This window comes from Phaethon aethereus, assembly GCF_964289735.1.
Source record: "Phaethon aethereus genome assembly, chromosome: 7".
Classification (NCBI taxonomy): domain Eukaryota; kingdom Metazoa; phylum Chordata; class Aves; order Phaethontiformes; family Phaethontidae; genus Phaethon; species Phaethon aethereus.
In genome coordinates this window covers 27,192,332-27,303,784 of record NC_138583.1, presented here as the reverse complement: position 1 = coordinate 27,303,784, position 111,453 = coordinate 27,192,332, and the positions used below count along the sequence as shown (strand labels likewise).

The 111,453-nt window shown below is 44.4% G+C and overlaps 7 protein-coding genes across 7 annotated transcripts; 5 read left to right on the top strand and 2 right to left on the bottom strand.

Annotated features, from left to right (window-relative positions):
- Positions 1-8,882: 8,882 nt before the first annotated feature.
- Positions 8,883-11,769, top strand: CALHM3 (calcium homeostasis modulator 3; the record flags this gene model as incomplete). Its single annotated transcript, XM_082002307.1, has 3 exons — positions 8,883-9,169; positions 10,087-10,342; positions 11,308-11,769. The coding sequence occupies 3 exons, from the start codon at positions 8,883-8,885 to the stop codon at positions 11,767-11,769; spliced, it is 1,005 nt and encodes a 334-aa protein (XP_081858433.1).
- Positions 11,770-17,594: 5,825 nt separating this feature from the next.
- CALHM1 (calcium homeostasis modulator 1) lies at positions 17,595-19,575 on the top strand (the record flags this gene model as incomplete). Its single annotated transcript, XM_082001896.1, has 2 exons — positions 17,595-18,143; positions 19,108-19,575. The coding sequence occupies 2 exons, from the start codon at positions 17,595-17,597 to the stop codon at positions 19,573-19,575; spliced, it is 1,017 nt and encodes a 338-aa protein (XP_081858022.1).
- Positions 19,576-25,201: 5,626 nt separating this feature from the next.
- Positions 25,202-26,245, top strand: CALHM2 (calcium homeostasis modulator family member 2; the record flags this gene model as incomplete). The annotated part of the gene is made up of 2 exons (XM_082002473.1): positions 25,202-25,744; positions 25,829-26,245. The coding sequence occupies 2 exons, from the start codon at positions 25,202-25,204 to the stop codon at positions 26,243-26,245; spliced, it is 960 nt and encodes a 319-aa protein (XP_081858599.1).
- A 4,686-nt stretch (positions 26,246-30,931) lies between these two features.
- Positions 30,932-56,069, bottom strand: PDCD11 (programmed cell death 11; the record flags this gene model as incomplete). Its single annotated transcript, XM_082002192.1, has 35 exons — positions 30,932-31,103; positions 31,842-32,007; positions 32,587-32,740; positions 33,006-33,174; positions 33,821-34,071; positions 35,141-35,284; positions 35,620-35,739; positions 36,049-36,244; positions 36,439-36,561; positions 36,829-36,951; positions 37,760-37,816; positions 38,504-38,681; positions 39,199-39,301; positions 39,631-39,720; positions 40,234-40,342; positions 40,817-40,879; positions 41,344-41,864; positions 42,030-42,145; positions 43,201-43,353; positions 45,716-45,935; positions 46,325-46,495; positions 47,059-47,259; positions 47,962-48,105; positions 48,976-49,227; positions 49,351-49,497; positions 50,189-50,249; positions 50,880-51,004; positions 51,344-51,550; positions 52,005-52,112; positions 52,667-52,848; positions 53,214-53,337; positions 53,921-54,082; positions 54,894-55,061; positions 55,242-55,373; positions 55,968-56,069. 35 exons carry the CDS (start codon positions 56,067-56,069, stop codon positions 30,932-30,934), a joined length of 5,514 nt encoding a protein of 1,837 aa, XP_081858318.1.
- Positions 56,070-61,363: 5,294 nt separating this feature from the next.
- ATP5MK (ATP synthase membrane subunit k) lies at positions 61,364-62,565 on the top strand. Its single transcript, XM_082002066.1, has 3 exons — positions 61,364-61,456; positions 61,549-61,644; positions 62,543-62,565. Exons 1-2 carry the CDS (start codon positions 61,370-61,372, stop codon positions 61,639-61,641), a joined length of 180 nt encoding a protein of 59 aa, XP_081858192.1. The 5' UTR covers positions 61,364-61,369; the 3' UTR covers positions 61,642-61,644; positions 62,543-62,565.
- A 2,670-nt stretch (positions 62,566-65,235) lies between these two features.
- On the bottom strand, positions 65,236-75,487 carry TAF5 (TATA-box binding protein associated factor 5; the record flags this gene model as incomplete). The annotated part of the gene is made up of 11 exons (XM_082001895.1): positions 65,236-65,453; positions 66,745-66,922; positions 67,076-67,253; positions 67,707-67,871; positions 68,894-69,023; positions 69,997-70,117; positions 70,627-70,762; positions 71,199-71,362; positions 72,042-72,357; positions 73,515-73,755; positions 74,968-75,487. 11 exons carry the CDS (start codon positions 75,485-75,487, stop codon positions 65,236-65,238), a joined length of 2,367 nt encoding a protein of 788 aa, XP_081858021.1.
- Positions 75,488-76,342: 855 nt separating this feature from the next.
- On the top strand, positions 76,343-102,854 carry PCGF6 (polycomb group ring finger 6; the record flags this gene model as incomplete). Its single annotated transcript, XM_082002471.1, has 10 exons — positions 76,343-76,630; positions 77,944-78,043; positions 78,735-78,831; positions 79,416-79,471; positions 80,258-80,317; positions 80,942-81,050; positions 84,921-84,948; positions 88,163-88,261; positions 95,543-95,629; positions 102,798-102,854. The coding sequence occupies 10 exons, from the start codon at positions 76,343-76,345 to the stop codon at positions 102,852-102,854; spliced, it is 981 nt and encodes a 326-aa protein (XP_081858597.1).
- Positions 102,855-111,453: the final 8,599 nt, after the last annotated feature.

Sequence of the window (111,453 nt, the reverse complement as noted above, 5' to 3'; positions counted from 1 at the left end):
TGTTGAGCCCATGATTGTTAGTATTCAGTAAAGTTATAAATTGCAGTCCATAATGATGTCTTCCAAAGGTATTTTGTGCTCTGCACTGAGGACCAGGACTGAGGGAGCAGAGTTTTTTTTTAGTGAAGAACAACCTGTCTTTGATGGTGGCATGGCTTTGTCCTTAACGGTCTACGAGAGCTTGTTGGGAGTTTGGGATGGTTGGTCAGTTTTACCATACAGTTTCTATAAGATTACCTGCTGCTTTGGGTGTTTATTGCCTTCTTGGGATTGTCTCTTCTAAACACGTGCATGAATTGCTCCTCATGATTGTGTACCTGCAAACAGCAAGCAGGAACACGTCAGAGAACAGCAAGGCAGCAGTAAACCCACAGCAACCCACAGCCACCTCTTCTTCCCATCTTCCCTCTGACAAGGTGTTAGAGCTCAAGCTCTGACGCTTTTAAGCTCAGAGACAAGCTCCCAAGTCAGAATGTGGGAGAAAGAAGAAATAAGATTTGTGCAGAGAAAAGAAAACTGTACTTTCGAGTCTGAACATCCTGAGCTTCCTAGGATTTCTTGGTTTCCCATTTATCATGGCCAAGTACAGACAAAATCTGCCACAGAGATCATTCACAAGTCACTTGTCATAACAGAGAATATCTGCTGCTGGTGAAAGGAAGAGAGTCCCCTGAGAAGGTTAAGGCAGGCTGATATTTTCCTGGGAGAAAGACAGAATTTCCACAATGTGATAAGTGCACTTGTGTTCAAAGCATTCTGGAGACACCCAACACCATATAAATATCATTAAATATACACAGAGAAGAAGCTTAATGATGTGAGAAGGTGGGTTATATACGCAGATAAAGTCAAGAGCTGAATGACAAGATAACCTTGTGAAACAGGACTCTCGATTTTGCCAGAAGATGAATTGCAGCTACTGTGAAGCAACGATTTTAAATGTTTTGGGGATGCCTGTTTTAACTCAGATGGCCCTAGCATCAGTAGGTGAATGAAACGGTATTTTTATATCAGAACATGGATTTTACTTAGGATCAGAAGTCACTTACTACTCTGCAGAGGAACTGATGACCAGGCAGCAGTGTGTGTGTGTATACGCATGTGCTGGGTAATAAGCTCTCTTTAAGCTGATACCTGAGGCTTGAATGCTTGGAAAAGCTCTTTCTTTGCAGCAGATAAGGAGAAGAGCTAGGAGAGAAAATGCTGATATTTGCCTGGGTGATAAAGATGTCCTCTTCACAGTTCCTAAACAATCCTGTCGTCGCTACTCCTGAACGAACCGCCTAAGAAGAGAGCCGCTCTCCAGCTGAGCTAGTCCGAACCAGAGGAGTCTGTAAGACAAGGCAGATTTTTAGCTGGAAGAAAAGGCTTTTAGAGAAGCAGCAGCAGCTCAGGGTAGCGAGGTGTCAGAACTGCTCAGCGCTTTCTGCACGGGCTCCATCCCGGGTGACAGCGGCTGCAGCTGCCGCCCGCGCGGGGCCGTGTCTGCTCCGATGAGGAGCGGCTGAGGCTTCCTCCCTGCGACTGCGCCGCCGGGGGCCTGGGTGGTCGGCAGAGGGGCCTGTCAAAGGATTTGACTAAAGGCTTCTGATGAGAAAGAGCCACTTTTTTTTTTTTTTTCTCTGCAGAGAAATGCCATAATGAGCTGAGGTTTCTGTCTCTGGCTCACTCCGAGGCAAGTCTGGAGTCAGCACCGGTGCCTGAAGGGAACCTGAGACAAACTCAGATGCCGACCAGATTAAATACTGCTGTACGTGATGGTTTACACCTTTGCAAAGCACACATCATGCCTCGCTGCGTGCGCATCCTCCTCTCACAGAGGCAGGGTTTTTTAGCCATCACTGTATACGAGAGTCAATAAGGCACTGGAAGAGTAAATCTCCCACCTCACAGCACCAAGGAAAGTGGAGATGAGATTAATTTTAACCCCTGTAGAGAGAGGTTGGGTTTTCTTGTAACAAGAAAACATCTGCAGTGTTTTGGTTATGATGTCTTGATGCATACCTTGCTTTTCTTGGGAAACTCCTCTTCCTGACTCACGGTTTAAAGCACAGAGGAGTGGAGATCACAACCACTATCCCCACCCAGCCCTGCCAGTGGGACTGCTTCACTCCCAGTTACCAGCCCAACCGCTGCAGTATATTTACAACGCGTAAGAAGAGTTAATGTTGCGCTACCATGCTTTTAGCCCAGAAAATGCCTGACATCCCTTAATAAAGATTTGTACTTGACATATATACATGAGACGAGCCGAAGCATCCTGAATGAGAACCGCACTTGTGCTCCAGCCTCCAGCATCCAGAAGTCCGTGGCTGTATCGCTGAGCAACAGCACAGCAGGGCTGTGCCACCCGCCGCCCCTTCCCGGAGGCGCTGGGAGCTGGCCATCTCCAGGGATGCCCCTGAAAAATCCCCCTCTTGCATCTGAGTATGATGGGGCGGACGGACGGACGGACAGCGTGTGGCAGCGCGGCTGTGGGCGGGCAGGGGCCGCAGCACCGCGGCGCGGTGGAGGGTCTCCCTGCACGTCAAGCACGGGGATTCAAACTTGCTCTTGTTAAACACACTGTTTAAGACCGGTGCATCATTTTGTGTTGCACCAAGAAAAGGTGTTTTCACACTGTTTAGAGGCTTTGCTCTGCTCCCTTCCCCTCGCCCCGCTCTAGTCCCTCTGGCTGCAAACAGCCCTAGCTCCCCGGCTTTGAAGCACCAGCATGCACAGCAGTGACACTGGGATGCTTCTTCATAACTCTATGCCTGACTTGAAAACACAGTTTTGCTTAAGGTCTCGAGTAAAAAAAAAAAAAAAAATTCTTGGGGAAAAAAAATTGCTAAATTTCCTAATAAATTTCTCTTTACAAACTTCTTCCATTCCCGACACGTAAATTAGAGAAATATAGGATCACTCCTTACAAAAGATCTGTGATATTAATCAGTTTGTCTCTAGGGCACTCATACATCATTGTTTGTGCATCCCAGAAGTACTAAATCCAACCACAATCACAGTCAGTGCAGGTAGATTCATGTCATAACAACATATCTGTAACCACAGAAGTGTTTTAAGAAATCTCTGCTATGGATTACATCTTGAAAATTCAAGAGTCCTTCTCTAGTACCCCAAATGGTTACTGCCTGGATTGCTGGTAAGAGTCAACAGAAAGTAGTACTTCATATATGACATGTGTTCTTGACTGTCAACGCGGAATAACTTGTAATGAGATATGGAAACATAATCAGGAATTTGTTTTATAAAGCCATATTCCCTATGGTTATAGCAAACAAAATTTAATTATCTTATGGTCATTTTAACATAACAGCCAGGAGAAGAGTGACAGTAAACCAACCTATGCATGGGATTTGAGCACTGGCAGCCAACGTCTACAAGTTGAGTGCTCGTGCACCAAGAGCATCTCTGGACGGTGGCAAAAAATAAGTGGAGGCATCAGCTTTTACCCTGTGACTTACCTGAGGGTCTTTGGTGAATTAACAACACAGTGCAGGCAGAAATTTTGGCTTAAAAGCCATGCATGCAGCTATCGAAGGACTTGGTCTGCTTCCTGGAGAAATCACATCGGACAAGGACTGTGTCAGCCCCAAACCTCAGTGGCTGCAGAGGCCCAAGCTCACAGCACTAAGATGTGCTTCATCACCCAACCTCCATTTCCTTCTAAACACCTAAATACTTTCTATGACATCTCTGCAAACTGATCTCTCCGCAAAAGTTTGTTATCTGTGGTTTTGAGCCTGTAAGCTGTGGACTCCCCAGGCCTGGAGCTTAATTTTAAGAGTCTGAGAAAAATAACGGGAAAAGCTATTTAAATGTCAGCAGCCTTAAATCTGCTACCTGGGGCCTGTACCTCTGTTGGAAGATAGGCAAACATTAGCAAATCAGAAAAAGCCTGAAAATCACCTAGCTGGGATATTAGGAGATCAGCCTGATTCCCTAATTCTGCACCTTATTCCCTAATTCACTCTCGAGATGAGAAGAGACTCCATCTCAGACGATCTCGCTGCAGCATCAGCTCCAAGCCAAGCAGATAAATGTCCTTGCAAAAAGCTCTCTCTGTCAGAAATTGTGTGAATTAGGTCAAGGTTGGGATAATGCAGGAAGCAGGACTTCCACGTAAGCCAAAAAGCTAAGTGCTAATGGCCAGGAGAGCAATATATAATGAGCTCCTAAGAAGAACAATACATAACTTGGCAGTATATTTCCTCACTGGCAGTCAGCTGCGTGTTGGTGCTTTAATGAAGTTGCAAGGCAGAACACAGGAGTCTCTAATCTCCAGAGAACATTATTAATGAAGACAAACTACATTTCGTAATGCTGCCGTTATTTCTGCTAGCATCTCATTAATCATTTAATGGTCATTACTCATTACTTGCTTAGCCTGGGCAGTGTACTCAGCTGTGCAAAAATACACAGATTCAGGTGGTCCCTGCCCCACGGAGCCAACAGTCCTTTAATTTGTCTCTGCTGCCAGTGCCCATCAGGCGTTTGTGTAGTGTTTGCAGGGAGGAAATACTGCCTACGTCCTTCTTCATGGGCAGCTGGAATGGAAGGTGACTTCTGCTGTGATAAATTGAAGATGCTGAAAGATTTCCAGGCAGTGAGGGGTAAAATCCTCTGCCAGCTTTGCAGAGAAAGGTGGCAATGATGCTGCTCCGCTGTCCTCAGATACCAGTGGGAGACCGGTCTCCAAACTGCCTGAAAAAGTAATAGAAAATAAAGCTCAGTTGCAACCTGCTGGTCAAGTATAGACAGGCTCTCAGGGGGGTTCACCTGCGTGCCCAAGGGTTAGGAACAGGCCCACCTGAACGACAGAGGAACGAGATAGCGGTCTGTAAGCACTGTCGCTGGTAAAGGTGATTTATAATGTTAATGTCCTTCACTTAAACACAAGATGACATGTTTCCTCTAAGCCTTGAAAAAGCATTAACCCTTGTCCTCTGAATAAACGTGGCCAGGCGGAAGGGGTTTTCCAATTTACCAGCTGAGAGGTACCAAAACCAGAGGCCAGACCAGAGTCCTCCCATGGTGACCTGGCAGAACGTAGCTGCTCGCGCACCACAGGGACGCAGTGTTCCACCGGTGACTTGTTCATCCTCCCAGCACCCGGCGTGGGGGTCCCTGCGGATCCACACTTAAGCCCATAAAGGGAAAGGGAGGAGAGGAACGCGCGTTGCTCGGTACCTGCTCCTTGTGGCCATACAGTGCTCATTTTAACCAACCACCACGCGGAGCTGGCATCCCTGTGTGGCAGTTAATGAGCCAAGAAATTAGGAAGGAAGAGGCATTCAGAACTAAATTAATTTCATAGCCGCCTCCTGCAGTCCAGGAATGTGCTGGGCTGGGTTTGCGTTCCCGGTTGGTCCCAGGGTAACTCCATGGCCGGCCACAGGGTCACAAAAAAGAGTGAGGTGATAACTCAGCCTCCTGCGGTGCGAGTGGGGGACCCCAACCGCAGCACCCACTCGCAGCAGGACAGTCACTGCTGTGCCCTCAAGGCGGGTGTCAGAGCTGCTGTGCCTTTGCAGATCAACTGCACAACCCCCCGTTTCTAACAGGGGAAAAGAAGTCCTTTTTTTTGTGCACTTACCTCATCTCAGGAGCAGCTGACCAACCTACATAACAGTTTTCTAAAAATATTTTGCCCGAGGCAGATGTTCAGGACAGAAAAAAATCTGTCCAGGTAATTAAGTAATTTGTCAAAGTTATAAACAACTGCAAATGGCTCCTAATGAGGTAACCCATCACCTCCCACGCCACAGGCCGGGAGCGCTCCTGCCAGAGCCCTGGGGGCCCTTCCTCACTGCCGGGATGAGTGCTCGTGGCCATGTCCCGTTTCCAGCAGAGCAAGCTTCAGGACAGGTGAAATGTCTGCTCCTGGACACCAGCTTTCCTGGGGAAGGAGGGTCCAGTCCCAGCAGAGAAAAGGGACACCAAAGTGTGACAAAGCAACTCATATCCCCAGCAGCTCACTCGTTGCTGGGATTTGGGGGAGGGCAAGGAGCAAGCGGGGTTACCGGCACAGCCACGGTGCTCCTGCCTCCATCCTTCGGGGACTGACCCAACGGCGAGCCTGGAGCTGCTGACACAGACTGAGGGCGCAGCCCCAGACACACTGGACCTGCGCTGCTGCCTCTGCTCCCCACCTAAATATACGTATAAGGGCTTGCTCTGGATATGCACGCGCCCTGAAGGCATGCATGCTGCACGCACAGCATCAGTGCTGCTCCAGCATCGCAGGCTCATGCACAAAACTGACCATACCGTTCTGCTGAATTTGTCCTATTTTAAATGACCAACTCAAATTTTGGTGATGAAATCATCCTTTCCCCAAAGCAAGAGGGACTGATGGCTGTGCTGCACCAAAAGGGCTCTCACCTGTAGGGTGAGGGTTTCCGGCACCTGTACCCAACACCCTCTCCATCATCCGAGGTAAAAGCCTGTGGCTGGTATTTCACTCCCATAAGGGAGCGGGGAAGGGTGTCCTCCTCCCTCTCCCCATGTTCTGCAGTGCTGAGGCAAAAGCAAAGTGTTGCCCAAAAGGTCAACCAAAAGGTTGATCCAAGGTCATCCAAAATATGAGCCGGGGAACAACAGCTTCCAGCACGGATTCAGAGATCTGCTGTCAAAGAGCAGCCGCCTTCTGCTGAGGACGGTGCCCGTGTCCAACAGCCCCGGAGAGCCACGGGCAGCCTTGTGGCAGTCTCTGAAGGGTGACTACACCGCTGGAGACATGGGGCAGGTCCCCTTGCTGGAGGAGAGGACATAGATTATTTTAGTCCTTTTTTCCTCTTTGTTTCACCCTAAGAACTGAATAATCAAATGTATCTAGTTTTGAGAATCCTTTTGCCCATACCTAGCAATTTACATACCTCAAGGATCCTTTTTCTCTCTCCCCAGGAGGCTCACTATGCCTTTTGCCACAAATTAAGGAATACTCCCTTTCTTCTATGATTCAACAACCCCATGCCTCAGCTCTGAGTTATTGGTGAGATCCCAGATTGCAACAGAGCACAGTAATTACCCTGAAGCATCCTTTGCAGACCTCTAACATCCAGGCCAGGCAACTGCATTCAGGAGAAGTAAAATTCCCTCGTAGCTTGTGCTGTCCAAAGGATGCTTCCTACTCTTTACTGAGCTGAGAGGAACTATTTAGCTTTTACTATGTTTTTGCCCAGGAGAGCTGGAAAGGCAAAATAATTTCTTTAAAGTAATTGTTCTACAGAGAGCACACAACGCTTGGAACCCAAGTCAGCACATAAATGCAAGTCATTAAATGAGAAACCTAACGAACATTGAAGCAGCTGGGAATCAAAGCAGGCTGCACCCTGGCTAAAAATCACCCGTGGAGTTCAGCAAGGAGTCCTGATGCCTTGTCACAGCAAACTGAAAGCAGCAGCTGATCAGCTGCTGGTTTTTATGGCTGATGGACGAACATTAACAGTCATTTCCACTCGCTGGCAAAGGAGAACACAAATATCATGGTTGGTGCAATTGTATTTCATTAAAGTAATAGTGCGAGTTGCTGTTTATATCGGAGCGGATGATCTTGTGACCTTGTGAGTCAGCGTGTGTCGCACACCCGCTGTATGCGCCCACAAGCCGCTATAGGTACCCGTTCCCACTGCTCCCTTTCGGCGTGATCCTATCAAGGCAACCAGCCCTGCAACAGGAGCCAGCGCGGCCAGAAACCTCAGCGCTGGCAACTAGTGTACTTCAGTGGAGACGGTTCCTCTCTTTTTTAACAAAATAAGTAAATGTAACACCTTTTTTTCCTTTCCTGAACACATGTGGCTGAGGAGAAATCTGAAAATGTTTTCAGATGAAAGCCAGGGAGAAGAAAAATACGTTGAAAAAGTCAAAGAAAATAACTGAGCTTCCGTGTGTGGTCATGAGCTGTATTCATCTGTAAAATAAACTTCAGAGAGGAAAAGAGGAATTGCCTCTGGGATTTTTAAAATGGACAGCAGATCATAATCCAGTCCCATGGGACAGGTGAGCCAGCTGCTCTGGTTGCACCATGCCCTCTGACAGGGAGCAAGACGGAGCCCCGGTGCAAGGGCCTTGGACGTGGGTGTAGGTATGGTACAAATGTCACGGCACGTGTGCGATGTGTAGCCGAGAGCAGCCCTTTTCCCCCGAAGTGCCGTTGAAGGCTCTGAAAGCTATCGATTCTCACAGCCTCCTGGCTGGAGGGCTGGTCCTTTCAGCCCATTTTCATAGGGAAATCTGAGCTTGAGGCGATGCGGCGTGCTCGGAGCCAGGCGTGTGCTCCCTGCCTCCGCCTGCCCCGCTCAGGGCTGGGGACCTGCTTCACCGAAAAGAAATGGGGCAGCAGCAGCAATGCAGATGAGCTCTTTTGACTTGCCTGGTTTCTCCTGGCTGATGAATTGCTCAACAGCCCTCCATCAGCAGAGAGGGCAGCTCCCAGGCACCCGCTCACGGCACTCTGTTGAGACTTAGCATCTCTGGGAGGGGAGGGAGGGACCCAGCACTACCGGAGGCTGCCGCTGGTTGGCATGTATAGGCCAATCTTGAAAATGAAAAACAGGATGTAAAAAACAGCTGCCAGACACTATATCCATCTGCTCACCTAGAAAAGCTACCAACTGCCCTGGAAGAAAAGCACGGGGTGAGAGACGGACCTGTGAAAGCTGTGTGCGGAGAGGAAGCCCCAGCACAGGGTTTCCCCCTGCCACAGCAGTTCTCTTCCATCCCCATCTAGTTCTTTTCCATCCCCATCCTCCTGCCCATCCGCCTGCGAGCTGAGCTGCGTCCCTCGCCCTGCGGTAGCAGCAAGTGGGGTGAAGGAAGACAGGCTGTGCCGGGCAGCCCGGGGATTTCCCAAGAGGAGCACCCCTGGCCAAAAGAACACGATGGACCGTTTCCGGATGATCTTCCAGTACTTCCAGTCCAGCTCGGAGTCTATAATGAACGGGATCTGTGGGCTGTTAGCCCTGGTTAGTGTAAAGATGTATACCTGCTTTGACTTCAGCTGCCCCTGCCTGCCCCGGTACAACATGGCATACAGCTTGGGGATCGTGTTCGTACCCCCCATCGCCCTCTTCCTCTGCGGCCTCATCCTGAACGGACAGTCCCTGGTGATGCTGGAGGAGTGGAGGCGACCGCAGGGACGCAGAAAGAAGGACCTAGCTGTTATCAGGTGGGGTTTGCTCTGGGAGTGGGAACCTCCCGCTTAGCTGTCTGGCCTCCATGTCTTTGATCCCACCGGGAATTCATTTTCTTCTAAGCTCAGTACCTGAGACCTTTCCTCACGAGCCTGGAGGGGCAGGGGTATGGTAAATGCATTTACCACAGCAGAATCAAAGGCAGAGCCTCGTCCCACCCCAGCAGAGGAGGGCAGGAGCGCCGCGACACCGACGGCTGGATTTTCGCTGCCACCCTGGGAAACTGCGTTGCTGCCTGCCCTGTCGTGCATATGCAGGGTTTCTCCTGGGGCTTACACGTGCAAAAAGATGAGGCATTTCCACTTAAATGTGCAGAAAGTGTGGCATTTCCATCACAGTCAGTCTTTACTGATAGCTTTATGCTTTCCCTCCTTTCAGTTTATATTTTACTGACTTTTATTTTTACTGACTGGTGTAAGGGACAGGAGAACCACATTCAATCTGTTACATACACAGTTTTACCCAGTGCACAGAGTGGGACAAGAACGGCTGAAGAAAAAAAGTGATTTTCCAGGCAGAAACTGAGATGATGAGAAAAGAAAGAGTAAATGAAGAAGAGAAGGGAGAGCTGACAAGGATTTGTGCGTGGAAGACATAAGCATACAGTCAAGGCAAGCACATAACGAGTCAAAGCACATAATGAGACAGCTGTGCATCAAATGCAGGCAGCACGCAGAGCTCTGGCCCAGGTCTCACCGAGAGGCAGCAGCAACATAGAGATCCCAGAGCAGAGAGACGTTAGCTGGAGCAAAGCAATGCTGTGGCCAGTCCTGGCAGCCAGCTCCCTGGCTCCGGGAGGGCTGCTCAGCACAGGGCAGCCTGTGTCCATCAAGACTCTGGATAAGGAGAAAGCTCCCAGCAGTTACCCACTCGCTTCTCTCTCCTGCCCCAGGTACATGTGTTCCTCCACCATGCAGCGAGCCATGGTCGCCCCTGTCGCCTGGATCGTAGTCGCCCTCCTGGATGGCAAATGCCTGATCTGCGCTTTCAGTGGCTCCGTGGATCCCGAGAAGTTTGTAGGCTTCGCCAACACCAGCCCAATGCAGGTGCAGCAGCTGTTGGCCAAGGTGCCCTGCAAGGACGATGAGCTCATGAGGAACAACACGTCCCGCAAGGCAGTGTCCAGGTACCTGCGCTGCTGGTCCCAGGTAGGTCACCACCAGCAGAGCCCCGTGTGTCGGGGAAGTGCCAGGGGCATCGTCTGCTCCTGCTCTTCCTTGATTCAGCATAGCTTCACCACAGTCAGCTGGGGAGCAAGACTGCTCTTTGATTTTTTATGCCCCAAAATGTCGCCACCCTCACTGATAATCTCCAAAGTCACTCCGGTAGGGGAAAGGAAGGAAATAAAGGACTGTGTAATTAACAGAACTTTGTTTCTAGAAGAACCAGCAATTTCTAAATCCAGATAAAGCAGGTTGCAAGGAATGCAGGTGTCTCCTAAGGCTCTGTCCAGGGCCAGGAGACCTTTCTAACTGCTAACCTGACAGACAGACCCACTGGTTTAAGGACAGTGCAAGCTGAGACAGACAGAAGCAGCTCCCTCAGGAGCTCCACTTTGACAGGAGAATGGGACAGATGGGGAGCGCAGCCCTGGCCAGCCGCCGCTCCGGGTGCAGGAGTGCCAGGTCAGGGATGAGGACCTGTGGGAGGGCACTGAAAACAAGCCTTTCCTTCTTACTGAACGTAGCCTGGGCTGCCTTCACCCGGCTGCCGGGACTCCTGGGTGTAGGTGGCAGATGAAGATCTCACTGGAGATAAGTGAGCAGCACCGCAGAGCACTGAAGTCCCCTTTCCCTGGGGCACTCCCGTGCTCAAAGCAAATTCCTGGCTGCTCCAGGCTCACTTTGCAAACAGTTATCCTACTGAACTATTGATGAATGTCCTATATTCACTGGGGGGAGATTATACTGGCCCTCTGAGTGCAGTTTGGGGGTGCTGGACTTCAGGGACGGATCAAGGACAGGAGTCCAGATATGCCACATCTCCCCTGCAGCCACACAAACTCCCTGTCTCGGTGATACAGGCAAACAGCTTGTGCCTGTCCTTGTGCCTGTTTGTGCCTGTCCTTCTGCCTGTCTTACTCTTGTTCCACTGCTTATTTCTTATCACCCAGGCACTCGGCTGGAGCATTTTGTTGATCGTTATCGTAGCAGCTTTCCTCACCCGCTGGCTCAGACCTTGCTTCAACCAGGCCACCCTCCTGCAGGCACATCACTGGAGCAACTACATTGACATCGAGCAAAAGATTTTTGACGAAATCTGCTGTGAGCACAGCCGGCTCTTTGCTCATAAATGCGTCCTCCACTTCTTCAAAAGCATGCGGCAAGAGATCAAACTGCACAGCTTCAACTTGCCTAGGGAGGGAGAGGGGGCTGAAGGAGAGGAAGATCTTCTCTGGGGCATCACAGATCAGGACCAGATGAATAAACTTCTGAAAATGTGGTACTATGAGAAACCTCCCCTGGATGTCAGCCAGGCAACCCAGAGGCATCCCCTGGGGCGAGAGAGATCCCCTCCACCCTGGGCAGACAGCCCTGGTACCTGGTCCAAATCCCCCAGGCCCACCAACGTGTAAAGGGGGCTGTGTCCTGCAGACACCGAAGAGGCGCTGCCATACCTCTGCACAAAGCAATGACTAGCAGATAGATGACAGTGGTGCTCACACCTTCCTCCAAAACCCCAACCCCAAAGGCTCAGCTCCAGGGCAGGCCTAGCAAAACCTCCAAAATAACCTAGCAACGCTCAGCTCTGAAGACCCAAAGGTCCCAGACTCAGTCACTGCTAATGACATTTCTCAAGGGCTCTGCGTAGGGCTTTTGTCATCTTAAAGACTTTGCAACTCCTTGCAGCGGTGATAAAACCCTTCTTGCTCAAGGAAGGATTTAACCATGGCAGCAACACCTGGCTGCATATGCAAACCGACCGGAGCAGCAGCTTCACAGAGGTGTGAGGAGCTCCTGCCCGTTTCAGTGAGCCCCAGTTTGGAAAGTTAGCAGTGCTGACACCAGAGTAATTTAACTGGCAACTCTTTTAGTACCACACCAACATGTTTACTCAAAAAGGCAAAACCACCTCCTACATCTTCCCATCTGCTGAGAGCTCTGGCTGCCCCCAGCCCAGCTGCCAAACTGTTCAGCCTCCCTCTAACAACCCGTCAATACTTCCATGCATTTTCAAAACAAAATATGGCAACACATTGAAATTCATGGAGCAGCATAAATTTAATTGAAGATACCTCTGGATAATGTCCCTGAACTGGGTTGGATTTACAGAAGGAAAAGGAGATGGAGGTTTTGCTTAACTTATTCGGAGCCATGGGACCGTGCTGCTGTAAGCACCGACATTGGGCTGTAGAAAGGACACAGTGGCTCTGCTGAGGAGTCTGAATCCAGATTTTAAACACTCCTCTGTGAGATTTTAGTACAAACCAATCCACCCAGAAGCTCATCCTTGCATCACCTAGTTAGGCATTTCCACCCTTAGTTTCAACACTGTTTGAATGTAACCTTATCTCTGAGCCTCTAATGCTAATTACTTTCTTATCTGCCTTTTTGCAGCCCCTGTTATAGATGGTGCCAACTATGGTGCCAGTTTGACTGATATTTCTGTCCAGCTTTTCTGCTTGGATGCATTAAACGCTGTACTGCAAACTAATCCAGTGCAGACACATATATTCCTCCAGGCTGAGGCTCACACTGATGCTCAATTTGTCCCTGGGAGTGAGGGTGAAAGGTGGAGGGGCTGTGAGGATGGGGGTGAAGAGGAAACCTCTCCTTGGCCGTGCATGGATAGATGGGGCAAGCAATGCCTCCAGGAGGAAAGAAGAGGGTGGTCAAGGGGCAAAGAAACCTGTCACCACCTTGTGACTAAATCCAAAATGAAGGGTTGAATTGAAAACACATATTAATTCACCAAATTAACTTGCCAAGCTGCTGGGAGGTGGGTCACCTCCTTCCCAGGATGTTTGTGTGCACGGTGTCAGGGAGGGAGGAGATGCTTGGCAAAACACTGGGAGGCCAAATAATTCCATGGCCCACCCATGGGCAGCTGCACCCCTTTGCCAGCCGAGGCCCGGCTGGGAGCTGTGGGGTGCAGAGGGATGGGCTGCAGAGCATTTCTCATTTGCATAGCAAAATCAGCTCTAGCTGAATCCCTGAGCTCCCCTGGACATGCTCAGAGAGGGCACAAAGCCAGCTGTGGCCCGTCCCAGTTGGGAATAAAACAGCAGTCATCCCACCAGGAGCTCTTCAGGTCCAGGGAGCTTCTGAGCTCTCTTTTGAAACCAGCATTGCACTTTGAATTTCATCTCTGGTTTACTTTTATCGGACACGACATTGCAAATCTCAGGCTGAGACTCAGGTTAGACCCACCACTCCACGCTAGTCAAATTGGCTATTTTCCTAACCAGCTCAGAGCAGAGGTCTGCAGGTCCCCTTTGCATGCTGCTTTCCATGTTCTCAGGTTTTAAGTCATCCCAGAGAGGCCACAAAATACGAAATGCAAAAAGGAGAAGAGGAACAGCTTTGTTATCTGTGTCAGAAGGGAGAAAACCGGAGGATTTAAGGGTGCTGCCATAGACTTTTCCAGGTCTACAAAGGCTCCCACACTGCTGGGAGGTCAGTCTGGTCACAGGGTAACTCTAGTTGGACAGGGCCATGGGTATTCACCCCTCCCAGCCTCCTTGAGTCCTGTACTGCATTCCCCTTCAAAGCGAGAGAAGAACTCTTCTCCATGGTGGTAAATGGGATCTGGCACCCCATGACTGGACAAGAGGCAATGGGCACAAACCCAAAATGCAGCAAATTCCATTTAAACAAAAGGAAATACTTACTTTGAAGGTGATAGAACAGGCTGCACAGAGAGATTGTGGCACCTCCATCCATGGAGATCCTACAAGTCAACTAGATGTGTCCTTGGCATGCTCTCCGCGGGGGGGTTGGACCAGATGACCTCCAGAGGTCCCTTCCCACCAGCTCTGCTAGGATTGTGCACCTTCCTGTGGGATTGGGAAAAGAGAGGGTCACTCACAAACTTTAGCAGCTCTTTGTCTCTCAGGGCTGGTCTGATGCCTGACCTATGGACCAGAAGTGTCTGACATGCTCAGGGATCCTCACTTGCCAAGAGCCCATGAAAAAGCAGGGCTGACTGCAAAGACAACTTCCCCAATCTTTGACTCCTGATGGGAATTGTGACCATTTTCCTGGCCCTCCTCTCTGTATCCTATGTTGACTAGGATACACAAAGCCCTCACTGACTCCCTGGCTTGGTGTCTGTGTTGGCACCCAGGTGCAGGGCCCCATGCTGGGAGGGACCTGGGTATGTATCATCTCTCCCAGGGCCTGGTTTCCAAAGCACGAGCAGGCAGGATCGTGGGAGGAATCACTTGCTTTGCCTTCTCTTGCAAATCGGTTGGAGTGAGCTTTCTGTTGGCAAGCTCACCAAAACAAGGTCCTCCCTAGTAAAGCAACACAGAAAGAAAGACCCAGGCATTGGCTTCTATGGGCTCTGTTTTGAATCCCACTGACTTATTGTTGGCCTCAGTGAGAACTGCCAGTGCTGTAAACCAAGCCGGCTCAGACCCCTCATTCATGTTTAATGAAAGGCAGAGTTTTCCTGGAGATCAAAAAGCTCTCCGCTTTTTACGAGGTTGATTCATGCAGGCTTTGATGTGAACTGCCCTTCGAAAAGCCACTCGCCAGGTGAACAGGGAAGCCAGCCTGAGCTCTTAGCTAGCAATAAGCCTCATCTATATTCATGCAGCCAAATCTCTCCCCGTTTGATGAGTCCATGCAATTAACCTCTCCGCAGCAGGCAGAGGCTAAGAATGCCCAGGCGTTGCCCACGTGCTTTGTGCTCACCTCTGTGGTGGCAGCTCAGGGTGAACTTGGCATTATCAACTGAGCCCCAGGGCTGGCGTGGGGGGAGATGTCAGAAACTGCAGCTCTGACTAATGGTCAAAACACCTGGTTTGGCTTCCTACCTCTGCTGTTGACGCACTGCAAAACCTTGAGGAAAAGCATCTCCTGCGTGCCACCCACCAACGTACAGCTTGCCTTGGTGATGTGTCTCACAGCCACCAATGCAGCTGTGCTGGTGCCCAGGTGTATCTTGATACCCATGTCAGCAGCACAGGCAGTGCCTGGATCGGAGGGACTGAGCACTGTTCTGGTACTCAATACCGCAACCATCTGTTTTATGGCCACTCGTAGTCCTGGAATTCCCCCATCTTTTGGCCAATTTGAGGCAGCAACGTCAAAGTGCGTCAAAGTTGCTTTGTGAACTGGGGATAGAGATGCAGGAGAGCACCAACAACACAATCCACTTCTTTTAGGTTTGTGCTGTAGGAGCTAAGCCTGGCCCAGCCACAGCTATCGTATCTCATTAGTGTTTGTCTCAGTTCTGGCAAGCTGGGGCGGAATCTGTCTGGTCGGCTCTGTGCTGGCAAATGTGCACAGGATCTCTGCACCGGAAAGCCCCCGGGTCTGCAGGGCTGACAGCAACGAGCTGAGCCGTGCCCTTGTGAAAGGGGAGAGGGATGGAAATGATGGGGCAGCTTTGCACCCCAGTGTCAACACGAGGGACATGTCCAGCACAGATCTGAGCTGGCTCTGCCTGGGCTGCTCCTGGTCACAAAGAGCAGAGAGCGCAATGCAGGTATTCAGGTCTGCTTGCGTCCAGATCGCCTGGTGTTGCTACTGAATTAACAAGCCCAGGTAAAGCGGCATGGCTAAACTGTCAGCAGTCCTGCGCTGTACGGAGCGGCCAGCGCAGCACCCGGCTAGCTCAGTCCTCCCTGCACCGTGCACTGGTTGCCTGGGCAATGTGCCCTTAGACACCTTTGCCTCAGGTCAAGGCATATGGCCAAATCCCAGCCCCAGCCTCTCCTGCTAAAGGGATGCATGTTGCTGGCTCAGCCGGTGCTTCCTCTGCCCTTCTCATCAGGATTTGAGTGATCTTCAGAGGAGCAGCAACTCCACTGCTGAGGAGCACCGGGGGCTGCTGGTACCCGCCAGCCTGATGGGCAGGAAGGGTTCTGCACAGTCCGTGCCCGCAGGTGATGTGGCACCGCTGGGAAACACGGTCCCTCGGGGGACAGCAGGGGACCAGGGAGATCACTGGCAAGGATTTACACATCGTCCTTGTATTCCAAATTCCTGTACATCCCAAATTTATCAAGGGGCTGGGATTATACCCACAAGAAGCAGCTGCAAGAAAATCATTAAGCCTCCATCGCTGCCATTCAGAGCAAAGGGCACTCAAGCCCTTCAGAAATGCTCATTGAAAGTGGGTGAAAAGAAGAAATCTCAGGGGAAAACCCAAATCTCAGAGCTCTGCTGAGCAGGGAGGATCTCCTGAGAAAGCAGGGGCACCCAGGGTTTGGATGCTTTCAGCAGGACCCGCCTGCGGTGCGGGGTTCATCCTCTGCGCCCCTGTTCCTGCAGCCCTCTCTCCTTCCTCTGCCTGCTTTTCTCCAGCCAGGAAAAGCACCACGTGCCTCCGGATGTCACCAGACTATGGGAGCCAGGGTTTGAAGGATATTTTAGCAAGTCCCGAGGGCACAGGGCTGTGAAAACCAAGGAACTACAAGTGTCATCTTGTAAGTCTGGCTGAAACACAGACATTTGTAGGATGGAGGACAGCAAGTAACAGACTTTGACAGTACAGATACAACATCCCAGAGCACCGAGAGCTTTATCCCTCCTTCCCCTGCCTTTCCTTTTCTCTTCCCTTCCCTCTGCAGAATGAAACAGAGAAAAGGCATTTCCCAGTGAAGCAGAAGCAGGTACAGACCAGGGAGCTGGCAGACCAGTGAGGCACTTGCCTGCGATGCTGCTGGGGCGATGCAGGCGCGGAGGCAGGGGGGAAGCCCTGGTGCCCCCCTTCCCCCTGTGGGCCGGCACCGCAGAGGTGGGGCGTCCTGTTCGGCCCTGGGAGGAGCACCCAGGACCAAATGCAGCACGCCTGCATTTGCAAACAGGTTCACAGAGGCCGACCAGCCAACTCCCCTTTCTGCCCAGGGCACAGATTGCTCTGAGCAGGGCACAGCCATGGTAACACCTGCACCCTCCAGCCGAGGGGACGGGTGACTGGGAGACTGCAGAAATGGGGAGGTGGGGAAGAACGAAGCCAGGTCTAGCAAACCAGAAACAACCCAGGTCCCACAGACCCAAAGAAGAGCGGGAGGAAGCAAACTCCGAGTTTCTGCAAGCAGGAAAATCAGCAGAAAAAAAATGTTTTAATTTTCTGCTTTAAATATTGGGGCTGTAAGAGTGCATGAATTAATCGGGGAACTGCATAGAGACTTGTTGATACCTCTCTTTGAAGGGGGAGGCTGAAAGAATGAAGTAAACCGAGCCACAGCTTGGACCCCGGTGGGGGGAGGGATCACATCAAGGAAAGATGGACAAGTTTCGGATGATCTTCCAGTTTCTCCAGTCCAACCAGGAGTCCTTCATGAATGGTATCTGTGGGATTATGGCCCTCGCCAGCGCCCAGATGTACGCAGCCTTTGACTTCAACTGCCCATGCCTGCCGCGCTACAACCTGGCCTACGGGCTGGGCATCCTCCTGGTGCCCCCCCTCATCTTGTTCCTGCTGGGTTTTGTGCTGAACAACAACGTCTCCATGCTGGCGGAGGAGTGGAGGCGACCCCACGGCCAGCGAGGGAAGGACCCGGCCGTCCTGCGCTACATGTTCTGCTCCATGGCGCAGCGGGCCATGATCGCCCCGGCCGTCTGGGTCTCGGTGACGCTGCTGGATGGCAAGTGCATCACCTGCGCCTTCTGCACCTCGGTGCCCGTGGAGACCCTGGGCAATGCCAGCCACCCCGGCCTCTCCCAAGGGCAGATGAACCAGGTCCTCGCTCGCATCCCCTGCAAGGACATCTACGATGGACAGGAGATCATTGCCAACGAAGTGGCCGTCAGGTACCTGCGCTGCATCTCACAGGTAAGAGGCACCATGGCTGTGCCTTTGCTAGTGGTTTAGGGTTAGGCACTGCCAGCATTAGCTCGTCCCTCAAGGGAATCTCCTTGCTGAAATCAAGCTGCAGGAGGAGAGACTGGTGATTGCGCAGGGGTACAAGGGGTTCAAACTCAGTGCTGGGGAGTTACGCCTCCAGCGGGGTGCAGAGACTGAAGCTGTACGTGGTCCTGATAACTCAGTCCCTCCTCTTGCCTGGGCAGCCTGGGGCTGCGGGGCAGCAACACGCAGCCAAGCCGTATGCAGAGATTTATTTAGAGCAAGTTCGGAAGGGGCTGACTTGGATGTCACACAGTGGCTGGTGGGCTGGTGTTATTTATGGTCACTGCCTGTGGATGCCGTACAGAGCAAGAAGCAGAGAGGTGCTGCCTACATGGGTGCGTTGAACAAAATTGCAGTGCAGATGCATCGGCATGGTGCGTAGGGTCTCCTAGTCCTGCATTTGCAATGTAAATGCAGCCAAATGTCAAACAGCCCAAAGTGGAGCCAGGCTGAGTAATATTTTCAAATATTTAAATCTCCAAACTTCTGAAATGTTAGTATTTCTGTAAATTCATACACAATGACCTAAAATATTTTTCTGGCATATAGAAGGTAACAAGATGTCATTATGTATAGTTGAACTCGGGGTACTTTTCCCATTGTCCATTCTGCTAAAAATGTGAATTGCTTTTCCCTTTGTCCTCTTTCTCATTCTTTTTTATTTCTTGAATAAAACCACTGCTGTAAAGCCCTTGCCCCCACGTCTTTGCTGCTGCCGTTAGTCATGTCATATTACTGGTAAATTTGTGTTGGGTGTGTTGAGCCGAGTGAGATCTGATGCCCCGCGCAGGCGGTGTGAGAACCGGGGGCTCCCGCCAGCGGGTGGGAAGCACTGGGCGCGTGCTTCCGCCTGCCTGTGACGGCTCCGGTTGCCCCCTCGTCCCTGCAGGCTCTGGGCTGGTGCTTTGTGCTGCTGATGACCGCGCTGGCTTTCTTGGTCAGATCCCTCCGGCCCTGCTTCACACAAGCTGCCTTCCTGAAGAGCAGGTACTGGTCCCACTACATCGACATCGAGCGCAAGCTGTTCGACGAGACGTGTGCGGAGCACGCCAGGAGCTTTGCCAAGGTCTGCATCCAGCAGTTCTTCGAGGGCGTGAGCACGGACCTGGCGGCCGCTCGCTGCCACCCGCCCAGGAAAGCCCCTGCGGACGCGGAGGAAGCTGCCGAGAAGCTCTTGGGCATCACTGACCGGGGCACCATGAACACGGCCCTGAAGAGCTGGCACAGATGCAAGCCCCCCCTGCACCTCCACCCGCCAGCCCTCCCCGGGGGGAACGGCTGGGCCGGGGAAGGGCAGCCCCCCGCACACCCCCCCACGCCCCGAAGGGAGAGAGCTGCCTACTACAGCCGGGTGTGAGGGGCGCAGGGCTATGCAGAGGCAGAGCTGCATTTGGGAGAGGGGCTGCAGAGAAGGCAGGCGGGTGGGTGTCTGAGCCGGGCAAGGGCGAGGGCCAGTGCCACGGGGGCTGCAGGGGGATGGGCACCCAAAGGGCTCGGCAGTGCCGGTGCCCATTTGCTCCCACATCCAATCCTACTGCATCGGTAACTCAGGCAAGGATTTTTGTGCTAAGGCAGCTATCCGAGGCCACGACGGAGAAGCCCCAGGGATGCTGAAGGGCACGATGCATCAGCCAGACGGACATGCCGTGTGTCCTACCACCAAGCACCAGGTCTCTGTTGTGGTGATTGCCAAGGCAGACGCTACCAGATGTGCAAAACTTCCTTTCTTCTACCACGTGCTCAGCACCGGGCAGCACGCGTGGGTTTAGGCAGTATTAAAAATCCCCTGGTGGGAAAACAAGCTGGGCATGCCCCTTTCTCACGCCAAGCTGTGAAACCCCAAAAGTCTCCCCATTATCCCTCCCCACGCTACCTCCCCACAGACACATACAGCATCCAGGCCAAGAAAAGCTTTAAAATAAATTTGACCCAAGCGATGGGGCATCACATTTGCATTACACATGATGGGAACGCTGTGGTTGGTGTCACAGGCGTCCACAGAGATGCTCCTTGGGAGCAGCACGGAGGGTGGGGGCCAGGCTGACCTGCCACGAATTTGCTGCGGGACACCTTGTTCTTGCAATTTTACCTGGATTCCTCCCTGACACAAAGACTAATGTTAAAAACCCACCTGGGTGTTTGTTTAAGGAGCCAAATAAATAATTCAGGCTTACTTGTTCAAGCTCTGTGCTCAGGCACAAGGAGTTATAAAAGCTACTTACAACAGCGGTTGATGTTTCTTTATTTGAACGCCATGAAAAGGACTGGAGGGGCCCTGAGCCAAGCCCGGGGTGCTGAGGCTGTGCAAGTCAGGGCGTTTTTGCAGCGGCCAGCGGCGAGCCAGCCTTGGCCCTCGGAGGAGAAGCCGGGGAGGCACTGCTGACCCTACACAATACGAGGTGGCTGCCCATTTCCATAGGAACTGAGGTGATGGGATGCAGGCCCTCAAGGTGACTATGGAAATCGCAGCCCGGAAGAGCGTTCCCCGGTGGCCCTGATTTTATTACCAATACGGAGAAGGAAAATCCCTTTTGAGAGACAAGTTTTACCCCTGCCACGTCCCTTTCGAGATGCTCATCCCCTTGAAATTTCTGCTGCTGCGTTCTTGTTCAAACCAACTTATTACAGCTGGCTGGTAACTGGGGTGACTGTCGTTTGCATAAACCTTAATTATTGGTGTGTAACTCCACAGAGGCTGTGGGGAGAGGAGAACAAAGGACCAAAACGACGAAGAAATTCTCTGAGCTGCTGTGAGAGGGTCCTAGCAAGCCCGTAGTCAAGGGCAGGCTGAATCTGGCTGACTCTCAGGAGAAAGGAGCGTGACACAGATTTATCATTAATCTTCACACCCCAAACTTTAATTAAGGCACCTTCCCAGAAATTAATAGGCACAAAAGCTGATTTACAAAGCAAAGGAGATTAAATGATAAAGGTGGTTTCCACGCCTATTATTTGCAGTTCAGCGCCGTCCACGGCTCACCAAGAAAGGCGCACTGAGTCCCCACAACTGGGAGCAGCATGCAGGGCTGGCGGGCTCCGCGGCAGAGCCTTTAAGATACTGAAAAACCAAGGGGCATTTGCAAAGAGAAGCTTTTGCGCTTTTAATTTAGATTTTTAGGACCAGAACTCTGCCTCCGTGCAGCAATTTCAGCAGCCGCAGAGAGTGCCCGCAGAGCAGGCAGGGTCTCCTCTCTTTCCTGGATTTTGGGGACATCTTTCATTGCCTTCGGGAGGAGAAACCCTCACTAGGGAACCCAGCATGGCCCCTGCGGTTTCAGCTGGGCTACGGTCCCAGCGCTGAGCCCGGTGAGCAGCAGCGCCCGGGCACGGAGCGAGCCCGGGGGCCTCCAGCCGAGCCAGCAGGCGCTGGGCAGGAGGGGAGCCAGCCCCGGGCGGGCGCGGAGGTGTGGAAGTGCCATGGGGTGCATCGCACCCAAACACCTGGGAGCTGCAAAAACCCGCCTGGAGACCCCAGACCTGGGGGTAAGAAGGAGGACTCGGTCCAAAAATCCCAGCTGAACTGCCAGGCTGAGCTTAGCTTTGCTGCGGGCAGAGGGGAACGTGGGTGTTGCTGAAGATCTGCTTGTGCTGAAGACATCCTCTGGGGAAGGCTGAGTTTAAGCCCGGGGACACGGCGACGAGGAGGCTGGGGAAGAAAGGACGGGGGCCTCCGGTCTCTGCAACAGGCTGGGCGGGAGCTGGAGCCGAGGGACAGATGGCAGAGAGGAGGGAGCGACGCAAGGAGAAAGCGAGGGGTGCTCGGCCGCCTCGCAGGCATCGCGCCGTAGAGGAAGCCGCAAGCGGAAAAGCGAAGCCAGGCAGGAATGCACCGTGCTCGCCAAACCGTGGGCTGCGGCCAGCCCTGCACACGGGGCTCCCCCGGCCCCGCTCGGCCCCCAACGCCCCTCGCAGCAGCCTCCCTGCTCGGTCCCGGACGGTGGGAAGCAAAATCTGGCCGCCCCGCCGGGCTCATGATGGTGGGTTCCTGCTTCTCCCAAAAACTCAGCCGGGCTGGCATCTTCCCCGCTGGCTCAGCTGGCTCCCATGCACAAATGCGTAAGTTCCTGCCCCTTCATGTGGGACCAAGGGCTTCTTCCATGCAGGACCGCAGCCCTGGGGACCATGGGGGCTGCATCCACCCCCCAGGCTGGGGGGGGGGCGTCCGGCTTTTCCCCTGTGCATCCCAGCAAGGAGCCCCATCGCTCCCGCCCTCCAGCCAAACCCCGGGCTGTCCCAGCCAGCCCTTGCACAGCTGCACTGCGGGTCTGAAAAAGGACGATGTGCTTTTTCCAGTGACTCATTCTCAGCCTTTCCTTTCCTTTTTTTTCTTTTTTTTCTTTTTAAAGGCGCAACCTCAGCCTTGCACCCAGCAGAAGCCAAGCGCCTGCTCTTCGCCCCACCCAAGCGCAGGGCCCGAGAGCAACCTCCTCCCTCCTCCCAAAAGCTGAGGGCACGTTGCAGACTGAAAAAGGAAGCTGCCAAACTCTTAACGCTGTTTTCATCAGCTGTCGCTTTGCCCATCAGCCCGGCCTCAGCCACAGCCCCACATGCTGCTGGGAACCCCCCACAGCCGGAGCCCAAGCAAAAGCCACACAAGGAGCTGAGAACGCTTCAGAACTGGTTTCAACAACTTTTCAAGTAAGTGACTTCATTTTTTCTTGCTCTCATGCATGCTTTAGGGAAAGACTTCAACAGAGGCTGCTAAAAACCGACCTTCTGCAAACAACACTTTCCCTCCCCTCCTACCCCCCCTTCCCTCTCCCAGACAGGCACCATAACCACCGAGCAGGGGAAGGGTAACCCGCCCCAAAATGGCATACTCCCCTTTGCCAGCTCCTCTTATTTTTGCTTTGCCAGTTGCCAGGCACTCTCAGGACGGCCACAGGGCCTTGTTGGTTGGGGCTATTTGCTGAGAACTCTAATAACAGTTTTGAACCCCACACACTAGAACAAGTTCGCAGGTTTGGCATCTGCCTGCAAACGTGATGTGCCACAAAGCACGGCAGCCAGAGCTGGGGGCCCGATCCCTGTCACGTGGCTGCAGGTTTTGCCTGGTCTGTCTCCTTTGCTAAGGGAGTTTTGCATGTAGAAAACTGGGAAGAAGCAAGAAGACATTAAGGGCAGCAATATCACCATATGATTTTAAAGGGATTGCTATGGGTTAGACACAGCAGGGAACTGAGGTCAAATTTCTGCCCCTGTTCCCCTCTGCTGCCCCACAGAGGAAGAGGGTAAAATGGGATTTGGTGGTGCAGCGGATGAGCCGAAGCACAGCGGTGATTTAAAGCGCAGTGCATGAGCAAGCCTTGTACTAGAGACTGTACGGATTAAGGTGCCTTCATCTCCCCTGCACAAACGTCCCCACAGCTTTTTCCCCACAGCTGGGGCTGGCCTGCGGAAGCCTTGCTCTGTGCACGCTGGCTGGGAGATACCAGCATCGAGGCAGATTTTAAGGCAGACCTGCTGTGGGTCAGGGCTCCCAGGGAGCCCCGGATGTGCACGGAGGCTGCCAGCGCTGTGCAAGCTGCTGGAGATGGTTAGTCGGACGCCCAGGTCCTTCCTGTCTCCAGCAAACCCCGGTGACAGCAGTTCCCCTGAGGCCAGCAGGTTTCGTCACATGGGTGAGGGTTCCCAGAGCTAGCAACGTTCTTGGGGCTTCCTGAGATGAAACGCTGTGGGGATGCAGCACAGATGGAAAGTCAACTAAAAAATTATTTAAACACAGCTTGCAAGTGGCATGGGGGAGTGGTCATCACTGCAGAGGGCATAGATACACTCCCCGATTATTTCCCTGTTCCTTAAAAACAAATCATGGCATGTGCTTTCCCCTCCTTGGACCTGAGTGACTGCAGTCTGCACAGCTGAGATCCAGCTCTGCCAGGGGGGCGGGCATCCCAGCATAACCAGTGTTGTACTGGGAGAAGGGGCTGGGGGAAGCCGCACTGAAGTGCATCTCTGGCACTGAGGTGTGCAGGTCGAGGGGCTCAATTTCAGACCCGTGGTTAGAGGCTGAGCCAGGACTGCAGGCCAGGACAGGGACTATGGTTATGCCAACCAACTGTGGGAGAGGAGGAGATCATCCTGCCACACCTCTCCCTAGCAAAAACTCCTACGTGATTGCTGACGCAGCTCTATCAGCATTTGGTGTTTGTATCCTGGGTCATCAAGATGAGCTCTGCTTTCCCAGAACGTAACTTCTCTGGCTGGTACCAACAGCCCCTGAGCATCCCCTCACTCCCGTCCGTGGAGGCTGCTCCTGCCTGGTGCTCTCCGTCTCCCCAAACCTGCCGGGCCATCTCGCAGCACCTCTTGCTCTCCCTGACATACCTTTGCCTGTTAGTAAATATTAACTCATCGGGTCTGAAGAGGGAGGTGAAAGCCACGTGCAGCACCTTCAAGGCAGTGCAGCACCAGCGCACACGTGCTGTGTGGGCCTGGGCTAGCGTGAGTCAGCGGCAGGGCTGGGGACGCAGCCCAACGCCAGTGCTCTGGTCCAGTTTCCCGAGTAATGTGGCGTCCTCCTTCGTTGCAGGCTTAGGAGATCATCAAGTGTCCAGCAGCGACGCTGACAGTCATCACCTCTCTGGGAGGTGACTAAAACCAAAGAGAAGGAAAGACAACAAATGTGCAAATGACAGGGGCAGAAACAAGCTGTCCTGTTGGTAATCTTCACTGCAGAAATGCTTTTGGAGGGTTTAGTAGAAAACTGAAATGACAGAGATTTCCCTTGCTGCTTAGACTGAATCCCTCTTTGGCCCCTTTTGAAGTATCCCTGGTACCAGCAACCAGCTCCAGAGGCTGGGACAGCAGGCGGGAGGGAGACGGCAGTGAAGGTGTCGTGCTCCTGGAGCAGCCCCTTGCACATCAGCCAGCTCAAGGCCATTTCACCCCACATCAGCGTGTCTCTCAGTGCTGGGAGGTGGGCCAGCACGGCTCCCCGCTGCAGTACACACCTCCTCTTGCCTCCTCGCCTCCAGGACGAGATGGCCGCCCTCATCGCTGAGAACTTCCGCTTCCTCTCCTTGTTCTTCAAGAGCAAAGACGTGATGATCTTCAATGGCCTGGTGGCCCTGGGCACAGTGGGGAGTGAGGAGCTCTTCTCAGTTGTCGCCTTCAACTGCCCCTGCTCCCCTGCTCGCAACTACATCTACGGGCTGGCCGCCATCGGCGTCCCAGCCCTGGCCCTCTTCCTCATCGGTGTCATCTGGAACAACCACACCTGGAACCTGGTGGCTGAGTGCCACAAGCGTGGCACCAAGAACTTCTCTGCTGCTGCCACCTTCCTCCTCTTTGGCTCCATCATGGGCCGGGCGGCTGTGGCACCCGTCACCTGGTCAGTCATCTCGCTGCTGCGTGGGGAGGCTTACATCTGCGCCCTCAGCGAATTTGTCAGGCCGTCCTCCCTGGACAAGTTCCCGGCTGAGCATGGGGCTGAGGTGCTGGCCAGGTTCCCCTGTAAAGATGTGCCAGCAAACCTCACCAAGTTCAGGGACGAGGTGACGCGGAGGCTGAGATATGAGTCCCAGGTAGGCACACTGGGGAGAAAGCCACATGGAGTGGGTAAAGACCACCTTGCCGTGTCCTGACACAGCCTCTCTCTTCTCTCGTAGCTCTTTGGTTGGCTGCTCATCGGCATCGTTGCGGTCCTGGTATTCCTCACCAAGTGCCTGAAGCACTGCTGCTCGCCGCTGAGCTACCGGCAGGAGGCTTACTGGGCCCAATACCGCTCCAATGAGGACAAGCTCTTCCGACGCACAGCCGAGGTCCACTCCAGGATCCTGGCAGCCAAGAACGTGAAGCACTTCTTCGGCTTCGTGGCACTGGACAAGGAGGAGAAGGAGCTGGTACAGGAGTTCCCAGTGGAGGGTGTCCAGCCGAGTCCCCAGTGGAACGCCATCACAGGTGTCTACATCTACCGGGAGAACAAGGGCTTTCCCCTCTACAGCCGGCTCCACAAATGGGCCAAAGGGGTGGAAGGGAATGGGCCAAGCCCAGAAGGCCATGAAATGCTCTTTTTGGCTTCCTAAGAGAGACAGGTGCTGGCAGCGGTTCCCCAGGCCACCTGGCAGGCTTACCAGTATCAATGCGCGGCTGAGGGATTCATGGGGCATGTTCCTCCTAGCAGGATTACTTCTCTCAGCTGGTAAATATGGATCAACAGCCCCAAGGCAGAGGCTGGTAAGCAATACACTGAGCTGGGGAACCCCCTTCTCGGAGACAACCATTTCATTGCTGCTCCCAGAGACACGAGGGGAGCAAAGAGCAGATTGCACACCTTACCTCTGGGCTGCCAGTGCACCCTGCCGTCTAACGCACCAGCAGAAGCCTTGGGCAGCAAGAGGTGGACAGGACATTTCTAACCGTGACTCCTGCAGTCCCAGTTGTCTCCCCCACGGCAGGGTTAGCCCCAGCCATCCCACACACCTGCCTGTTTTATTGACATTGGTATCTTCTTATGCAGTTGTGCAGCGCCTGTTACATGGGCAGGTCCCAGAGCACTTTACAGACCTTACAGCGCAAGGAGAAGAGGGAAGCAGTGGGAAAATTCCTGTGGCAGGAGGGATGCAATAGCACCTGGGAAGGAATGGGTCAGTAATACAGCAGCATACCAAATAACTGAGAGACTAAGGCAGGAGGAATCACCAATGTTCCCGGTACTCAGAAAGACACTCTGTAATTACCAAGTTGGAATTTAGGTAGGACACCAAACTCCCTTTGTTCTTACTGAAGTGCCTGGCAATCTCTAATGAGCCCAAAGGGTCACAATCCTCAGTTTATAAACCCAGAAGATGGCACCATGAGCACAATAGCTTTCAGGCGAGGTGACTTGGCGGAGGCTGAGAGGAAGCAATACCCGCAGTGAGCCACACCACTGTCCGCAGCTCACTGCATTTCTCATCCAACCATCGGATGAGAGTCCTGCTTGTTTCGGTTGCGATTTGCAGCAAGACCTCAACCAGAATTTGTTTTACATATATGTATATATACACACATATATATAGTGTATATACTATATAATTGTAGTTAGTTAGCTGTATTAATGGAGCACCTTTCTTCAAGGGAAAGGGAACAAGAAAGTTGCCAGCCAAAAGGCCACACTACATGCACCCATCTGCTGCACTGGGACTGCAGCCCTGGAGTGATGAGGGACAGTAGGAAGGGAATGGGGGGAGCAGCCCTCTCCCTACCCTTCTACCACTGAATTTTCTTACACTCTTTCTGCTGCCTTAAATGGTCCCTGCAGCAGAAGGTGTCTTTTATGGACTTGGCCATACTTGAGAAAACAAAGCCAGAAAGGTGTGAAATTACTGCCCTCTCCATGATGCTGTGCTGACTATGGTTTCAAGGCTGCTCTTCTGGCCCTGCACAGTCCCTCTTCTCATGAGGGTCAGCCCTACATACCCAACACTGTTTCAAGAGTTGGCAGGACAATGAAGTTTTTTTCCTACTTGTACTCTTTCTTTATAGGTACAACTTCCTTTTACACAGTGCCATTTACCGAAAAGCCTTAAATTGTTCAAAAAAATGACTTAAGCCTGCAGAACTCAGAGAGGCTTACACACAAGAGATTTGAAATAAAATTATTAAATGACAGTTATTTTTTCATTGCCTTCTGTTTTTTTTTTCAGGGGGGCACAAAAGGCATAATTCAATATTATCTTTGAACTCAAGGACTGGGAACTTATTTTTTCTTTCTATTAAACATTCAGATCCTCTCCTACCCAGATGACCCCAGAATGTGAAGTTTTAAAGTATTACCACATTTTACAAGTTAGTAACACTGCTTTTTAGTCATTCTTGCAGTGAGTAGCACAGAAGTTGTACATCAGGATATGCAACTGCAGCAAAGGATAGAAAAAATGTATTTAGAAACCTTCTTACAAATACCTCCCCTTGCAAGAAAGAGCTGGAGGGTATTCCCTCGCATAGAGAGTCTGGAACACCACTTAATGGGTGAGGCATCCCAGGATCCCTGTTCAGCTTCTCTACAGATTTGCCTTGCATTTGTGGGAAAGCTTGGCTCCCAGCCTCACCACCAACTAATCTGCAGGAACGATCAGATGCAAGTTAAATGGAATTGCATTAAGTCGAGATGAAAGAGAGCTCATCTGCATTCCTTCTCATTGGCCCTCGAGTGCGAACACGCAGACATGCATGCCACCCCCGCACGCAGGTCAGCAGATACAAGGTAACTTGCTGAAACAAAGCAGCGTTCCTCTTGCTTCCCTTGCCTTCCTCCTTGATTGTTCTAGTTGTTCCTTTGAACCACATCCACTCAGTTCCTTCTCCTCCCCTTCCCTCCTTTGAAGGAAAGGGGCAAGACATATAATGCTTGGGAATGGATTTGTTTATCCTAATAAACCATGAGCACAAACCAGCTTTTGCTCTGTTTACCTCCCTTCTCTTCTCCATTAACTCCAGCCACTTTCCATGTGCTGGCACGGGCTAGGGGCTTGTCCAGCTTTATCCGTTTTCCCTCCCTCTTGTTCCCACCCTCACAAATATCCCTGCTGTCCCTGTCACTCATCCTCCCCCAGTGACGATGCAGAGGTGAGGGATGTTAACCCACATGGCTTTACACACCAGCACAAGCAACCAGGCTAGGCTTCTCACCAAAATTCCAAGAGGGAAATCGAGCTGCCTGTCTTCCCAGCATGCCGGATCACGCAGGCTGCAAGCTCACGATCTGCTTTTCCTCCAGAGGCTGAAAACAACCCCACCACAGAGCAGCCTACAGCTTGCCAGTTAGGGCACACTTCCCAGCAGCAAGATGGGTTCAAACCCAGCTCCTCCAGTATGGAGAATTACACACAGGTCTTTCATTTTCCCTGCTGACTACCGTACAGACTATAATAGCCCCAGCAGTCAAGAAAAATACCTCAAAGGGATCTTGGTTTCTATTGCAACGCTTATTTACGTATTCTATTATGCAACTAATTAATCCAAAAGATTAAGCATCTGTGTTCTTAAAAAAAGGAGCAGCTGCTACTGGATGTTGTAAACAGCTGCCGCCTCTAGGAAAGCATTGAGCAAAATCTGAGTACAGTACCCTGCTCTCCTCAGGGGCAAGAAGTTAAATTACTTGTTTCTGGATCACAACAGATTTGGGAATGAATTAAATGCGTAATCATTCAGCCTTGCCAATGCCGGGCATTCACAGCAGCAGAAGAGCTGGGTCCTGCAGAGCTCTGGTTTTCAGTTCAGAGTACCTACTATGAGTAGGTACTCTTCAAGTTTGGTATTTCAATGCTGGTCACCCACTCGCTAGCATCTACATTGGATAATGACACCTGTTTGCATACCCTGCTTTTCCCCTTGCCTTCAGTTCTTCATCTGTAAAACATGTGGGTGATCACATCCACATCTTACTGGAGAGTTACAATATGGATCATAAGGCACCGACACCAGTGATTGTGCCCACTTAAGTACCCAAGATACCTGGCTTTTTCCAAGCAGAAGGTTAGATTGGGATGACTTTTTTCAGCACAGAAAAAACACTTTTTTCTTTGATTTCACTGATTTCTCTTAAGAGACAACAACTATTGAAAAATCACCGTTTTTCTGTTATCAATCCCTGGGAACTTGTTACGATAGACAGTTGCGATCCATCGCAACTGGATACTGTGGGGTTTAAAGGCATATGCCCTTCCAGCGGAAGGGGAGAAGAGCATCCTGGGCTGTATTAGGAAAAGCATTACCAGCAGGTCGAGGGAGGTCATCCCTCCCCTCTACTCTGCAGTGGTGAGACATCTCAGTCAAGCACTGAGCTCCCCAGTACAGGAGAGATATGGGCTTACTGGAGTGAGTCCAGCAGAGGGACAGGAAAATGATTATGGGACTGAAGTACCCATGACACAAGGAGACGCTGAGAGCTGCAGCTGCTCAGCCTGAGGAGAAAGCTCAAGCTGGATCTTATCCACATGTATAAATACCTGACATGAGGATGTAAAAAAAGTGGAACCAGACTCTTCTTAGTGGTGCTCAGTGACAGGACAACAGGAAATGGGCACAAATTGAAATACAAGAAATTCCATTTAAATGTAAGAAAACACATTTTTTTACTGGTAACATGGTCAAACACAGGAACAGGTTGTCTGGAGAGGCTGTGGAGTCTCCATCCTTGGAGAAATCAAAACCAAACTGGACATGGTCTTGAGCAACCTAGTCTAGCAGACCCCGGCTTTGAGCAGGGGTTTGAACCAGATGATCTCCAGTGGTCCCTTCCAACCTCAACTACGCCACAATTCTGCGTTGCTCTGCCAATTTCTAGGAGCACAAAGGGACTTGAGATAAAACTTTTGAAGTCTTAATTCAGCAGAAAGGCAAGAATCTTCTCTGCCATCTTGACAGAGAGAGAAATCAATTTATAAGACATTGCTGTACGTAAAAAAATAGTGGGTCATAACTGCACCACTTCCCCAGGAAAGTAGAACAGGTATGGCTGTTGTTTGTATTGCTTATAAAACAGTCTATATTTAAAAACTTGTCTTCAAAGTCATCAACAGACTAGGATTATTTGTAACATCTGGACAAAGGTGCAAACATTTATCAATTCTTTTCCTTTGATTGTTTGCTTTTTTCAGTTTGGTTTGGTCGTAGACCAATACTCTCCAGAAACTCACTGTCCACAGACACTCACAGCAGAACTCCACACCTCTCAGTTCCCACACTGCATGGAGAGCTGAGTCTCTCTGCTTTTACTTGCGTTGTACTTAGGTGTCAGCAAGGGAACTCTTGGTCTCCACATACTCAAGTGCTGCTCTTTTAACAGCCAGGACACTTTCTTTTGTACCAAATTTCTTCTCATAATCCAGGTAGCGTTTAAAGAAGAATTTCATCTTCTTTGGTGCCAAGCTCAGGTGTATGACCCTCTCAAAGATGTCCCTGCATGAAACCAAAGTGATTCAGATTGCTGTGTTGGTGACAGCACTCGCTACAAGCCTTTGTATCCTGCCTTTGTACAAAGAGCAGAAAGTCAGGAGAGACATTCAACCTGCTGCAAAGTGCTGGTGCTTGAAGCAAGAGCTTCCTGACAATTGGCCAAAACCTCCAAATAGAAGCCTTTTATTTGCTTGCAGAACTCTAAGACTGCTGATCAACTTAAGCTAAGATCCAGCCACTGTATTTGACCCTGCATCCATTAAGTGGATGTGGCTGGATCCATAGTGCAAGGAAGCTGGACCTCCTTTTGTCCACTCTCAGAAAAGAAAAAGAAAGGGGGACAAAAATGTTTCTCCATTTTTATGTTACAAGATACACAAGGCTTGATCTCACCCTTCAGATACAACAAGGCAATCCCTCCAGAGGGACAGATGCAACAGTGCAAGTCCTCTAGTTTCTGTCATGCAGGCCATTAGTTATTAGTTATCCAGTTTCTGTCATGCAGGCCATTAGAAATCGGTGCCCCTCTGCCCTGTGGACCTCCTTGGAGTATCCACAGTCCTGGCAAGGATAAGCACTTCCACACACCCCAGTTTTCTTTCTCTAGATTATAAAAATTCTCTTTTGCTCTGCTCTGGGAAGCCCTGTACAACCTCATGCTGCAGGGTAACTCTGCTCTTTTCAGGTGTTGCTCCAAGCAATGTACTCTGCCCCTTCCCAGCCTGCTGTAGCACAACTCACCGTACTTCCTTCTGGCTGCCATGTTTGATCATGATGTCCATGTAGATGGACCAGATGTCTGTCCGCTTGGGATAGCTGCTGAGGGTGCTCTCAAAGAGGGCCTTAGCATGTTCTGGGTCCCCAAAACGGAACTCCAGCTGTGCAAACCTTGAAATTACATCCACATCTGGAACAAGTAACGACATGTTAGGTTATCAGAGAAGCTCTGTTCCTTATGAACAAACACATGAGTGATAATGACACAACACAGAGGCAGGCACAGAGACAGAACCATCTCTACCCAGAGACAAAAGGCTCTTCTGTAAAATGGTTCTGGACCAAGGTGAGATCAGAGTGGGAGAGAGAAGGGTCACAGTTCACTTGCTTTTCAGCTCTCTGCAGAAGACAGAAGATTATTCTTACTTTCTTTGCAAATGCATCCTGCAGCATCCAGGCACAGCCCCACAAACCTGGGACTAGACCAACTGAACTCTTCTAAAGGGCTTTAAGACTCAAAGTCATCTTTGCTTTGGGTGCTTTGCTTTTGCCCATCACAGCAAATTCTATTACAGGAGCATTTAGCATTGATATCCAGGCTGAAATGTCCCCCTCCCCTGAGGGTCAAGGGCACCACGTTCAGCACCAACTGGTAGCACTTTTCGCTTATTACAAACATTGTCACAGGCAAAGTTATCTGAGAGCAGTCCCTCTACTGGAGACCTGTCAACACATGGTCCACATTAAGGATGGGGAAGAGAGTGCTTACGTTCTTTCGTGGGCAAAGCCTTGAGAGCACGCTCCAAAAGCCTGTGCGTAGCCTCAGTCTGGCCTTGCTTCAGGAGGAAAGAGGCGTATTTCAGCCACACAGATTTCTCCTGTCGGAAACGCTTCAGCATTGTGTGGTACAATTCTTCTGCTTGCTGGAAGGGCAGAGTTGGGTTAGACCACACAGATTCATAATAAAGTCTTGTAGCTTTAAAACTTACTCTTGGCCCAGGAATCTCCAAACGCTTATGACAGAAAAGCAAGTATCAATAGTTTCTTGTCCGCTGTCAATCACAACTATTAATCCCAGTTAGGAAGAGGACAGGCCTGTGACAGCTGGAAGCTTATACAGCCAGCATTGGTAGTTTAGTAACATGACTGCATGGGATCTGTACCTGGGACTGGCTTGCACTATCTTACCTTGTACTTCTCAGAATTGGCATAGATGTCACACAGATGCTGGAAGACTTTCAGAGGTTCATTGTATTGAACAGCTCTCTCAAAGACCTTCATCAGTGTCTCCTCAGTACCATACATGTTCTCCAAGTTCAGCAGAGCTACCCAGACATTCAGCTTCTCCTGTTCTTCCCTTAAAGCAGATGTGAACAAGAATATTTAGGCTTTTACCAGTCTTCATCAGCTTTTTGCAAACCACCCTACAATGACTCACTGACTTGTATGTAGCCTGCTTCCAGAACAAAGGAAGGGGGCATACTGCTCACTGAAACACCACTTTTGGAATAGAGTACAGCAGCAGTTGTTTCACACCTCAACTTTTGATCGCTGTTGTTTGTAATTAAAAACCACAAGGATGATTCAAGAAAGCACTGTAATCATGCTGTAGAGATGATTTAATACAGAAGAGTGCAGCCGTATGGAAAAAGTGACAAGAGTTTCACAGTTTGTTTCATGTTTTGATTTAACGACGACATCACTGGCAGCATTATGCTCTTCCAAACCCTTCTGACTGCTCAGTAGTATGTGCTCAGTGATACCTTGGGGAGTTACTGTGCTCATGAGCTGTAACAAGTCAGCTGCAGGCCAACTGTGGTGACTCAAGCCAGACCTTCAAAGGGCTGCTATCATTCAATCCTTTTGAGCTTACTGAAATGGACTCTGCCACTCCATACACACATGCACACCCGCTGATGATGCTACCAATGCTCTCCTTGCACCACAACTACCCTACCATGATTTATTCTTTGGGGCAAAGAAAGGCAGAGTCTCATTATTACCTGAAGCAGATTGTTTTAAGCGCTCTTTCTGCCACAGCTCTGGCCTTCTCAATCTCAGTAGCCTGGAGGTGGAAAGCCATGTATTGTAGCCAGAGGATGGAGCTGTTGGGACTGCTCAGCACCAGGCGGTCAAAGTCATCTGCTGACTGGGGCTGTCGACTGGGGTCCATCAGAGCTGCCTCTAATTTGCAGAGCTCCTTCTCCTTCTTCTGCTTCTCTAACTCCTTCTCCTTCTTTGTTTGTTTCTTCAGCTGAAGGAGCAAAAAAGGCAGACTGGGGAAAAGCAGGCACTTCACGTGGAAATAGGCAGGCCCACCTAAAGGACAGCCAGACCTCAGTATGTCCAAGGCTAGGCAGTTTTCACAGGAAGAGATGAGGCCAATTGTTCAAGAGAGGAGGAAAATGGTACACACATCCCACCCCTTCACACACAGTTCACACCTCCAAGAAGAGCAGCAGTACATGAAATCTCATTTCTTTTAATGAAATACACTGAGGGACCAAATACTTTTCTAGCCTTGCACCCCAACGGCAGGATTCACACTTCACCGCTCACTCCCATTCTTCCACCTTTACCCTCCGTGCCAGTGCTCACCACCACCTGCACTCTGTAAAAATCCAAGATATATGGGGAGAAACTGTGTAAGACTGGGGTATGTTGCTGGATCATTAGGGTGACTGAGGTCTAAACTAGGAACTGACAGTGCCATAGTTCTCTGCACAAGGCAGCTATACCTTGGGCAACAAAGCATCGGCCATGCATGGCCTTTACAGGAGTGAGTTTTGAGACACAGGGGAAATCCTGAAGAGCAAACATGAAAGCAATTAATGAGCTTGTTTCTGGTTTTGCTGAATTGCTCACACTAGAAAACTCTTCTAAAAAATTACAGCATAAAAGAATACTTTTTTTGTGTTTTTCTAAATAAGAGGGATATAATTTGAAAAGGTTTTTCATTTCCAGGTTTTCCTGTAAATTTACAACACTCAGAAAAATAAACCACAGCTGACATCAAATACAAAAATTTTACTTTCATGAAAATCTTTGTTTAACTCTAAATAATTTTTTTTTTAGCATGTCAACATGAGAAGCCCTATTTTCATGCGGCCTTGCTAAAATAGTGCCTTTTCTCCTCTGCTTCAGAGATATCTGCTGCTAAGCCCAGTGCTTAGAGTAGATAAGGAAGTTCTGTATTCGCTGTCAGAGATGTTCCCTTGGGTTAAAAGGCTTTACTATGGAGCAGACAGACATGCAAATACCAAAACATCACATTACAGCCACCATGTGGTGTTTCCTGTGCAGGCAACTCTAGTACACAGTACCTTCAACTGTGGATCCTCCTCCTCCTCGCTCTCTGAGCTCTCTTCCTTCTGATTCAGCACAGGTATATCCATTGCATTCATGTCCTCATCCCAGGTGAAGCCCATGGAAACCTGCAGCCTGGGAGCTTCACCAGCTTTCCTTATCTGTTTGGAGGAAGACAGGGAAAGCCCTGGGTTTTAATTTGAAGTTTTTACACTGAGATCAGACAACTGCTGTTTGCTTGTGGCTTCTCTCTGGCCAGTACTATTGACTTGTCACACCTGCAAACAGCCTACCAGCAAAAGCGTTAAACTTTGGTCACCTTTGCTGTAATTTAAAAAACTCAGCCTATCTCAAGCCATTTTCAGATGACACTAACACCAGTCTGTGTCACTACTATGTGCAGCAAAAATACTTACTGTCATCCAAGTCAAAACTGACACAGCTTAATAGGGCTGGAAAGTCACTTCAGGCTCAGGTTCTCCTCCAAACGTCTCACCTTGGATTTCTTTTTAGCTGCCTCCTCCTCCTGGTCATCATCCTCCTCCCGGTAATATACCTCAATTCCACTGTCATTTTCATCTGCTGGGCAGATCTTCCTTTTTTTTGGCTTCGCTGCCTGTAACAAAGGGAAATGAGTGGATGGTGGAGGGCAACAACTGGAATGAATCTTAAAAGGCAATTCTGATCACAAAGTAAAGAGCCTGACAGTGGATAGAAGGTGGTGCCCTGGCACAGCACCCCCCTCGCATAAGTTAACTCCTACCCAAATGGAATAGTTTCTGACCTTTGCTAATCTCCAATGCAATTTAATCTTTTTTTCTTGCTCTGTATAATTCCTCAGCCTGATCTCAGTGGATTTTCCTAGTTCCTTCAGTATTTGGGCCAACAAAGTCCTTTAGCATATCCTGCACAGTCACACCCATACCTGCTCACTTTCAGAGTTTCCTCTTCTCCGTTTTGTCTTCACCTTAAGCTCTTCCCTCTTTTCCCTATTATCTGCCTCTCTTTTCTCCTCCCCTGCATCATATCGCGGTAGGCCTAGGGATTCAGGCAAGATGCTTGGCATCCCAGTGTCCTCAGGCAGGAGAGAGAGCTCAATATGTTCTTCTTTTCCATTTACACTGTGGTGCATTGCCAGGAGTAACAGGAGAGAAGAAGAGGGCAAAAAAAAAAAATCATAGCATTTACAATGACTGCAAGAGTATGAACTTCTTTTAAATCTTCCTGGCTTTTATTCTCCCTCTTCCCATCCTCTCCTCCTCCATCATCTCCTTTCTACTAATTCATGGCCTCTTTTAAAGAACGTTGTACCTACCCAAGCACCTTGGCAGTGAGCAGCTTTCCTTCAGGCAGGTACTTTTCATATAAGGAGTGTTTCTGTACAAAGTAAGGGGAAACGTTCTGGAACAGGATTCGGCCCAGAAGAGAAGTGGATAAGCTGAGAAGAGGGGGAAAATAAAAAATAAGTATTCTGGGGGGTGTGGGAGGAAGTACAGTGACTATATCCGTGGCACACAAATTTTCCCTACTTTAATTTCATAGGCTCAAGGAAGAAGCAATGACATCTTGATTCCCAGGAAGAAATTCATTTTGTGACTTTGCATTATGCCACAGACCACCCCCAAACAAGACTCCAGAATTGTACATTCAGAAGAAGTTCTCCAAGACCTCTCATTTCCCAGAATCATTTCCTTATGCTACTCACCCAAAGAATACACCTGATGGAGTGACTGATTTGACATAACCTCTCACTAGCTGGCCTTTTTTAACATCCTTAATACATGTTATTTCAACATCCTCCACTTTGCTGTTGCTCTTTGGGTTTAGCCTAGAAGAAAAGAGAGGTTAGAAGTTAAAGGACTCATCTAAATAATCCACATTCTGCTCTGGATACCAAAAAAAGAAATCAGTATTAACAATAGCTAGTACTTTCTAGAAAACGTACCGGATCAGGGACACCCTTCAGCTTATTCAAACATACTAATGGACTATCTGCATCTCTGCCAAGCTATACATAGCATTAGGGAACAAACATACCGCTGTAAACAAAGCCAAACAAAACAGATCAGCCTGGCTTCCTCTGACACTGAGAAAATGAGGAGCGTAAAATGCTGTCTGAAAGTCTGCACAGCACTGGCTTGGGTTTTTTCCCCCACTTATTTCTAAGACACTTCATTCCACATGGTTTATGCATTTTTGTTCCATAGAGAAGACAAAGCAAGAAGCTCAGTTTTGAAAGACGTTTAGGACTAAGTCTACTATTTAATCAAAATGGTTAAAATGAGGCTGAACATTGAAAAATAAAGTGTTTGTATTGCAAATTCAGTGGTGGAACTTTCTCTTTCTTCCCAAATAAACAAATAAAAAAGTTAAGTCAAGTCTAGAAACTACGATAAACAGGAATTAAATCTGAACCCACTTGATCAGTTCTACATTAAGTGTCAGACACCTCCACGTTTGCCGATACAAGGAAAGGAAAATCTTTCTGAAGTAGGAACAAGTCTCATCGCTTAAAATAAAAAAAGGAGTCCTTGTCCTTTTAACACTTCACACTGATCCGCACAAACCAACAGTTACTGTATTTCACTATCCTTTTCTTCACTAGTGGATCAACAGACTGGAGGGGTGACACATACCGAGATTGCCGGAGAGATAACTGGATTTTGCCATTCTGATTGGAGAGGATGTAACACCTGCATGGCAGAGGAAGAGGAGAAAACAGAAAGCTTTTTTACCTACCTGTGGCTTTTTTTACCTGTTAAAAATAAGCCGCAGGTAGAAAATAGATATTTTCACTAGCAGAATGAACCTCTAGAGGAAACAAACCACTCTGTCCCTTGGAGCACTTGCTGTCTAACACAACCCAGCATGGCACAACAGTTCGTGAAAGCTAAAGGGCTTTATGAAAAAAATCTACTTGCTTTACCCAGTCTATATTGCTAGCACAAAAGACTTAAAGATTGTTACAGCTGAATCACTTGGCCTGTTGCATTCTCCAGCATTCCCTACAAGTCTGTGAAGTAGGGAACTGCAACTACTTGTGCATTACAAATGTAAAGACAACTGACTTGCCAAACAGCCCACAGAACCACAGCAGAGCTGGGATAACTGGCTTCCCTCAGTCCCATCAGCACCTTAGCTAAGAGAGTAGCTACTCTCAAAACACTGTCCAAAGCAGCTGAAAAGGAGCTTCTTCATACATGGAAAACGTAAGACTTTCACACAAATGCATGTAAGGTCATAAGTCAGCATTACCTCTTAGGAGGTAATGGACTGAACCTTACAGGTCTGCCATCACCTTATGCCAGCAAAAAGCCTGTCGCCAAAGGGGGTATTTCTAAGCCTTGCAGCTGGAGGGAACAAGAAACAGAATTACTGACCTGACAATCTTGCCAACTTTGAAGTCACCCAGAGGATTCTCCATGTAGGTATCATTCAGGTGAAAGATGCTGACTTTGCCAGTCTTCCCACCTGGCAGCACAATGGTCAAACCAATGTGTGGAGTCACCTTTATTACCATGCCTACAGTGATGGTGCCCTGCTCCAGTGACTGAATTCCTGGAAAAAGTGAAGCAGGGAGAGGGCTTCATAATACTCCAAAAGTATGCAACCAAAGCAACAGGGCTAATGAATCAGTGAAGCTGATTTTAGTTACCTAGTCACTTATCAAACCCACCAACTTTTGGTAAGGTGCAGTCTATGCACTCCCTCAGTTCACAAAACACTTGCCTTGGTAGCCCAGAGAAGGTCCCCTACTAACACAGTTCCAGGATCCAGCAAAACTGACAAATGAACCATCTCATGTCTGAGATCAGAAGGGAATACATTCATAAGGGCTCAGAGAAGGGCTTCAGGCTGAGACAGTAAGAAAGTGATTCTTTAGTCTAAAGGTCTGAATCCTCTTGCCTTGCATGCTGCTACATCTGGGTCAAGGTCCCAAGGGTTAGTTCTGTTCTACAGGGAAGTACAGCTTGGCTCTGGAGTGTTAACATCTTCACCTGAGTGGTCAGTACAGGCCCATCTCCAAATAAAGCATTGCATGTGGTGGGGTCCTGCTGTTAGAGCTCCACTATACCTGTGAGTGACAAGCAGAGGTTTGTTTTGGTGACATCTGTTCCAGTCACTGTAGCTGATATTGCCTGGCCATTTTTGAAGCTCTTTTCTGGATGTTTTAAGACCTGAAAGAAAAGACAGGTTTCCACTTACTACCAGAAAAGGAGCTTTGCACAACTCTGACTGGTATTTCTTCTGTGAAGCTTTACACTTTCTATACACATCTTTGGTATGTACACTTGACTGATAGCTCAGCATTGCTTCAATGGCTCTGCTACCCTGAGCCAAGCTAGCTACAGGCATAGTACTTGCTTATCAATGAGTGTCAGTAATGCCTAATGGGCAGAGTACTAGATTATGAGCTCACATGGATGTCAGAAGTGTCTGCAGTCATTACTTGCAGCCATGTACGTGGAAAAAAAATTTGTGTAGCTTATCTGTAACAGCCTCTTACCTTGGTGTTCAGAGACAGCAGCAGATGAGGAACTCTTCCTCGAATATCAGGGGTGACTTCTACCTCCAGCCAATTTTTGAGTATGTTATACTGAGAAGACAACAAATAATCAGAGAAGACAGCATGAGACCTTAGTAAAAAACTCCTTCCCTGGTGGATTTGCTAATTTTTACGGCTAGAAAGAACTACTCCAGCCTTGGCTCTTGCACCAAGCAGAAACAGTGATTTGGCTTCTACTCTTATAAGCATAATGCTGCTGTTGTTCACAGGCAAGTGCACACTGGGGATTAGCAGTAAGTGTACTTTCTGCTGGTGGCATATGCAATTTCCCAAAGGCCATTTTGCTAGACTGAGAGGTGGGAAGCATCTGCTGGCAACAAACAGGCATGTCGAAGAGGATGAGTTAGCTCAACTCCATCACGTATAGAAAATGTGACTTCCTTCTCCTACTCACCCCGTGAGACACTGCACTTTGCATGGGCCACTCTCACAGTTAATGAAGACCATAGTAGTGTCAGCGTTCAGGTCTGAATTAAGGCCCCTGAGATCACCATCACTTGCTGCCTTCCCCCAGCACATTACTTAGGTAGGCTCTGATCTCACCTTTTTCACAAAACAGGTGACTGTCTGTCCAACATTGTAGAGTCCAAGTTTCTTGAGGGCACTGTCTTCTTTAAGGTTCATCATTGCTGTGACTTTCCCTTCTATTTCGCTGTTTGCAAACAAAGGAAGAGGACATCAATAAGACAGCTTTGGTTCTAACAATGAAGACAGAAGTTAGAAACCCAGGAGATTATGGTGACCAGTACTGCTGTGACAATGCCTGTGTGACATTCATCCCCATCCCCTCCCAAGCTGCATCCCTCTGCAGGGAATTAATTCTTCCCTGGTCTTAAGAGGGAATCCTTCTGACATGAATGGACATACCAGAGTCCAGACTGGCAGAACCTGAAGCCAAAAGGACATACAAAGGAAATCATGTGCTAGGAGAGCACCATGAGGTTTAACACAGCTCCCAGACCCAAGTTAGTGTAAAAGAGAGAGTAAGAGGCCTTGCCACACTGCATACATGTGGAGGTCCTTGCTCATGGCCAGCTCCTTCACAAATGGGAGGAACAAGGGAGGGAGCCTACAAGCATACAAGGTCTGTGAAGCATGTACAGACAGCACAGAGGCCAGCACGTACCTTGGTCGAATGCTGAGCTCTGGAATGGACTGTGTAAAGTGTGGATGGGTGATGGGCAGGTACCTAAAGAACAGTAAAAGAATCAAGGTTTCTCATGATCTCCCAAGGCCCCAGTCACCCATCTGTAATCCCTCTGCATTGGCAAAAAAAACAGGTGTAAGCCCTCTAAAACTACCAAAGCCATCCCGTTCCAGTTCTTCCTAGTACTATTTCTGTGGCAATTTAGGTACCCAAAATACCCTAGCACAATTACGCCTAGGGTCAAATCCTGGTTGTATTTAAGGCATCCACTGGACCTTAACAGTTTAGAGATCTTGCAATTTATACTCAAGATAAATATAGTGACACAGGTAGAAAGCTAATTCACTGAAACCTGGATCTGAGATTTCCTCAGGCCTCAACGACTCCAGCAACAGTAGCTGTAACAGCATCTGTTGACAGAGGGAACAGCCTAGATCATCTGAACTGAGTAACTGTTTTATGCCTCACATTGCCCAAAAGGTAATACTATGTGCATGTTTTCCCACCTGTGAGTATTCACATCTCTGCCTCCAATGACTCGAGCAGTCACCTTCTCTCCAGCTTTCAGAGTATACGTTGGAAAAGAGCCTATGGGCACTTCATCCAGAATACGGGATGCGTGGATTGAACCTGTCAGCCTGTCATCAATAACAACTGTGACATGGGTTGGTTTGACGGACTTAACGGTACCAGTAACAATATCCCCCAGGGAAAGCGAGTGTTTCACAGCAGCAACCATCTCTTCTAATGCTGTCTCAGACTCGTTTCGGACCCTTACAAAAACATTCTTCTTTGCTGGGCCTTGTACTGCTAACAAGACTTTGTAGTCATTCACCTTCACTACTTTTAAGGTTGCAGAGATTGTTTGTCCCACCTTCAGTTTTTCTGAGTCAAAGCGGAAGGTGTCATTGAAGTGAGAGGCTATGGGGATAGCCGCCAGCTGGCCTGTTTCCAACAAAGACACGATGGCAAACTCTTCTGCTATGTGCTGCACGATGGCAGAGTGCTGGGAGTCCTCTGTGAGCCGCTAGACAGAAATGGAGATAGTGACTTCTCCTGCTGAGATTTTTGACTCCCTTCACTCTACCTCCCACAGTTCTAAAAGAGGAAACAGCCCCCCCTCAAAATTTATTAATCACCTAGAGTTTGCTAAACAAACAGAAACACACAAATGCATAAACTGAACACATACTTGCTTGGCTCTTTGTTTTAACAGTTCTTCCCGAAGAGAAACATACACCTTGGATGTGAGGACATCCACATGAAGAACCAATGCCTTGGTTTTCTCACCAGGAACAATACTTCTATCTACAAATGAGAACAAGGAGGTTATCTCCTAATGACAGTGAAGAATTTGGACTAGTGGCACAGGACAGACAGGAAGGACTGCCTGTGGTTCAGTTTAATTCCTGAAGACCACAGTGATAAAAAGACTGCTTAATTACTAATTGTAACTAAGTTACTGTCATGAAGTCAACTCAGTACCAAACATATAGTAAGTGTCTTTAAGAAAAGAGCAGATTCCTCCAACATTAATGGCAAGGAGGAAAAAAAAAAAGGGCGCTTTTTTATTTGGAAAAGATCTATGATGCTTACATGGAAGAACTAAACGGATTTTACAAAGATGTAACTCTTAAATAATGCAGACAAGGCTGACTAAACACAAATTCAAGGTAATACAGGTTTTGAAAAAGATTATGCTAACATTTGCACAAAACCACCATCAATCAGTCTATCTGTTGCCAATGAAACAAAGAAATGCTTCTGAACATAAAAGTGCTGGGATATTACTCCTGCTGAAGTTAGCAGTTTGTATTGGTTTCATTGGTTTATTCATTATCTCAGCATGTACTTGTTTGATTCTGCGTAACACGGCACTTTTCTGCTTTAATTTTTGAACTGCAAAGTACCAAAATTGCAGTCCTGTTTTAAAGTCATATTGATTTAAAAGAAAAATTAACAGCAATTTCGGATAGAGGACGTACTCCAAGGAACATATTTCTAAAGAAAGAAGAAAAAAATACGAGAAAGCCGGACCTTGTATTAATACTTTGTCTATATACAGTATGCTTCAACCAAGGATCTCAGAGCACAGACTAGACCCTACAAGATGTCCAAGATATGAGGCAGGATTAGGTTTGGTTTACAGATGGGGTAATAGAGGCACAGGTAGGTTTAAATGGTATGTTCCAAATCACACAAATGAGTCAGCAACACATTAGGAAACTAAACTACTCTTCAAGCCCATCCCTAGTCCGATCAGACTCCTCCCATGTTAGTTCCTCAGCAGCAGAATTCATTTCGGGACAGAGATTTCAAAGCACAAGAGTGAAAACGAAAGCAAGCAAAGACAAGACCCTCACCTCCCAAATGGTAGCGAGTGGCTGTTACAGTCAAGCCTGTGACACAGCTGCCACTGAACAGTGCTGAGCCATCCTCCTTCACATCCTGCACGACCAGCTGCAGCTCCTTCCCAGGCACCAACTCACAAAGGCCTTGGGCCATGCTGGACTCCCCTAAATAATGGGAAGAAAAGGTGGGAAGTCAGTTTTACCTCTGTTGTTTCTTTGCAAAACCAAGACAGCCTTCACATTTGCTCAAGAGTGCACAAACAAGCATTTATATCCACTTTCATATGGGAAAACAAAGTTTAGGCTCCTGAATCTGTAGAAATACAACGTAAATGTTTAGAGTTAACTGAAGCAGAAACACTTTTGGGACATTAAGGATCTGATGACTTTGGAGAGAACATTTTCCAATCTTTTAAGAACACTGGCACATAGCATTGCATATAGAAAAAAGATGAAAGCAAAATAGATTAATACTAAAAACACAAAACAGACCTGTCACTTCTTTATAGAAAAAACAAAACATTAAACGCTACTGGATATAAAAAGAACCTAAAAAGACAAAGTTAGAATTTGATAAAAACGAACTGCAATACATCCAGTATTCCTAACACTAGAAAAACAGCATGTGAGAAAACCTTTGCTAGAGGACTCGTTCAGCAAACCTGTAATACAAGTAGGAAAATCTATTGGTACAAACTGATCCCCATGTGAGTACTAGGTTTGGGTTACCACAAGCACTTGAGTGCCAGCATAATTATCCTTGTACTTTGTAGTTAAGCAGATCCTGGCTAAGGCTCAGGGCAGTTGAAAAATCCCTCTGTGAAAATCATGCATCCCATGCGCAAATATCAACAATAAAAAACAACTTGATGATCACAGCATGCACAAATGCAGAATTCTGTACCATAAGAATAGTACAAACAGATCTTGACTGCCAGTAAAAAACAGTGCTAGTGTCCTTCATTGTCATAGTTTTAAAAGCATGGTTAGATGAAGGCAGAAATGGTAATTTCTCATCAGTTACAAGTTACCAGAAAATACAGTATGCATACAAATAATACATCCTTACTCTTGTCAACGATTCCTCTTTATTGTGACGGACAATGCTAGTCCTATTTGCTTAAACACAATAAGACTGCCTACTGCCTGCAGCATGTAACAGGCAAGTAAGGAAATTCTTCTTAAATCAAAGCTTTCTCCTTTATTATTTTAATCCTGATGATGCTTTTGCATCATTCACTTTAAACAGATGCACTGTTCTTCAGAAAACACCAGGGGAAAAAAGATCACGGCCTTACCATCGGACAGCTAATTTGCCTAGCCTTTCTTATATCATAGCAAGTGACATTGATGCACTGACTCAGGCCACTTCCAGTTGTCTTCTGTCCTTCCATCACTTTTGAGTACAGAAAATTGACATGATGTCCATTCTGATTCTTACGTGCCTATCACCCTGGTATCCAGGCACTAGTGCTGTTTTTCCTCAACTAAGTAATTAGCAGGGGTAGGTCTTAAGTGCCTGTTTCTAATATGTGAGTTTGCATGCAATGAGAGCCTCCCATATTGCTTATCACCATTCTCTTTTCAGGCATTTGGGGAAATTCAGGTTTGGGCATTGAGCAACCTATTTTGCTTCACTGGTGCTTTGTGACAATTCACTCAGACACACAGAAATAAACTCCTTCGGGACTTCCGTAAGCCATTCTTAAAAACAAAAAAACAGAAAAAACATACGCCTACACTTCTGTTGGCACATTAGATAGGTTTCACAGCTTGGCCCAATATTCTTTATATCTGTAAGCTATATGGCATTTAACATCTGCTTACTGACCAGAGAAATCAGGTCTGCAGACCAAAGGTCTTAAAACACAAGAGCATAGAGTACTAAAAAATAACTCTCAAATAACATATATATGAAGTACTAAAAACTAATCTTTGCCAGATTCAAAATAAACAAATAGAGACAATGCTTCATGTGACACATAATTAAACGGTGAAACTAATGCCTCATGTCTCAGTTGATTAACTTTTAGACTGCTTCAAAAAGCAATTACAAATATTCACACCAAAAAAGTGTCTCCAAGCCTGGAGAAAGGCTTTGGTCCACAGAACATCCAATCTTACCCTGGCCTTTCTTATTTTCACCTTCATAGGCCCTTCAAGGAACCCATCTTTTTGTACCATTGTATCTTACTTCCTCTTTTGGTATATGGATCTCAGAGTTAGTCTATTTATCCCCTTATTTTTAATTCTCTAAGCTTCAACCCAAAATCAGTGTAAGAGGCCTAGCAGACTTCAATGAAAAGAGCAGCTTCTTTGGCTTGTTCCAGCTGTAGTTCCAAAAAGCCTTCTTGTCAATGGCAGACACTGCACACACGTCCTTCTTCTAATTAGTTCCTCTTGGAAGCCAAGTCTTTGCTTGAACTGACCTTTATTTCACTAAAAAGAAAACGGTTTTCCCTTTGTTCCTCTTGAGCCCCCTTTTTGTGATATGATCCCCTTTAACAGAATATGTGCAAACTTTTACCTCTTCTTCTCAACAAGTTCCTGATTTCTTTCATCTCCTTGAAATATTGATTCAGCAGGGCAAAGCTCTCTGCAGCAGAATCGCCTGAGCTACACTCTGACACCTTCAGATTGAGGAGTACACGCTGCTTCTCATCATCAATGCTCATCACCTTCGCAATCACAGTCTGTCCCACCACAAAGTGGTCCTTGGTGTCCGTCACAAACTTGTCACTCATGCTCTGTGCAAAGGAAACAAAGGGACAAGGGTTACTGAGCACAGCTGCTAACTATCAACCACCTGCAGTGCTGTTCAGAAGAAGGGTTTGAGTTAAGATTTCAAGAAAATGCTCAATAGAAATTAACAGAATAATGAAAAGTCATCAATTAAAATGAATTACTGAAGTCACATGAAATCCTTGTTGAAGCTTAAGCTCACTTGAATAAAGTCCTTCGTTTCATTTTGGAAGTGAATTAAACCACAAACCTAAAAAGCAGCTTTTACCCTACTGGAGGAAGCTGTGCAAATGCAGGATCCACAGCCCTGTTTTTCCTTCCGTGTTATTGTACCCTTGCTAAAACCCATGTTTCAAGCATGCCTGATTACACATGTTGTGAATGCATTGCTTACCACTTTGGGCGCCAGTCCTGTCACACCAAAAGGGAACTCCACAAACACTCCAAAGGGCATCACATTCCTCACATAACCAGCCAACAGCATCCCAGGCTGGATTTCAGAGAAGCTTCTCACAACTTGCTCGTCCTGTACAGCAGAAATCACTGCAGACTTTCTGCTCAAGATCTGAACAACCAGTTAGGAAAAAAGGGAAAAGGATGGTCGAAAGGAGCCCAATGCCAAGCAAATCTCTTGGTGCTGCTAACCATTGGGCTAGAGCACTTTTTGCAGGTTAGGCAGTACAGGAGCTCAAAATCCAGCAATACCAATTTCTGTCTTGATTTTTCTACACTAAAGTTTAGCAAGCGACAACTCTTAAGCTGCTCAGCATTAAAGATGCATGCTTCACACTAGCAGAAATGTCAACTTCCTAGTATTTCAGTTCTGATTTTTAGTATAAAAACAGCAAAATTTTTGCCGAGGTTGTGATACGATTAACAGCCCAGAAGCTGCTTAGGAAGATCAGGCAATTCACAACCAAGTCCTGGTTCTGATGGGAGCTGAGCCTCACTTTTAACACAAGCAAGCTATAATGATTCTTTGAAGCATCGCTAACTTGACAGGCACTTCTATTTCAACACACTAGCTAGTACATCTTCTGTTTGTGGCAGATACCCTGGATTCCTGACAGATCTCTCTTTCTCCTCTTCCTCCTGCTTTGTTTGACTGGTTGAGGTGGCAAAGGATACAATACGCTCTCCCTTGTCACTTAGGCACATAACTCTGGGCAGGACATCTCCCTCTTGAAGACAATGCCACAGGAGCTTGCAGTTAGCAACAAAGTCAGAAAGGTGCACTGTGGGAATCAGGGCCATCACACTGCCTTCATCTTCTAAGATAGAAACCTCTAGCCCATTATCTTTCTTCTTCAAGACTTTCACATCAACCATCTGAAAAGAGAACAAATACATTGATATAAAATTACAAGTGTCTTTAAAGTCATCCCTTTTGATGCACCGGGTACCAAATGCTGGGCTGCAGGGGTTCTGACATGGCCTCCCAGCTATATATGAGAAAAATCTCAGATCAGCAGTGCTGCACCTAAAAAGCATGCCAACATTGATAGTAAAATAAAAAATAATTCTCAGCTCCCAGAGAAATCAAAAGCTAGAAACATTCTCTCGGTTGTGAATTTTTACTTGAAGGGCAAATGGAATAATTTAAACATGATTAGAACTGTCCTGTTCCTGCATTAACACTATCTGCATGGTGCTGGGAACTGTGTTCATTCCAAAGACAACAGGGAAGCATTTCAAAACATTGCTCCAAAGTTGTCTTTTTCCAGGGAACAAAAGCAGCTGCTTTCGGACTTAGAACATCAGCAGCATCCAGAAGAGGACTCCACCTAGCAGTAGGAGCACTAACTGGTACCTCCAGAAGGACTGTCCTGGGACTCCTCTATCCTGATCTCTGACAACAGAGATCCTGTTTTTGATCCAGAAGGCCAACCACACAATAAGAAATGCACATTTAATGCTAGTTTCTGACCACCAACAGCTCTTCTTGAAGCAAAGTTGTTCAAAGTGATACCAAATTGTTTGGAAAACAAGTAGGAAAAGGAAAAAAAAAGGAGCAGTCACTGAATTAAATACCTCTCCTATTTGGTATTTCACTTCCTGGTTCTTCTTCAGAGTACATTCCTTTTTGTCCTCCAGGGCAGGCTTGCTTGATAACCTGAAGGACAACAAAAGTCTTTCCTGCTGGGGCTCACATTTTAAGACCATTACTTTAAAAACCTGCAACAAAAAGACATAGAACAGAAGTTTAATTCAGCTGACCCCCGCCCCTCAGTGTGCTCCTACTTACAAAATGAGACAGGGTAACACATACACAAGTACGCTTTTCTCTCACACCTAAGGATAGCAGGCTAGTGACTATAACTTAACAGGTTCAACCAGAGACGAATGTCCTTCTGATCACACAGATGAAAAATGGAAGTACATAATCATTAAATGACTTGCTAAAATTATGTGGCAGGTCTGTAGCAGAGTTAAGAACAAAATTCACATCTCCAGATTTGCAGTCAGAAATCTTGACTAGAAAATTGCCCTTCTGCTTAGCCAGCCAACAAACATCAGGATTAAAGCCAGAAAAAAAAAAAAAAAAAATTAAGATGGCTGAGATCTCTATGAACTTGCCCACACAAAGACCAGAACTTGGTGAACAGCATGGTTCCCAGAGTGCCTGGTTTAAGATGTGCAGGATTTGAAACAAATAGGAAAACCAGAATAATGCAGAGGCAGAAAACCTTATCCTTCAGATTGTGTAGGTAAAAGTTTTAACCTTCTTTAGACGAAACTGCAACCTAGAACCCCAAACTTCTAAGACCTCAGTAACTCAACCAAGTGCCATCCTTATATCACATACCATGGTGCTTCCTGCACACCAGAATAGAGAGACCCTAGAAACAAAGACATCTCTGTGAAATACACAAAGAAGAGCTGTCCCTTTCACAGCCCAATCTAAGTGGAACAAAACTATTACTTAGAGTGAGAGGACATGAACATCTCTTGCTCCTCCTGAGGAAAACCTACTTTGGGGCCAACTCAACTGCATATTTCTCTTTCACATTCAAACATAAGACATTGCATAGGTACATTAATTACCTGGCCTTCATGGAAGACTTTATCTGGACAAGATATGGGTTCTGAGCTTAGCTCATTCTTGGGTACCAGACCTTTGACATCATTGTAGAACTTCACAATGCAGCCAAACTCCCTTGCACACACCACAAAGCCATGTGTGATCAGACCTGGTTTTGCATCTTCATAACTGGAGAGGACTGGAAGTTTTGATTGGACAAGACTTTTCTTTAGAGTAAGGATCAGCTTCTTTCCTGCAGGATTGCACTCTAGCACCTACAAGAATGGAGTACAAGAACGTTCAAAAAGCACATCTGCCATTGTTTGACCAATCCAGCTGCTAAATCCTCAGAACAAAAGAGTGCAAAGCAGCTGAAGACCGTGTCTGGCAGCTCTCACCCGACACCTGACTTCATCTCCTATGTTGTACTTCTTCTCAGGCTGCTTCAGGATCACATCTGCAAGATGCATGGATGGCACGAGCCCTTTAATTCCATCAGTCACTTTCACCTGCATCCCAATGGGCTTCAGAGCAAACACTTTGCCCTAGAACCCAAAATAGGGAAAAAGATCAGCATGAATTCAGCATGAAAAGCAGACCATGCATAGGTAGGAAACAGCCAAGACACTGCATCACCTATTATCACCAAATCTAATCACCCTCCAGAAAATAAAATCTTACTCCAACCCACACTCCACCCAACCTATCTAACCCATTAACTTTTATACATTCCATAAGGTTGTTTTACAGCCTCTTTTACTTAAGCACAGGCTACTTCTGCAAAATCCCTACTGACTCTGGCAAACAAGAATTGTTTCCAGAGACATATCCAACACAGTCATGACTTATACGTAAGAATGATCATAACTGAGTAACTTTCTGCCCATCAGCTGATTGTGATGGTAGACACGTCTACTTTGAGTGTGAGGCGAGATTTAGTTTCTTTCGCTCAAGCCTTTCTAAAAATGTTTTCATGGCCATAAATAAATGACTGACTGTGGCTAGAATTTGATTGCCTTGGCAGCATCATGAATGGAAACCTGAACAAAATGGAGAAAGAAAAGTAACATGTCCCGTTAATCAAGTTCTGCAAGAAGAGGTTTTTCTCCTCATTTTCATACCGCTAGTCAGGATCAGAAGTGGAATACATATTAGGCAGAGGAAATGCACATTAGTTAGATCATTGCTCTAAGTATAACTGCCACATAGTACTGCGTCAGTCCTTCAGAAACTCACCTGCACCACATCCCCTGTGTGGATATCTTGGTATTGCAGAAACCGTGCTTCAATAATCTGACTAGGAAAGGGACACAGCAAGAGATGACCAATCATTCAACTTGAAGGAAATCCAGGATAAGAGGAAACAATCCCCTCTTTGCCTTGTTGTCGTCATCCCCCACAGCCACCAACGCTCTACAACTCCAAAGTTCTTGTGTTTTACTCCAACTGACCCACCTCCCAAAACAACTCTCTGGACATAAAGTTTAGAGAGGTTAACCAGGCTGCATTCCAGGTGACAGCCACACAGTTATGGCCACCAGCCATGGCTCTGTGAAAGGGGAACCCATCACCTGCGTTGCTTAAAGCCACACAGATGGAAATACTAACAGGGAGGAACAAAATGGGATGGGACTTGGAAGATCAAGGTTCAATTTCCTGTTCAGCCACAGTCTTCTGACATGATCTTGGCAAAAGTAATTTAGCCTCCCTGTGCCTCAGCCCACCAACTGTATTGATGGTGTCCCAACTCCCTATAGTATGAGGGGGATACGCAAGATGCCCAGACAACCTGATGTGAGACAACAGATGCAAGCCAAAAACCCTAAATGGCAAGTTCCAGCCCAGCAAAGCAATGTAGTATTTTCCACTCTTGACCAAACCCTTCTAATCCTTCAAACAATTTTCTGGAAGAGTCCAAGAAACTTACTACTTCAGAGATACAATACACATCTCATCCATCAAGCTGTAGTCAATGATCCGACATTTATGTTTGCATCCTGTCTTAAATGCCCCAGGTTTAAAGGATTTTCTGTTTTTTGAAAGATGTTTCAACTAGAAAAAACAAATTACAATTTAGTGTTTGGAAAAAGGAAGCAATGATAGAGACCTTAGGTTGAAGTGGTAGCATCTGACAAAATTGTTCCTCTAACACACTCACTCTGTGCAGCAGGTTTCACCAGCTCTTCCACAACAACCCTCCTACATTCCAACCCAAACAAGGGGAGGTATGATTTGGCAAGCATCTTCCCCGTTGTCCTAACTTTGTTGTATGTGTCTCACAAAGTACATAAAGGTAGAACACAAAGGTAGAAAATAAAACCTCCTCCGAGCCTCCTTCCCCATGAGGCTAAAATAGCTATGGAGGACTTCCCTCACTGCCATGGTACTCACCCGTGCAAATGCAAGAGTGCCATCATCAAGCTCAAAGACACCACCAAACTGCTTGTAGAAAGCTTTCACTGTTGACTCCTCCACCACTGCACCCATGCGATCATTGGAGAGCTGGTTTGGGGATCCCCCAGGGTGGAGGAAGGCCTGTCGCAGAGTAAGCCGCACCATTTTGGAGGTGGGGTGGATAGAGAGGATACAAGCTTTCATCTGGGACAAGACAATACATTCGTTAAACACAAGTTTGTAAACAAAACAGGAAAGAGGCACATTGCTCATGTTTTTAGACATTATGCTTGGTACCTGAACTCTTTGTCCATGTACAAGCACTTCCCAGTATTGCTACTAAGACATGAGTTCTAAGAGCTTCACAGATGAGGGATTTTTGCTTCTGTTTGTTGTTTATGGGCTAGTCTGGTACACAACTGCACAAGAAATTTTCTATCACTCACAAGTCTCTCATGCTTCCCAAATAAGTCTTCCATTACCCCTGGAATGGCTTTGCTCTTTAAAGCTCTAAAGTAGCCACGATCATAATTAAAAAAAAAAAGATGAGAAAGACAGCTATCATCAGTAAGATTTCAGAGATTATTCTACTGAAATGTTGGAGGAGGCAAGAGATGTTGCAAGCCACATACTAACTCCAGCCATCCACCTTCCTTACCACTTGATCTGGAGCATAGTTCATGGATTTCTCTGGGTCCATGTGCATGAAATCCACAATGCCAGTGAAGGAAGACAGAAAGCTCAGTTTGATCCCCAGTGGGGCTACCTACAAAGGGGAAGGAAAAGATGCCCCAAAAAATTGCACTCAGTTTTCATGCAGCTCAGAAACAGAGAGCAATTCACACATTTCACAAAAAGGCACTGTCAGTGCTAATCAACAAGAAGCACATCACAAGAGACAGGAAATCCACTAACAATTCTGCTTTCTACATTGTTTTGCAAAAACAATCCTTTAGTTTTTTGACAGTGCTGTGTTTACTCTGAAGATTACTGCTAACCTGTGGAATTATTTTTCCTAGGCAAAGACCAGAGAAGCACAAAACAAGTCCTGTTCTGCTTCAAGCTTCATCATGAACTGCAGGTGAAAGGCTTTATATTCATGGCATGACAACCAGGACAGAGATCAGACCTTAGGTGAATGAAGTGGAGGGAGTGTCTAGCAGATAATAGTGCTTGCTATTACAAAGTAATTAAGCACGAGCACAACATTTTCCAGGGCATAAACTTCCATCTCTACTTCACCTGCCTCCCTACCTTCAGCAAGACTCAAGGAAAAAAAAAAAAAAAACAACAGAAAACCAAACACAAACCAGAGCTTACCTTCTGCACTCGAGCTTTCACCACCAGCCCTGGCAATAAATTAGAAAGCGTCCAGTTCTGTCGCTCTGTTGCAAGGGATGCGGCAATCTCTGATCGTTCAATGGACAAACGGACAACTCTTCCCTCATTCTTTACTTCCACAATAACACAGTTCAGGTTCTGGCCTATTTTCAAGTCAGACCCTACAAAGACAAGTCACAGCATAGACTTCCACCAGGAACACTCAGAGATTCCCTCCCACTTTTTCCAAACCTTTTTCTGAGTTCCCTCTATTTTAAGAGGTTAGAACTCCTCTCAATCTAAGTGAAGTCTACTGCCAGCAGGGATGGATGGGCTTGGAACAGTTACATACTCTGTCAGAAAACAGGCTGAAACCCAACAGCTTGTTGCAGACCAGCCACAGAACTGCTGTTTTCAGCAAACTGCAAAGACTTCACCTTGACCCAATCTCACTGAGCTGCGCTAACACCACAGATCTAACAAGCTCTAATACCTGTCATTCTCCACCTCCATTTTAAGCCCAACAGCTCCTCCTGCTACTTCTTACCTCTCTTGACCGCTTTGATGTAATTTTGGGCTTTCTGACGAGGCAGGAAAGCATGAGTCCCACTAATTCCAATATCAATGAGGTAGCCATGGTCTTCCACACTAGACACAAAGCCAGAGAGCAGCTGTTGGGAGGGAAGCACTGCAATTCAGTAAGGCAATGAAACAGATGGGTCTTCAAAGAATGCACATCTGGTAAGAGATTCCCCACCCAAATATCACTTGTTTCATGAGGACAGAGAGCTGAGTATTCCAGAGCAGCGGAAAGAACACTACATTCTTTCTTATTACAGAGCTCATTTGGCAGTGGGTCTCGACTCTACCCTTATCCAACTATGCATGTATGGAGTTCACAAACCAGTAGCGAAAAAAATTAGGATGCTCAAAAATACCAGGTGCTCTAACTGCAGGCACATGCCTGCAACCATAGAGCTGGAAACACAAAACCTAAACAGCTAAGCACCTCTGCAAAGCAGGTTAAATATTATTTTTTGCATAAATAACAAAGAAAACTACTCATAAATAAGTCATTAAATAACTTGTCCATATTCACCAGAATCAGGTGAATGAATTTCATGAGTGACACCCTGGAACCAAGACCCAATACCACCCACGATCCCATGCAAGGACAAACTGAAATGTTCCTCTGTGCACTGTGCAAGAAGCACCTCCAAAGCCTAGAGACCGTGACAGACCCAGAACACATACCATGCCTGATGCTAGTGCTGAAGCGTTCAGACCCTTATTGACTTTCTTGGGGTCGATCGATAATTTGATACTCCGACGTCCGTCAGGACTTTTCTCAACACTGGTAACAATGCACCTGACCAGTGTCCCTGGAGAATACATGTCCGAGAGCGAATGCAAGTCCTGCCCAGAAAGATGATCCAGTGAGAAACACACAAATTTTACAATATTAGATAATATAAGAAGGCCAGAATCTATTACTGAAGTAGGTTTTGAAATCAAAATCCCATAGGAAAGTCCTGTTTCTCTGTCAACACTACAATAAAAGGCAGGAAATGCCACAAACCCCATGTTCTCCATATAAGAGCAGGGATGACACTACGTCACTATGTAATGTTAGCGAGACTGATAGACCTTGCGTAAAAAGGAATACTGTGTGGGCCAGAGTCAGGAGGTTGCAGCTGAGGAAACATCTACAGAGCCAACAGAGACCCTAACGTCACCTCCCTCTTTATCAGAGAAAAACACCACCACCAAAAGGCTAGTGTATCTGGCAAATCCCACATTCCACAACACCTGGGGAAAATTTACAAGGCCCTGATACCAGAGAGACAGGCTAACGGATTGCTCCACCTTTTTTCTTTCTAGCAATCAGCATTATCAGGAAATTGCAAAGTTTGCTTGCAAAAGCCAGCTCCAAACCAAAGTCAGTCTACATGAGCACTACGCAGCAGCACGTTGCATGCGGCAACCCCTGAGAAACACTTGCACGCTCACATTGTTTTCCTACCACTTCCCTAACTTCTTCCCCAGGGATCAGTATTTATATTCAGCAGCACAAATCTCTTCATGTTCAATAGGCTATAAAGTTCAAGGAATATTTAGCCAAGACTAAGGCACTGCAGGCAAATTCAAGTCAGCTGGTTGGTTCTGAGGTATTATTAACACTCCCTAGCTCCCAGGCACAAATCACAGCCCCAGTCCAAGGTCTCACCTCCAGAAGTTCTCCTTGGGCCACCTGCTTGCTCAGCATTTTGCTGTAGGCATCGCTGATCTGAGTGACCGGCACAAATCCTGAAAGTCCATTGGGCAAGCTGATGACTAGCTCGTAGTCACTGACCTCTTTTATACAACCAAGAAGCAGCATCCCCTCACAGAGTGCCTGGGAAAACAGGATGAATAGCATATGGTGGCTATCTTGGCAACTCAGCGATAACAAGGTGGTAAACACACTTTTGTCCCAAATCACTGACATATTTTACAGGCTTAATGAGGAAGAACATGCCACTTTTACATAGCTCAGAAGAGAGGTGCACACAAAATTAAACATTTATCCACAAACCTCAATTGTGAGTGGTTCAATATTCACAACATTGTCTTTAGCAGTGGTTATTTTGTCTGCCTTGAACTTTTTCTGCTTTCCTTGATCCTTTTGGCTCCTTTTTCTTTTCTGTGATTGCTGTTCATGGTGAACCTAAAGCAGATTATAATCAGAGAGGAAAAAAAATAAGTGGATAAAGAGATGAACTGTGCATTAAGGCAGAACTCTACTGCCAAGAATAAAATTAGAAGAAAATACTAGGATTATTTAAAAAAAAAAAAAAAGAGAACAACCTTGGTAACTGCTATATGTTTATATGCAAGTCTTCCAAAATATCTCTGAGGCTGAGGCTGATCATTTATGTAACTGTGAATCTTGGGAATGGAAAAGAGTGTCACAAGTGATCTGCACCACACTCTACTAACAGATAAAGAAAGACCAAACTTAGTCTGTATCCACTAACACTAGCCTCACTACACAAGCACATTGGGATAAGATGCTTGTGGAAAGTTTAAAAGCTAAACCCTGATTGACAATTTTGAACTTTTTCTGTTGTCACATTCAACATGCATCAGACATCAGGGACCTTTAAGAGATCAGAAGACACATGGCTGCCAGCAGTTATCTCTTTCTAGAAGTTCCTTCTGTAGTTTACTATAGAAGTAGGGATGGGAAGGGTTGCAGGTTATATTTTGACAGTGGAAGTGCTCTGAGAAGAGTTATATCAAAAACATGCAAACAACATACATCAAACAAATTGTCCCGCTCTAACTTTGGGTTGGGTGTTTTTCCCTCTGTAGGTTTTTTCTGGATACCTCCTCGAGGAAAGTTTTCTTCCATAGATGCCATGCTTGCACTTCTATAGGACAAATGACAAAACAGAGATTAAATGTGCAGTTGTTATGCTTGTTCCTCAGAAACATTGAAGAGACATAAAACTGAATTATCCCCAAACTAAGAAAGAATTCAGATGGCTACTTTACAGTTAGTCATTGACAAAGCAAAAACTCATGTCCAAAGGTATTTAATATTTGACTACACTGAAGTGTTGCAAAGGTCCATCTAAGTATGTGCATCCCTAACACTTTTTACTATCGCCCAATTCTACTAGACTAAAGCATTAATTTTTTAAGGCACCTCATGAAACTGCTTTAGCCGTAAGTGTGGAGGATAACTTCCTGACGCACCTGGTGAGCGAGCCCACCAGGGGAGGTGCCTTACTGGACCTGCTGTTTACAAACAGGGAAGGACTGGTGAGAGATGTGGTGGTCGGAGGCTGTCTCGGGCTTAGCGACCACGACATGATAGAAATCTCGGTTGTGAGTGAAGTAAGGAGAGGGGTCAGCAAAACTGCTATCATGGACTTCCGGAGGGCAGACTTTGGCCTGTTCAGGTCACTGGTTGAGAGAGTCCCTTGGGAGACAGTCCTGAAGGACAAAGGGGTCCAGGAAGGCTGGACAGTCTTCAAGAAGGAAATCCTAAAGGCGCAGGGGCAGATGGTCCCCATGTGCCCTAAGAAGAGCTGGTGGGGAAGGCGACCGGCCTGGCTGAACAGGGAGATTTTGCTGGGACTCAGGGAAAAGAGGAGAGTTTATCACCTCTGGAAGAAGGGGCAGGCAACTCACGAAGAGTACAAGGATCTCGTTAGGTCAAGCAGGGACAAAATTAGAAAGGCAAAAGCCCAGCTAGAGCTCAGTCTGGCTACAGTTGTAAAGGATAATAAAAAATGTTTTTATAAATATATTAACAACAAAAAGAGAGGCAAGGAGAATCTCCATCCCCTACTGGATATGGCGGGGAACATTGTCTCCAAGGATGAGGACAAGGCTGAGGTACTTAATGCCTTCTTTGCCTCAGTCTTTAATAGCCAGTCCAGGTATCCGCAGGGTATTCAACCCCCTGAGCTGGAAGATGGGGATGGAGAGCACAATGTACTCCTCATATTCCAGGAGGAAGCAGTCAAGGACATGCTAAACCACCTGGACACCCACAAGTCTATGGGGCCTGATGGGATCCACCCAAGAGTACTGAGAGAGCTGATGGAGGAGCTTGCCAAGCCACTCTCCATCATTTATCAGCAGTCCTGGTTAACAGGGGAGGTCCCAGAAGACTGGAGGCTTGCCAATGTGACGCCCATCTACAAGAAAGGCCAGAAGGAGGATCCTGGGAACTACAGGCCTGTCAGCCTGACCTCTGTACCAGGGAAGATTATGGAGCGGTTAGTCTTGAGAGTGCTCACAGGACATCTGCAGGACAACCAAGAGATCAGGCCCAGCCAGCATGGCTTCATGAAAGGCAGGTCCTGCTTGACCAACCTGATCTCCTTCTATGACCAGGTGACCCGCCTAGTGGATGAAGGAAAGGCTGTGTACGTTGTCTACCTGGACTTCACTAAAGCCTTTGACAGTGTCTCCCACAGCATTCTCCCGGAGAAACTGGCGGCTTGTGGCTTAGACAGGTTTATTCTTCGCTGGGTGAGAAACTGGCTGGATGGCCGAGCCCAGAGAGTTGTGGTGAACGGTGTTAAATCCGGCTGGCGGCCGGTCACAAGCGGTGTTCCCCAGGGCTCTGTTCTGGGGCCGGTCTTGTTCAATATCTTTATAGATGATCTGGATGAGGGGATCGAGTGCTTCCTCAGTAAGTTTGCAGATGACACCAAGCTGGGTGGAAGTGTTGATCTGCTGGAGGGCAGGAGAGCTCTGCAGAGGGATCTGGACAGGCTGGATCGATGGGCCGAGGTCAACTGTATGAGGTTTAACAAGGCCAAGTGCCAGGTCCTGCACTTCGGCCACAACAACCCCATGCAATGCTACAGGCTTGGGGAGGAGTGGCTAGAGAGAAGCCCAGCGGAAAGGGACCTGGGGGTGCTGGTTAACAGCTGGCTGAACATGAGCCAGCAGTGCGCCCAGGTGGCCAAGAAGGCCAACAGCGTCCTGGCCTGTATCAGGAATAGTGTGGCCAGCAGGAGTAGGGAAGTGATCGTGCCCCTGTACTCGGCACTGGTGAGGCCGCACCTTGAATACTGTGTTCAGTTTTGGGCCCCTCACTACAAGAAGGATGTTGAGGTGCTGGAGCGTGTCCAGAGAACGGCAACGAAGCTGGTGAGGGGGCTGGAGCACAAGTCTTATGAGGAGCGGCTGAGGGAACTGGGGTTGTTTAGTCTGGAGAAGAGGAGGCTGAGGGGAGACCTTATCGCTCTCTACAACTACCTGAAAGGGGGTTGTGGCGACGAGGGCGCTGGTCTCTTCTCCCAAGTAACCAGCAATAGGACGAGAGAAAATGGCCTCAAGTTGCACCAGGGGAGGTTTAGATTGGATATTAGGAAAAATTTCTTCACTGATAGAGTGGTCAGGCATTGGAACAGGCTGCCCAGGGAGGTGGTGGAGTCGCCATCCCTGGAAGTGTTCAAAAAACGTGTGGATGTGGCGCTTCAGGACATGGTTTAGGGGACATGGTGGCACTGGATTAATGGTTGGACTTGATGATCTTGAAGGTCCTTTCCAACCTAGTGATTCTGTGATTATATTCAGTGAACAAGCTGAAATTGCCAGCTTCAGTCATCACGGAGAAAGTTGTGAGCGAAACACTAAGTAAGTTTGGTCTGCTTTTTTGCTTTTTGGATACCACCCTTAAAGGTTAATATAATTTGATGCATCTTTGCATAAACTGTATCTCTCTACATATACTTAATAGATACGTTTAACCTTACTATGTTTCAATCAGTAAACAACACCTTATTTATTAGGTCACAATTCACATGCTATTTATTACTTTAGTCACTAGTACTTCTACAGAAATTAGCCCTGAAACAGTATGTTGTCAAATTTAAAGTAGTCTGTTAGACATAAAAAACTCCGTTAAATGTTAAAGCACATAATGACACTGAAGTTCAACAAGGCACGCTTCATCAAAGGGCTCGCTAGGCAACAGAAACATCTCCCACGGCCGGTAACTGAGCCGGCTGCACAGGCCACGCCACGCAGGTGAACCAGGCACGGCTGCAGCTCTGCCCGCAAGGGCCTTACCTCCTCTCTGGTCCCTCGCTCGCTGCTACCAGGCCCTGGGCCGCTGCCAGGGGGAAGCCCGGGAAAGGGGAGCGAGACAGGGCGTCGCACGCGGGTACCACGGCGAGGCACCCGGAAGTAGTATGAGGGGCACGGGGCAAAGGGCAAGCGGAAGTGGCGAGCTGCTTCTCAGCCAACCAGAAGAAGGGGGCGGAGAGAACCTACTCCCTCCGGGTGTAGCCAATCTCTGCGGCCCGTGGTGGCTGCGCGCGGCGCTCGTTAGCCGCCATTTTGTGGGAGGGCGTTGGCGAAGGGCAGAGCGCGGCGGCGGGACGGCAGCGGTGGTTGAGGTATCCCTGGGCGCCCGTGGGGGAGGGTGCCTGCCCCGGCCGCAGACCCTTGGCCGCGCCTTCTCTCCTGTAGGGCTGTGCCGTCGGGAGGGAGCGTGGTGCTTTGCGGCACCGAGCCGCGGCTGTCCCCCGGGGCCGCCCACGACCTTCACCCGCGGTGTCGCTACCCTCCCAGTACCTGGAGTCGCCACTTCCCTTTCCTCGCCCGACGCGAGCTGAGACGAGGGAACGCCGGGGTCGCGGCTTTCTGCGCCAGAGCGATGGGCCCGGGTTATGTGCGGGGCTGGGGCGAGCACGGCAGCCGGTAGCGCCCGGTGCCAGGGCAGCCGTCGGGGCAGGCCGCGCCTGGCAAGGGCACCGGGCTTTTCCGAAAAGGAAAACCTGTGTTGTAATGCCTGGGCTCTGAGCTGTCTTCGGAAGGAGGCGGTAACTCTTTTCCAGGCTTTTGCATTGGTCAGGCATAAGAAAAGATGACCTTGGCTTTGAGTCATGCACAGCAAACGTTAAGGGGGTTTATTTCGGTAAGATTTTTAGCTATTCTGTAGTCAACCTAGTTACAGGCCCGCTTACCTGATTATACACCAGAGGTAACATTACTGGAGTGGGTTGGTGTAAGAGCTGTGCTAATGAAATAGCACCTGCTATAGCAGTTTCTGGTATCCCTTTTCTGGGGTATTGGTGGCTACAGCATCTGCCTGATTTGGTAGGTAACCACGTGGCATGCGTGCTTCTTTTGAGGTGCGTTACAAGATAAACAACGTCTCTAACATTAAAAAGAAGAGCCCTTTTATTATAAGGGTGATCTAAGTTCAGTGTTCAGGTTTAACACTGAAACAAGTTCCCCAGAGCAGTTGTGGAGTCTCCATCTCTGGAGCTATTCAAAACCTGGCTGGATGTGTTCCTGAGAAACCTGCTATAGCTGCCACTGCTTTGAGCAGATTGGGGTTGAACTACGTAATTTCCAGAGTGCCAACCTCAACCGTTAAGTGAGCCTGCAAGTATGCTACTGTAGCTATGCCAGGCTTTTGTTAATTAACGTCTTATGGTAGACCTGAAACTTTGGTCCATACACAGACTGACAAAATGAGAAAGTGTGCCCGCATATACTTGGTGGCTTTTTAGTTCCTGTGAAAGCACTTCTAAGGCTTTGTAGCTGACTCAAGTGACTTTTGGATTTAGCTGAAAACTAACTAAAAAAAAAAGTTATGGCTTTAGTCAGATCTGTGAATAGTAGGGTGGGCAAGTAAGATGCAATAGAAATGTGCAACTGAGAGCAGGGCGATTCTTATTAACAACACTTGCACTCTACTATGGCATAAAGGTTGCAAAGTGGCATTTTGAATGACAAAACAGAGTAGTGGTCTAGTCTGAATCTTGTCACCAAGTTTTTTGGATATGTAATAGAAGCTGTTTCTTAGCTGAACTAGTGAAGATTTCTCTTAGGTATTGCAGATTCCTGAACAATTGGGAGAAATTTGCCTGTATTGAATGGTTGTGTAGGCAGGACTGGTAGGTCTCTTCTTTATAAGTGCTTTCAGGAATTTTTTCTTTTGTCATCAAAATCATACTGACTATTTTTTCATGTTTAAGTTTGAATGAATGAATGCATTCACTCTGAATATGCCTGCTCCTTACGTATATCTGCTGTCTGTTGAATGTCCTAAAAACAGATTGAATAGCTGACAATGGAAGTATTGAATTCAGCGTAGAGATCAGTTTGATTTTTCTATTGATCCTGTCCAGCTGACTGTAAAACTTACTAACTGTCTTGTATGGCCTGTTAGGGCAAGCAACCATGGCTGGCCATGACTCAGGATCTCAACACCAGTTCACTGGATTTCAGAAGTACTTCAATTCCTATACTATCACAGGCAGGAGGAATGTATGTATTATGTATATTAACTTCTGTAGTTTAGTATAATGGTGTTTTTGGGGTTTTGGACTGAAACTAAACTGAACTTTTATGTTTTCCAGTATGTAATAGCAACATACACAGGCATTGCAATGCTCGTCTTGTATTTCAAGCTTAGACCCAAAAAGAAAACTCCTGCTGTGGCAGATAAGTAAATGGTAAGTAAGTGGTGTTTTTCCAGGACCAAAATGATCTAATGCCAGCCCAGGAAGAAAGAGTGACAAATTGCTAATAATAAAATATAATTTCAGGGAGGTAGAAACACAGGCATGTGAACTTTGTTTTTATCATTTTAAACCTCAACTAAACTATAGCATCAGCGTATTTGGGGGCATTCTGAATGATGTAGGTTGTTAAAGGGAGATGCAGAAAGTATGGGATACCAGTATTCTTTTTGTTCTTCTGACATGGTAAATGGGACTAGGGACAGCATGCAGGGAGGAAGAGGAAGGAAGGAAGGAGGAATAGAAGGATGTTGCAGCTAGGTATATCAGGCTTTGCCTACAACTGTTAGGTGCTTCTGTTCTGCCCTTTTGCTGTAAAATAGGAGTAACTGTTGTTTTGTAGGATATTGAAACAATAAAGTAATATTTGAGGACTTATTTCTTATTTGTATTAGAGAATTCCAAGCAGGGATTAATACAGTCTGTTAAAACCTTCCTCTGAACATAGTAAAGGAGCACCATACAATGGAATTGTATGTATTGCACACCTGATTATGCAAGGCCTATATAGAAATGATGGGACTTGTTCTTGTATAGCAACAACCAAGTGTTCCAAAATTCTAGAGTCACTTTCAAATACAAAATTCCACTGAAATGGTGTTTTGAAAAAACCTATGGGCAAAACCAAACCTCATAGTCTGCAAAAAGGGGTAGAAAAGAATGAGCTTGAGCATCATTGTTCTATGTTAAAGGGACATCAGTCATTTCTTCCTGGGTGTACTGAAATTTGCCTGCTCATAACTAGAATTGTTTGGGCTTGGGGAAGGGGGATGCTTAGTTACTAGTACCACTGTGCAAGACTTGCTATGTCTGATCTCTCTTCTTTTGGCAGGTTGCTGGCATGCCTGAACCTCCAGTCTGTCAGTGTAATGCAAGCTGATGACCTGTTATGGTTAATAAAATATAAACAATTACTTGTTTTACTGGAAATATGAAGTGGTCCAAAAAAGCATAAATGGGGCACTTTTTTTTTTCCCCTCTGTCAAAAAGAGTTATCTGTAGTGGAGATGAAGTAGCTGATTCCTGTCATTACCATCTTAACTAAACTCTTCTGCTGTTACAAGCCATCCTAAAGCATTCTGAGCACCTGGTAGTAACCTAGGAAAGACCTTAGCAGCATGACCATAATACTGGCACAAAGCTTACAGCTGATCAAAGCATTTCTAACCTTCCATGTCATAGTGGGTAACAGTAAGCTCACATGGTTTGCAGTTACCTGGTAGCTCTCATTTTCTGCATTCCAAGCTAGCAGCTTACATGGAAACCATGACTTCTTCACTATTATTAATACAATTCACATCACAACTTCTGCCTCAGTTGTCCATATTTTGCATACAACTGGTTTGGTTTTGATGAAAAACCTCCCAAAATAGATTGATCAAATTACAGTATTTGAGCTTTTTCTGTTACTGGCCTCTCTTGCAGAGGTAACTGACAGAAAGAAAACAGCTAGCATGGTTGCTGGGGAAAAAAAAAGGGATGACAGGCCTTTTGTGTTCTCACACTGTAGTTCATGTATCTTAAAGCCATTTGTACATGCTGGACCTTCTGAATAAATCTAGTCATCTTCCTCTCCTATGAGTTTGTTTGCATAAATGGCCTTTGCCATGTAAAACTTTCCAGATGCATAATGGTTGTTTTAACAATGTAATAGATGCAATTAGCTAGAACCCATCACCTACCATTAGAATGAGATTTACATGAAGTGGCTAGTCATCAACCATTTCTGAATTACTTTGGTTCTTTTGGTAGAGTGCTCAGAGTTACAAGCACTGTTCTCGCTTCCCTTGCGGCTGTCAAGGGAAGAAAATACCTTCTTGTAACATACAGACACAAACTATGTGGTTTTAGTATTTATTATAATATCAAAAGTATAAAACTGTACAAAATACAAAGGCAGAATGTGGCAGTGTTTTCTTTAAGCTGTCAAAACTGTACATGCTTTGTTTGATTCACCATAATTGTACTTAAATCCAACTGGTCATACTGAGAGCTAGGAAATTTTGTTGAGGTACCATTACACAAACACAAAAAATATAATAATTTAGTTTTAACCTTTTCTCTTTAAAGAAAATTTCCAGGTGAGCGTCCTAATGAATTTTCCACCCTTTATTTTGATATATAATGCTTGTACTATACCTTTACTCCAAGAGTTAAGAGTCAGAGAATGGATGAAAGGGGAGGTAGTTTTCCATTTACCTTACCTTAGAAAAATCTTGGTTCTATTTTCACTAGAGAGCCAGCAGATTATTCAAGTGTCCAAGCCCTTACTGGAAAATAATGAGGAATACAAAACAGACTTCCCTGTATACAGCTTGTAAGAGATTTAAAAACAAAAAGTCACCAAACAGAACAACAAAGCAAAAACCCAAACCACACCAAACTGGGCCTGTCCTTTGGTGGTGGTGGTTTCTGTTCAAAAACCCAGAAGGAAGTTGCTACTTTCCAGTGTTTTGCATGTTTTACTCTTCCTCCGAAACAAAGCACTGAGGTTTATATCATGTCCAGGACTTACCGGGGTAGAATGTTTTTGTAGGTAGAAATTGGCACTGCAGCAGATTAGTTTGCCTTTGAAAGGCCAGCTTAAAATACACTTAGGACTGATTAATCCTTTTACTCTGCAATAATGTTTCAATTTCTTGGCTAGTTTTAGGTTTTAATATATTAAACCTCATGCAGAAAGAATGCAGGTTTTTAAAATTCTTTTAGATCTAATGCAACATAAGAGTTTAAGTCCCTGTTTCTAATAATGGGTATTTCAGTTGTGCCTCAGTGTATCTGTGTGTCGTGTTCCCCCCCCCCCCTTTTTTTTTTCATACAATAAAGTATGAAAGTAAATAAAGTTCACATTGCACTTCTGGTTGCTTTTCACACTTACAGCATTGGCTCCCAAATAAGAAGATCTGCATTTCTGATACCTCAAAAGAGCACAGGAGGTTGAAATCTTTTCAGGACTCAGTACTTCGATACATAAACCCCAGACGTGTAACTTGGCGGCAGTTCCCCACAAGTCTGTTGGACCTACTCTTCCAATACCCTATTTGTTGCTGTGATACTCTCACCATACCTGTTGCCCAGCCCAGGCTACAGTGAGTTAAACTACAATCTTTCTTTTCTGAAACTGAAGAGTTTTTACTTGTGTTTGAGACAGATTAAACATTTGCTAACCATAAATTAAGTGCTTTAAAAAAATCATCTGAGAACACATACCAAGGCTGTTAACTTTCCACAAGTTTCAGCAGAGCTCAATACCATCTCTGAGAAGAGACAGACATTTTCATATACATATATATATTTATCAAAAGCACCATGAACAATTCCTTCTTTTACAGCCATGATGTCTCGTCAATCTCCAGCATTTCCAAACTGTGGATAAATATGAAATAGAACTGCTCGCATTAGTTTACATAGTTTCATTTTCCCTGCAACAGAACAGGTCCACCTGTACAAGACATTCCTCCTCATCTCACATCCTGAGGTCACTACTGCAATCACTTGGCACAGACAGTCTTACAGCTTCCCGATTTACTGCGAACTGTAGGCTCCTGCAGCCAGCAGCAAGTTTCTGCGTGTAAAATGGAGGTGTACAACTGGGGTTGATTTGGTCATGTATGTACCTAGTAACAAGTCCTGTGAGTTTTCAGGCAAGTTTATATGTCCAGTGGCTGTAGTAAAGTCATCGGTTTCTAAATCTTCAAATGCTTTCACAGCATCCCACAGACGAACTGTGTTATCCATTGAACCTAAAAAGAACAACAGTTTAAAGTCTTTTATTAATAAAACAGGTATATAAAAAAGTTACTAGGGAACAAGTTAACAGAAAGTAAAGCCCAAAAAGTAAAGTTTGCTCATTAACTGTAGACTTATGCTTTCATCCCACAAGGAAACAGATTTGAACAAGCCTCTAACATATTGAATGCACACATAAAAGCAACCAGGACTTCAGTTTTCCTGTAATCTAAGCTGAATGCCCTGTGAATAAAGCACAAAGAACTACTCTCTTAAAACACTTGTGTTTAGATTCTACCACCTAGCACTGAAAGAGCAGGACCATCCTGTGGGCTAGATGCCAATTTTAGGAAATGTTTATGATTGTGAGTCACATAATAACAGTTTCACTGTTCGATACAGGGAAGACAGCAGAATTGTGCAGGCCCAGTGGGCCGTGCTTTCACTGGACCATTGGTAGAGAAATTGAAGTAACCACCCTGCAGGCTGAATCAAACCTGTACCCTGTTTGTTAGCCTTCACTCCTGCAGTAGTGTCTCACTGCGGATTCTCACTGCACTGCATTTAGGAACATACTACTAAATAAATCTATAATATTCCTAGCCTGGTTTCATGAGGAAATCACCCTGATGTAATTAGAGCATCTGTCCATTGTTTCTTCCGTCAGTAACTTGAACTTGTTGGCTAATTTCAACCAGCTGACAGAACAGAACAAGTTTCCAATTCATTAAATTCCTACCCATTTTAGGAAAACAGTTCACTAAACATGGAGAGACAAAACTTTGTACCTCCATGAAGGGAAAACTGGCAAAGGAGCTCTGCTATATTAAACACCAGAAAATCCATGCGGACAGGCAGGAAAAACAAGCAGGCTTCACAAGTTCTGCTGCTCATAGATCCGACTGTTAATATTACACGCACACTTCTATATGAAAAATCTAAGAAGATTGACCTAAGATTTAAGATCTAAGAATCATGAAGAAACAGTAAGGGTGAGGATAACTCTTCTTCTTTTCTGTTAATTCCTCTCTAGTCCAGCCACTTGTTGTCCACCCTGGAGTTACTTCTAACTTCAGATTCCACCCCCAACACTGTACAAAGATCCCAACCTTCACTATCATCTAACTGCATAACACCTTTCCTTCAGTTCCTGGAATAGTGAGGGATCATACTTCGCAGTCCAGTGAAGTACTCACCTAAGCAAGTGATTCTACTTTGTCTTCCTCGATTTAAGGAACCGATTATATCATTCCTTTCAGACTTACAGAATGCAACAGAAACATCACAGTTTCCAGTGAATTTTACCTGATGCTAAGATCTCCCCATCTCTACTGAATCTGAGTGCATAGATAGTGTCAGTGTGCCCTTTCAATTCTCCAACCATCAATCCATGTCCAATATCCCAGAGCAGCACCCTTCCATCTGTTGCTCCAGTAGCCAGGAATCGTCCATTGGGAGAAAATGCCAATGAATGAATTGGTCCCTAAAACAGACATTTGGGGGAGGGACCAAACAAGTTAATTAAGTCTACTCACATTCAGTCAGTCAAGCCATATTCGTTCTGAACACTACTCTTCAGAATCCCAACACAGAAATAAAATCACTTTCACACTGTGAGTGATACATATGCCTTTACCTTATGTCCAGTGAATATTCTTACACAATTCCCATTCAAAACATCCCAGAGCCGTACAGTCCTGTCTGCTGAGCCCGTGGCAATATAGTTAGAGTTTGGATGAAATCGGGTACATGTCACATCAGCAAGATGGCCAGCAAATATCCGTAAAGGCTGGTAGTGATCCGTTGCCCACAGACTGAAAATAAAAGCTTTATTGATAAGAAAGAACCCTAATGAAGTTCAGTATCTGTTGCACAATGTGGAATAGAAGGAAGTAATTATGTAGTGGTTTCTTACTGGTCAGTTTATTGAATTAGCAGGATCTGTTTTGGAAAAGAATACTTTTCAGAAGGGAGAAAAAGAATATTCTGTCAAGTTGTTTAACAACTGGAAGAGAATACTTATAAGCAGATGGTCACGTAAGAGGACACCATCTCTGTAGTCATCACATAATCTGATGTGTGTTGAAAAGAAAGAAGAAGAAAAAAAATCACAAACTACATTAAAATATTTGTTCAGTATTTTAATTGACATGAAATAAAATTTATCTCCAGTAATAGAGTAGGCTAGAGTGTATCAGCTAATCACTGCCAGGGTTAATCCACCACAAACTGACCCAGACAAGTAAAAAAACCATCCAGTTTCTTACCGAGCCACTCTGTCGTGTCCCCCTGACACAAAGTAATAACCATAAGGAGAGAATTGTGTATCCCATACTGGATAGTTGTGTCCTTTATATCCCACCAAACATGTGAATGTTTGGAGACTCCACAATCTGACAGTGCCATCCTCAGAACAGGACAACAGATAGTTCCTGTCACAGGAGAAAGTATAGCATATTACATACCAAACTTGCACATGGACTGTATAACCATTGCATAAACACTGTGAGATGTCTATGGTAAGAAAAACTGTCCACTGAACAGCATCTGTTCAGCGTGTCATATGTAAATCAGCATTTTGGTGGGGTAAGCGACAATGACCAATTCAAGCAGAATCCAGTCCTAGGCCCTTATGCAAAAAAAGAGACAATTGGATGCTGGTGGCTAATTCTGATGACACTGAGCTGGTCTTTACTCAGGAATTCCAGTTATATGAAAAAATCACTAGTAAACTGCTGTACTATGTTACTTAAAAAAAAAAAAAAATCTTTTAATATAACTCTAAACAAAATTTCATGATTCCCTGAAAGAGAATTCATACCATGTTCACATTCTCAATTCATAATTATAGACTCTACATTTATGGTCCACACAAAGTTTACTTCTCAGATGTGTTTCTGTGATGGTTGTTTCCTGACTAGACACATGCAAAAGCTAAACTTTATGTATTTAAACCTCCCTCCTACTGTCCAGACTCTCATAATTACCTAATGGTTTTAAATCTCTTATTTTAAAGATATTATTCCACACATTTTGAAAATAAAGTCTCAGTAGAATATGAGAAACTTCAAGTGCAACGATATGGTACTCAGCCTGGTTTTATGTTTTGCAGTACTAGAAGTAAAATCAATGCTGCAGTGTTTTTCCTCTCTACAATTCAGTTAGTTGAAACCCAGCCTAAACCACAGTTTGCAAAAAAGATGGTCTATTTTGCCATCTAAGTCCTGAACCTCAAAAAAGCTACTGACTTCCTCTGCTCCAGTTGATTTCAGTAATACCTTACAGTGCCCAACACCCTAAGCATAATTAGAACTTTCACATAGTTTCTTGTAAGCCGCATAAACAAGAATTGTGTTAGCTTTCTGGAAAAAGATGCATTAAGAACATGTTTGCATTCAGTAGCATACAATTGACTCAAGACAAGCAAACTAGTTAGCCTGTAAACTTATTTTACCTATCAGGACTGAAGCTGGTGCCATAGACAGGTCCACTGTGACCATATAAAATCTTCAACTCACTTGCTGTTTTCTCATCCATGATCCTCTCCAAGACATCATCTGATTCTTTGTCAATGAGACTGAGGTCTGCAATATTTCAAAGTTCATGTATTATAACAACTGTCAGTTCAAAGATAAATGCCATGAACAGGAAAATAAATATTCTGTCTAAAAGAGGCAAGTATGGTGTGAACATGACAAAGTACCCCGGAGTTGGTTAGTTTGAAATATACAATGGCATTTAAAATATTTTTACCATTGTAAAAGGTAAAAATAATGCTTTACACAAATAATGACTCTTTCTTAAGTCTTCACTAAGAGCTAAAATAAATTAATTCTGAGGTGTTATTTTTCATACGTATATTGTTCAGCCTCCAAACACAATAAAATCTTCTTGATAGAGACGTCAAATTTTCACACCTTTTCCCAGGAAGTTAATATGCCACAAACATGCTTTTCAGGCATGTTTTGACAGCTGCATACTACACACAACTTAAAATAACTTTTAGTCTGTAGGCTACTGTTTGCTGAACATCATGACCACATCTCAGTTAAATATCCGGATTAAGAAACGTTTGCATGGTATTTAGCTTCAACTACAATGCACTGTTACATGAACAGCAGAATTAAAGAAGCCTGGTTTCCATAAATTTGCGTAGGTATTGAGCTACAGGACGTTTTGCTCCATCCTCCTCAGAGTTCCCTCCTACCATTTCCCCCAGGATACCTCTAGTCTCTCCCCTAGATAACCTAAACCTGACTGTCTACTACACCCTACAGTTACCATCCAGTTAAGAAGCAAGATGGCTAGTTCCACACTAGTTACGGCTAGTTCCAAGCTCCATGCACCGACCACCTCACAGCAGGTGTACACAACCAGATTTTTAATTCCTTTGAAAATGTTTCTAGTGGTAGTATATAAGATGCAATCATACATCTGTGCACATACTGTTTTATCACAGTGAAAGCATCTAACTGCTGAAGACAACTCTCCTGTTCACACAAAACACAGCTGTCACAAGTAATGCATGCTCATACTAAGTGTTACTGTCTTAATTACCTGCTGCTGTTTTCACACTACGTAGTTTTTTGGGAGTCACGGACCACACTCTGACAGTAGAGTCAGCAAAGCCTCCTACAATCATGCTAGAGTCATCTGTAATATCCACTGCAGTCAGACCCTGTGCACAAAATATCCATTTTTACTGTTTGTATCTTTCGTGATGCATTTCAAATATTACAAAATCCTAAGTACTAATATGAAAATTAACTCAACTTATTTACAAAAATGAGGGTATCTAGGATAGACATAAGCACACATAAATTCTTGCAGCATTAAAAATAAAGCTATATGAATGAAGCACAGTTGATCACAACAAAACAGTACTGTTTTACAGTATTTTAGTGTAAAACATCTACTGTATTCTGTAGAATACACTTAGGTCCCCCCAGGAAAACAAAAGAAGGAATTATGGCAAAATCAGAACAAAACAAAAGAACATGGAAATTAAATAGTTTAAGGAGTCTTTAAAGAGAATTTTGGAGATTTTAGAACACCAAATTTGCAACACTTATTCCAAATACTCCAATAACCCTTGACAACTTTGTTAAGTCTTCTTTCTTTATTTAAAAGTTATGTTTATAATGTTGATTCCCTTTTCCACATTACCCAAACTCTTCTTTTACCAACCTGGTAAGCATTAAGGAACGTGTAGAAACAGATGGAGGGCAGGCACTCTGGGCCAAGACGCACACGCCTTGCAGCTTCCTTCATATTCATTACTTTATCCAGCTTGTCAGAGTCTTTCAGTTCAGGCAGAGGAATTCTACAAGCAGCACATATTTTTATGAACTGAAAGCACCTTCCGTATTGTTAATCTAAACAAAGCGAAACATTCACATACAACCCTATACCTCAATATACGAATACGAATTAGAAAAAAATGAAAGACTATGTGAAAGATTAACTGATAAGAGCCAGTAGCTTTAAGAATTTCAGATAGGCAGTAGAACAAGATAAATAACTGAGTATGACCTGAAAAGATTAGTGGGTAACTGAGTAAAATTTCGTCAAGGGAAATCTAGATTGACTTGAAGGGCAAAGACAGAGGGTTATATGCTAAGCTTTCCATTACCTCCCTTAGAAGTCTTACGGCTAAAGCTGTGTATAGTTGAAATGGCCAAAGAGCTAAAAACATTATGTGAACAGCAATGCAGATTTGGCATAACAAGACTGGATTTAACACATCGTTCTCTTGGTACCTGTTTTGAGGAGGAGCATTAGGGTCTTGTTTTTTACTTTTTGACCCTACGCTATCTTTTTTAGGTTTTTTCTTCTTTGGCTTTCCTTCCTCATTTTCTCCTTCTTCATCTTCATCATCCAAAGGCACATCAAACTCTGGTTCTTTCAATAAGCCAAAGAAAACCTGCAAGCCAATAAAACATACAAAACAGTAATTGCTGTTTTTACTGAAAACTAATTTTTTTAATGGAAACTTTTCAATGTATTAGTCCAAGCAATAGAGCTGCCCCTTTAAAACTGCTACATTTAGTATTTCTGCATACATTACTAGTTAGGCCATAACAAACGTAGTACATGTTCTGCTGTTTTACCCAGCAACTGATCTGGACAACTGTAAGTTCTCCCACCATCTCTTAGCCCTTCCTTAAAGCAGAATTCCTACAGCTTACATAATTGATCTGTACAGTACTGTGCTATTACCCTGTCAAGACCTACACAAATAGCCCTTGCAGTAACAACTGGCATCAAGTAAGAATCACATCTGTTGTACAAAAGAGGAAGCCAAATGGTCAGGTGTCCATTTTAAAACCACAGAGTGATTCAGGAATTAGTTTAAATTTAGTTCAGTGGGCTGAACACAAGGTTGTCTCTCAAAGGGGTTCAGCAGTTTCTTCTACCAGACAGTGACACATCTTGATCTCTCTACTCCTGCCAACAACTATTTGTATAGTTCTCTTCCTTTGTTCTGTTCATGCTGTCTTTTAAGACCTCAAGTGACAATTGTCAGTCTATACTAAGGCATCTCCCTGAAAAACTAGGGAGGATGGTTCAGTTATAAGAGTTTAACAATCTTTCCCTCCTACCTTTGCTTTATTAGCCTCTCGTTTTGCCTCCCCAGCCAAGCTTCCAACCATAGCATCTATCTGTTGTTTACTGCGAGGCATTCCATCAAAGATATCAATGTAAAGATGTTCCTGAACAATGTTCCAGATCTGGTTGTTCTGCTTTTCCTGAAGATGCCTCTTCAAGAGTTGGTAAGAGTCACGGGAAATACGCAGCACAAACTTGCTTGTTCGGAAATCCAGCATGGTCTCGTTACCTTTCATATGTTCTTTTTTGGTTAAGCTAGACAATACACGCAGGTCATCCTGGTAATAGCACTCCTGATCCCCATGAAATCTATTGAAACAATTTAAGATAAGAGATTTATTACAAAAACATTAGCTCCTAAGTGCAGACTTATTTACATGACTTCAACAGAAACACATATGTAAGGACTTTTTGGAAGCTACTGACTACATATGGGATTATTTTTCTGCTGAAATAAATTTCATCCTGGGGAAGATACACCAGTGACTTACTGTGTATGGTAAGAACAACAGTTAACAACTGTTTTAACAACAGTTAAAAACCGAACACACAAATGGAACCTCACAGAATTTCATACACCCAAAGGGTTCTCGTCTGAAGTAAATAGTTACATTAACATGTTTAATTACAGAAATGAAACTAATTTGTGTTATCAGAAAGTACAGGGCATTTTTATTACACAAGACTACTTGGATGTATTTATATCTGATTTATTATATGAATATGCACATTTCACAGTGAATATGTTTCTCACTCTCCACTTGCATTATCTAAGAGCTAACATATCTAGAGATTTCTGTTTTTACTCAAACTGTGTTATAAAATAGTTGTGGCAAGGAACATCTTAACTATTTACTGAACCGTTTTTGCTGACCATATTGGAGGGAGACAAAGTTATCCTACTGGATCGAAATATTTTGTAATTGGTGTGAACTTAAACAAATTAAATTTATCTTGCTCAAGAGATAGAGAAGTGAAACATAGCAAGAGCACAGAAAATTGCAATTAGCCTTCAATTAATTCCTTTAATTTTATTTTAAGAATTTCAATATACATGCCATGACGTTAGCAAATACTTATAGCATACGCTACTTTGGCATCCCTGTGCAGTTTTCCAGTGCTAAAAAATGACCCCACAACCTTTCCCTAAAGAAGCAGCATCTCTTCATTGATACTTTGCAGCAAGGAGTCGACCAGCTCACAATAAAGGTAGTTCAAAATCTGCACGTGGACAGTTCAAAAGCATGCAGTTTGCACATCTTTCTAACATTGGAGACTGGAAAAGAATTTAATAACTGTTACAGTAATCCATGGCACTATTACTTCAGATTCCAAATCTCTTCAACAGTAGAGGAGAAAAATATGTACACACACATATATATATAAGCGCCTATGCTACTATAACTTACAGATTTAATTAAAGTAGCAAACAAAGTAATGCAAATGCACAAATGAAAATAAATTACCTTTCAAAAAAAGACTTTGCTTCACTCTCATGTTGATTGTAGACCAATTCCAAGTACATGTGCACAAAGAGAGGATAAAACAGCTGAGACAGTTCCGCCCGATGACAGTCCAGGGAACACTCAATGAAGTGTTTTAATCCACTGTAGTACTCCTCATACAGTGTTGGGTCCCCCTGTTGATTGTAGGCAGACAATACTGCACTCACATCTGGCTGATCTTCCACAACAATGCCTCCTCCAACTGCAAAAGCATATAACAAGAGCTTGTAAGACAGCCTGAAAGAGCTAGCAAATACATGGTGGCTAACAACTCCACTGGTAAGGTGAGGTGCTCCAATCAAAACATGACAGTAAATCTTGGGCTTGTTCAGCATAAAGTTTAAACAATACAAGTGAGAGAATGGTAGCACATTATACTCCAGCAGCCAATTCTCCTAGCACCTTCAGCCATTTTTTGCGCTTTCCCTGCCAACAGTTGCCTATAAGGTATTTAACATAGTATCTAATTCAGCTAGGATTATAAGTCTAAAGGAAGAAGCCACTAACATCACCAAAAGCAGTTATCTTTACTGCTAAGGCTAGAAACTGTCAAATCTTTCTACGCCTGTAAGATATACCCACTATAATTATTTCACTTCCAGTAAACAAGCAAATTAAGTTCATCACGTGAACAATTCACCAAGACCACTACACAATCATTACAGAAGAGTGACTTCTTGTCACTTGCTAACACTGTGAGACCTCTGTTCTCTATAGCAGTCATTAAACATTTTCATTGTTTTGTCTTCCATGTAAAAACAGGTGATACCAGGAACAAGCTGACTTTATACTACACATTCACTAGAACTCAGACATATCCATTCCTGAAATTCCATTATACTGTTCTGTAAAGCTGCCCCTCAGAACACTTTGATTAAAAATACTTCAACTCCAGTTATCTCAAGTACCCAATGACATGATCCAGAAATGTATAAAGCCTCATCTACAAGTATCCTATGCAGCCTGTACATCAGGTCCTCATTCTGATCCCTGCAGCCACATCTTGGACCATCATCTCTAACTACAAAGGAAACTTTCATCCTCCTGATACACTGTTAGTCGAGATGGGACACAAATACAAGACGAAGCACCTCTCTACTTTGACAACACTCCCTGCAAATAGGACGGATATCCTGTGCTTGGTCCCTTGCTCCAGGGAGGAACCCTCAGGAAATCCCGATCGCTTTCCGAGTCCTATGGGGTAATGACACATCCAGGGGCGCCCCCAGAAAGCCGGGGTAGACTCTCGCCTCCCGCCCCAGGGAAGGCCACCCCAAGGTAGGCACGACCTGACACCGACCCTTGTGCCCCAGCATCACGGAGAACCCTCCCAGTCCCCAAGGGTCCCGCCGGGGGGCGGCGGAGCGGCCTCCCGCCCCGGGCAGCGACCCCGCAGCCCCCGCGCGGGCCTCACCTTTTCCCGGAGGCACAGCGGCGGCCGCCGATACCCCGGGGCTGGAAGAGGCGACAGTGGCGACGCTGCCTCCTATCGCGATGGCGGCAGCGGCGGTGACCCGGCTGAGCAGCGCCTCGCCGGCGGCTGAGTCCGCATCGCCGCCCGGGGCTCCCAGAAGCGCGCCGCCGGCGGGGCTGAGGGCAGCGGTGCCGAGGTCGTCGCCGAGCAGGCGGGCCTCGCGGCGCAGGATCTCCTCGGACTCGCGGAGGTTGCTGCGCCGCAGGAACTGCAACACGGCCACGAGCGTCTGCCGGTCCAGCGCCGCCGGGGAGGCGGCCGGGCCCGGTGCCGCAGGCTTAGGGGGCGCCGCCTCCCCACCGCCCCCCGCCGTCTCCCCCTCCGCCGCCGCGGCCGGGGGAGCGGCGGGAGCCGCGGCGGCGGCGGCTGGAGGAGCAGCAGGGGGTTGCGGCGGCGTCACCGCCTCAGGGTCCGGCTTTACCGCCACCACCTCCGCCGGCTCCTCAGGTAGTGCCGCCATCTTGCATCGCCCCCCATTCGCCGGCAGCGGGCGGCCGCCGCCAGGCACGGACGCTCTTGCGACAGTCAGGGCAAAGGACGGGTACTGCTGCCGGTGCCCACCTAGGCACTCGCAGCTTCGTTTTGCGACGCTGCCAGGAGCGCTTTATGGCAGCGGGAGTGGTATGAGTCTGGAGGAGCGGTTGTGAAGCGACTGCTGCGGCGTGGGCGTCCTGGCACCAAATAACTGTAATTTTGGGTAGTGACGGTGCAGATATGAATCAGGGAGCTCGGCAGTACTTGCGGTGTGCGTATGCGAGAAATCTTGTTCAGAAATTGATTGATCTGGTGTTATTAAACCACACCCTGTGCCCTCCTTGGAGTAGACCAAGGATGGCCTCGGGATTGTGTGCCCTTACGGGCCTTGCTCCGAATTAATTACGTATGGGTCACATTAGCTTCCTTTATTTGTGTTTGGTAAATACAGATTCATTGATATTACAGAATTAAAACCTTTTTTTGAATGAAAGTGGCATTTTATGATTGAGGCGCTTTCGTGGTAAATTAAACATTTGCCTGTGCTTTGTTAGGGAGTTATTTAATTCTTAGCTGGAGGAGCAACGAGTGTAAAAAGACCGTAAGAAAAGAAATGTGCAGGCTATTAGAATTGCTAGCTGGTTGAGCCTCAGTGCTCAGCACATGCGCAGCGGCGTGGGGGTGCCGTCCGCTGAAACTACAATTCCCAACATGCCCCGCGCCGTTCTTGCGCATGTGCCCTGTGAGGGCCGCACTGGCGGACTACCGCTCCCGCCGTCCCCCGCGGACGGCCCGCAGACGGTCCCGCGTTTGCCCCGGTCCCCGCCCCCCACCCTAAGCCATGGATATGGAGGTGGACGTTGGCTCTGTGGTCTCGGGGCTGTCGGGCGGGGATGGAGCGGGCCTGGGCCCGGCTGATGAGGACCAGGAGATGGAGGGGACTCCCAGTTGTTCGGGGTCGCGTTCCCTCCCCTTCGAGTTCGAGCGGAGCCGCTCAGAGTCTAGTGGCGATGAGGACGACGATGAAGACGATGAGGAAGAAGAGATGGAGGAAGAGGAGCTCGAGGGGGACTCCGGGGCTCGGTTCGGGACGGACGACGGGGAGCTCGACTCGGACGACGATCGAGAGGTAAGGGCGGGGAGGGAGGGCAGCGGAGAGCGTCCTCTGAGGCGAGGGCACCCACCGGCCGCCACCAGCGCCACGGCTCCGTCGTGCGCCAGGCCCCACTCCCGGCGTGCCCCGCGCTGCCAGCGGGCGCGTGCGGCTCGAGGTGGGGGCGCGCGCTCCCTGCCGCTGCAATGGAAGGACGGCCGGGGCCTGTGGCGAGGCTGGGGCAGTCCCCACCAGCACGGCCCGCGGGCTCCGGCGCGGAGCAGGGCACCGCGGGGGCAGCTGTGAGGAGGGGGCGGCGGTGTGAGCGTGAGGAGGCCACGAGGTGGCTGTGGAGAGGCTGCCGGGTGTGAAACGCAGCGTCTGCAGGTGAGGCCTGGCGTGCTCTGAAACCCGCGGCTTTCAGGGAGGTCCTGTGAGCGGCGGACTTCAATTTACGTGCTTTTGGGGACTTCGGAAAACTTCCAGGTGCGAATCTGGACCCCTGCTTAGGCAGTGTAAGCCGTGTGGTAATAGGGTAATAGGCTTTTTATTATTACCCAAGTTCGTTTTATCTGTCTCACTTAAATGAAGCCCTTGCAAACTCTTGGCATAGCCGAGGAGGCGGTAAACGGTAGCATGTGGGTGAAATGAATGGTGTCATTGATGGAAAGAAAGCCCCTTAGTCTGGCTTTGAGAGTAGACGAAATGGAACGTAAAAATCTAATGTGTTACCTTTTTCAGGCAGATATCAGATCATTGCTGTAAAAGTAATCTGTTCATTTCTGAATTAGTAGATTTATGACATGAAGATTTTTGTGAAACTACTTGTATGCATTCTTGACAAATGTACTTCATAACCAGAATTCAGAACAGTGAAATTTCAGTCTTTGTTTCAATATATATTTGTATAATCCCTAAATGTGTGTAGAAACAAGAGACAGCACTGCTTACATATCTTGATTGTGGGCCCAACATGTTTACTGAGCATTTTCAAATAATATTGTTTTCTACTAGTATCCACGTCAAGCTTGCTGATTATTTGATATCCTGTTAAAGAGTTTATCCAAAAGAACTTTCCCCAAAAGGATTGTTTATAAATTGCTTTTCAGATATGAATAATGAAACGGATTGGATTACTATTCACAAAAAGGTCAATTCAGAAGACGAGATATAAGTCTTTAGAAAACAGTTGTATATGAGGAATGATTAACCTCTTAGGGAAGCCAGTTTCTGTAGCATGTTGATACAGATTTTTTTCATGGGTTAAGGCCGTTATATTTTGGAAGCTGCAATCAGGAAATTTCATGGCTTAGCCCGTATTTTCAAACTCTTATAATCTGTCTTTGTAGCGTATGATAAACCTCGCAGAGTTGACCCCTTACATCCTGTGTTCCATCTGCAAAGGTTACTTTATTGATGCTACAACTATTACAGAATGTCTGCACACCTGTAAGTATCAGTATTGTCATTCTAAGAGTCTAGTTGCAAATTCAAATAAGAATCAGCTGTTCATATGTTGTGGCTTCACAAAGATAATTCTGTTTGAAGTGAATGTGTGTTGTGTTTATTCTGTTCCTTAAGGAAAATATATTTGTGGATGTTTTAAGCATCAGAAAACAAAAATAGAGCTGCTACATACATTTTTTAAGTATTTTTTTTTAAGTAGGCTCTAGAAATTTGAGTGTGTAACTGAGAAAAGAAAGTTGAGTGGCTTTGCTCTTAAAGCAATAGAGTGTTTCCTAACCTGTTGCTGATAGGAGCTTGTAATTTCACAAAACTCAGTAAGTGGCTGTGTGGAAATACCAGTTCGGATATAGAAATGGTTATATGCACCCATGGAACAGTTAGTCTATAATTTGATGAATAGAAATAGATGATAGTTAAAAACTGATTTGAGTGGTTTAGTCCTCAATAATTAGCAATATTAATAGAATAATCCCAATTGAGTATTAGGGAATGTTGTATCCTGTACAGTCAGAAAGCTGCTGTTTACTTGAGTTTGAAAGTTGAAAGACTTGCTTCATTTTGTCTCTGACAAATTTTTGGGTGTAGGTCTGGGTGTAATTGTTCCTCTTGCTTGAACAGATGGTATTGTATAACAGACATGTGACTTCTATGTTTTGGGTTTTTTTCTTTACAGTTTGTAAAAGCTGCATAGTGAGACACTTCTACTATAGCAACAGATGTCCAAAATGCAATATTGTTGTACATCAGACACAGCCCCTTTATAATATCAGGTAATAAGTTCATGCCATTTTTATAGTTATAATTTTTTTCAAGTTTTGCTGCTTGCTTTTAAATGTTTTGTTTTACAGACTTGTAGTGCTTTCCTGTTTCAAATGAAGGAACAGGTACAAAAAATGTAGTGTCCTTTGTTTCTTTAAGCTTCATCTCAATAGTGAAGATAAAACAAGAAATTGAGTATTTTTATCTAGTTTGTATCCCTTTCTAGGGTTTGTTGTCCCCCACTTTGAGCTTTTTTTATGCATTTGCTCAGTGTTACAGGTGATATGAGATCTTTAACTATTTACTTAGATTTTCTTTTAGATAAAGCTATGTTGGCATGGTATACTTACTAACTATGACAATTGAGGTTTAGTTTCCTGAACTGTTCATGAATTCTTGAAGGGTAGTGCTTTTAACTTCACATGGCTTCTTCTGTTGAAGCTCTGCTGTCAGGATATGAATTTAGACAGATGGAGTTGCTGTTCTGTCATTCTTCTCTTTACATATTTCAACAGTGTCTTTGTCATCCGTTACAATTTAATGAAAACCATTCTGCGTTGCACCAAAGACACTCTCATTTTTTTCTCTTTAATAGACTGGACCGGCAACTGCAAGATATAGTCTACAAATTAGTTGTCAATTTGGAGGAAAGTAAGTCCCTTTATTACCATCTAGAGATTGAAAAGACTGAACAGAAAACAGTAATTCAAAGCCCTGTTTCTGCTCTGGGCTCTTTAAAATAGTTTTGTAATGTTTGGTTACATCTTAATGAATTAGCTGTGCTAACTGGCATCTTTCTGGCTGATAAATGCTATTATGGATAGCAGTATGTACCCTGTCTCATGAAACACAGGTGTTGCTATATCCAGATAAACATCCAGATAATATTTCATAGTCATGCCTCATATTTTTGTGTAAGTACAGAAAATACCACTCTGTCTAATAAGTTCACTTGCCTCCGTTGAAAAGAAGTTGCTAAGATGAATTCTCTCAAATGCTTTTATTTTTGTCCTGGCTGCCACATTTTTTTTTTTTTTTATTTAAGGTGTGTTGACTGTTACATGTCATTTACCTTGAACTGGGGGACCAAATTAATGCGCACAGCCCACCAGGGTGTACTAAATGTAATATACACATGTAGTGAATATATGTGGACTATAGATGGTATAAAAATAGTCATGACAGCCAGAAGGATACTACATTTTGCAGCTGTTTCAGCATGATTTATGGCCAGTTTCTCTGATTTCTTCCCAGTTTTTACTAACAAACTCTTAGTCTAGTTATCTTGAGTGTCCCAGCCTCATATGGAATACTAGTGATGGTGGTGGTCTGTAGGAACTTGGAAAGTTTTACTGCTCTGACCGTTGGAAATTATATGGATATTCTCAGCATCTGAAATAACATTCCAATATGTTCTGTATTGTGGCTTTTTTTCAGGAGAGAAAAAACAAATGCATGATTTCTATAAAGAAAGAGGATTAGAAGTGCCCAAACCAGGTGAGCTGTAATCACTTTAGAGGATACTGTTAAGGAAATATGTACTACACCATTTTTTCTTAAGGGCTTTCCTTGAAATACTACCTCACAACTGAAGAAGATCCGTAATATTGGAGATACAGGATTCTTGGTTGTCGGTTGTCTGATTACTGTAACTTGTCACAGTTTTCGGATTACAAAAGTAGATGAAACTGGCAGCACTTAAGCCCAGATTGCATTTGGATTCTTTTTAAACAGATCATGTTTTGCCTACAACCAGGAAATACATATAAATGTGTGTTAATTTTATTTTATGGCCCTTAATAAATACTAGATGTTACAAAGGAGTAAAAAATAAGAACTTCAAAGTCTGTTGACAGATGAGGGATTATTGTAATTATTTTTTTGTCTTACTATCAAATAAACAGCTCTCTGAGAAGTTCCATGCTGAAAGCTAATAAAATGCTTGTTCAGACACACAGCATGAAATGTATGAAGAGCTGATTTAGTAAAAAAAAAAAATAGGATGAATTGCATGGGCTCTTTTTCCTTATGAGCTCATCTTCTTTGCTTGGCCCATGTTAGCATCTTATGCTGCTTATTATTTCAAGTTGTGTTTGCATTTTGGCTATTTGAATATTTTAGCTGTCCCACAGCCAGTTCCAGTGAGCAGAGGAAGACCTCGAAAAGTTCTGGGCTCCGTGTTCCGGATCCCACCAGAACTTGACATCTCCATACTTCTGGAGTTCATTGGGTGAGTTGTGGTCAAACGTAAGAGCCAGTGGCTGAGAGTGCTGCTTGTGTGTGTTCGACCGCCAACTGGCTCTTAGTTTTCATTGAATGCACGTTTCCCCCATCTTGAATAGCAGTGGGGACCTGGTTTTAACTTACAGTGCAATAGTGACAGCCAACTATGTATAAGTAGATGATGCAGATAATTAAACGTGTAAATTGTTAAATTAAACTGCCCATGAAAAACTAGGGAGAATTCAATAGTTTTAAAACTTACACTTCCTTAGTCTCTGTAGCAGACAGATATTTCATCATTCAGTTAACTGAGACTACACTACTTTGTTAAAAATAAACACATGTAAGTGGCATTACCATTAATGCTGACAGTGCCAGGACCTGCTCATGTAACTTGGGGACTGTGACTACAAACTGGGCAGCAACGTTCTTGTAAATGTTATAGGTGGGGGTAATAATGTGGTCTACTGTTAAGTTTGCCTGACGGTTGCCCAGACTTTAATAAACTATGCTGAAGCTTTTGTATGGGGAGTCACCTTTAGCCATGGGTTGTGGGGGGGAAATCTAGCCCAAACATGAGTTGTTTTCAGGAACACAAGGAGGAGAAATTGTATTGCTTTGGCCGTATGCAGACTTATATGTTAGTGATTGAGAGAGGGTAACTGAGAAAGGATTGAAACCTATAACTACTCTGCTAGCACCACACAGTGCAGAACCTTAATTGTGGAGGGAAGTGGCTTGACTCTCGTGCAACTCTTATTCCTCTACGCACATTGTGCCTGCTTTTGGCCTGACTTTGTCCGAACAAAATGTTCAGAGAATTCCAATAAGTGATCATAGCAAACTATTACACAAATGATGTAAAATCAAAGCCTCAGAAATTGGGAAATTCTATCTGCAAAGCATACTATTCAACCTCACTCTTTTTAGACATCCTGTCCTGGTCTTTTTTATATGTTATGTCCAGTGTCTCCACTGTGTCTCACTTTATTCAGAGTACAGAACAAATTTCCTCCATGGGTAAATGTTGGTCAGGTGATGTGTGGTTCTTTGTTTTGTTGGCTTTATTTTTGTGTTGTCCATCATGTGGCTGCTTTATTTCTTTAAATGGATGAGGGGTGGGACTGCAGACAGAAAATAGATGGTCTTAGAGCTAAACCTCTAGGGAACAATGCCTGACTGCTATAGAATGTCCTTGTGAATCCACATACCTGACTTAACTTCAGTGTTTATTTCTTCATGCCTGACTTGCAGAAGTGCTGAATGCTCACAGGCACAGCTGAAAGCAGTGGCAGTCATGACTAAAACTATAGTATCAAGTGTTCCGCAGACAAATTCAATCTTGGATGTCCCAAATTAGGCACTTGCAATTCTTGGTTACCTTTCAACACAGTCAGTCTCAGGTTCTTCTTTTTAAACAAGGTATTATACTGCCATTCTGCTGAGTAGTATGGAACGGAAATACATTCATGTGTTGAGACTGAGGAAATTAACGGCTTTGCATTAAAAGCAGGTTTGTCGTAAGTAAAGCCAAGAGCCATGTGTTGAACAGGAGAGGAAAGGCTCTGTATAGCTGTTCAGCTGTGACCATTGTGTATTATATACTTGAAACTTAAGTGTAGTTTTTAATTGTACTTATAAAGGCTTTTTTCCCTTTAATGAATGTGGTATAAAACACATGATGTAATTAGTACAGGGTCCCAGTGACCTGGTGCTCAGGCATGCTTTTTACCCCACCGGGTAAAACATGATTAAATGGATAAATACAGACATAAGGTAAGATTCTTTGACTAAAATCTCAGTAGAAAAGAGTAAGTATAATGCTATTTACCCTACATTTATATTGGATTAGGAATGTTAGGAAAATATGGAGTTATTTTACTGCCTTGGCTGTGACTGTATGTCATTACATTACCATCTAGATATGAGTTTGAGGGATGCCCATTCTGGGACCCCTGATGGGTACCAGACACTGCTGTGCTGGCCCAGCAGGTGGCAGAGGGAGCATATGAAGTGAAGGGGTGTAGGAGCATGCTTTCATACCAACAGCTTCACATCTATCTCAGTCAAAAATTACTTAAAAAATGGGAATTAGATGTTTGTTCCTTTTCAGGTTAGAACACTTGGTGACTCTATAGGAAAGCTTCCTTAGATTGTCTTGACTGCAGGATTAGATACAGTTTGAACTCATTGTAGTTAAAGTACTTTGGTTTAGATCTTCACTGTGAAAGTCTCCTGGTTACTAGCCCCTACTCCCCTGTGATTCTCAGCAGGTACAATTTTCTTTTTTCAGAGCAAGAGAAGGATGTTGGGCAACTTAGACCTCAAAACTAGCAAACGTGTACCTGCCTGTCTGAAACAAAATGACTTTTGAATCTGTGTTGTTGTATTTGTTTTTCTGGTAGTTTTATTTCAAGCTTTCATTTTGGTGTTGGCAGCAAAGTAGGTAATATTATGCAAATACCATCTATACTATGTGAAACTATCCACTGTTTTTGTTACTTATATGAAGGGAAGTGCAGAATGTTTTTAAAAAAAAGATGATGGCCTAACAGCATCTACTTTGCAATTTATTTTAGTGACTTTTTTTAACCCTTGATCTTCTTTTATACTTAATATGTTTAAGGGTTAATATGTTTTCCCCTTCAAAGGTTAAAATCGAAGAGCTTTTCTTGGCAATGAGAGATTAAGACAGCTCTTTGGATAAAGAAAATGGAGTAGATTAGACCAGCCAACAGAAATTGTTACTTTGAAAGTCTGACTGTCTATATTGTGTCTTTAGAGTGTGTTATCTAGTCTCCTGTGGCTGTGGAATTGTATCAAAAAAAATGACAGCTGTAGTGGAAAAGCTTTTCTATGGTTTTTTTTTTTTAGTAACTTCAAATTGCATTTCAGTGGCAGAATTTGATGAGAGTTTTACTTAACTTTGATAGCTGGTACATATTTAGTGGTGGAGATACTCGGTTACAGTAATTTGAAGTGCCATGCTAATGTGTGATCTGCACAAGCATTACAAATACATTTGTTTACTATATCAAACGGTCAGCAGAAGTATAGTTGATTTAGGGATGTTTGATTTTTGCCCTCTCCAGTGCAATGAAATACTGCATTTTTTCGCTCTCTCATATGTAGATACTTGCTAATGCAATGAAAGAATACTGCAATGTCATGGATTGGGCTTGATTAATTGAGAAATTTATACATTGCACTAGAAGATGGAGGTGTGGATCAGTAATAGATCACATGCTCAGATTGTGCAAATCAATGAACCTCTGTTGAGGCCAGCTGGCAATGTGGTCATTTGCCACCTTTGTGTGTATTTCACCTTCCAAAGAAACACCTGCAGCTTTCCTGAGTTCCTAGATAGCATTAGCATTAATCCTGTGATATAAATAGTCTGGAAGGCCAACAACTGGCCCAGAGAGCCTCTTTGGTGGTTGGACATGTTCTGTCAGCAACTTCTTAGGTACTATCTGTTAAAGTTCCAAATGCCAAGGATGATGAAGTATGGATGTTTAAGCAGCGTTAATACTGCAACCTATTCCTACAAAAATGAATGTTATGTTGTGTTTAAAAATGGCTTTAGACTGTGTTGTTTTTTTCCATTTCATGTAGGCAAACCTTAAAGTCATAAATAGCTGAGTTTATAAGAAAAATGGAGTACGAAATAACGGGTAGGAGAAAAAGATATATAAATTCAGTCTAATATTATTTCATGTATTAGAGTTTAATGAAAGGAAGAGCCTGATTCAGGGAATAAGCTTGTTATGCCAAACTACTGAATCAATAAGTCACTATTATAATAAAGAGCTTGAGGGTATTAATAACTGTTAACCTTAGCAATATTGATTGTTTTTACTCTTCTCTTGTTTTTCAGAGCTAACGAAGGCACAGGGAATTTTAAGGTGCAGATGTGATTTGAATTTTTCTTTTATTATTTACTTCAGAAATATGTATAACCTGAATGTATTTAATTTAGCTTGTTTTTCTTACACTGAGTGCAGCCTGAACTTTCATCAGCATGGTAATAACCAACCTTGGATTACAGTGTACTTTCACACCTATTATTGTATAGCATCACAGAATAGGAAAAGAATGCTTCTGAGGCTACATAATTAAAGTTTTGGTGGGGGAATGTGAATGATACTGGTGAAACCTCACCTAGGTGATTCTAGCTTCTTATTCTTGCATCTCTTTCCAAAAAGTGCACTACTGTGGCTTTTATTGGCATCCTAAACAAAAATGTAGCCATTGTCTAAAACACTGTTTTTTGAAGAAGATTCTCAATTGTAGTGGAAAGCTTGCATAGGTTATTCCGAGGAAGTGTAGCCTGAAGTATAACAGTAATGTAGTAAATTGCTATGTGCTTAAATATATATTAAAAAAATCGTACAAATTGTCTAGACAGCACAATACACTTCCTTAGCCAGCAGAAAACTTTTCTCCATCCCTTCCCTAACAAAATTTGTTGTCTGAATGGTGGCTGCTCTGCTAAGCAAGAAATAGTGTTCCCAGTCCTGGCTAAAGAATACAGCTCTTCTTCCTATACAGATCTTACGGAGCTGCTTCATAGAGGAGCTGCACATTGTTTGCTGCCTTCATGATTCCATATGCTGTAGTTAGAGATGCTCAGAGTGTGTCATTCCACTATTTTGGCTAAACATTTAGAAAACAAGACTCTATTCAAGGCAAGAAAGAGATATAATTTAAAAATACACAGTATATGTTGCATTTAATCTTTCATTGTATTGGAATTGTAGGGCTAAAAGATGGAATGGCACAGAATAATAGAATGTAAGAGACACCTAAGTGGTACAGTTAGCAGCAAAATTTTACTGTTGAAGAATTTGAGAAAAAAGTGTGTTAGTAACTTAAATATGAATTGTCCTGATTGTACCATTTTACTAATTTCCTTCGTGTTTTCAGGTGAGTTGATTTCAAATCAATATATTGTCAGGTACAAATTTGACCTGTTGGATATGGTTGCAGTTATTCATGCTATTCTTAATAGTAATTACATCTACTATGGCAGAGCTTAGTAGGCAATTTCAAACTCTCAAATACAGAAATAAGACATAAATTTAACCATGAGTTGGAATGTGAATACAGTTTCATAAATCAAAATTGATGTGTAGAAGGGGAGCAATGTTCCTGAAAATGTCTGCAATTTTTTTCGTCTGTTACACCCCCTACTCACCTAGCATGTTTTCTTCTGTTACCCTTACATTTCACACTTTTTTTTTCATTGTCTTGCCCTTATATGACCTCCCATCCTTCCTGTCTCATATTTGCCCTTCTTTCTGCTTTGTTTTTTATTATGTTCATTTTGAGCCACAGAAGAATGACTGTAGGTCATTTTATTAACTTGTATGTTCTAATATTAAAATTTGTGTCAGACACTTACTTCCTCTGAAACAAGCTATTCCAATGTGAGTAGTTTTGCCTTTTAAAAAATACTTGTCTCGAACGTCATTAAGGAGTGTTTGACTCAGAAAAGGTATCTTGTGTGTGTGTGTGTGTTTTCCCCTGTTAAGCCATAAATATTCATGCTTACTGTAACTGTAGTGTTCTGAGGATGTTAAAGATGAAAGGCTGACCACCATTACTCACAGTGAATAGTTCTGTAGTGCAAATAACCCTACTATCCATAGACTAAAGTTTGTGTGCATATTTAGACTTAAGAGTTTTAAGAAATGCCACATCTTTTAGCTGGTATTTTTCTGCAGCATTTTCAAGCTCCTTGCTGTATATTAACTCTCTGCTTCATTCTATCTCTTCTTCCTTTCTACCGTTATTTTCTTTTTCACTACACTTTATATCTTCATGCTTTTTAAATTCTATTTCATGACCCAGAGGTTTACTCATCAACCTTCTAAATCCCTCTTTCATAGCCATTTCTCACAAAACATTCCTTGATCCATTTTTAGGATTGCTCTGTCCTCAATTACTTGTTTTTCAGTCTTACTTTTTTGAACTGGATGTTGAACTTCATATATAAAGGGGTTTCAACTTTTATTTAGTGGGGATGGGGGAAAGAACAGGTTACAAGGTCTGTGGCCATAAACTGTGATTTATACATGCAGCAAGCATAAATCCAGCGTCATGAAGCTTGCAGCAGCATGGTTCCCTAGTTCAGATCTGACTGGCATTTCTAGCTCTTATACGTGAATAAATCAAACTATTGTTCCAAAACCACAGTTATCATGGATACATATTTAAATTCATGATTGAATTCAAGGACAGTCCCTGACCCTCTCTGACCCTTCTTTCAAATGAAAAGAATGTGATGAACCTGGATAGTAAATCACAGCTGTTCTGAAGTCAATATAAAAATCCAATTAATTCACACAAAAGGTAATCCATTTATCAAGCTGAATGCAGTCATCTACTCTGCCTTTCTGCCTCTTTGCTTAGCCACCCGTATCACCAGTCAGCTGTTTAAAATTTTATCCATAGAAGAGAAACCTATTAAAATTTGAGACTGGCATAAAAATTGTCTTGTCATTGCAGTCCTTGCTATGAAAGTATTTAGAGGTGATGCACAAAGATTTCAAATCAGTCTTGCCTTTGTGTTCTGCACAGTAGTATATTTTAATTGATTATGGAATTTCATGGACTATTAAGTTGATTCCAGTCCAAGACATGGAATGCTAAAGGACTTAGGCTCCCTGTGTTATAAAATATCATGGTTTAATCAAGTGAAGCATGTTTGATATACAGGCCCGATTTGGGAGAAATAAGGAAACTCTAGGAAATAGTTGATGTGCTTCTGCTGAGTAAATGCTTGTGGGTGGAGAAGTTATTAAAATGCTGTGTAATGCTAATTTCTATGCGGAATTAATAGCAAATATCTTTCTCTGGTACTTCAATAGCAAAATAGGATTGAAGTCAGTAGTTGGTTATTTTTAAATGTTGTTTTAAATAGCAGGAAGTTTGAATCTGGAGTCTTAATACATATTTAGTCCTTTACCTATGAGGTAATCTGGAAGTAGATCAGAGAAGGGTCCAAAAATTTAAGCTGTCTCCCTCTGTTATTGGCCTTTCACTTGGATTTGGGGTTTATGAGGAATGATGGCTGAAAATGGAAGTTGTCTTAAATCTTGCATTTATTCTTTGCAGCCTTTGGAAAAGAAGTTTGTGCGTGTTTCAGGGGAAGCAACAATTGGACATGTGGAGAAATTCCTCAGAAGAAAAATGGATCTGGACCCTGCTTGTCAGGTATGCCACTTGCAGTGGCACTTAAGTTCACTGTGATCAACGTAACGCCTGCCTGCGCTTTAGACAGAACGTTTCCATTGTTCATTAGAGTCTGGAAGTAATATTAGTTTTTTTTAATGCAGTAAGGGTTAAAAAATTAAACCTTTTAAATTTTGTGGTCTGTAAGGAACAACTCTCCCAACTCATTTGCAAGATGCTTAAATTTTCATTAGAATACTTTATTATTTGTATAGAGTTTCTAAAGTGCCATGTAAGATTTCAGCAGATGAAATTCAAAACCAAAAGATACTGGTATTTGAAAGGTAAAACTGAGTATATAGACAGGAAAGTGTGTGAGTGTGGGAGGATATGAAGGCGGAGACAGGTAAGAGCTGAATAACAGTAAAATTTAACTGGATGTTGAAGAAGCAAACAAGGGCTAAGAAAGAATGATACTGTGGATGGATGTGTTGAAATGAAAGGTATGAATGCAAATGTAGGCACGTGCCTCCAAATAAGAATGCAGAGGAGCAGACTATGGTACGAAAGAATATAACTTCCTATTTCTCAACCTTTTTGGTAGGAACTGCATGTCAAAACCAGTTTTCAATTCTTCAATGTATTTCAGCAACCATTCAGTTGAGAAGGTACAGGAGTTTCGTAATACATGAATAATTCTTAAAGCTGTAAATTACTGATACTGATGTGAATAGGTAAATGGCGGAAGTGCTGACTTTGGAGTTAAGGCTGTGTTTTCATACAGCAGTAACCATCTGAGACAATACAGCATGACTGTGTACCTCATTACTGAATATTTATTCATGCCACTTAAGTTATCAGTAGTGACAAAGCAAATCAGATATAAATTATTCATCACTGAGGAAGTAATGTATTTTCATTTGCTGGTTTTCTCACAGCTTTTAGGTGGCGGTGACTTGGTATTCTGAAGAAATAAAAGTATCCTCAAAATGAGGCTAGAGAAACTTCTTGCATTAATTGAGTTGTTTATTTAAGGGAAAGGAATTGTTTGTTTGGGGTTTCTTTTTAGACAGGTTTACTCTTCGCTGGGTGAGGAACTGGCTGGATGGCCGAGCCCAGAGAGTTGTGGTGAATGGCGTTAAATCCGGCTGGCGGCCGGTCACAAGCGGTGTTCCCCAGGGCTCGGTTCTGGGGCCGGTCTTGTTCAATATCTTTATAGATGATCTGGATGAGGGGATCAAGTGCTTCCTCAGTAAGTTTGCAGATGACACCAAGTTGGGTGGGAGTGTTGATCTGCTGGAGGTTAGGAGGGCTCTGCAGAGAGATCTGGACAGGCTGGATTGATGGGCAGAGACCAACTGTATGAGGTTTAACAAGGCCAAGTGCTGGGTCCTGCACTTTGGCCACAACAACCCCATGCAACGCTACAGACTTGGGGAGTTGTGGCTGGAGAGCTGCCTGGCGGAAAGGGACCTGGGGGTGCTGGTTGACAGCCAGCTGAACATGAGCCGGCAGTGTGCCCAGGTGGCCAAGAAGGCCAACAGCGTCCTGGCCTGTATCAGAACTAGTGTGGCCAGCAGGAGTAGGGAAGTGATCGTGCCCCTGAACTCGGCACTGGTGAGGCCGCACCTTGAATCCTGTGTTCAGTGTTGGGCCCCTCACTACAAGAAGGATGTTGAGGTGCTGGAGTGTGTCCAGAGAAGGGTAACAAAGCTAGTGAGGGGTCTGGAGCACAAGTCTTATGAGGAGCGACTGAGGGAACTGAGGTTGTTTAGTCTGGAGAAGAGGAGGCTGAGGGGAGACCTTATCGCTCTCTACAGCTACCTGAAAGGGGGTTGTGGCGACGAGGGCGCTGGTCTCTTCTCCCAAGTAACCAGCAATAGGACGAGAGAAAATGGCCTCAAGTTGCACCAGGGGAGGTTTAGATTGGATATTAGGAAAAATTTCTTCACTGAGAGGGTGGTCAGGCATTGGAACAGGCTGCCCAGGGAGGTGGTGGAGTCGCCATCTCTGGAAGTGTTCAAAAAACATGTGGATGTGGCGCTTCAGGACATGGTTTAGGGAACATGGTGGTGCTGGATTAATGGTTGGACTTGATGATCTTGAAGGTCCTTTCCAACCTTAGTGATTCTGTGATTCTTAAGTAGTATGTCAGAATCTCAATTTTCAGGAATACTGAGCATCCGTAATGGAAACTGCAGTTACCTGTCTTTCAAAATCAAGCTAGGCCTGTGTGGTGGATGTCTTTCAGATTTTGCAATCTTGAGATCATCTAATAGAGATAACTTGAGAATTTTCACATTAGTTACTTTCTGCTCGGAGTTCACCAGGCAGGATACAATTCACTGCTGGCAGGTAAATATTACTGTGTCTAAAAAGCTGATGATTTCATAGACTTCCTTTCTCAAGATGTTGCTTCATGCTGACCCAGTCCCTTTTATCTCTGCTGGTATCCAGTTTGCCACTCTGGAGTAAGGCACAATCACTGACTACTTCTCATCTCTTGTCTCTTCTGTGCAAGCCCTGCCTGTCTGGAGGAAATTGGAAATCTGCTTTCTTCTACAGTCAGATCCTTTGGCTGTTTTTTTTCTGCTCATAGCTGATCTGTTCCTGCCCCGCCCTGCCCCGCGCCCCCCCCCCTTTTTTTTTTGGTAGCAAATATATTTGGTCACTGGAGACCTGTAGTTTTATTTTCATGCCACAAATCATGGCTGATTTCCTGAAGATATTCAGGCTTATTTTTAAAAGATTAGGGAATTAGGGAAATGAAGCAGGAAGTATTTTTCCTATCCTGATTGATCATTTCTTTGTCATATGGTGACTTAAGATTAAAGGAGTGTATGTACTGAGCTGTCACCTTCTCATTGTAGTATGCAGAACTGAAGCTGATGGTTTGCTGGTAAACATGCAGAAAGTGAAAGAGATGTCATATATGTCATTGAAGATTAATAAGCCTAATGAATCATGTCTTCCTGCAACTTCCCAGGATGACTAATAAAATAGAAACTGTAAAACAAAATTAGGGAGAATCTGAATATGAATTGTCACAGGCAGAAGAATTTAGGGAAATGGATTGTAAACTGTATGTGCAAAGAATATAAATGTAGAGGGTGCTTAGCTGCTTTTTCAGTTTTCTTTAGAAATTTGGAAGAGAGTTGAAGACTGCAGTCATTCATTTCCTGTAGGCTTCCCCAAAGTATGTTAAGGAAGAAGCAGATACTAACTTAGGACAACAAGCTTTTCTTTTTAATATTACTACTTTAGTCTTGATTTCTAATTCCCTCCAGTTCTTCATTACCTAAAATAATCAACTTTTGTATAAAATGTTATGAGTTTGGTGTGCTCAGCTTGGGACTAGAGTCAAAGAACTAGATTCCCTGTGGAAGATGGGAAGTTTTTTTCAGAAACTCATGTTTTGGGCACTGTTGAGCTAAAATACATTGAATTTGCCTTCCCCCCCTTCCCCCCCCCACATTTATCTACAGAAAACTTAACTGCCACAGTGTTTAGTTGTGTCTTACCTGGGACTTTAAAAGGTTTGACTGTAAGGAAGGCACAGAGTATTTCCTCCTTTCTCTCCTCAGTATATCAGTTGCATTCTTGGTTTCATTGTTGAAACTTCTAGTAAGGACACTAGGTGTGGTTATTTTGTGAGTGAAATCAGTTCCTACTGAGTATCAGCCTAGTTTGACAGTCTGCAAAAGTATTATTTGAGAATGTTTTACTTGTTCCCTATTACAGCTGATTCAGTGACCAAGTGATAGAAAGTATGTTACCTACTGTACTTGGACCTCTTTGGCGTAGCTAATACTCCACACGAACAAATTAATATTTGCCCTTCTTCACTGACCTGCACAAGTGCGTCGGATTGAGGTTAATGAAAATGTGAAATAAGCCATCTGACTCGTGTGTGACAGTATATATAAAAGTCTAAAAAGCAATTTTGAAGCCACTGCCTTTTTTCTTTTTTCTTAGTCTGAGGCCTCAAATTATTTTCAGACTTCTGTATTTGAGTTTGCAAATGGATTATGATTCAAATTTTCTAGTTTATGTGGAAGGTTAAGGCTACCACTTGAGACTGTAGTTTACTCTTTCTGGTGCTTTGTTTTATCTCTATACTTTAGGCAAAGATTAATTTTCTGTATGTGCTTATATATATAATATATATATAAGCACATATATATATTTCTAATTACAGGGTCTCTTGAATATTCTTGCTGGAATTTGCTGCAGGGGTTGAAAATAATTTTTGAGCAATGAGAATTGCTGGTAGCAGCTAAGTAGGTATCATTTAATTTCAACTAAATACAGACTATGGTGTTTGGAGACTGTGAGGTACTTGGCTTCAACATCTGAGGCACATCTGCATTCTGCTGAAGAGTGGGGAGAAAATGAGAAGTTTTCTTTAAAGTGTTATTTCCTTTGAGGTCATCCTGCAGCAACATTATCCCTCCTTGCCATTCTTTCAGTAAGGACAAGAGAGAGACTGCTGAAAGACTTGTGGCTGAGCTGGTCTGAAGGCACTAATGTAGCTTATGGAATAGAAATGTTCCATAATCAGATGTGTGTTCCTGAAAGTGTGTATAAACTGCAGCCTGGGGAAAGGTTGGAAGAAAGTCTATGCTCACACGGTGTAGTTGTTGACGCCGTTTCTTTATGCCAGTCTTAAACCCTGGAATAGAAGTATCTGGTACCTTTTGAAAAGTAAATAGCAGCTAGAAGAAATTGAAAGTTTTCCAGTTTGTTTAATAATTAGGCCAAATACTCATGTCTATGTCTAAAACTTTGTGTTTTCCTTGTCCTTCCCCGGATAGTACGGGTTGGCATAGAAACTATTGATTAAGGCGTACTGCTTTCTGGGACAAATTCCTCCTTGGGATGAGTCTTATGTGGGATGTCCCTTACATGAAAGCTTTCTATTTTTATCTCTGTCTTACTTGGTGAGTATTGATTTATGATTGTTATCATGGCTTTTAGAGAAATATCTCTAATAGCAAACATGCCAATGAAAATAAATGGCGTAATGAAAGGGCTGCTTTATTTTAATAAGAGTTTTAAGAGAAGTGACTGAGTATTCAGCAGCTACGCCTTCATGTTTCCTTTCAGCAAAAAGCCAAACTATAATTACTGCTGTCTCACTAGCTGTCAGTACTAGCGGGCTTCAATTTTACCAGTCAGTTGACACTAGTAAATTCATAGCACTTGTGTTGCTGGTGCCTCTTTTGTGATGGAATATATTCATTCCTGTATGGCACAAGGATTCCTCCGAGACACACTTTGCAACGGATTTTCACAGTGAACTGGGATTTTTTTTTCCATTGTATGCTTTATTCTCTTGTCCTTGTAGAATGAACCCTAGCATAACAACTAGCAGGCAGAAATTCAGGCTTTGGTGCTGGAATGAGGAGATTAGGCATTTGGTATTCAGAGCACTGTAACACAGGGAATGTGAAAAACTCTTCTCAGTTTATTAGAAGATACTGGATCTTTAATGACTACCATTTGAAACTGGAGCAGGAGGATTGACAGTGGGATGTTTTCAAACAAGCATTCTAATTTGATGTTGAAAGGTGGTGAGCAGTTGTCACTATGTCTGTTTGCATCCTATATTGGGCAAATAGATTTTTCTATTTCTGTAGAATATATAAAATATGTATGTATATACGTTTCAGTAGGAGGACTGAGTTGTCAGTGCCTCATGATATGAAAATTACAAAAGTAAGCTTATAAAGCAAAAGTAAACTCATATATCACTGGAAAGCAAAGCAAATATGTCTGTCTTCCTACAGTAATAACTGTAGAAGCTAGAATGCATGCGAAATGGCAGAAATAACTGTAACTAGCTTTCAAAAAGGAGGAGGAATATATTTCTTTCAGGTTCTGTGTTAAATACATCAAATGTTGGTGTTAAATATATACGGGGGTGTGTGTGTATATATATCAGTATCTAATCAACATTTAATGTTGTATCCAGATTAGTTTTCACTTGCTGGTTTCCTCCTAGAAGCTAAAAGCAGAAGTAACACCAGGCAGTTTACATGTTCTGCACATTAAGATTCAACCTAATGTGAATGGAATATTCTACATCATTTTCATACTATACAGATGGTGAAGTAAATTAGCCCTTTTTGAGCCTCTAAGGAGTAGAATTCCTGTGTTCCTGATTCTCAGACCAACACTATCTGCCAGCATGAGGCATAAATCTTCCTCAATCTTTTCATGAAGAAAAAGAGAGAGATAGTGGGTCAGCATGCGGAAGAGCATAAATTCAGGGGAATTGAACATCTGAAGTACAGCGTGCATCCCATAGTGGAAAGTGGCCATATGAGAGAATACGTAATGATACTGCAGTGTGCTCACTGACTACTGCAGTGGCAAAGCTTAGATGTTTTCCTTGCAGAAAGCTGTGGGACAGCTTATTGTCAGTGCTCTAAACTTTGAGGTTTCGTCCTTGTAATTCACAGATGAGAGCCCTCTCATTTCCCTATCTAGAAATTACTCATAAGGAAAATTTAATCAGGCAGCAGTTGAGAGAGAAACAGAGATTGGATTTACATTATGCACAGTAAATTCCTAGTAACTTTATAGAGAACCTTATTTTTCACAATAGTCAAGGCAAGGATTCAGAATACCTCCAAAAAAAATTACTGTTTTTGTGGGCAGTTTCCTAACAAAAGTGCTTGCTCTGGAATTGCAGACATCGTTGACATAGTTTAGCTGCAGTATAGGACATTGCTTAAAATTGCTAGGTATGCCTTTCACTTGCATCACAGAAGTATTGATTGCATTTTGAAGGACTGTGTGAAGTTAATTGCTGACAATGGCATACAGTGAGCTGTTCTTTCCTATTAAAACACTTCTTCCAAACAGTCATATTAAGCAGACTTCTTTACATGTTTTCTCACTCAAGATAAGACTAAGGGTCGCAACGGCTCATATTCAAAAAACAGCTTTCCCTCTTTTGCAGCTGATGAATGACTGTAGTTGTTTGTGGGATCATTTTCATATATGATCTAAATTCCCATTAAATTCATCACTGCTGTTACTAAACAGCTTTTTCAGCAGATGCACCTAACTGGGAGTGAAACAATAAACAGTCCTGTGTTCCAGAAGTGAGCCCTGGGTCAGGGGCTTGGAATGGGAGACACTAGGGTAGTGCAGTAGTGCTGTGTGTGCTAAATGCATTTGGACAATAAAGGTAAAGATGACTTTAGTGTCCAACATGCTAGAATTGAACTCTTCTAATCAAATTTAAAGGGCTTAGATGCTGTTTTGCTAGTCCAAAGGTAGATTGAACTTGACCATGCTTGTGTTCTTTCACAGGTAGACATAATATGTGGTGACCACCTGCTAGAACACTACCAGACACTGAGGGAAATTCGTCAAGCCATAGGAGAGAATGCAGTACAGGTACGTGTGGCAGCTGGGGTTTTGTTTCAGGTTTTCTATTTTAAAATAGAAGACTTCTTTCTTAAGCTATCGGGTAACACCAACTTGTCTGAAGAAGTCACTTAGAAAATCTCTTCAGCTTAGGCAAAATGTTTTTTGTATTGTAAATAGAGTAGCACCATGTGCTAAGGGTGTTCTTGATGATTTGATGATGTTCTAGATATGAGGTTTTGGGGGGGCGGTGGGGGTTCTATTCTGAAACAAGTTGCTAATTTATAAATGATAAATTATACCAGCCTTTCTTTCAATTAGTGTTCCTTGTTTTCCTCCCTGGTAATTGTATCTCTGCAAGAAGTCAAAGGACTGAAGCATCCCAAATTAGGCTTAGCCTTGTGACTGGGTCAGGGGAATAAACTTGCTCATAAAAGCCCAAACCAAAGGTACAAAGTAATGAATGCAATTAATATGCTTGATGCATGTTATACTGGTCCTGGTCACAGCCTGAGTGTATAGCCAGCTATTTCTTACTGGTAACTTACTGTCTTAAGTGCTGCTGGCTCTGCAAATAAGAAAGCATTTTTTTATTTCCTTGGAAATCTTTTCAAGCATCTTTATAACGAGAAGCGTCACACCATTTTAGAAGTGCAGTAAAAACAATGGAGTAGTGTGCCCAGTGCATAGTAAGATATAAATGTAAAATTGTGATATATGGTAAACTGTATATTAATCTAAACTTGAAGTCTGAAAAGTTAACGTTTAATCTAAGACAGTGGGAAGAAATAGGATTTAGATGATTATTTTATTTGGAAAGCAATCTAAGGAGGTGGAAGAAAGGCTAAAATAGTACCAAATTCAGTTCCCTCTACTTGTTTGTGCACACAAGTGCACAATCGTTTACATTTAAATTTCCTGCTGAGCCCTTTCATGCTACAAGAGAGCTTCTGTGTCAGGGGCAAGAAGTGGAAAGCTGATTTCGAGGTATCTTGGTCATTGCATCACCTGTACCCAATTTAAGTAACTAGGAGGGATCCCACTGTCAGGGCAGACATATGTGGCTCATGCTACAGTGTTGGCAGACAGTAAAAATCTTTGAGGTTTGTAGTGTGTACCTCAGTTTCTGCTGTCAAAGGGGATAAATGCTATACCTGATGTCTTAGCTGTTTATATAATAATATGAAGAAAAAATGCTGGTGGAGAGCATAATATTTTCTCCATAATATGGAGAAAAAATGCTCTTGCTTGTGGAGAGCAAGAGATAGAAACTGGCAGGAAACCAGCACTGGTAACAAACTTGCTTCTAACCTAATGAGTTCATTATAAGTAAATACAGCAATCAACACTTAGTGATGGAAGTGCCCTCTACTAAAAGCTTCAGCAAATAGCAGGGGATGATTTATTTCTCAGTCCAGGGGTATAGTCAAACGTACATGCTTTTAGACTTTATTTTAGGACAAAAGCTTTTCATTTTAAGAAAAAAGTGCTCTTGGGGAAGCACTTTAATGAAAACTGCATCAGTTTCATTTCTAGTCAGAATTGGGTCTGCCTGATTGATGTTTAGTGGTTAAGTACCAGTCAACAGCTCCACAAAGAGAACGGTTGTCTTGGATATGTTCTCCAGTGATGTATCAGGTCTCATTATTTCAAAATCAGTATGCTAGTGATGCATTCTAGCAAGCCTGCTCCCTTGGGCAAATAGGAAAAGATCTTTGCTTTTTGTGAAGTCTTTGCTTTCATAGTCGCTTTTGCCAGGAAATTTGAAAAATCGTGTTCATCCTTAATTTCATTATGAAACCTCTTAAGATGTCAAATAGGAATGTTGTAGGACAGTAGGAATGTTGCAAATAAACCACAGTTGCTTCTTTTTTGATATTGAAATAATTGTGACATATTTTCATGTTTTATAGTCTTATGTCATCTTGCAGAAATCAAGAGGAAGCATTTCTATGATTAAAATACCTTGAAAAATGTTTTTAGGTAATTATCCAGGAAAAAAAATAATAATTGATAGATCAAGTCTAAAAGGTAGACTGAACAACCCTGGTAAGGGTTGTTTCTGTTTCACTAAGACCTGAAATACAGTGAGGGGCATGATTGTCCTGGCCCAGTGAGACTATGACTGCGCAGGAACATTTGATGGATTTACATGAAGCTCCAAGGGCAACTTGTGCCATCATAACCTTCCAGCTGTTCCAAACCAGTGCTGAAGTTTGGAATGCCACAAACAGGTCTCACTAGGATGCTGAAACAGTCTTCAAAACTTCCATTGTCATTTTCCAGTTTCTGAGGAATTGTACTTGCTTCATGTTAAGAAAACAGCTTCAGTAGGTACTTAAGCAATACAAAGTCATTTAAAGGAATAAACATTGGGTTGTGGGCCGTTTTTTATTTGGATGAGTACGGTCACTGTTAGAGGAGGAAAAATAACTGCTCTTGTGAATCGCATTTTTCACTTGCAAGTTCATTCATGTCAGCAGTTACTCTTTTTGCTGAGAAAAGTGATTTAAAAATGCAGATAAGTTTCTCTTTGCCAAAGGAGATTTTAACATGCATTCTTTGGCAGCATTTACATTGGAAGAGTTTCTTCCAATGCAATGCAGCATATGTTGTGTGAGACTTATTTTTCTGGGCCATAATCACTGTAAAATTTTTAGGAGCTTTTACTCCTGAATGTTTCTTAAACGCTCACGGTTGCTTTGTGAAGACTTTGGTTGTTGGAGGTTTTTTTCCCTACTGAGTAACAATGTGTAGTGATGCATTAGAGCCTCGGTAAGCTAGTCTCCTATAGGTGCAAGCTGGCAGGGTTTTAGCTGTTCTGAATAACTGTGAGCCTTTCCAGCAAGTGTGGGAAGACCAACAGATCACACTTGATAAAACAAATATTTCTGATGCTGGCCTCATAGTAACGTTTGGGTTGTTTTAATTGGAGTAAACGGACAACTAATTTTAGCGGTTGAATGTAAACAATTAACAAGTTGGTTTCTGAGTAGTTGATAGAAGGCTAAAAAAAAAATCAGGAATAAATCTTGTTTAATCTCGTAGATCTCAAGATATTTTAACACTTCTGAAACTGGGTGGTTGGTTGAATCTTTCTAATTAACTGGAATTAGGGTTTCTAGCTCTGTTTAGGGCAAAAACATTAGAAACTTGCTGCACAGAATTTATATAAAAAGAAGCAACTTGGCTTAGTTTTTAAAACAGTGTAGAACTGGTGGAATTTACTGCAAGGAGAGATCAAAGACGCTGATAAAAATTTTTAAAAGCATAGAGATTGCCTGTACTTAAGAGTTTAACAAGCTTCCTTCCTCAGCTACTTGATCATTAACTATATGGGAATATAATTTCTTCCCTGTATTACCTTCCTCCCCTCTGCCGCACAAATGCAAACATGATCCAAGCGCTAGTTATTTTCACTTGTCTGAAACTGGCCTTCTAAGAGTTCTGCATCATTGATGGGTATAATGAGGTCACACATGGGAAAAGCTAAAGAGAGTAGCTTGCTTTTTATGTCCCTGGCCCTTGGCACAGGGGTCTGGCAGGTTATAATGCTCTCTTTCTAACTCTCACCTTCTCGTAACCCAATGCCATTGCATTTTTTTGGTCTCTCCTGGACTAGGCAGTAAGAGCTGTGATCTAATTTAATTGCTGTGACCTTCTAGCACACATTGTTATGGAAGTGTTTTACTCTTTGCTGTGGGGATATTGAATTTGGAAAGTGGGGCGCTTTTTGTTGCTGCTGCTCTTATAATGTCAAAAAGTGTATATACTATGATGTTTCTGTCTGTCAGTTCCACTTGAAAGTTTGTAGTTAGGTTTAACAGGTAGGATCCTTTCGATTTTTTTAGGTCTGGTCCACAAATGTGTGGCAAAGAACACTAGAGAGTTTTGCTGTAAGAAGGGATCGTATTTCGTTTTGCTTTTCTTTTGGGTATGTCTGAGTTAGTGTGATTTAAGACTTGTAATAAGCAGTGAGAGTTCATTCTCTGTTTGGATTTCCTTTTAAGAACAGTATCTAGACAAAGCAGCTGAACACACTGGCACAGGTTGCCCGGAGAGGTGGTAGATGCCCCACCCCTGGAAACATTCAAGGTCAGGTTGGACGGGTCACTGAGCAACCTAATCTCGTTGAGGATGTCCCTGCTTATTGCAGGGGGGTTGGACTACATGACTTCTAAAGGTCCCTTCCAACCCAAACCATTCTATGAACTGTTCCTATATATACAAATGTATAATAATTAAAAAGTGAATAATTACAGAGTAAGCAGTGCCAGCACTGGGTTAACTCTCAGTTTCTCTTTGTACAGAAGGAATTGCAGTGGGTTTGGCCTTTGGTTTAACTGGGATATTTCCGGTGTAGATAGATAGTTTTTTTTCAATGTCCTACTGCCAAATGTACCATTTGAAAACTCATTCATCAAAGAATACATTGTAGCATTTTCTTCTTGTATAAATATTTCTTGCCTTTAAGAAACTCTGCTGTTTTGGTCAAAACCAGTTTTTCCTCTGTTCTCCGAAAGAGGAAGCTTGAATGTGTCATCTTTTCTCTATTGAAGTAGCTAACAGGCACAAGCAGTATACCTTTGTGAAGATGTAACAACATACTATGTGCCAAGAGGTTCATAAGTAACTTCAAACTACCTACTCTACCTAACAGGAAGTGAGGACAATCAGGATACTATCTTCATATTGCAAGGCAGTCATCCCACTTCATGCTAGGCACTGAGTAAATGAGGTAAAGCTCCTGCCTCCTCCTGTATCATTTTAAGAGTTAGCAGTGGATTTCTGGTTATTGACAGAATGAGAAGATTGGTGAGCGAAAGTTGGTGAGCTGGCACTAACACAGGAATAAAATAGGGGTGGGGTTTTTTCATTCCTGTCCATTGAAGTTAAGGTTGATTGGCATCTACTCTGCAGTAGGCCCTCATTTCTCATCATAAGCATCCTTTAAACGGAAGTGAACCTGCATGAGACTCACAGAGCACATTTGCTGTTGCTCTGGAGCTGTAGAGTTAGGGAATTGGTATTTGCTGTAGCCTGAACTTCTTCTATACGTGTTGTAATGTGCTGTCCTTTTCCAACATGACCCTTCTGGTTGGTTTTGACGGTTCTTATAAAAGAATACTTTGATCCACTTTTCTCAGTACCTGTATTTTAATCCCTTTGTTCAGATCTTCAGTCTTGATCTTATGACTGACACCACCATGTCCAGTGATGCAAAGCATTTGAATTTGATTTCTCTGAAATTTGACTTGTGGATGCTAGAAGCTTGTAGATTCAAAAGTGACAGACCAAGTTCATAGAATAAAAGTCATCTGAAGACACTTGATACAAAGCTGCTTTGACTTAGGGCTCAGGAACTTCAGGAGAAAGGCTTTTGAAATTGGAAACATACAGGGAGGTAGCATACTTGCCCTTTTTTTTGTTTGTTTGTTGTTTTGGTTTGGTTGTGTTGGTTTTTTTTTTTTACCTAGGCTTGCACCATGAGGCTAGATAGCCTTTTGGTTGGCCCTGGCATGACCATTCTTAGGACCTTACTCTTTTTTTTTTTTTCCCCAATTGGCTCCTTTTGTGGTGCCCTCTTTTCCTGACTTAGAATGTATTTCCTCTTTAAGTAAATGACAAAATCTGTAGCTAGAAGCAGAGTTTCAGGTCTTACTAAACAAGCAAGTTGGCTAAACTGATCAAAGTATTGCTGTTGTGGATCTGTTCTCCTTTGTCATGAATCTGTGTTCTTTCACCATCACATTTGAAAACTCCAATAGCTCTTCCACTTTCTTTTTCCCTTGAAAATAACATACTATACTTTCTTTTTTCCCAGAACAGTGGCTTTGTTTCCATTTAGCTGACAGACAAAGTTAAAGAAACTAATGGTAGAAAAGAGAGTAAAATAATTATACACAGCAGCAATTAGGGTGGTTTTCTGCTGAAAGAGCTTTGTGGCACTGGAGGCAAAACAAGGCTGTTTTTCTAATAAGAGGTCATCTTCCAGACAGAACACAAAGGTGTTGATAGGCACTGTCTGAAAAGAATTCCCAAGAGAAGAAAAAGAGATGTCATGGAGGCGTGGAAAAGCACAGTCTGTTCTCTTGAGTATTTTTGAGATTGATTTCTTAAGGAAATTGAGGAAATTTAAGATTAAATTTTAAATGGCTTAGAGATTTTTTTTTGTGAGTAGTTGAAGCTACATCAACCAGTCAAAAGCATTTTTACATAGATAACAAATTATTGTTTAAAAATATGTCTATATTCTTCCAAAACACTGTGATTAGACTGATATAGTACTTTCTACTGTTATTGTATCATAATACAGAACCTCTAAAGTAGCAACAGTCTTGTTACTTTAATTAACTTTTTTAATTAAAAAAAAAAAATCTTTAATGTGCTGGTATACCCCCTCACACAGAACTCTGTAACTTCTCTGGAACATACATTATCTTAGATCCTGTATATTAACAGACAAAAGCATCAGAACCAAAACATGGTGCAAGTTCTAACATGTCAGTTGTGATTAATGCAGTTCTCTCTTCAAAAGAAAACTTTTATTAAAGCCTATCCATATAAATAGGTCTAATGGAACAAGTCAGATTCCCAGTGGATCAGTGGTGGAAGCAGACTAAGTGCTAGACCTTTTACCAGCTGTGTGTGAATTAAGTGACATAAGTAAGACTAATGAGTCAGGAAATGTCCTGTTTCACAGGTGAAAAGTTGTCTGTGGTTTTTTTTTATGTGGAGCAGTCTCAGAAGAAGAGAAACATGACTTAATAACTAATAATGTGTAGTAGTAGTCTGGGCTCTTCCAGTACAGCTTTTGGCCACACCTTTTAGAACTTTCTTTTTTTTTTTCCTCTTCTTTCTGCCTCACAGTGTCATGTGGAAAGCAGAATGAGTTGTAAATAAGAGCCTGTTGTATAAAGATGAGATAATTCCATTATAATGTAAAATAAAAGCAAGTACCAGATTTTGCTATTTTTAAACACATTTCACCCTCTCCAATAGGAGAGGGGAATATAATTCTTTGCCTTGATATTTCAAAACTTGTATTTGCCATATAGAAGGAACATGGTATAAAATGGTGAGTGAGATTGAAGCTGAGGTTCTGCCACGCAGTGACTGTCATACCAGGTGGTGATGGAAATTCCTCAGGGAGCAGGTGAAGTGGTATGATGATACAGTTTCTTTCTCTTCTCTCTAGGATGGTTTACTCGTGCTGCACTATGGCCTGGTAGTATCTCCACTAGCTGTAACTTAAAGATTGCTAGAATATCAGAATGCAAAAGAATCAGAAGTCATCAAGCTTCTTCACTGCTGTTTTTCACCAAAGAAGGCCGTCGTATTTCCTGTGACAAGAAGCAAGTAAAAGGAACCACCACTAACTGCTGTATGCTTGTAATTTAACATCTAACTTTACCACTGTAAAAAAAAAATTACAGCTTCTGTAAGTACAGCTATAGATGTTGCTATGCTTTGTGTTACAAATTACTGTCTTCAAATTCCACTCAGCTCAGGGAATTTAGATGCTCAGAGTAGCTGCATTTTTTTTTTTACTTTCTAAAACCACAAGATCTCACAGGGTGAACAGCCTTTTTTTCCTCTAAGCTATGAGATGTTGCATTCTAAATGTCTAGTTAGAAGAGTGCTCTCAGGGATGATCTTCAGTGGGCAGTATACTTTATTCTGGGGAGGAGACACTCATTTGCCTAAAACAAAGTGTACTGTGATCATGTGTCTTCAGATGTGATTTGGGGAGAGGAAAGGAACTTTAGAAATGCAGACCAAAATAGATAGGAAATGACGCGTCGCTAGCATTGTTTTTTGAGAAGTAGCATTAAATTTAGTTGTCTTTCTTGAAGAAAGACAATTTTGTTTGCACTGGAAATATACTTGTTGGTAGTTTGGCTTATACCAAATGGTGAATCATGCATCTCTAGTCTTAATGGAGATGAGCTGGCTGTAAGCTGGTTAAACTATGCATGAAAAAAAAGTAGCACCTCTTTCTACCTGCTTGCTGTATGTAAAATAATCACTGTCAGCCTGATTCTGCTGTCTTGTAAAATCTGTCAACTAACTTGACTGGCAGGAGCCTAAATCCTTTCACTTTAGCACATACCTTTCTAGCAGCAGTGAAAATGGTAGCTTTTTCCACTCTTTCTAATGTGTATTAGTGCATTATAGTGGAGACCAGGGTTAAGTAATGTAATACTTGCCTGTTACTACCAGATTCACAGAGGACATTAGGTAACTTTAACATCTTAAAATGCTAGGTTTTGTGACAACTGTAATACTTCAAATTCTGTTCTGTTTAAGAATTCTGTGGTTTCTTGTGCAGCATTAAGGACCAGAGCTTTGTGTGTTACGGTCTTGCTGCATACTAGGTCATCAGTGTGGGGATTCATGAAAGCTATCGCTATACACCAGGGTCCCTCCCTTCCCTGTAGGCGGTGTAGGGAAAGGGAGGAGATTCCTTTGTAAGGCGTTTCAGAGCACCAAAGTTAGCTCAAATGCACTTGATCGCTGTCAACCTAAGGACTGGCATGCTTTGTCTAAAGAAAGCTTTCTTGAATCCTTCCTCAGGTCTTTATAGTAAATGTTCGGTTTTGTCTGTGAAGTTGACACCATAAGCAAAAGAAAAAAGTCTTGTTTGAAGTAATTCTTGTGATGCTTCTAAAAAATGTAACAAAAACATTTCTAGCTACAAATTCCTATTTTACCTTTAAAGTTTGTATGAAAGTAGTGTTTAAAATGCAGCAGAAAATGAGATTATTTTGTAAACACTTTGTGAGTTGTGTTGATAAGAGATTATATATTGTAACAGTAAAATAAACTTTATTTTAGCCAATTTAAAATTGAGTTCTCATATTTCTATGCCATGCTCCCTATGTCAGCCTCAAAATTACAGCAGTTGATATTGAAACTGCTGGATGTGCTCTGGGGTTATTAGAATGACAAATTTCAGTTAGGAGGTTGAATGGTGAAGGGTAGTTTAATACTGGAATCTCCACTGGAGCTAACTGCAGTATCGTTAGCTGGAGTAACATGGAATTTCTGGGACTCTCATTTTAGTGAGGATTTCTGTGACAAATAGCTCAGTAAAGATACCAAGATGATTCTTCAACACAGATACAGGAGAAATAATCCTCTATAGTTACAGAACCCCTTTTTTCCTCAATACGTACATCTTTTTGTCAAAGCCACTTCTAGATGATTTTCATTCATGTTAAGGCTGTTGTTATCAAGTCCCCTGTGAATGGGATCTTTCTCTGCCACTCTCATTGTCCTGGCTTTATACAAGGTATCTGGCTCCCATACCTCCTACTGCCACTTCCTGTTTCATTATCATTCACAGTTTTGTTTTCAATGTATAGCTCTGTGCTTAAAAACAAGTTAGCAGTATAGTCAGATTTTACATTCTGAATTCTTCCCTAATCCAGGCTTGAACTTCAGAAGTTCTTCTGAAGTTCTGTCTACAGAAGGGTTTGTTTGCAAATTTTAACAGCTATATAGAAGCTGATAGTTGATTCAAATTAATGTCATTCTAGGGTATTGCTGGCTTCATAGCCTCAAGATGACTATGCTGCCACGTGCTCTGATGTCAGTGGCAGTTTCTGTTTTTTCTTTTTAAAGGCTTCTGCAATATATTTAAAGAGAGGTTTTCTGTAAGATAAATCACATGCCAGCTAAAATGCAGAAGGCCAAGACTTCCTATTTCATTCTTTCAGTGGCTTAACTCATTTGTCCACTTCTCCCTTTATTTCTTCCTTACTTGCCCTCAGAAAGCATACTCTTAGCTTAGTTTTCCTGGCTGAACATCCTGCTTGCTTTCACCTTAAAGCATACCCGGCAGGCACTGATGCTTTATCTGCAGCTCCTGCAGCACCTCTGAGGCGCCGCTTGGCCGATCGGCGTGCAGCGGGGTGACCTTTGCCTGTTGCAGAGGCTGATCTGTGGTCTGTGCAGTTCCCTGCATAAAGATAATCAGTCTGCTTGCTTGAAAATGTCCCAGTCTTTCAACTCTCTTGCTGCTGCTTTATTTCTGTTGGTCTCCTTTTAACCTTGGCTTTCCTCCAGTCGCCTTTCGTCCTGATGGTAGAAGAGCTTTTGTAACAACAGACTGACTATGGGATGGCGTCTCTGCCCTCATGGGAGATGAGCCAGCTTCGTGCTCTGGAAGTGAGGGGAGGTGTGCTTGGATTTGTTCATTGTTTTACAGACACTATCGTTTCTTCACTTGATGAAATAATTCTGGGTTTATCTTCTGGTTACCTACTTAGCAATGTCATGGCTAACACAGATCCTAGTTAAATACTACTTGTACTGCAGCATAATTCCAAGTTGCTTTACAGATCTGCTAATTCCCAGCAAGAGGAGGCGGTGAGCCCTAGTGTCAGGAGTTCTTACAAAAGCAGAATCAAGCTACAATCAAGTCATGAGCGTTGAGTCATGTTGGTTACGTTCTGCCTGTTTTCTTTGTCTTTAATACAGATTTAGTGTGATGAGAAGATAAAGTTCAAGAGAGTAATGAAACATGCAGCTGAGCCCTCTAAATTGAGGGACACTGTGACGGCAATGTATAACTACCATTTATTTTCCGATACCATACCCAGCCTTGGTCTGCATTGCCACCAGACTGTGGCACACATGAGCCAGGAGAACCCTTGACACTTATTTCCATAGATGTGAAACAATCAATGAGTTTTACTGAAACATCATTCAAATTTGTCTAACACCAGTCTGTGTTGAATTTCTTTTCAGGGAATCATTAGGCATTTATGTGCAATGATTTATGTTAATGCATGTTAACAGTCACTAACAAAATTACATCCCTGGCATTTGTTTTCAGTTTTCTTCAGTGCGGAGTATCATTATTAGGAAGTTTGTGCTTCATACAAATGCAGGTGGGGGGAGGATTCAGTCCAGCAGCTGAGAGAGCGCCTGTTAACAGAGACATAGGAGTTTTTATGTGTTATACCTCTTTTAAAGGGAGATGGTCAAGTTGTCCACATGAACCTTCTAATACGTTGCATCCTCAATAGAGGGTGCACCAGCTGCCAGCCTGAACTTTTAGGTACTTTAAAATATACTTGTTCTGCTGTGATAGATACTTGCTGAGAGATGGAAAGAATGTTGCAAATGGTGCATTATAATCACTTTTGCTTTTTATTGGTTTTTTCCTACCTCCCTTTTTTCTGTAACACTAACTAATTCAGCACAAAGAGAAGCAGCAAGGTGATCGTAAGATGAATTTTACTCATGTCATCTTTAAGAGACCCTTGCTGAATGAGCCAACGGATAGTTACATTTGCTGAGGTTTCAGGAAGTTGCCATAGATACAGATTTAATCACTGAACCGGTCAAATTTTATTGGTTTTGAGAGATAAATTGTAATCCCATCTGAGGTGAAATGCAATATTGATTGGCTGCCCTGCAGCTGTAAAATTCTTGCTGGAGCTGTATCACCATCTTTACTGAGTTTTGATTTAGTATAACAACAATATAATTGTGTCAAAACAGTAGTGATCTGCAAAAGAAGTATTACCCAAAGTGGAAAAGAGAGCTTATGTTTTCTAATTGCTTGGTTAAATAGTCTGTTTGGAAATGAAATTTTAAAATGCCTGTTTTCTTCCAAAGGAAACAGTAGAAAAGTGGGTGGTGAGGACTTGGCAAAGGTTGAGGAAAAATAGTGTGTTCCTGGGAGAGCTGGTTTGGAGCCCTTTTCATGTGGTGCCGGGAGGCAACTAGTCATTCCACGATACCACGATGTGCTCAAAGCACATGGCTTGCAGCATGCTTTTTCTGTAAGTTGTGATCACAGAAACAGTTATGTTAAATGATGGACCAGTGTGCCCTTTCTTGCCTATACTGGGGACTAGAAAGGTAAGAACTCCCTGGGTGAGAAGCCCAACACCCTCCACAAGAACCTATACTCTCCTTTTTCTTCCTCATGGGACATGGGAAAACGTTTATGGCTATTGGTGGCAATAAAATAATAGATTATTTGTGTGCCACAGCATACAGAACAGGAATGGTGGTGGTCTTCCTCTGTGTGAGTGGGCAAGCTGAGCGCAGGGGCACCTGCATTCCCTTTTCAGCTCTGTCTTTGACTTGCTGTATGACCTTGAGCAGAGTTCTTCACCTCTCAGCTCTGTCCATCTAGAGCAATAATTTCTATAAAGTGCTGTGGATGGAAAACTTGACGCTACTGCTGGGTACATGAGGGCAGGCAATTAACAGACTACTATTGAGATCCGCTTCATGAATGCAGGTATAACAGGACCGGTAACTACCTGTTTCCAAAGCAAGCAAATGTGTTTTTTCTGAAGACTTGACTTGTTTAAAAGTTTGCCAAATGATAAACATCTGAGCTCAGTTTGTTGTGTTGCAGGTTGTTATCTATGGAGTAGTTCGACCAAAAGGAACAGAAAAAAACCTTTGTTTTAAGAAACAAGTAGCTGGTGAACAGTTTTGGGTTTTGTTTTTTTTTAAAAAAAGTTATTCTTGTTTCATTCCAGCTTCAGGGCTTTTTTTTTTTTTTTTTTTTTCCTTTTACAGCTTTGTCTTTTGGTTGCAAATGAGCTCACAATGAAGCTTGTCTTGGTGTTGAGGCATTTATAACCTCTGCCCTCTGAACGGGTTTTCTGGTGTCTAGTAGGGGAAGTTCAGCTTTTCAATGAGTGAAAAGCTATGAACCTGCTTGTGTGAAACTTGGAGGAGTTTGGTATCTTTGAGACCTTCAGCTCTCTCCAATGTGGCTGAAGTTAAGCTGATGAGCATAAAAAAATGACTGGGGAAGGGTTTAAGGGGACATTCAGTCCCAGTATGACCCTATAATCCTTGCTTTCTTAAGAATTTAATGTGAATATTTTGGCTTGCTGAAACATTTTGGCTTGTTTAAATCATCACCAGGCATTCTTATTCTGACAGCTCTCAGGCCTATTTGCCAGACTAGGAATTTGCTAATGAGGTGCTTTGTGTCTGGGCTTGGAGTTGGGGGTTTTTTTGCATTTCTATTGAAAACTTGCTTAAACTTAATGATGTTCTAAGACTTAGTGCAAACTGCATTTTTTCAGTTTGACCTCAGTTTTTCTAAATGACATCTCCAAACAGCTTGTTCTTAAAGACAACGCTCAGGTCAGTGCGTGTGCGCCTTCTCGGAGAATGACCACATGTGTGTCAGAGCATTTACAAGGCTGCTCTGGGCATGGGGAGCCAGGAGCTCCTGCCTCCTGTAGTCTCTGGGATGCAGGCAAGGGAACTCACCCTGCTGCGATAGGAAGGGACTCTGGTGCCTCTGTTGTTTCAGAACTGATGCTCGCAGCACCCCAAGAGCTTTGCTCCCATCTACGAGCGTCAAGTGGATGTGTGCCTGGGGCTCTGGAATTGCACTCTGAAATTTTCTTGGTATTTCCCTTCCATCTAAACGGGTATGTCTGTGTTTAGCACGAACACTGCTCCTTCTTTGTGTTACGGTGGACACAGCCGAGCACCAACAGGGCAGTCAGTTCTGGGCAGCAGTGTCCTTGCGGTACGTTCTGCTTTAACAAGGACATAATCATTTATCACAGAGTTCCAGGTTCCTCTCTGGTTTAGCTGGGTGAATTGCAGGGTTTTGGGTCAAGACCCCTGCACAGGCTGTACTGCCCTGCTGTAGGAGTGCATCCCCCCCATCCCCGTAACTGCAGCCCTTCTGGCTCAGCTGGAATACGCTGGGACAGAAGAGGGTCGATGAACATTCTCTCACTCCACCCCAAGCAGCACCTTGTTTGCGTGTTATGCTGCGTTTGCCAAGTGATCCTTACTCCCACGTGCCTGCGAAGGCTTACGTGAATGAGCTTGTATTGTTCGTGCTATTTCAGTGTAAACTCTGCTTTAGTGTCAGACTCCACTGATGTGAACATTCGATCATTCAGGTGCATCTGTTTGGATGCTGGCATTAGTGCTCTGCGTGGGTCGCTCACTCAGGGAGGAAGCTCTTCTTGAGGAGGTCTCTGTGCTAAGAGCTGGATGGATCCAGCCAAAGGCACTGGAAGAGACATTGCTCTGAATTGCCTATTGATTCCTTCTTGCTGAATGACAGGGTTCTTCCGCACTCTGGAAAATGAGATGTTTGTATTCCTGCCAAAGGAAAATATTTGGTTTTTTTTTTTCTCTGGCTGTTTTTCCTTTGGCTTACTCTTTAATGAATTCCAGCATCTGGTGTACCCAGCATCTGGACAAGCGTCATTAGCAAAACTCTGTGTATAGTGGCACTCTCTGTTTTTAAGGAGCTGCACATCTCAGCACAGACCATCATTGCAGGAACCTCTGGTGGAGCTGAAGGACCCTTGGTTCCAGGATAACAAGGGGAACAAGGCTCTTCCATCACTGGAGCAGCATGAGTGTGACCAGCCGACATCCCAGGCTGCACAGACTGTCCCATTTCACCTACGCAACAACAAAATGAGCGAGTGGGGCATCCCCAAAGCACAGCTTCATGGTGCACACGCCAGCACCTCCATCCGGGAAAACAAACAGACAACCGGCCAGCCCTGTGGTGGGAGTCTGCTCCCCTCTGTGGAGGCTGGAGTTCTCCCCAGCATAAAGATGAAGGCAACACCGTGAAGATAATTCTTCCCGAGTTGATGGTGCAGTTGGTGTCCACAGCTGCCTTTTATCTGAGAGGTTGAGGTTCTGCAGAGGTATAAAACCTTAAGCATCTGCAGTGTGACTCACTCCTTTCCTCTGGCAGCCTTGGTGTTTAACCCAGTAAGAAAGATAGGACCACAAAGGAGTATTTATTGCCTTGTTCCACTTTAGTGCTCCACTGGAGAAGCCTTCTGGTGCATACAAGCTGGCAGGTGAAAGGAGTCATCCTGAAGAAGATGGTGATAGAAAAGGAGGCCTGGGTGGAGATAGCTGGAAGTCAGGGTTGGTAACATGCTGAGCCAGGGTCATTCCTCCCTGCTGTCCTTGGTCTCCTACAGATGAGGAGAGTGAGGGCATGGGTCTCCCTTAGGGTAAGAAGTGAGGGCACAAGCCCACCTGGCCACACATCACCATGTGTTCAGGGAGGAGCTCAGCCTGCGGGGCCCACAGGAGTTGAGCAGATGGGGCTCAGCACACCTCAGTTGGGTGTTAGGCAGCCTGATCCTGCAGATCCTCCTTCTCTGACCCTGCAGCTGAAAAGCAAGGCCTGGGAAATCGCCAGAGCAAGCTGTCCCCAGGGGCTGTGCCTGCACTGGGACGGCAGGGCCCTTGGCTGCCTTCTCCATGTGTGCCGGTGGAGTCACCTCTCCTGCTGCCAGGCATGTGTGGGCAGGTGCTGCTGGGAGAGGCTGGGACAGGGGATGGATCCCCTGCAAAGGCTCCCTCATGGGACTAGACTCTCTGAGATGGGACTTACCAAAGAGACATCCGGAGGCTTGCTGGATGGGTTTTGAAAGGGCTGGATTTTCTGGGTTTCATGGTCAGCAACTCTCCCTGATCCTGTGCTTGTCGAGGATGTCACTGGAGAACCAGCTCTCCTCCATGGCCCCCGCAGCACAGGTGTTATGGCCACAGGCTGGACACAGGTAGCTGGAAGGCTGATGCAGAGACGGGGGCAGCCCTGGCCCACCCTTGGGAGCTCTTGCCTTGCTGCACAGCACCTGTGGTTGGGCTCTTCAGGAAAGCAGCATGGCCCGCCTCCTGCAAGGGCTTTTGCTCAGCCTCAGTCCTGGGACAGCATTTGTGGGGTTGGTCAACCACTTGCTGCCATCGAAGTAATTAAAGCTTGACACCTCAGACCCTGTAAGACCACAGGGACAGAGTTCAGCAGAGGGGCTATCAAAACCATAATGTAATCTAAAATCCAGTCAGGTTCTTTCTGATATATC

Coding starts and splice junctions, on each gene's coding strand:
- ATP5MK (XM_082002066.1), top strand. CDS start 61,370: ATGGCTGGCCATGACTCAGGATCTCAACACCAGTTCACTGGATTTCAG. Junction 61,457..61,548: donor CTATCACAGGCAGGAGGAAT/GTATGTATTATG, acceptor TATGTTTTCCAG/TATGTAATAGCAACATACAC.